The sequence below is a fragment of the Mytilus californianus genome, unplaced genomic scaffold, assembly GCF_021869535.1.
Source record: "Mytilus californianus isolate M0D057914Y unplaced genomic scaffold, xbMytCali1.0.p SCAF_15, whole genome shotgun sequence".
In the NCBI taxonomy this organism is placed as follows: domain Eukaryota; kingdom Metazoa; phylum Mollusca; class Bivalvia; order Mytilida; family Mytilidae; genus Mytilus; species Mytilus californianus.
This window is the reverse complement of record NW_026262637.1, coordinates 1421469-1565647: the sequence shown is the minus strand read 5'-3', so window position 1 is coordinate 1565647 and position 144179 is coordinate 1421469. Positions and strand designations below refer to the sequence as shown.

The 144179-nt window shown below is 32.2% G+C and overlaps 4 protein-coding genes and 2 long non-coding RNA genes across 7 annotated transcripts; 3 read left to right on the top strand and 3 right to left on the bottom strand.

The window, feature by feature from the left end:
• Positions 1-789: 789 nt before the first annotated feature.
• LOC127725934 (uncharacterized) lies at positions 790-1245 on the top strand. The gene has a single exon (XM_052233239.1). It carries the CDS (start codon positions 790-792, stop codon positions 1243-1245), a length of 456 nt encoding a protein of 151 aa, XP_052089199.1.
• A 25138-nt stretch (positions 1246-26383) lies between these two features.
• Positions 26384-83147, bottom strand: LOC127725191 (synaptotagmin-C-like). Of its 2 annotated transcripts, XM_052232051.1 has the most exons (7): positions 82927-83147; positions 57686-57883; positions 42163-42343; positions 41766-41903; positions 40200-40522; positions 30336-30441; positions 26384-28720 (listed from the first exon to the last, which is right to left on the bottom strand). In XM_052232051.1, the coding sequence occupies exons 2-7, from the start codon at positions 57875-57877 to the stop codon at positions 28428-28430; spliced, it is 1233 nt and encodes a 410-aa protein (XP_052088011.1). In that variant the 5' UTR covers positions 57878-57883; positions 82927-83147; the 3' UTR covers positions 26384-28427. The 2 variants fall into 2 exon arrangements, with proteins under 2 accessions (XP_052088011.1, XP_052088012.1); XM_052232052.1 differs by lacking the exons at positions 57686-57883; positions 82927-83147 and adding an exon at positions 43161-43325.
• Positions 79841-81013, top strand: LOC127725933 (uncharacterized protein DDB_G0287625-like). Its single transcript, XM_052233238.1, has one exon. It carries the CDS (start codon positions 79841-79843, stop codon positions 81011-81013), a length of 1173 nt encoding a protein of 390 aa, XP_052089198.1.
• A 9435-nt stretch (positions 83148-92582) lies between the features above and the next one.
• LOC127725197 (baculoviral IAP repeat-containing protein 2-like) lies at positions 92583-99453 on the bottom strand. The gene is made up of 6 exons (XM_052232059.1): positions 99190-99453; positions 96917-97071; positions 95167-95197; positions 94076-94198; positions 93417-93508; positions 92583-92917 (listed from the first exon to the last, which is right to left on the bottom strand). The coding sequence occupies exons 1-5, from the start codon at positions 99377-99379 to the stop codon at positions 93447-93449; spliced, it is 561 nt and encodes a 186-aa protein (XP_052088019.1). The 5' UTR covers positions 99380-99453; the 3' UTR covers positions 92583-92917; positions 93417-93446.
• A 14039-nt stretch (positions 99454-113492) lies between these two features.
• LOC127725199 (uncharacterized) lies at positions 113493-135695 on the top strand. The gene is made up of 2 exons (XR_007992835.1): positions 113493-114039; positions 134312-135695. It is a non-coding gene; the product is annotated as an uncharacterized LOC127725199 (long non-coding RNA).
• On the bottom strand, positions 126798-130172 carry LOC127725198 (uncharacterized). Its single transcript, XR_007992834.1, has 2 exons — positions 129785-130172; positions 126798-127536 (listed from the first exon to the last, which is right to left on the bottom strand). It is a non-coding gene; the product is annotated as an uncharacterized LOC127725198 (long non-coding RNA).
• Positions 135696-144179: the final 8484 nt, after the last annotated feature.

Here is a 144179-nt window from a genome sequence, read left to right as displayed (position 1 = left end):
TCTCAGTAATATGCATGATGTCTTACGCTCTTCATTGCTTTTGAAAAAAAAACCTGCAAAATGTCGGAAATGTTACATTACATGAACAATATAACAAAAAACTTAGAATGAAAGAATGAATCAATTGATTTTACTGAAACGCAAACACCTGACCCTTTTGTAAGTAAAAACTATATATACACATATTTCTCATTTTCACAAAATGAAATAATACATTGTTGCTTTGGGTTTGAATTTTTTAATTGAAATAAAATAAAAAGAGTTGATATTTGATGGAATTAATATAAATCAAAGGTTTTGACATGATAACAGGTATTTGCTTGACATTATATAAGGGAGACAATTTTTATTATAATTTCAATTACATAGATCGTAGTTCCCAATTGAACACAATATTTCTGTCTTAAAAAAATTTGAACATTAGTGGATATGTTACTCTTCATCACAATAATAATTTGTTTTAACAGAGATTTAAGACAAAGAAACATAGAAGTTTTCACTATAAACAGAGAAAGACTCAGGGTTGATAACTTGGTTACCAACTGCTAGACAGGAGACAGAGTAGTCATATGCAAAAAATTTGACAAACCACTCCCAAGGTTTCTTACAATAGGTCAATACACAGCAGGAATATATCACTTTGGTCAAATGAAAGATACAGACATGTTCTTGTGCAACAAATGTCAACTGAAAGGTCATAATATAAAAAACTGTCCAAATGAATGGAAATGCAGACTATTCAATGAATATGGTCATAAGATGTTTGACTGCCCTACCTTTTTTGCAAAGATGGGGAAAAATTCTGAAACAGAAAGAGATGAGCAACAAGAAACAACAACAGCTAATGTTAATGAAAATACAAATACTGAAGAAAGCCAACAAATTCAAGCTCTTACAGAAAATAACAAAAGAGATGATACTGATGAACAACCTGAACTAACAGATGGAGAAGACGAAGACAACCTGACACATTCTATGTCATTGAACAAAGAAATAACAGCAGCAGATGCAAATAAAGAAAAAAAGAAGGCAAAAAAGTCTGCAAAAAAGGAAGGAAACAAAACTTCAAGTGACTTTTCTAAACAACAGACATCAAAACAGACAGAAACAAAAAAAGATTCTTCATCTGCACAATCTGACATTTCAAAATTTTTAACCCCAAACAGTAAAACAAATGCTGCTAAGGAAAGAACCCCACCTACTCCCAATCAACCAGATGGGAAAAGACAATCAGTCCATCTATAAATTATAGAAACATTTTATGTATAACAAAAAAAAACAAAAAAACAAAAACAAAATATGTATGTTTATATGTCTTGTCTCTTGTATTTATGTTTGTGTGTATTTAGTATTTATAGAAAGATAATTGAATGGAATAAAGATTCCAAAACAAATGTAACAAGAGTAAATATAAAAAAAAGAAACGTGAAATTTTGCACATATTGCATTATACCATATATTTTCATGTATATGATACTATTAACAGAAGTATATTTGATAATACCAAAAACAAAAATTGACATAAAAATCAACTTTAAGTTACTTATTTGTTTTAATTAAAACATGTTAAATAACCTCCACATTTGTACAACTAATGTTAAAGGACTTCGAGATAAACAAAAGAGATCGAGATTTTACCAATGGATAAAAAATCAGAAATGTAAAATGTCTTTTATTCAAGAAACTCACTTCAATACATCTCTAGAAAACGTTCTAACTATTGAATCAGATCATTCTTTTTATTATAGCCATGGGACATCAAGCAAAGGGGTAGCTATATTAATTAATAAAGAATTAGACTATAAATTAATAGATGAGCATTAAGATTTAGAAGGTCGAATAATCATGATAAATATCGAATTTGAAAATATAATCTATTCTCTTATAAACATATATGCCCCAAATATAGAATCTGAACGAAATAGCTTTTACAACGAATTATATGATTTTATAAACAAAAAAGCAATAGGTACAATAATTTTAGGAGGAGACATGAATGATGCCTTTAAAAATGTAGATAGGAAAAATTCAAATACTCGTAAAAAAGTTAGTAAACCAGTCAATAGCCTAAAATATTTAATAAAATCAAATGACTTAATAGATATATGGAGATACGTTAAACCCCAAAAGATCCAATATACATGGAGACGTAAACATCCAGTCCAGTCTAGTCGAATTGACATGTTCCTAGTAAAAAAAGATTTCATGTTAAACGTTAAGTCGTGTGATATTAGGCCTATTCTTATTAAAAGCACTGGCCACCAAGCAGTTTCCATACAATTACAATCTGTCTCAACTGAAACTACAGGCCCGGGTTACTGGAAAATTAATAACGGTATCCTCGACGAGCAAGATTATGAATGCAATATAAGTAAAATAATACAAAAACATAGTAATAAGATAGAAAAAAAGTGAAATAGATCCAAGACTTCTGTGGGACTCCTTCAAATTGGAAATAAAAGGAATATAGTATTAAGTATAGTAAAATTAAAGCAAAAAATAGGAAAAATGTAACACGTAATTTAGAATCACAACTAAAAATATTATATGAGAAATCAAATAATGAGGAAAATGATTTTATAAAAGAAAAATATCCACATTAGAAAAAGAGCTAGAAAACCAATATGAATACAAAGCTAAAGGAGCTCAAATAAGATCAAAACAAGAGTGGGTAGAAAAAGGAGAAAAAAATAACGCGTATTTCCTAGGTCTTGAAAAATCTAAACAAACGAAAAGACAATACTTAAACTGAGAAACAATAATGGGGAAATAGTAACAGATCAAGATAAAATATTAATTAGATATAAGAAGATGTGATATGAGTGCCAATGAGACAACTCTCCATCCAAGTCAAAATCTATAAAAGTAAACCATTATAGGTCACAGTACGGTCTTCAACACGGAGCCTTGGCTCACACCAAACAGTAAGCTATAAAGGGCCCCAAAAAATTACTAGTGTAAAACCATTCAAACGGGAAAACCAACGGTTTAATCTATATAAAAAACGAGAAACGAGAAAAACTTATGAACCACATCAACAAACGACAACTACTGAACATCAGATTCCTGACTTAGGACAGGTGCAAACAAATGCAGCGGGTTTAAACGTTTTAATGGTACCAAACCTTCACCCTTTATCTGAAACAATAGTGTAACATCACAACATAGAGAGACACACTATAAAATATCAACTGAAATAGCTTAACTCAATCAAAGGACATATTAACACCATTGAACATACACTGAACAAATAAATTTGACCTATGACACAATGTAAATACAAAATAAATAAACTAAGGGAAGAATAATAAAAGTAACATGTTATATCGGTAAGAAATGTTAAACAATTAAAGAAAAACAATATGCTCGAACAAAAATACCGTCCATTTGCAATAACTTTAAACACAGGTAAACGAAAATAATTTTCTTGTAAGGTATACCTGTACAGTACCAATAGAGAAAGGAAATAATTTTACAAAATAAATAATTTTGAAAACAAAATAAACTAAGGGAAGAATAATAAAAGTAACATGTTATATCGGTAAGAAATGTTAAACAATTAAAGAAAAACAATATGCTCGAACAAAAATACCATTCATTTGCAATAACTTTAAACACAGGTAAATGAAAATAATTTTGTTGTTAGGTATACGTGTACAGTACCAATAGAGAAAGGAAATATTATTACAAAATAAATAATTTTGATGTTCATAGTACGAAGTGAAAATTTATAGTTATACCAAACACTTATCAAAGCTGGTATATAGACCAGATAAAACCCTGAATAAAATTAAATAACAAAAAAGCAATACAATTAGTATCAACAGGTCAAATAAACAAGAAAGTACGATTTGAGAGTACTCGCAGTTACTGACAGCTAGTTAAAAGCCAAAACAATTAATAATAAAAAAAATCATGCAATAAAGCTTGATAGGGATGTTTGTGCTAATTTATACGACACTAAACAAAAACCGGATATAGATGTTCAGAAATGCATTACTGAAACAAAACGCAATTATAAATAATCAGAAGAAGAAGAAAGTAAATCTTGTGACGGATACGTAACGCTAGAAGAATTAACTATTGCAGTCAATAATCTAAAATTAAACAAAAGTCCAGGAATGGACGTGATAAGCATTAACTTTTTAAAAAAAAATTGGGGACTTCTTGGACCTCTACCTGTAAAAATTTTTAACTTTAGCTTTGAAAATATACAACTGCCATTTACGCAAAGACAAAGTTTACTGAATCTAATTTATAAAAAAAATGATCCGTTGGAACTCACAAACTACAGACCAATATCATTATTAAATAGTGATTATAAAATACTCTCCTACACTTTAGCTTTAAGAATAAAAAAAATCCTAAATCTAATCATTAATGCTGATCAAACAGGATACATCAAGAACAGATTCATAGGTTTTAATCTACGCCAAATACAAGATGTAATAGATTACGTAGATAAGTTCAATATAGAAGGTGCTATTTTATTCATAGATTTTTCGAAAGCTTTCGACACATTAGAATGGAATTTTATGTATCATACTTTAGAATATTTTGGTTTTAATAAACCCTTCATAAATTAGATAAGAACCTTGTATACAAATATAAATAGCACTATATTTAAAAACGGGTGGATATCTGCCCCTTTTGGACCCCTTAGAGGTATCCGGCAGGGATGCCCGTGCTCTTCTCTACTTTTTGTAATGTCAGTAGAAATAATGGCCAACCAACTAAGGCAAAACAAAAATATAAGAGGCATAGAATTAAAAATTGATAGTAAAACACATAGCTTGAAAATCACGCAAGTTGCTGATGATACAACTCTATTCCTCAAATCGAAAGAAGAAATCCGAACAGCATTAAATATAATCGAAATTTTTGGAACTTTTTCCGTACTACAACTAAATAAAAATAAAACAGAAGGAATCTGGATTGGTAAACTCAAACATTGTAGGGATAAAGTAGATGAAATAAATTTCACGGATAAATCCGTAAAAGTGTTAGGAATGTATTTCGGCATTAATAAAAAAGATTGTGAAAAATTGAATTGGGATACTAGATATGAAAAGAGTCGAAATCTAATTTCATCGTGGAAAAAAAGAAACTTAACAATTTTAGGTAAAATTATAATAGTTAAAACCCTCATTATACCACAATTTACTTTTTTAGCGAACGTTACAGTTTTAAGTAACTCAAATATACTTGAACTAGGAAGAGAAATCTTTAGTTTTATATGGGATGGTAAAAAAGATGAAATCAAAAGATATACATTGGTAGCAGATTACAACCAGGGAGGGCTAAATATGATCGACATAAAAAGCTACTTCTCCTCTCTTAAAATAAGATGGGTCTCTAGGTTGCTACAGGCAAAACAAGAAAATTGGACATTGATCCCAAAGCTATTTTTAAATAAATTAGGGGAAAATTTCCTTATTTTTAGAATGAACTTAAATAACCAAACCTTAAAAAAACTAGATATAACTAAGGATATTCCAGATTTTTACTTAGATATAATAAAAAGTTGGATTTTAATTCATGAAACGAAAAACACAGAACTGAAAAACTTTGTCGAGATAAGAAAGCAAGTTATTTGGGGTAATAAATTTATCAAGTTTCAAAACAAGCCGCTTATTATGCATAATTGGATACACAGTGATTTCATTTATCTTAATGATATTATTGACGACGATGGAAAAATTGCCCACGAAAAAATATTTAAAAAACTGCAAAACACTAAAAATTGGATTTCAGAAATTTCGATAGTCAAAAAAGTAATACCAACCTCATGGCTAAAAGTTTTAGCTACGGAAGAATCCATCAAATCAAATGTAAATTTTAACAGATTATTTATCAATATAAACAAAGAAAACATTGAAATTGAAAATTAAAGCACAAAAACCTATATCAATTGCTCATTCAACAAAAAATTTCTCCAAACATTAGCATAAATAAATGGAAAAAAGAACTAGAAATAAATTATAATTTTACCAAATATATGTTTAAGTTTATACACCAACATTTAAAACTGAATAAACTTAAAATGTTTAGATGGAAATTGATAAGCTGCATTCTCCAAAATAGAGAAAATCTCCACAAATGGAAAATCGAATCTAGCCCATATTGTCAACTTTGTCAACTTAAAGACACGTATCATCACTTTTTTATTGAATGTAAATTTCTAAAAGAATTTTGGGAAATTATAAATAAAATTCTATCTCAAATGAATTTTAATAAAAAAAATCAACTTAAAAGATATAGTAATAGGCTACAAAAAAATAGATAGCGAGTATATCGGATTCAATATAATTCTGACAATTATAGGATTTGCAATCTACAAATCCTACTATGTATCAAACCAAAGAAATAAATCTACTAATGTATTCATTCTCTTTAAATCTGAATTTGACGAATACGTTAGATCATACAATCTAGACAAAGAATACACTACAGTCCGAGTGTTTCAAAATTTAATCTAAAGAACAGAAATTTGTTTTCTTCAAAAAAACAAAACATTTTTATGATATTCTTAAGAAGACAGATATCTTAACTATATAAATAAATAAATTACTCACCTAATAAGTTTGAAATCCAAGTATAAAGATATAAAATCGGCAAATTCCACAATAAATATCCATTAAAAAGCATGTTCTCACCTTTAAACAAGGTAAAACATCCGATCAAGAAAATCGATATTCCACACATTTAAATCATGCAATTGATAAACGAGATGACAGTAGATAATTAATTTCGGATTAGTGTATCATATTATTATTGAACATTGTATTTAATTGTAAAAAAAACACTAGATAATTAATTTCGGATTAGTATGTCATATTAATTATTGAACATTGTATTTAATTGTACTATTACTAATATAAAATATAAGAAAATACTACTTATCTATATGAAACCCTGTTCTTATAGATATTAACAATATCAGGGTACCTTACTGTTAAAGCTGTAGCGGTAAGGTTATTGTTAACAGCTTTAGTGCAATACATCTTTATTCAAGTGTTAAAAAAAATAATAATGTGTTTTTAAATATTATTAGCCTTTTGTTGTTTACACTATGGTCTCAAATTTTCTTTCTTTCTTTTTTCTATTATTTTCTGTCTATTTTCCATTTTGGCACAGTATTACTTATTGTACAGCAATTATGATGCATTTAGAATACATAATGCAGACAAGGAAGAGGAGGTCAGACATTTCAGAGTAACATTAAGACTCACTTATACAACACGGTATGGGACAATAAGGTCTAAATACTTTTATCAAATCTCAAGTAATTGTTCTGCTATAAAAGTAAATATTGGCAATAATGGTATAGAAATTGTCCCATGCAACTGTCAATATTTAAATTCAAAGGAGAAGCGGAGAGATGTTTTCGATTATCTTAAATCAAAAAATTGTTTACAAGATACACATTTTTCAGAAAAAGACGAAATATCAATAAAAACATCTATGGGGAGTAGATTATATTTTCAATTCTTTTTCAACAAACCAAAGAGGGGTGGCAATATTTTTTATCAAAAACTTTGAATACAAGATACATAGAATAAAAAATGATGACCAAGGGAATTTGTTAGGAATTGATATGGGACTGAAGGAAAAAGAATAACTTTGTTAAGCTTATATTGTCCAAATAAAGATTCACCTGAATTCTATGCTAGAGTTTGTGACACAATAGAAAACTTAAAAAAACAATCAGTCATTATAACTGGAGATTATAATTTAGTCCAAAACCAAAATCTTGATACACATAATTACCGAAATGTAAATAATCCGAAAGCCAAAGAGAAAGTTTTAGACAGAAAATTATATTTTAACAGATCCCTATAGGGAATTGTACCCTGAATTAAAAACAATTACCCGGAAAAAAACTCATCCCATTAAATAAGCAAGATTGGATTTCTTTTTTATATCACAAGGCCTTAATCAACATGTACATGATGTACAAATTCTAAACAGTTATAGATCTGATCACTCTCCAATAATATTACATTTAAAGATGAATAATTTCATAATTAGTAAAGGTCTATGGAAATTTAACTATTCACTTCTACATGACATTGAATATTCAATTGCTGTAAAAGAGACTATAAATAAAGTAAAAGAACAATATAGAAACTTAAGAACAGATGCATGACTTAGAAATTCAATTTACTATAAATGATCAACTCTTTGTAGAAACTTTATTAACAGAAATTAGAGGAAAATCATTTTCATATGCTTCTTTTAGGAAGAAACAAAAAGATTAAAAAGAAAACATATTGTCAGAAGATATCAAAAACTTAGAAGAACAAATCTTGTCAAAGAAATCTTTACTGAAATTGAAAAAAAGAAAACAGATCTAAAAGTAAATGCAATGGATAGAAGAAGTGGAAACACCTTCAAACTTTTTTCTGAATTTAGAAACTAAACCTTTTATAAATAAACCTATCCCATAATTAGTCAATGAAAAAGAGGACACTATCAATGAGCTGGATAACATATTAAAGGAGGCAGATAATTATTACAAAAGGCTATATACCAAAACAGAAAGCCTGAATAATGTTAATCTTAGTTGTGAAATTCCTGATAGTGATATTAAAAAACTAAATAATACCATAAAAGAATCTTTGGAGGGTGAAATTACTTATAGTGAATTAACAACAGCTTTGCAAAGAATGAAAAATGAAAAAAGCCCAGGGTCAGATGGTTTTACAAACGAATTTTTCAAGTTTTTCTGGATAGATATAGGAAAATTTGTATTTCGCTCTATAATTAATGGTTACGAAAAGGTGGAATTGTCTATTACTCAAAGACAAGGTATCATAACCTGTATACCAAAGGGAGATAAACCAAGACAGTTCACGAAAAACTAGCGACCAATAAGCTTACTAAATACCACATATCAATTAGCATCGAGTTGCATAGCAGAGCGTATAGAATTAGTTCTATGGTTTGTGACCCGTATTTGTTTCAGTTAAATCGATTTTTGACTACAGCGGTATACTACTATTGCCTTTATTTCTACCTCAAATTATAAACAGTGATCAGACAAGTTTCATCCCTGGTAGGTTTATAGGCGGAAATACTCGTCTTATATATGATATTTTATTTCATACAGAACTAAATGATTTACCAACACTGCTCCTTCTCATAGATTTTAAAAAAGCTTTTGACTCTGTATCATGGAATTTCATTGGAAACGTTTAAGACTTTTTCAATTTTGGTCTCTCTATAAAACACTGGATAAGGACCTTTTACACAAACATAAGTTCTGCAGTTTCTCAAAATTGTTTTTTATCTGAATTCTTTGCAATTCAAAGATGTTGAAGACAAGGAGATCCTTTATTACCTTATATCTTTCTTTTATGTGCAGAAATACTAGGAATATTAATTAGAAAAAATAAAGAAATAAAGGGAATTAAAATAGATGATATTGCATATTTGATTTCTCAATTATTCTTGACGGTACACCAGAAGCTCTGGATGCATCTCTTCGCTTATATCATATATTGCTGAAATGTCTGGTCTCCATATGAATTTGGACAAGACAAAGGTGGTATGGATAGGTAAGAAAAAATATAGTCAAGACACAATGTGTGTAAAGCGGGGATTGGAATGGGGTTCCAGTAGGTTTACACTACTAGGTATAAACTTGTCGGTTAACTTGCAAGAAATGGAATTTTTGAATTATTATCCAAAAATAAAAGAAATTGAAAATATAATTAAGATTTGGTCTAAACAAACACTAACTCCAATGGGAAAAAAAAATAATCAAGACACTTATTATTTCAAAATTAAATCATCTGTTTTTAAAATTACAAGCACCAATCTATACTACTCTTAAACAACTTATTAGTACAATATATTCATTTATTTGGGAAAACAAGCCTGACAAGATTAAAAGAGAAATATTATGTCTGGATCATACATTTGGAGGGCTGAAAATGCTAGATATTGAAGAATATATATTAAAGGGCTAAGACTAATGTTGGTCCGACGGTTGTTAAAAAAAAAATACAAAACTCAAAAAGCTAGTAGAAAGCACAAAAAATATTAATATTGAAAACCTAGTTTTCTAGGGCCATCAAACAGATGTAAAAAACCCTTTTTGAAAGAGTTTTTAAAGCATGGACAAAATTGAAAAATAAATTTATACCAAAAAATGAAGTAGAGTTTGTAACAGACTCACTTTGGAATAATAAAAATATTAAAATAGGAAACACATCTGTTTTCTATAAAGACTGGGCTGATAAAGGTATCTTGTTGATAAATGATCTGCTAGATAATGAGGGTAAATTAATGTCTTTTGAGCAATGCCAACATATTTATCAAATTAAATCTAACTTTCTTGTTTATAATGGGGTTATATCAGCAATAAAATCGTATCAAAAATCTATCAAACATAATATCTCAAAAGACAGTCTTTATAAAATTCATGGAACAATTCCTCCAAATAATATATTTTTATCAAATAAAGGCTCAAAAGATATGTATAATGTTTGTTTAGAAAAAATAGTAAAAGGCTTAACTGTGAAGATAAATGAAAATTTGAATTGGAAACAAGTGCACAATATGTCTTTTCACTCCACAAAAAGCTCAAAAATTCATTAGTTCCAATATAGAATAATACACAGAATCATAGGCACAAATGAATTTTTATTCAAAATTAAGATAAAACAAACAGATAAATGTACTTTCTGTAATGAAGCTATTGAAGATATTAAGCACATATTTTGAACATGCTATAAGATATCAGATTTATGGATTAAACTCAGTGATTGGATTTATAATCAAACACAAATAATAATTCCATTTAATATGGATATTATTTTATTTTGAAATTTAGGAACACAGGAAATAATAAGATAAAAAAAACTTAAAAATACTAGTGACAAAATTCTATATTTATAGAACAAAACTTTGTGAAAATCCGGTAAATTTTACAGGACTAAAAAATTACCACAAAGAATCTCTTACACTAGAAAAGGATATATTTTTTAAAAGTAACCCTTTTCACATGGCCAACATCTGCTGGGACCCCTGGCTTCCAATACTAGAATCATTTTTATTATAAAATAATAGGTACTTTGTATACCTAAATTAGTCTCACTTTACATTTATTTACCTTATCCACATCACCATCTATGTTATGATTTAATATTGTTATATGTTGGTTTATATGTATGTTTGTTGTTCTGTCTATGTTTATATCTGCATTTTTTTGTTGTTGTTTTTTTGTTGTTGCCAAAATTGCAAATTTCTGTGATTTTTTTTATTTACTTTTTTTTTTCTCTTCTTTTTTCAAATATATACGGATCATTCTATATTGATATATGTATTATTTGGAAATATTATAATTTAGAAATTTATATATTTTTGAAATAAGTTAACTAATAAATACTAACCAAATTGTTATATACTACTAATGATTAACGAGGCCGGGATAAGGTACCGGTATTTTTGTATCTAACTAACAAATGTCAAAATTATCAATAAATAAAATTGAGAATGGAAATGGGGAATATGTCAAAGAGACAACAACCCGACCAAAGAGCAGACAACAACCGAAGGCCACAAATGGGTCTTCAACGCAGCGAGAAAATCCCGCACCCGGAGGTGGTCCTCAGCTGGCCCCTAAATAAAATTGTGTACCAGTTCAGTGAAAATGGACGTCATACTAAACTCCAAAACATATAAATGAACTAAAATTAAAAAAACATACAAGACTAACAAAAGCCAGAGGCTCCTGACTTGGGACAGGCGCAAAAATGCGGCGGGCTTAAACATGTTTTGTGAAATCTCAACCCTCCCCTTATACCTCTAACCAATGTAGAATAAAGAAACACATAGCAATACGCACAGTAAAACTCAGTTTAAAAGAAGTCTGAGTCCGATGTCAGAATATGTAACAAAAGAAACTAAGCAAAATGACAAAGATATATAAATGGACAAAGGACTACTAGCAGTTACTGACATGCCAGCTCCAGACCTCAATTAAACTGATTGAAAGATTATGTCTTCATCATATGAAAATCAAGTACAATCCCTCCCGTTAGGGGTTTAGTATCATACCATCATAAAATATATGAGAAGAACATAACCCGTAAGTACGATATACATATAACAAAAACCATATTATACCTTCCACTGCTTATACCTACACCAAATCTTTTGCATCCAAGCATTTCAATAAAAAACGGGTTTAGAGATCTTCATCACCAAGGATTAAAAGCAATCCTCTTATTTGATCTGGTTGTCCCCAAATAAATACAGTTCTGGTTACATAATGAGGAGATGTTAAGACAAATATCCACAAGAGACCACATGACGTAGATGTTAGCAAAAATTAAGCCGTCAACGAAACCAACACCGCATATCAAACTATACAAGACCCCGATAAGACAAAATGTTTAACAATTGAAAGGAGAACACAGATGACCTAATTTATGTACCAAAAGAACAACCAAAAATAATTATGATATACAGCAACACATGACTACCACTGAATTAATGGCCCCTGACCTTGAAGTGGCACATACAAATGTAATGTAACGTAAAAAAAAAGGGAAATGGGATCTCCAGCATTTAAAAAACTAGATTTTCTATTACTAGCTAAAACCTTTAGCACATGGACCCTCATTTTCTTCTTTTGCAATCGACTCTGTACTACGTTGGGAATGATATATCGAAGTTGCAAGAAAATTCAAGGATACAATTTTTTAAATATGCGTTTGTATTGGCATGAAAATTGTCTCCGGCGTTTTAATACCGGTAGCTGTATGATTTCATAAATAACCCACGAAATAAACCTTACGTAGACTAAGGAAAACCGGGTGAAAATATCTCTTCCCGTTTTAAGGTTGTGTTATTTTTTCTGAAAAGTATTGAAAAATGACATTTGTGTTTTTACATGAACCATGCAAATATCAAACTGAAATATCTCTAAAGCAAGTCATGATGGTATATTATTATAACTTCTTTTTTACCGAATCTGGATTATATCGGTAAACAAATGTCGCCTTGATTTATTTGTAAAACTATTATGTTTGTTTTTGTCTACTTTGGATCTTTCGTAGTTAGCGCTCTAAAGCAAAGGTTTCAGTTTGTTCAGTTTTATTTACATGTTTTTGATCTTCTATCACGAAGCCTGATCCTCTCATTCACTATAACACCTCTGTTCAACGCAATAACGGAATTGGAGTCAGAGTCATCAAAAGTATACACCTTTAGCAGTTCACAAAGTGTCCATTAATGTTTTTTCAAATCTTTGCTAAAAAAAAATCCTTTAGGAATTCACGTAATTTAAGATGCAAGACCGTTATGGAATATCTGTTTTACATATGACAACGGATATGTTCCAATTGTTGTAACTACAATCACGTCTCCTTTTCCCCGAATGTGACCTAACGAATTACACGTATCGCCGGGTTTGTACTAACATGAGCAATACGATGGGTGCAACATGTGGAGCAGGATCTGCTTACACTTCCGGAGCACCTGAGATCAACCCCGGTTTTTGGTGGGGAACGTGTATTGTGTACTGTTGTTTATCTGTTTGTCTTTTTCTTTTTTAGCCATGGCGTTGTCAATGATGTAACTAATCAAACCTCTACATCCTCTCTACACAACAAATATATTGTTGTTCGAGCAGATAAAGTCTACAAAAATATTGTTTTTCTATGCAAACATCATCATTAAAGACGTCAAATCTTAGATTTCATAGCAAAACTTGGAATACAACATACATCGTATTATCATTTACATTTAGAGTAAAAAGTTCAGGGTGGTAAAGGAAATTATGCAATAGTTCACATAACATTACACAGAAAATGGATCGAATAATTATTATCTGCATACGGTCCAGTGGCAACTATTATATGAAAGATTAGGACAAGAACAAAGTAACAGTAAACACTATTAGAAAATCGGTTGCAGTTGGTGAACCCGGGATAAACAGCGGGAAAATGGTATAACCAACTTAGAATAGAAGCTGTGTTGGAAAGAGACCGAAATAGAACCGGTCAACAGGATCCGTTTGGGATCAGTTCAAAATAAAAAGTTCATTGTTATCTTTTATATTAGTGGCACATTTTTTTAATGTATTCCATTGGGAACGAAAACTATTCATTGGCTCTACTTATTTTAAATGAATATGAGTCTTTTAATGAAAGATAAATGGATATGAAAAATGCTCTACATTGCTAAATGATTTTTAGAGGTACATACTTGTACAATTAAAAGCTGAACTATCTACTTTATTTTAAATGCATCTGTTGTTCAGTTTTTCTTTTCAGTCTTCAATTCGTTGTTGACATACCTAAAGGAAATAAAATAATACTTTTAACTAATTCATCACAAAGACAAAACCAAAAGCAATATAGCAGTACTCATATTGGTGTTCCTCATCTCGTCGTATCATTGAGGACTTCAATATGGAGTAAAAGATCACGCCTTATCTTAAGGAGGTACACAACACTTTGACTAAAATGGTTTGTGCTCGTTTAATTTTCTGAACAGTTTGACCCTATTTTCTATGACCTGATGACAAACATATAAGAAATTTGAACCACACAATTTACAGGAATAATTTCAATGGATATATAGCAGTTTGACAAACACTAATAGACCACTCTACATCTATGTAGGGAATAACACAGCTGCTGAGTAGAATCAACAAAACAAAACATTAAATATAACGGGACAAAGAAGATAATTTATATTGTCAAAATTTAAAACGAAACTATAATACGCAATCGAATGTTAAAATTAAGAAATGAAAATGAATATACGAACCTAATTACGAGCAAATAAAACTTTTCGAAGCCACAACACAGGGAAAGAGGCATAACATGGACAAAAATAATAAACACAACACAAAGATTTAATGTTGTTATTGACATGATTTTTGCAACAATTGTTCACCACAGTCACGTTGATAACACAATTTAGTTCGACAAATGTCTGGTAAAAATTCGTGATAAAAACTCCAACACAATAAGGATGTTATTAGATTTTTCTTTATAAAAAACGCACTGTAAATACGTAAATAAGTAGTTTTGGCACTCTATCTGTTTCAGTTAACATTAATCGGGCCTTAAGGTATGGTCAATATATCTTAACGGTTTCTGTGTGCTTTAACAAATTGTATCACCTTTTATCTTGGTACCATAATTCTCCAACACAAGCACCACCTCTTTATTGGCTGTCCCACACACTCTCCATCGTCCCACCCATCGGCAATACAGCACTGTTTACATCCTGGTAGATTAAATGGACAGTGGAGACCACACGATGCTACTCTTGATTCTTGCGACCTTGCTCCATCAGTTTGAATAACTGCAACACAATGAAATTTAAAAGATACATTTGTCACCTTAATTTTTAGCCGTTTGGGAAATAAATACAGAGGAAATAAATCTAACATATCTATACAATCTAAACTTTGATATTGATCTCATTAAAAGCGACCGCAAGATTAGAAAATTGCAAAGACACCGACAATAATTCAAGTATGATATTTTCTATTTGTGCTTGAAACTACATTGTAATTAAGTTCAAAGACATCATATAATAAAGGGCAAGTAACATAAGACAGTTAAGAATCAAATATGCCACGAAAGAATAACCATAGCATTAAATAAACTCATCATAGATACCAGGACTAAAATTTTGTTAGCCAGACGTGCGTTTCGTCTACAAAAGTCTCATCAATAATGCTCGAATCAAACAAATTAAAAAGATCAAATAAAGAACGAAGTTGAAGAGCATTGTAAACCTATTATTCCGGAAGGTTTTGCCAATTTCATTTAAGGTAATCTATTCCTGGGATAGAAAATCCTAATTATTTCGAAAGTTCAAAGTTTATATTAAGGCTACAGTAGTTTACAGATGTATAAATCTCTTAAATCGATTTCGAAGAGACAAATCAAGATAACACACAAAGACTTAGTGAATCACATAAACTCTTTAAAGGAGCGAAACCGGATTCATCGACAGAGTAAGCATCTATTGTAAATCTCTTGTTCCGTTGATTAATAGGGTTTGATTATGTCAGTTTTTTGGACTTCCTCATTTTTAATTTGCCTTGGAGTTTGATATTTTTGTTTTACTATGTATTCATTTCCCGACATGCAATTCACACTTAGTCAAAATTTTACAATCTGAAAAAATTACAGATAAGACCATAATATTGGTATCTGAAAATCTAAGATCTAAGATCTCGAAAACATGTCTTGATGAAGATAAATCATGAAAAGTGATTCGGACGCAAGAAATTTTTAAAGTGTTATTTTCATTTTCCATCCGCAAAAATATTCTTGCCTTACCTTATATGTTAACAGAAGTATCATTGACAGGACTTTAACTTAATGTAGGTTTATAACATTTATATAAGGAGAGTGTTATTCTCACTTACCTAAACTGCAGACTAGGCACATCATAATCGCTATTATTGCTAACTTTGCCATTTTTCCCTACAGATCAAGACGAAAACAGTATAAATTGCAGTTTTTTGTAACCAATAATGTATCCATATATACGTAAATTGAAAAACAACAATGTATATTCATGTTAAATATCCTTATAAATATTCTAGAATGGACATAAACCTGTTAATGTGCTTATCCAAAGTCAGAAACCTTGTCAGTGGGTTGCTGTTTATGTCTGGATGTTCGTCTTCATAGGATGTTTTTATCAATTCTTTGCTATATCTATAGATGTATGTCCAAATCATGAGTTATATAAAAAAGGGGAAAACATCAGTTTCCATACATTTCGGTGACTTTTTAGTATGTATCTTAGATAGGTATCGGTGAATCTTAACCCGAAAATATATCGGAAATAATATGAACGCTTTGTATTGTCTTTCAAATTAATTCGTGCTGGTTAATGGGTATATATATATATATATCTATAAATTTGTTGAACAATGTTTTGAATACGTTATAATCACTAAACATTTTAAATTCTAGAATATTGGGAAAATATCTGCCTTTTTGTAAAACAAATACAGGAGAACGTTGCCATATTTGATGCATTAGCAAGACACAAGTTAGTCTCTGTTATGTCCATTAAAGTTAAGGCCTTTTACAGGTATACGTGTTGGGTTTTGCTCGATGTAGAAGATCGTTCGTGAACCTATAATATCTCACATCTACGTCATGTAGACCATGTTTGTTTGTTGTCTCATTGGTAATCATACCCCATCTTTAACTTTTATATAAAACTAGCATATTGTTAAGACGCTAGCCAGTTTTGACAATCGTATATTTTCCCCTGGATTTAAAAAAATATACATATAAATTGGTATTATTGGCTTGGTGTCTGATAGTATATATCGCAGACCTGCTTTAATTCAATAGTTAGAAATAGAAATGCTTTTTGGAAAATAGGAAATTGCATTTTACTGCTAAATCATTAGTTAATACTAGTAGCATGTTATTATTTTGAAATTTATGGTGAAGATAGAATCAATGTTTACTTACGTATCAATGAATGAATACTGGATATCGGCACCATCTATATTGACTGGCATATATAGTCGATGAGCAGTGCTTATTGGCTAATCATTTAAACAGGAATGTCCGTCATCATATAGCAGACCAGGATAAAGTTGTGTTTAATGTGTGTTGTATTTTGTTAACCTGAGACCAAGGAAATCTTAGATAATTCATATGTCTCAGTCAGACTAAATATCTAAACAATCTGACATGTATCTTTCGAGGAAAATGTCATTTAAATTCAAATAATGATGATATTAAATTGGTATGAACGCGGTGTCATATTTTTGTTACTTATGACATGGTACTGTACAAACAGGAAACATTGAAGAATCAAGAACCATATTTACGAATAAAGCAAAACAAAAAAGTGTATAAATTAAATGCAGCAAGAGACCGAATCAAGTTAAAAAAAAGCATTATTAAAAATAACAAACTTCACAGTAAATTCAAAAAGGGTGAAGTCCATAAAACCTGCCAAAATCAAACGTTAGATAATGTCAACTAACGAAAAAAAAAGGAAAACAACTTTCTTATTCCTGATTTTGTATTAAATGTATGCAATTGAGAAATTCAGAGAGGTTATATGGTAGAATTTGTATATTTGATGCTATCTCAACCCAAATATATGTAGTTAATATTGGTACCGTTAATGATGGACAATTGGTTCCCCATGATATTGTTCCCCAAACGTTTTAGGTTCCATTCCTTGAAGGAAAATCAGTCTCCGGTGATATTTTTTGGCCAGAATTTCATGGTACTGTTATCAGTGAACTATCCGTCCTCTTTGAACCGTTGCTGGTGAACTATCAGTACCCAATTATTCTATTCGTCCAGTATCTTAGAACTAGGTACCTTGTCTTGTAGGCTTGTCTCCGTCGAAAATTATCTTCCGTCAGCTTGAGTGTGCCGTTCCTGGCGGACTATCAGTCTAATGAGATACTGTTATCCGTGTGATCCAGGGTATCGTTGCTGGTGAACTATGAACAGATGATAAAAGAGATATTCCACAATGGCCTACCAAATCATGTTTGCGTCTGTAAAACTTTCGAAGGACGACTTCAGTGTAACTCTTTATTCGATTATTTTCTTACCAACAGCAAACTCCCATAAAGAACTTCTTGATAATTTTAAATCTCGATCTTTCTCTGAAATTGATTCTATAAAAACTTTTGATTTTTCAGCCCTGTTTATCACCATTCCCCATATGAAATTGAAAAAATCGTCTAAAAGAAATAATCCACAATGCTTTTCAATATAAAAATGGCAGCATACGCTATACATTTATTGGTTTGGGATACCACACGGCATATTTGTTAATGGTGAACAAAACAGGTAAAACATACTACACAGAGGAACAAGTGATCAGTATGCTGGAGTTCCTCATTGACAACATATTTGTTAAATTTGGAGGTAGACTTTTTCAGCAAGTTGTCTGCATTCCTATGGGAACGAACTGTGCGCGTCTCCTTACCGACCTCTTCTTATTTTCATGAGTCGGAGTTCCTTCAGACACTGGTCAAAAACAGGAAGATCAAAGAAGCCCGATCATTTAATTTCACATTCAGATATATTAATGATGTTCTTTCCATTAACAATCCAAACTTTTCTGATTGAGTTCCATTAATGTATCCTCTAGAACTAGAAATTAATGAAACAACAGACACGGATTCCTCCGCCTAATTTTCAGACTTATACCTCGAATTTGACATAAGCGGTAATCTAAATACCAGAAACGAGACGATTTCAATTTTGAAATCATAAATTTTCCCCACCTTAGCAGCAATATACCAACTTCACCTATCTATCAGATATACATTTTCTAACTCATTCGGTATTCAAGAACTTGCAGCTGCTACTCAAACTTTATAAAACGTCATCAGTGTCTGAGCAGAAAGTTGATGAGCCAAGGTTATGTCAAAGAACGTCTCGTCCTTTTTCTGAAAAAGTTCATTGGATAAATATTCCGTATCAACTTCACAAATAATACATGATGGTCTTAAAGTATAGATTATAGGTACTGACGTTGTTTATCATCTTAATTACTTTTTTGACATTTCACCTATTATGTCTTTTTGTTTTGCTCACACATTGTTGTCAAATATAATGGATGGAATTCAATGCGACTGTCATGTTCCTGACTTGGTACAGGCATTTCCTTATGTAGAAAATGGTGGATAAAACCAGATTATATAGCTAGCTAAACCTCTCACTTGTATGACAGTCACGAAATATTCCGTTATATTGACAACAATTTGTGAGCAAAACAAACAGACATAATAGGTAAAAATGTCAAAAAAGCATTTGTTTTATTGATCGTGTTCTTCTTAATACGAGCAAGATATAAGATACTAGTTGTTGATGACACCAACTGCTAATCATTAGTGGAATAGTGCACAAAGTAGACATTTTTGTTTAAACAATTATGTGTTTCAAAATATTCAAGCCCAATCAGGCCCATGGCCACAAATCAACGAAAGACGTGTATGAAATTCTGTTTCTTTAATAATTTTTTTATGTCAGCGAGTACTACTTTACAATAGGCATTTAACCTATAACATTTTTGCATCAACTTTACACGCCATATGAGTTTTGTTTGTTCATACCAAACCTATGGATCAATCTTTACCGTAGTTTGAAAAGTTTTAACAAACGTTAGATAATGAAATACACGTTCACGAGCATTATATAACATTATAAAGATACAAACAGAAACTATTAATTTTGATATTAATAGTTGTGTAAATAGATTACACAGTTGGATCATGTGACGGAAAAGTAGAATATAAATGTGACATGATTGCCTATCATTTATCAACAACAACAAAAAAAAGTAAATTCCTAATGACTTCTATAAAAAAGTAGTTATTACTTTAAAAAAGACGACAAATTTAAAACACATTACTTTTTATGTTTGATGCATTTGTTTAATATTTTTTTTGCAATATAATATTTTTAAACTGAAGGACAACTCAACATAGGAATTAACCTGCCAAGACCATTGATAAAAAAGGATTGACATTATGAATAATTAGATAAACGACAGAGTGACTAGTGAGATGTGGTATGATTGCCAATGAGACTACTACCCACCAGAGTTCAAATGACGAAGATAAAAGCAATTATAGACATTGTACTGGCTTCAACAATGAGAAAAATCCATACCGTATAGTCAGCTATAAAAGGACCCCACATGAAAAATGTGTACAATTCAAATGCGAAAACTTACAGCCTAATTTATACAGGCACATAAAGAATGTGGCGTGTTAAACATGTTTAGCGCTCAAACCTTCCCCTAACCTGAGAGAGTGGTGTTAGAAGCTAAGACAATGTTACGATCAACGAACTGGTGACCATCATACTTGTAATGCAATCGTTCTTCGTCATAAACTTGCTGTAGCAGTTGTTGTGTCATTATCATGAGTTTATCTTAAAACACATAGCTTTGACATGTATGTGTTAAAGGTTTGTTCTGTCTTCTTACAAAAGGAGCGGATCAGGTACAACATATACAATATTTTTGCTATTATATCATTTTTTCTACTCAAAATATGCAAGTTATTAAAGAATGCACTAGAGTCTTTTTTTATTTTGTCTGTTCTGTGCTTTTTTTTTTTTTGCTTTTTTTTTTGGCGATTCTTATTATTAATTTTTATGTATTACTCAATAACATAGGCTATCATAGAATGATTGTTTTCATTAACATGTTTCATTCTCTTTATGCTTTCTTTGATTAGTTTGATAGTGACGAAATTGTATATATGAATAAAGTAGATGTTTGGTATACGTTAATGAGACACCAATCCTAATTGAAAAAATAACCAAATTATATATACTTATGGTTGGAGTATTCAGTGATTAAAACAGGTAGTTTTATATCGATGATGAGTTATGTTTGTACAGATACGTTTATGACAACTATAATATGTTTGAACATATACAGGACTTATTAACACCCGTAAGAATTCAAAAAACGCGCATACGACATTCTGTTCTCTTAATAATGTATTCACAGACATAAAATTTCATAGTCAATTGAACAACGTTTCTAACTACCTTTGACACTTTCATTAATCTTATACAGTAATTTAAGTAGATCTGTATTTCGTATTTATTGTACTGTCGGTTTTTTGAACTAACACATCTTTATGTATTCAAACTCGAAAAATTCCTTACATTCTTCAAGAGCAAATACTACAGGGTTAATGGACTCGCTAACTCAATTAAGAGTATTCTATCTTCCAATGGTCAGACGATTTTAAATAAATATTGTCCTCTCACAAAAACTATCAATTTTAATCTAATAATATACTGAGACTTCCCAAAAACTGTTTCTGATTTTTTTTATGAGTGGCAGTTTTGAACTACCAAGTGTAGCCCCTTAACTAGAACTAGCTTACTGTCGAAGCTAGCACTTAGGAGGTGTGTGTAATAGTGTCGGTATCTATGATGAGTTTATGTATACAGTAATTTTTCAACAGACTGTCGGAATTCCAATGGGAACCAATTGTGCCCCTCTTCTTGCCGACTTGTTTCTTTATTATTATGAGGCTGATTTCATACAGGAACTTCTTAGGAAGAAAGATAAGAAGTTAGCAATATCCTTTAACTCTACGTTCCGCTATATAGATGATGTTCTCTCACTAAATAATACAAAATTTGGTGACTATGTTGAACGAATCTATCCCATCGAACTAGAGATAAAGGATACTACAGATACAGTTACGTCTGCCTCATATCTTGACTTACAAATGTACATCTAGAAATTGACAATGAAGGTCGGTTGAAAACAAAACTTTACGACAAAAGAGATGATTTCAACTTCCCAATTGTGAACTTTCCATTTCTATGTAGCAACATTCCAGCAGCGCCTGCATACGAAGTATATATCTCCCAATTGATACGATATTCCCGGGCTTGTGTTTCCTATCATGATTTCCTTGATAGAGGATTGCTGCTCACAAGGAAGCTTTTAAACCAAGAGTTCCAAATGGTGAAGTTGAAGTCATCCCTTCGTAAATTTTACGGACGCCATCACGAGTTGGTTGACCGTTATGGAATAACCGTTTCACAAATTATATCGGATATGTTCCTTATGTCGTAACTACAATACCCTCCCTTTTCACGAATGTAACTTACCGAATTAGACTATTTACCGGATTTGTAATAACATAAGCAACACGACGGGTGCCACATGAGGAGCAGGATCTGCTTACCCTTCCGGAGCACCTGAGATCACCCCCAGTTTTTGGTGGGTTCGTGTTGCTTAGTCTTTGGTTTTCTATGTTGTGTCATCTGTACTATTATTTGTCTGATTGTCTTTTTATTTTTGGCCATGGCGTTGTCAGTTTGTTTTCGATCTATGAGTTTGACTGTCCCTCTGGTATCTTTCGTCCCTCTTTTAAGACATAGTCAGTTCGTCCATGATGACTCCTTATTTTAATGTCCCTAATGAAAATTCTAAATTTAAACATGAAACTTAATTAGACTGTTGATTCTATGTTTTGCGCATGATCGGCCGTATTCAACTAACTATTGTAATATCTTACTGTGTTAGCGAGCACATTCGGAGTAGTATGTTTTGTTCGTTTGTGTTTGTCTGTGCATGTATGGCTGGTTTTCTCGAGGAGTCTTGTGTTGGTGGTTGATGTTGTACTATATGGTATTTTTGACAATTCCTTTTATCCCTTTTATGTATTCTTCAGACCACACGATCAAAACATTAATAAAATGAAAAGATAATTAGACAATACAATTTAGATATGTTTTTAAATTATCATAAAAATACAACATAGATATCCATTTTAAAAAATTATGTTAATGTATTTCACGTGTAAATCACATGACTGAGGACGTATCACATGATAACATATCATCTGCAAAAACAAGTCAAGGAAATTCCTGATGATGTCCACGAAAAGTAATTATATCTATGTAACTATCACGATAATTTTAATTAGTGTAATTTTTGTCCGATCCGTTGGTCGTTTGTTGTTTTGACATTGAAATATGTTTTACATTAAGGATATTGTTTCAAAAATTATAAACATAAAAATATGTCAGAACTTGTTTACATGTAAATATGCTAGAAATTTTATCTATGGTTGTTTTTTTACCATCATCTTTATTTTTTCATTGTCCTTTAGTGAAGTTGGTCTGATGGCATCTCTGTGATAGTCACTGTTTCTTTAGTATTTTTTGGCATTGGGTTAAAAAAAAAGTTAGCAGATATGAAACATTAATAGCCCTTATAAAGATACTTTTTTTTAAATAAACAATTAATTTTATAAAAACATTAGTCAAGATCTCAAATTATATTTTCATTTACTATTAATACTATATTAACCATTATAACCTAGAAAAAATATATTTAAACAATTGAAAATAATAACAAAATTAATAATATCACATTTGCAATGTATAATCGATTTTAAGTTCCAATTCATTTATAACTGGTATCTTATAATTATTACTTTCGTATGAAACGTTAACACCAACTTCAACTTAATGGTTTGCAGGAGTGACCCATTTTGACTAAGTGAGGATTCGCAGTGCAGGTGATGCATGCGTAGCAAGAGACGCTTACTCTGTCGACGCACGTTTTGAGTTCATGCGATTCCTTTACTGCGTGACAGCACACCTACAATATATCTGAAAGTAAAATAAAGGAACTTAACGACATTTATTTTTCTTTTTCTTTTTAAGAAGATTCTGTACGAATGTACTTCTATGAGTACAAAACAAGTCGGCCAGTAGGAGTGGTCAATACATATCCTTTTGAATACCGACTGTAAGTGGAAAAATCAAGCCATCAAACTCAACAAAATGTCCAGCAATTTTATTATATATGATTGGTGAAGTTGTTTTTGGAATAGTGTGGTTCTTCACAAAGAAAGATTGTTCATGACGTAACAAAAGGAATTTGTATTCATGTTTACTAATATAAAAATAGGAAGATATGGTATGTTACTAAGTATGTTTTATGAATGTATGAATGTATTCGATCTTTCAATTAAGCATAGGGATTAAAAGTGTAGATCGTAGAAACATAAAAAAATATATAGATTGTGATAAAAGATTTGGGAGGTGCTTTTTCACAGTTTACTTCTGATTGACACCACTGGTTGAATAAACACCATCATAATATTCCATATATAAATATGTTGAAACACTCGTTGAAATGTTGTTTATTTGGGATTTCCCCTGTGTAAAAGAGAGGCGAAAGATACCAAAGGGACATTCAAACTCATAAGTCGAAAAATAAACTGACAACGCCATGGTTAAAAAAGAAAAAGACCAACAGACAAACCGACAAACAATAGTACACAAAACACAACATAGAAAACTAAAGACTGAGCAACACGAACCCCACCAAAAACTGGGGATGATGTCAGGTGTAAGTTTTGTTGTGGTATATGTGGTCAATATGCATTTGAAGTGATGTAATTTGCACACAAAAACTATGTTGTTTGGGGTTTTTCTGCGAGGACCACAACAGCATTTGTCATGAAAGTAGGACACGTTTAAGATTAATGTAGCATGTGCATTCATATATCCATTCAGTGTTTAAATTTTAATTTGTATCAGCGACCTTACTGCCTTAAAATATTTGGAAAGAGGGTCTTCTTTTCGCGTTTACCCATTGTCAAACATAATCCTTGACTGAATCCATTATTATTTTGAGTTTAATTGACGGTTTGGGGCTAACGGGCTTTTGGTTTATCACAGAAAAAGAGATATAGACAATGTTCCGGTCACCAGAATAACATGGCAAGCCGGACTTTATATGAATTGAGAACTAGCACAAGTGACTTTACACTTGCAGTCGTCAATATTGAGATTCTGCAACACGTGTTTGTAATTGAACATTTTTGTTATAAATGGTTTGGTATATGTATTGCAGATTATAAGTACGGACTGATTTGTTTACTGTTGTCTTACGATCGGTTTTAGTATTTTTCTATGTAAGTTTTTATGGACTTCCCCTTTTTGAATTTACCTTGGAGTTCGGTATTTTTGTTTTATTTTTTGTTTTTGACTAATGCGTTTGAATGTCCCATTGGTATATTTCGCCTCCCACTTGATGGTATTTTCGATTGAGCTCTTTTACAATGAAAGATATTACCAAAGTTGATAGCATCGAGACTTTTGTTGGTAAAGGAAAGCTTTAGAACGGATGTTATCTCCGTTACATATTTTTTAATGTGGTCAGTCTGAAAAGTATGTGACTGACAATAGCCGAACTGACAGCTGTAAGTTTGTATAGGTTTGGCTGAGGATTTGTAACAGGGGAATCGAAACACAAGTTGTACAGAGAATGGAGTTCTGAAAGGGTTAGTGAATAAAGTTTGTTCGAATGTGATGAATACCTTACGGCTTCTGTACAAACTGCAGACTGTGTCTACGTCGTGGAGCAGAGCTAAAAATATTCGTTCCATTCACCGAGCTACAGAAAGGACTAGAAAGTTTAACTTTACCATTAATTTTGTCATCGCAACCAAATGGTATTGCAGTTCCCAATTCTAGTATCCTGTATTCTTCCGTATTTCTACAGAAAGGTGTTGCAAGGTGAAGATTATTAGTCCTGTGGTATAATTTTTCGATGACCAGAACTCGCATAGAAAAGATTAAACTATCAGATCGTTTAAAAACGGTACGTTTGTTTTTTTAATTTGATATTTCTGAGTTGATGTTGTAATTTTGAATTTATCTACTTTATTATCTCATTTTTCATGAACGAAAAGTGCCGACAACACTTTATACACCTATTGCTAACGTATTCCTATCGGGTTGCTGTTTTACTGACATGCACCCCATAACCCATACTCTTTATGTTTTATGGTATTGAACTATATTGTGTATTATTTTTGAGAAAATATAAAAATATGCCATCACAATTATAGCTTTATTTACTCTTCTTTCTTCAATATATACATATCAATTATTCACTTTAAAATATAACTTTTCACATGACACAATACACATTTGATTAAACACGGATGATAAGGGTGTATTATAACAACATATTTAGAAAAAAAACTTCGAGAATCAAGCAGTCATTCTTAAAAACAATAAGGTAACAACGATAAAACTCAAAGTTTAAAGATTTTTTAATCATAACTTGAAAATAAGGTTAAAGTTTCGTTATAACAACTGCATAACTAAAATATAATGGCATGGAATGAACACCGTGATATGATGTGATGTTGTAGAGAACTGGGGCGGGAGAGTTTCGTCAAAAACACCCACCTCCTAAAACTGCAAAAGCTGGGTTGCTGGAGTGAAAATAGAATTCAAATCGTGAAATGTAAGGTGCTTTCGGGAAGCTTCGCCCGTTTGTATAAACTCACAGTGTCCTTTCCCTTGAACCTGCAGAGACAAAGGCCTTCAGATTTCCTTTCGCCTATTTTCCAGCTTCCACGAACGCAATATTGTGGACCCGCCCCTGGTGATGAACTTTGAATTATAACTGAAAACCTGTTACAAGATTCAAATAGTAATGGAATGAATTAACAGCAAATATCCAACGTGAGGATATACACTGGAAACGTTTGACTGAATTGGTTACGTGACACCAGTCTGAACTAAAATTGAAATATCATAAATAACAGATAAAGATGATTAAAATTGTTTTCGAGTTATTTCCCCTTTGTCATAATACTAACTTGTGTCTTTAAAATATGAAGGCACATGAACAAATATTAATATTTCTTCTATCTTTTGTGACATAATGAATATGTATATATATAAATATATAACAGTTTCAACCCGATAAATTTCATATTTACATACATGTATGTATTTTATCATATCGGCGAAACTGTTGACATCAAGTGTATATAACTGAAGATGGTAAATTCACGACGTAAATGAAATGCGTTTAAAATATATTTAGCTTATAGATGATAGAACAGTGTTTAAACTAAAGTACGACACTTGATTATAAATGATAATGTCAACAGTTAATCTCGTTAAAAAATTAGTCGTAAGTATACTGGATACTTCATGTTTAAACGAGGATTTGATTTTAGATAATGTACAACCAAATGGTTTATGACGAACGATCAATTCGAGTCACGGAATTTTGCAAAGACATACGTCTTTAATAGTTATTCTTTACTCCGTATGTTTTTTTTTAAATTTAATAACAAACAAACACTGAACGTAATAAATGACGTTCTTACACTTAATAGCGGTTTATCTCTGAAAAAAATACAATAATAAGTTACATTTGATCAAGGAAAAACATGTGTGTGTTAAGGGTTCTTCTTCACACAGATGTAGTAATGTAGGAAACCTCAAATATTTCACTACCAAAAGTGTTAAATAAAAAATTTAGAATAGATATTTTCAGAAACGAAAATATTGAAGGTAGGAACACCTTAACACAAGACTTGTTTTTGTTTGGCATTATACAAAAAACATGCGATACATGTTTCTTTATCAGTTTTTACTTCGATGCGTTTGTTTGTTCAATTTGATAATCAAGATGGTCTCTTTGTTGGCGATTTTTACAAAAACTCGAAGTCTTCTATTTCCACCACAAGTCATGAACATTTATATATCGATGTCAGCCTATTATACAGCAGTAAATGAACATGTTGAAATATTTCCTCTTTCAATGTTTCTGTTTAATAACCGTAAATTAAAGATGAAGTTTAAAAGACCTCACTCATGAACCTAACGGGTTTTGTTCATTGTCGAATGTCAGGTGACTTGTGATTATTTACATTTTTATCATTTAGTCTATTGATAGTTGTCCTAATGGCTATTAAGCTACATCTCCTTATGTTTATCAAACCATAACCTCTGATAAATTATCCATACAAAGAAAGATACAAATTTCCTTTTTTGCGAACTAGCGAACACGTTGCTAAATATATAATCTTTAGAATGTAGGTAATGTATTTTGAAATTTCAGCCTATCAAAAATGGTTATTGTCTATGTAAAGCTTGCCACATGGCCATTGATTTATGAGGATTCGTTAACATTTCGTTCCAATGTTTCCCCTCATGACCTTCACGTGATGAACCAAGTACGCATTTTCCAACTATTAGGTCATGATCTATAACAGTAATTTCAAGGTTAACTTTAGGCAAAACTTCAGCAGGCACATTAAATGACAGGGCTTCGTTCCACACAGGAGCAGTTGTTCCTTTTTTAACAGATGTCTTCTTTCTTTTAATTTTCTTTCCATCCACAATGAGAGCTACTCTAATATATGGGTCTGTAAGAATGACAAAAGTTAAAGTGTTAGGGAAATGTACATTAAGAATGTGAATAAAAAGAGATACAGGATAAACTTCAATAAGAAGGCAACAAAACGACAAATAAAACCAAAGACGTTTAAAGGTCAATAATTGGTCTTCAACCATTGACCAGTATTGTTACAACATTTAAAAGGCTAGGTCTCTCCGAATCAAGACAAATTTTCAATCGTAAATATATCAAATACGTATAATCTAATGACACAGTTACATCAGTCCTCAAATGGCACACGCTATGACGATTTATACACTAATACTACCACTGACGAGTTTTCGTGTTTGATATTACACATAAATATATGGCGGGTTGATACCGTGTTCCTTTTAATATCGATCAATCCATATGTATAACAAAAGGTACAAAAAACAAACAATAAACGTAAGTGCACCTAATGCTATGATACCATATAAAACAAACACATATATACAAGAACTACAATCAGCTCATTTTATAGAAAAATATATATAGAAAATAACAATGAGAATACGGAGACTTCAGAATGTGTTAAAAATAATGACGAAACAAAAAAATATTTCTGCAAGGTTACATGAGCAACACGCTGGATCTGCTTGTCTTTCAAGAGCATCTGAGATCATCCCCGATTTTTAATGGGGTTCGTTTTGCTCAGTCTTTAGTTTTTTATGTTGTCTGTGTTTTGTATTTTGTTGTTTGTCTTTCGTCGTTTTTCGTTTTTTCGCCATGGCGTTGTCAGTTTGTTTTCTAGTTTGAATATCACTCAAAGGAAAACAAAAAACGAGAAAGTAGAAAATCAGAAAGTATTGATAGAGATTCATTTAAGAGCTCTGATATTTGGCGCACGCCTCAAAGTAAAAACTTTACATTAGATATACCATACCAAATAGTAGAAAATACCAAAGATATTAAATATAAAATAACTGATTTTAACATGATGTTGTTACATATTCTCCTAAACAAAGTCCCCTAGGCTAAGACACATGTGATCGCTTGATTAATATCGCAAATATTTATATATATATATATACCGTTTTGGTGCCGCTTCACCAACCCGTACAGAGGCATATACCTTATAAAGTTTCAAAACAATGAAATATAAAAACTAATTTTGTATCATTGAATTACTTCCCATTTCTCAGAAGTAGCATACCCTTTGGCCAATCGTGCAGGATAACACTGCATCGGGAAAGTGACTGAAAAAAACTCTCAATAATTTTATGGTCACAATCTTGTATTGGTTGACTAAGAGAATGTATCCGTGTGTGAACTTATAAGAGACATGATTTCACGGCCGTAGATCTTTATATTTATTGCACAGGAGAATCGTCTTATCTGTACATGTCCGATAGCGTCTTAATTCTTGTTGTGACAGAGTGAAGATTCAAATGTAGGAACGATTCATGCATAGCATGAGCCGTTTTCCCTGTTGACGACTGCTGTCTCCAATGGTTTGGATTTTATGCGTTTTCCTCATGATTTGTTTGTTTGTGATTGTTTTTGTTTATTTTGTTTATATTTTTAATGGATTTGCGATATCTGAACATCGATAAATTTCTGTGACCCTAATTTGATAGAATTGTCAATGAAGTCTGTATTACCTCCTGTTAGTTTTAGATCTTTGGCTTTCATCAAAACAATAGTTAGTCTTTCTGCAGCAGGTAAATATCCAAGTGACAACAGTAAATCTCCACTCTCACCTGTAAACTATAAATATACAACAGGTTAATATCTAAGTGACAACAGTAAATCTCCACTCTTACCTGTAAACTATAAATATACAACAGGTTAATATCTAAGTGACAATAGTAAATCTCCACTCTCACCTGTAAACTATAAATATACAACAGGTTAATATCTAAGTGACAATAGTAAATCTCCACTCTCACCTGTAAACTATAAATATACAACAGGTTAATATCTAAGTGACAACAGTAAATCTCCACTCTTACCTGTAAACTATAAATATACAACAGGTTAATATCTAAGTGACAACAGTAAATCTCCACTCTTACCTGTAAACTATAAATATACAACAGGTAAATATCCAAGTGACAACATTAAATCTCCACTTTCACCTGTAAACTATAAATATACAACAGGTAAATATCCAAATGACAACATTAAATCTCCACTCTTACCTGTAAACTATAAATATACAACAGGTTAATATCTAAGTGACAACAGTAAATCTCCACTCTTATCTGTAAACTATAAATATACAACAGGTAAATATCTAAGTGACAACAGTAAATTTCCACTCTCACCTGTAAACTATAAATGTACAACAGGTAAATATCCAAGTGACAACAGTCAATCTCCACTCTCACCTGTAAACTATAAATATACAACAGGTAAATATCCAAGTGACAACATTAAATCTCCACTTTCACCTGTAAACTATAAATATACAATAGGTAAATATCCAAGTGACAACATTAAATCTCCACTCTCACCTGTAAACTATAAATATACAACAGGTAAAAATCCAAGTGACAACATTAAATCTCCACTTTCACCTGTAAACTATAGATATACAACTGGTAAATATCCAAGTGACAACAGTTAATCTCCACTTTCACCTGTAAACTATAAATGTACAACAGGTAAATATCCAAGTGACAACAGTAAATCTCCACTTTCACCTGTAACCTATAAATGTACAACAGGTTAATATATAATAGCTGACAGTAAATCCCCTCTTCCCACAAAATAAACTGAATGTGCAAAAACAACATCATATCGAAACTTAATTAATCAGATTATGATCGCTTTGACATCAGTACATCTCCATTCTAACCTCGTCACTATGAATACTCAATTTGAAAATACATAAAAGCACTGTGCCAATAACAACAATGAATAAGTTTTCTGAATTTACAACTTGCTACATATGTAGTATGTAATCTTAAGCGATCGATTATAGTGCAAATGTCATTTTACCTTTACCATGTTTACTATTTCGTTGGTCAAATAAGGAAACGAATAGAATAACCAACAAACTTTCACCGCAAACTTCGAAAAATATTTCATAGAAAAAAATGTATTTTGTCACAAAATTGAACTGGATCACACATGAAGTTTTACTAAACAGTAAAATAACAAAAATACCCAACTCCAAGGAAAATTCAAAACGGAAAGTCCCTTATCAAATGGCACAATCAAAAGCTCAAACACATCAAACTAATAGAAAACAACTGTCATATTCCTGAATCTTAAATATATGTATAGCTTTAGATTTATGATAAGTTATGGTCCTTACATTATCGATATTATGAACTTAGATTTGACATTGAACAAGGCCATGCTTTTCTCTGACTGTTGGTGACGTCTTTTCGCTAGCTTTCGGTAACTCTGAGTACTTTTAGATCAGTACTTTGTGTCTTTTGTCTTTATGTTAGTTGTTTTTGTGATTTATGCAAATATAATGAGTGAAGACATTTCCAACTGTTTTTATCAGTTTGGTCTATTGTTGTGTTGTTATATACCACTGTTGCAGGTAAGCATGGTAAGGGTAGGGTTGAAAGTTCAAAAATATGTTGGACCTCGCCACATTCTGTATGCGCTTATCCAAAATCAAGATTTTAAAAAAACAGACACAAAACATATTCCCCCGAACAAAACAACTTTCTACATATCTAACTGGCCGTTTAAAACAATTTACTACAAATCTATCTGACCGGTTAAAATAACTTACTACATATCTAACTGACCGTTTAAAACAACTTACTCATGACAAATCTAAATGGCCGTTTAAAACAATTTTTGTACAAATCTAACTGACCGTTTAAAATATCTTTCTACAAATCTAACTGACCGTTTAAAATAACTTTCTACAAATCTAACTGACCGTTCAAAACAACTCACTTCAAGTCTAACTGACCGTTTAAAACAACTTTCTACAAATCTAACTGACCGTTTAAAACAATTTTCTACATATCTAACTGACTGTTTGAAAAAACTTTCTACAGATCTTACTGACCGTTTAAAACAACTTTCTACCAATCTAACTCATCGTTCAAAACAACTTTCTACAAATCTAACTGACCGTTTATAACAACTTTCTACAAATCTAACTGGTCGTTTAAATTAACTTTCGACAAATCTAACTGACCGTTTAAAGCTACTTTCTTCGAATCTAACTGACCGTTTAAAACTACTTTCTACGAATCTAACTGACCGTTTAAAACAACTTTCTACAAATCTAACTAACCGTTTACAGCAACTTTCTACAAATCTAACTGATTGTTTAAAACAACTTTCTACAAATTGAAAAACTCTTTCTACAAATCTAACTGACCGTTTAAAACAACTTTCTACAAATCTAAATGACCGTTTAAAATAACTTTCTACAAATCTTACTGACCATATAAAATAACTTTCTACAAATCTAACTGACCGTTTAAAACAACTTTCTACAAATCTAACTGACCGTTTTAATCAACTTTCTTATAATCTAACTGACAGTTAAAAATAACTTTCTACAAATCTATCTGACCGTTTAAAATAACTTTTTACACATCTAACTGACCGTTAAAATCAACTTTCTACAAATCTAACTGACCGTTAAAAATAACTTTCTACAAATCTAACTGACCGTTTATAACAATTTTCTTCAAATCTAAAACAACTTTCTACAAATCTAACTGACCGTTTAAAACAACTTCCTACAAATCTAAAACAACTTTCTACAAATCTAAAACAACTTTCTACAAATCTAACTGACAGTTAAAAATAACTTTCTACAAATCTATCTGACCGTTTAAAACAACTTTTTACACATCTAACTGACCGTTAAAATCAACTTTCTACAAATCTAACTGACCGTTTAAAAAATTTTCTTCAAATCTAAAACAACTTTCTACAAATCTAACTGACCGTTTAAAACAACTTTCTACAAATCTAAAACCACTTTCTACAAATCTAAAACAACTTTCTACAAATCTAACTGACCGTTTATAACAACTTTCTACAAATCTAACTGAACGTTTAAAACAACTTTCTACAAATCTAATTATATAACTGACCGTTTAAAACAACTTACTACAAATCTAACTGACCGTTTAAAACAACTTTCTACAAACCTAACTGACCGTTTAGAACAAATAAATCCACCATACAACAGGCAACAATAAGAACTGAAGCGAGAGACAACTGTTCTTCTTTCTTATGTATAAGCTTCCTATCTTTGGAACACCCTTTATTGGGTAAAAGAAAATATTTACACGAACAATTTAGAGGGTAAAATTCTTAATTTTTAAAAACAGTTTAAGACATTTTAAAATCTAAAACAAACTTATTTATCATATATATTCTTACATATGTGGAGGGCGATTAAGTACATAAAATACTAGAAATTCGTTGTCTATGAAATCCTCTCCTAGAATTCACACAATTCACTTTAGTTTCACTTGATTTCTAAATTTTTTAGAAGTTTTATTCGACGGGTGTGTACTTTGTAACAGAAATCTCTCGTCAGTGACTCAATATTCATCTTTTGAGTTTTGCTGAGGTTTTGCAGATTGCAGAACAATAATCTTCTTAATGACATAATAGTGAAAGCAACAAAATGATTAACGTCACGTGATAATCCGTGATAAATCAATGGAAAAATGATTAACGTCACGAGATAATCTGTGATAAATCAATGGAAAAATGTTGCCTTATTTTCTGTTTTAATTGCTTATTTCTTCACAACGACTATTACACATACGAAATTTGGCACACACGTGAACTGTATAGCATTGCTTTGATCAGACTAAAAAATCATGTCATGATACATCTAATAATTTTGCTTTCGATGAAAATGTGGTAAATTTCTGGTAACAGTTTAGTCTTATCAAAATGCTGAAATACATATACAAAACATACCTCAATATTTCCGCATTTGTAATATGATATATTTAATATATTATTTTATTCTAAGTTCTATTTCGACCACTAAAAAAGTTAAGCAAAAGATTTATTTTTTTGTTAAAGATACCCCGTACAATACGGTATCTGGTGGTACCCTGTAAAAACGAAATTATAAAAACCGTGACCACGTGAAGTTACGACGATTTATAATTAATTTTACAAATGAATTTAGCCGTGTGTTATTCCGTTAAATTAATCTCGTTAACAAGAGGCATTTTTCGACACTGAGCACTCTACAATAAGGAGTTCGTAAAGTGTTGCAAAAATAAAAATTGTATTTAGAGGCACTTTCTATACACCCAATTATAAAATCGTAAAGTTAAAATATTGAATTCATTTTTGCTGAACACCTCTTTGTTTGTTGAATTGGTTCAACTGTTAACAAATTGAACAAAACAATGTTTTGGTCATTTGCTGACAGCCGAGTCTAGATAAGATATCAAAAACATTCCAATATATAGCACTTGAATAATAAAGCTGGAAGCATTGTCTGGTTTTAGCCGTTTGTATATATAACAAAAAAAATTTAGATTCCCACTGATGTGTGTAGGAGGCAAAAATAATGATGTAATTAAAGTTATGCCTAAGAACAAGAATCCCAATTTGTAGATGGTATCGAATTTTGAAGATAGTTTAGAATTTCTTGACATCGTTCCAACTCTTGAGTATTTTGAAGTGTTTCTCGAAAGACAAGTGCATCTGTCATTTCTTATCTTTGAAACTGATGTTTGTACTTTAATATAAATGTCAGAAATAACAACAAAACTTAACATTTGTCGTTGCCATCACCGGCCGCGACTTATCACCGAATGTTAACTTAATATCACCACAACATATACCACTTGGTACAAACTGCTATTAACCTCCACAGCTACTAACTGCTGTTAACCTCCACAGCTACTAACTGCTATTAACCTCCACAGCTACTAACTGCTATTAACCTCCACAGCTACTAACTGCTATTAACCTCCACAGCTACTGTGTTCACCGTCTCTGATTTAGCCTTGTTTACTGCAGTAGTTACCTGTATGATGTCTTGTGAACTGTTGTTTTTTATGTATCTATTTGACAATTTTTGTAGTCTCTCTATCTTATACTAATGGATTTAGATTGCACCTGTTGTTCCTAGAAGTATCTTGATGACATGTCTTATTGGCTTTTTTTCATGTTTTACACATTCGTAGAAACTTATTGAAACTATTTTTGGTCGTTGAGCCGCACTGCCCCAGTGATCTATACTTTCATATTTTATTAATATATTTGAAAGTATGTCAAAACCTGAAAGCTACGTTCATTTTCAACACAGTAAAATAAAGTAATAGTGATAATCTGTCCTTAAAAGATGTCCAGTACATACAAATTGTGAAGAGCATTTTAAGTATTATAGCTTTCTTGTAATTTAATTACTACCAAGTTTGACAAGTGTATGGTAAGTTTGTGTCCGATAATACTCTGTATAGAGAATCTGACAAAGTTAGCAATAAAGTAGGGAATTGTCTAATGAAATTGTTTATTACATTGCTCGTTTAATCAAGCGAACGTAATTAAATATCTGACAATATTTTGTTGTGCAGCTGTTTTTAGCGACGGAATCCTCCAATGGCGACATTTTATAATTATTAACTTGTCTGATAGGAATTGTTAAAACTAACGATGTTTCCAAGGTTTCAGTTTGCCTTTTTATCAGGAGATTTAAACTGATTTCCATTAAGAATGTCATCTGTGTTTGCATTTATTTATATGTCCTCAAGTTTACTTTGCGGTTCTTTGTTAACACTCGTCAAGACAGACTTGGCTTGCGTATATCAAATATTATTTGTAACAACATGATAAACGTCTCTGCATGGATAGTACTAGACACATATGTAACAACATGATAAACGTCTCTGCATATGGATAGCACTAGACACATATCGTATTGTTTGTAACAACATGATAAACGTCTCTGCACGGATAGCACTTGACACATATCTTGTTGTTTGTAACAACATGATAAACGTCTTTGCACGGATAGTACTAGACACATATCTTGTAATTTGTAACAACATGATAAACGTCTCTGCATGGATAGCACTAGACACATATGAAACAACATGATACACGTCTCTGCATGGATAGCACTAGACACATATGTAACAACACGATAAACGTCTCTGCATGGATAGCACTAGACACATCTGAAACAACATGATAAACGTCTCTGCATGGATAGCACTAGACACATATGTAACAACATGATAAACGTCTCTGCATGGATAGCAGTAGACACATATCTTTTTGAAGCATCCAGCTCGTTCAGTTTGGTTATCATGTGATTCCTTATATTTTTATTTTGTTTTTATTGATCTGTATTTTTAAATGAATTTACAAAAATTGAATATCGGTAAACTGTATAGTATTGCCTCGAATGCAGAAAGAACCTCTGTTGATGGACAAGCCAGTTCTCGGTGAATGCATCGATACAAGAAAGTGATTGGGTGTGATTGCCAATAAGATAACTTAATCCACTAAAAGATAAAAGATAAGGGTTAGATTCAATATAGCACTATTCAAAAGATATAGGATAAGGGTTAGATTCAATATAGCACTATTTATAGGATAAGGGTTAGATTCAATATAGCACTATTTATAGGATAAGGGTTAAATTCAATATAGCACTATTTATAGGATAAGGGTTAGATTCAATATAGCACTATTCAAAAGATAAAGGATAAGGGTTAGATTCAGTGTCCAAGTCTATATTTGTTTATTTTACCTACATTTCGTCCCGAGGATTTAACAATTAACTCGATGAACAGTATCAGTCTAAGTAGACATTTTATTTGTATCTCACATTTTAACAAATTCAGTAAAAGTGAAAACAAATAATTGGTTGAATACTTGTTATTTAACAATTTTTCGAAAAAGATATATCATCAATGGTTTATATTTTTATTGTTAATTGAACATCATATTTCTGAGTATAGATTTATTTAGCTATAGATCCATTTCTTAATCATTTAGTACACTGTAATACACAGCGTGTTTTTCTATTGTTAACGCGTACTAAAAGGTGAACTCCCCCTTTTACTCGTTGTCGATAATCCTTAAATGTCTCAGCAAACATCGTATTAAATCAACATCATATGTCGTAAAGTGACAGTCATAAATAAAGAATTACAGCAGACCTATTTGTGTTAGGCTTAAGCACTTATTCTTAGTAAAGTTAATCCTCTTTTCTTTTGAATAATGTTATATTTTGTTATCACGAGCCTTTTATAGCCTAAAAGATTTTGCCAGTTGTGGTAACCGTACTATGACCAGTAGTTCCAAACATCCACGTCCGTTAGTCACTGGTGGACAGTTTATTCATTTGCAATCTAACCATGCACATCTCCTTATTTCTGTTTTTAGAACTATAACGTTTATGAATTACATGTTACCACCAGTTAGCTATTTACACATGTTACTGGTGTATTTTCACTTCCATTACACAGTGCAGCGTAAAAAACATTACTAATACGATATTGCAAGCAATAAAACTTTCTAAGAAATTAATACCACATTAATCTCTTGAAACTGAAAACAACACTTCGTTATCAAGTGATTATACACACAATATAAATGGTAGGATTTATCGCCGGAAGTATCCTTACTTCCTGTTTCTGACGTGTCCGGAAGTGATGGCGAAAACCTATTTATAGAACTGTGTTTGTAAATGTCAAATGAGATTACAGTAATAGAGTTGTTTATCAAAGTAATGTTAGTTTTAGATTATCTTTTATCGACCTTCCGAGGATTAGAGTGTTTACATGATGCCAAATGACCGGATATCGCTAGAAAGCAATTATAACAAATATTGATTTCATAAAAAACAACCTATTCGATAGAGATATTCGGTAAAAATACAGATGATTTGAGACATACATTTTGATCATATAAGATTTAAAAGTATAGAAAGTCTGTGATATACATTTCAGGTTAAACAGGCGAATGTGTTAGGTCTTCAACTTTTCCCTATAAATTCATAGTCCTATAATTTGAGGGAGGCGAATATAATAATCGAAGGTTTGGTATTGCTCAATGTTAAAAAATACTTTCTAAACAATTTGTAAACAATTATAATACCAGATGGTTCCATCCAAATAATTTTAGATGATACATTACAATTCAATGGATTTTTATTCAAATTTTGCAAAAATCAGGATTATGCGTACGTTGTTTTGTACGTTTCATTACAATTAAAAAACAACAGTTAAAAGTTTCTTTTTCTAAAAAATATGTTGCTATAAAAATCAAATGATCACGTACTTGATTTTGATGTTTAGCTATTCATAGTGATAACCAATTCGTAGAATAATTACATCAAAACAAAAGAAAATAACTAGTAAAATGGCATCTGAATGTCAAAATATTGAACATATCGCATTTATACTTTTACAGATACATGAACAATCAATAAAAGTTGGTGAAATATACCTAAAAAAAATGATGTACGTAAAAAGTGGCGAAAAAAATTCTTAACACTTAAATCACATTTTGTATAGATTTGTTTAAAAAAAGAGAAGCTATCGCTATAAACATTTTGTTTTAGTAAAATAAAATCCATGTGATCATCTGCTATTTTCTTTTAGTAGAAATCAATGAGTATTGTTATTTATAGTGACAACGGCGTCAAAAGGACAATATAGGCATTCACAGATAATTTTCATATCACGAATACTGAAATGTTCATAAGAATAACATATAATTCTTAGATTGAAAAGTCGTAAAACATTGGGACAAATGTAATAACAAACATACTGAACTCCTATGTAAGTTCAAAACGGGAGAAGACCATTAAAACTGACAAAACCAAACGCTCGACTATATAAACAAACGGAGCGACTGTTTATTCAGATTGCATACAGGCATTTTCCGAAGAAAAATTTGGTTAAACCTGGTTTTATACCTAGTTAAATTTCTCACTTGTTTGACACTTCTTTATAGTTCCGTTAAAATTTGTTTGAGCTACCCAGAGAGACATACTTGCTTAACGTGACAGAATGAGGATGCAGCAGCCAAAACTGTGTATTTATATAGATATATATAAAACACACCTGAAATGATAAAGTTTCCCTTGACACTTTCGTATTACAACGAATCCTAAATACCACCCAAAATTATACACTATTAAGAAACGTTGCGAATTGTATCGGCAAAGATGACATCAGTCGGTTTTATCGTTTCTGATTAGACCCGTTTTAATTTGATGCTTTGCAAGGTTTTTTTCTTTTTTTTTTTTTTTTTTTTTGGTGTAGACATCTTTTGGCTTAAGTCATTAATACCTTATGAAATTCTATTCCGGAAACGCATGTCCTGCTTATAGAAAATAAAACTTTTATTAACTTATAAAGTTTCCCTTGACACTTTTGTGTTACAACGAATTCTGACGTAAACTATGCATAAAAAATATTTTCCTCAATATAAACTGAGCCAATATTTGATAGTTAGAGCTATTGTTAATTATCATTAACTCGTGGGCGAGAAGCTATTTTTGAACAGGAAGAATGCTTAAATAATAGAATTACCTTTTGATATTTTTGAATGTCGCACCACATTTCAACACTGTTGCTGACGTCTATTTTCCCTAGATCAACTTGTACCTCTCCTATACATTTATGTCTTGAAAATTTGTCGTAATCGTAGATAAGAAAAACAATTTGTTTATCCCGAACATCATCAAATGTCACAGGGAATTTGAAATATTCATTAAAGAACGGATTGCAAGTCTTTCTCTTGACAGATGATTGACGGATTCGTTCATCAACTTCCGGTGACATGCAGATTCTTACGTAAGGATCTCCGAAGCTTACTTCCGCTTCTCGTGATTCTGGCAAACAAAGTTCCTGAGCTGAAAAATAATTAGGCATCCATGACTATTATGTTCTACAAATGTGTTAATTTATTTCAACGGAATTTCATGGTCAAAACTGACATGAAATTGCAAAAAGAATGTTGAAAAATTTGGAAATTCCTACTGATAAACCTTTTATAAAAGGTAAGAACATACCAAGGACGCAGTTTGTACCACAAGTCGTAGACAGGCAGAACATAAACACGACAAAAGATAAAAAAGCTCAAAAAACAAACATCGTCCACTTAGTGCACTACACAAAAAATTACAAAACTCTTCAAGTAGGCGGGTCATAAGTTGTACATTCAAGTCTTATGTGATACATAAATGATGAATGAAACGGATTCTGGTTCAGTATAACATTAAACAGCAACTCTTCACATTGGATCTGTACATCACAGATTTTTTTTTCTTATATTTTGCCTTGTGAACATGCGTATGCACACATCGATTTCGGTCTTCGAGTGGCACAACAATTATCAATTTATGATGGCGGACAACAAACGACAGGAGCAAAAGATATCGGTTTTAAACTGTGCCACACATTCATATACCGTAGTACTTATTCATGATGACGTCCGTACATAAAATATCATAATCACTTACAATAAAAACTCTGAATTCAGTATTTTGTTTGTATGCAGCAACTCTCTCTCTCAGAAGAAAAGCATGGAAGAAAACACGAACGTGTTGTATCTACCACTGAGAACTTAAGAATATTGTATAAACAACCACATGTATACTATATAACTTCAAATGCAGGTGCTTCTCAAATGCTGTTTCGAATGTACAAAATTCCCTTTCTTTTCTACTGGTTAAGGTTATGTGAGTTTTCAATCGTTCTTTATTGTCGATGTTTAAGTCAAAGTATGAAGCATATCCAATTGTTTTTGCGTTTTCTTTTATGAGATATAAGTAGATACGATCAACATCGTCGCTAACATTGAATGGAAATCTGTACAGCGGAAAGTGAGGTTAAATGAAGATGACTGTCTTTTTGTCTTCTTTAAAAGCCCTTGTATTGAATCTGTGTCTTATACAAATATGACATAAACTGAAGTTATATTAGGAGCACAAATGGTTCCTAAGAAATCTATTTGCGTATCCATCAAACATAACAATAGATATGATATTACGTACGTCTCGAATGTAGATTTTTAAGGCAACTTATTCTTTTATTAAACATAGACGCTTTAATATCTTATTTTTCTTTCTTTCAAATAATCAAAATAACATTTACCTTCAATTAAATGTATAACGACATCTGAAGTTCTAAAGTCATATTTAAGTCTTATGTGTAGTCGACCTTGACATTGATCTAGCGAAGACTGCTGTAAAACTGCATCTTTCCTTGGATATAAATCAGGTCGAATAACACCTAAAAAACAAGATATGTTACTCACTATTCTTCATTTGTACATTTACAGGTTAATATTCACACACAAAAAGAAAACTGAAAAAAGGGTTCTAAACAGCAACACCAAATAAAAAAAAAATTGTCAAAAAGTCATTGAATTACTGTGTTTGTTCATATTATCATTTTGTTTGCAGGTATAAATATCATCGATTAAATATTATGGGTTTAATATATCCTTTGAAATTATTGTAGAAATTAAAATAAGTGAAATATGATTTACCAACAGACGGGTCAAAAACAAAGCTATCAACACTAGTGTCACTACGCGCACTAATACTACTTGTGTCTTCTGTAAAGGGATCGCTTCTAACACTACCACGTGACATTGTAGAGATGCTGCCTCGAGATGTTGTAGAAGACCTTGGCTGAACTGTCCTTGACTCCTTTGACAGATGAACATCCTGGAATAACCAATGTAATTGTAGTGATTAGCTGTATGATAAAACAGATACTAATATAAGATATCAGGGATTAACCGACCTTGATTTCTTCACAAATGAGTAATTTCCTGGAAATTAAAGTGTTAGCAATCTTCATTATCTATGTACGAAAACATTTCTTGTTTGATTCCGTTGTTGTATGGATTTTAGTCAAGAAGAGTACTACCCACCCGGATACAAATCAACCGGTGTTGGCATGATTAACATATTTGTACTTCTTTATTTAAATCTTTAATTTACAAATCATGTAATTGCCTTTAAACTAAGTTTAGACAATTTACCTTTAACGGATTTAGCTATCCTAAACAAGCTACTGGTTAGTTACGTAACAAACACAAAACATTGCATAAAAATCCAACGTATGAAATGAACACAAAACCACGTTTTATTTGAAAAACTATCATCAACAACTTAAAATCAGTTTGAAATATTTAACAAAACTACTTTGTATCTACAAAGAAAGATACAAGGTACACGGATGTGCATCCAAACACATTCCAACTGGTAATGGCCGAAATTTGCAGTGAACTTTTAAACTTGGAAAGAAAATAACGTGAAAATATATGCATTGTAATTTATGATAGATTGTTTAATACTTTCCAAAATATAAAGACTACAAAGTATCATTAAGATTTTACACATATCGACGCCATATTATCTAAAAATACAATCGACAGATTTTATAACAGTAAAAAATTATTCATATTGACATAATCACATCAACTCATATGTATATAATATCCAAATATTACATTGGATTACAGAAAATTTACTTTACCATAAGTTTGATGACTGGAATTCTAGCAGACAATATGGTGTCGTCATCTAAAGATTTGTAAGTCAGTCGATTTAAACATATCCCCATACTGTCCTGTCATTTTTACTATAAACCCTGACTTACAATAAAAGATTTACTTTAATGTAAACTTGTAACAATGTCACATCTGTGTTTAATCGTTATCAAATCAATTTATCAAGGCTAAAATCTTTCGGTTTATAAATAACATATATATTACATTGTATAACTGATGCTGGCTTACTATATTAGTGATCTTTGAATTAAAAAAGATTAAACAAAAACAATGATTCAAACAAACACAAACAATTTAACTAATTAGAAAAACGAAAAAGAAATGAAACCAAAATCATAAAAAGCGATAAACAGAAGAATACACATACATTAAACGATAGAGAAATCCATGTAGATATAGAGAAATACATGTAGATATACATGTAGAGAATTTAAAAATGAATAATTTTGGCTTCAGTAGAAAACGTACATCATTCAAGCCATGTATATAGAGTTAAATGAACACTTTATCAAAACAGCAAAGAGAAATAAGTTTGAAATAACAAGGCAGTAGCTGGTCCCTAGCTTAAAGTTCGGTTGCTAATATTTCAGGACGAGAACAAATTAGCTCGCAATATAATGTGTAAAATTGAGAATGGAAATGGGGAATGTGTCAAAAAGACAAAAACCCGACCAAAGAGCAGAAAACAGTTTATGCTACATAGGTCAACCGGGATGAACGACGGGGAAATGGACTGACACTAGAAAATGAAGTCTGTTAGTGGCGCCATCGTCATCAGATGACAATGTATATTATATATTTTAATACATTGTGATCATGTTTCCCGTCTGAATATAGAACTAATATACTTAAACTTATTATTTATGTTTCCAAGTACGTAGTATGTCCTCCAATGACTAGATAGGACAATAAAATCCATAAATTTCATAAAGAAAATGTAAAGGAATACATGTTTTACGCCTTCCTATGATTACTGATGTTAGGTATAACCTACATTGTTCTATGATAACTGATGTTAGGTATAACCTGTATTGTCCTATGATTACTGATATTAGGTATAACCTACATTGTCCTATGATTACTGATGTTAGGTATAACCTACATTGTCCTATGATAACTGATGTTAGGTAAAACCTACATTGTCCTATGATTACTGATGTTAGGTATAACCTACATTGTCCTATGATTACTGATGTTAGGTATAACCTACATTGTCCTATGATTACTGATGTTAGGTATAACCTACATTGTCCTATGATTACTGATGTTAGGTATAACCTACATTGTTCTATGATCTACATTGTTCTATGATTACTGATCTTAGGTATAACCTGCATTGTTCAATGCTAAACTGTTCAATATATTTCATCAAATTTTAAAGAATGGTCCTACATCATATATGAGGTTTATCTTAAATAATTGTCAATGCTATGTCCTAATATTTGTATTTGTCATGCGTCCTCCATTGAATGTTTTCATATATTTCATTCATCAGTCAATTACTTGCTGGTATCAAACATGTCACATGCTTTTCGACAACTCCTTTGTATTCAGCAATGCTTAAGTGCTCATCTTAAATCAGGTATATCACGCGTCCTCAAATGATTATCTAAGGTCAAGTTTGTCATACGACCCCAAATGATCATCTGTTAGCTTATTTGTCATGTGCCCTCCAATAATCAGCTGATACCATGTACATTTTCATGTTGGTCATCCTCCAATAATCAGCTGATACCATGTGCATTTTCATGTTGGTCATCCTCCAATAATCAGCTGATACCATGTGCATTTTCATGTTGGTCATCCTCCAATAATCAGCTGATACTATGTGCATTTTCATGTTGGTCATCCTCCAATAATCAGCTGATACCATGTGCATTTTCATGTTGGTCATCCTCCAATAATCAGCTGATACCTTGTGCATTTTCATGTTGGTCATCCTCCAATAATCAGCTGATACCATGTGCATTTTCAGCTGATACCTTGTGCATTTTCATGTTGGTCATCCTCCAATAATCAGCTGATACCATGTGCATTTTCAGCTGATACCTTGTGCATTTTCATGTTGGTCATCCTCCAATAATCAGCTGATACCATGTGCATTTTCAGCTGATACCTTGTGCATTTTCATGTTGGTCATCCTCCAATAATCAGCTGATACCATGTGCATTTTCATGTTGGTCATCCTCCAATAATCAGCTGATACCTTGTGCATTTTCATGTTGGTCATTCTCCAATAATCAGCTGATACCATGTGCATTTTCATGTTGGTCATTCTCCAATAATCAGCTGATACCATGTGCATTTTCATTTTGGTCATTCTCCAATAATCAGCTGATACCATGTGCATTTTCATGTTGGTCATTCTCCAATAATCAGCTGATACCATGTGCATTTTCATGTTGGTCATCTTCCAATAATAAATTGTCCTGAGTCCTCCAATGATCAGCTGATACTTTGATGGTCTCAAGTATAAACAACACTTAACTTTTTTAGTTTTAGACTTTTCAGATAATGTTAAGATCTAAATGAACATTGTCATTTATTAGTCATGTTTTTCATCCTCCATTGATAATCTGATATCAAGACATGTTTGTCATGAGACCTCTAATGATTGCCTAATATCTTGTTTTTCGTGCGTTCTCTAATGATCATCTGATATCTTTATTCTAACGCGCCTTCAATTGATTATTTGACATCAAGTTTGTCACCTGAAATCCAATGATAATCTGGTATAATATTTGTCACTTGCTCTCCTATGATCATCTGATGCCATTTTTGTCACGTGTTTTCAAATGGTACTCTGATATCATGTTTGTCATGTGCCCTCCGATTATCATCTGGTTTCATGTTTATCACGTGTTCTTCAATGATTATCTGGTTTCAAGTTTATCACGTGTTCTCCCTTGATTATCGGTATCATGTTTGTCACATGTTCTCAAATAGTCATCTGGTAGCATGTTTGTCATGTGCCCTCCATCGACAATGTGAAATCATGTTTGTAACGGGTTCTACAATGACCGTCTGGTAGCATGTTTGCCATGAGTTTTCCAATGAGTTTGTCGTGAGCTCTCCAATGACCATATGATTTAATGTTTATTATTCGTCGAGCATGTTACATGATCGTTTGATAAAAAGTATTTTACGTATGGCGAGTATCCCTCGTGATCATCTGGTATCCTATTCTTTATATGACGCCCAATAAAATGGAGATATTAGTCATGCGTCCTTCCTTGAATGATGTAACTGTTTCACTTTCAAGCGAAGTTAGAATTATAATGGTGAAAAACTGTCTTAATTTCACAGTAAATGAACAATTCACTTCCGTATTCGCTTCCTATGACAATTTATGTCTTTCAGAAGACATCATTAAGAAATATTTGTATTCAACTTGGTGCTAAGAGTATCAATAAATTATCGTCATGATTAAATGAATAGAGTTTAATGGGCATCTGGATGCATCATTGATATAATTAAATGTGCAATTGTAGTGTGTTCTATTGTGGTGGACTCGTCTAACTGTGCAATTGTAGTATGTTCTATTGTGGTGAACTCGTCTAACTTACATAACGTAGTGTTTTAGTGTGGTAGCCTCGTCTAACTTACATAACGAGGAAACCAGTTTCACTTATAAATTCTTTATCTCATATAAATCTTTACTGAAAACGATGTGGTTTGTGTAGTACATCGTAGGAATGAAACACCAAATATAAATATGCATTTAATACATTAGAATTAAGCAGAGAGAGTAAGATAAAGGAACAAACAAGACGCTTAATCCCGACAAAGGAATGTAGGTCACCATTGTCACCGAACTTAGAACTAAACTTTTGGTTGCATTTGTTGTAACTTCCAAGCAGCCAAGCTTTATCTATAAAGTATCATTTCTTGTTACATTTTTAAAAATCAAAAGAATAAACACATTTATTGTCTAATGAAAAGAACAAAAATTCAATGCCTTTAGTCAGTTTCACAAAAAATCTACGACTAGAGTTGATCGTTAGTCATGAACAATTCAGTATACTTACGATCAACTTTAGTCGTAATTTAAGATTTTATGGTGAAACTGATCACTTGTAGCCAATGAAAAGCGATTGAATTCTTACAATGTAAATCAAGTAGATGCCTCTACTGCACTTAGATAAGCAGTCTATGATCACCATTTGATTAAAATAAGAAATATGAAAATATAGATATGTCATTAAAAAGACATTATATTTGAGTCTATAATATGTGTATTACTGTATTTTTGATTGTAACTTTATTGTTTCCACCTCCAGATTTAAAACGTGAAATGAAGAACTTTTGATCTGTTTAGTTATTTCAGGAACGACTTTGATGGTTTAGTAATACAGCTATGATTCTAATGATACTTATAAGGAGATGACAATTGATCAATTCGACATCCTGAATAATTACAACTAATTGCTGATGTCAAGATAAAACTACTGTATGCTGATAATTTGAAGTAATCAAAGGACATCGTAGTCAGCTTCAAATAAAACTATATTAGACGGTTGGTAACATGACACTATATTAAAGGGTTGGCCATATTAAAGCAAGTGATAATTTTGATAATGCGGTTAAGGTATTCAACAAAAGTTAAAAGAATGATGAACTGTTTTGTTTTTGTTTTTATTGTATTTTTAAATGAAGAGGTTCTGAACAAAGAAGATGAAAGGCATGCCCATCTTGTTTACTTAATGCAATTTCAACGCGTGTCAGTGAAACTGCTAAACCCGATGATATCACCTACTCTCCTTTCTTTCTTTCTTATGTATAAGCTTCCTATCTTAGGAACACCCCTTATTGGGTAATGGAGAATATTTACACGAATAGTTAAGAGGGTAAAGTTCTTAATTTTAAAAAAATAGTTTTAAGACATGAATTTAAAAATAAAAACAAAAACACCGTGGTCCAGTAGACGTGCTCTGTACAAATTGTGCGAATGCAAAAGATAAAACAATTGGGAATGCATATATGTTCAAAGGGGCTTAGATAATATACATTTTTGAAAACTTAAAATCTAAAACCATCTTATTAAACATATGTATTTTAAGATATGTGGAGAGCGAATAAGTACATAAAATACTAAAAGTTCATTGTCTATGACATCCTCTCCTAGAATTCACACTATTCATTTTGTTTTCACTTGTCAATGATTTCTAAATTTTTTAGGTTTATACGTCAGATGTGTATTTTATAACAGAAGTCAGTGATTCAATATTCAGCATTTGGTTTCTAATAATTTTGCTATTAAGATGTAATTAAGCCCGGAATGTATAATTATACAAGATGTAATTTACATGCAAGTAAACCCTGGGGATATCATTTTACCAGCAGTCAGTAAGCGCCACACCAGTTTGAAAATTGAAACTCACTCAATGAATATCACTGCTGGAAAATTATTTTGGCAACGAATAAATAGGGAAAACAGTACCCATGATTATCAGTACTAATCTTATCTGTACTAATCTTATCAGTACTAATCTTATCTGACCAATTTAAGAACAAAAACGGAACTTCATCACAAATTCATAATATGCGTATATTGTAGCAGTAAAATACATACAAAATAAGTTCGGAGATTGGAAACAAAATCGGTATTCCCAACACACATTTGTTCTTTATTTTTAAGCGTTTTCCGTCATATAGCATCCCATATATCTATAAACATCGATGTCCAAATGTAACTTGAGTATTCCAAACGTTTGGTTCCTGACGTAAAGGCATCAAGCATCGTTTACTTTGAAAAATGTAGTTGTACTTTTTTCTGAAAGGTCAGAGTGTTTTTTACCTATTATATATTGCTTTAACGTTTTCTGAATATTTGTTACAGTATTTTATGGTTATTTGTGTGGGCAAAGTCATTATCATTGTGAAAATATTGCTTGAATGTAGCGGAATTATCTATACCATAAAAATATGAGCAGTTAATATCATACTATCGAACATTAAAGCATTTGTCATCTAAGAATAAATATAAATAGTTTTACAAAATATAAAGTAGTGTTGTTATCTTGTAGTGAAATTCTCTTTATGTGGTACATGTAGTTTATGTTGACATGAAATTGGATAGGAAAACAGAATGTATTGTTAACGGCTCGAGAAGTCATCTATCAGAATTAGAGGAGGTGTTAGACATATATGTCAATGAAACAGCAACCTAACAACAAAAAACAATAGATATCTAGAGGTCAACATAGTATGGTCTTCCAACAAAAGACATGTTTTTCTTTCTACACAATATGTCATGTTCTAAATTACAAAGTATATAAAAGAAGTAAACTGAATATAACGGAGCCCATCAAAAATTAACAATCAACGACAAAATCTTCAACTCATTGCTGATTTGTTACTTTACTGTTTGATTCGTTGATATCGTTATAAAGATGAATCAATCATGTTTATCTTATATTAGTAACTGTAACGTTTATATAAAAATACACACAAACATATACTATATTAGGTCAATATCAACTTTTTTGTATTCGGCATGAAACTGTTTATTGTTCTTATACTGCAGCTAAAAAAAGGCTACAATTATAGTTATTAAAACAGAATGTACATCCATAAATGTGCAGAGCTGTATACAAATATAAGTAGATAGAATGTACATCCATAAATGTGTATAGCTGTATACAAATATAAGTATAGACAGAATGTACATCCATAAATGTGCATAGCTGTATACAAATATAAGTAGACAGAATGTACACCCATAAATGTGCATAGCTGTATACAAATATAAGTAGACAGAATGTACATCCATAAATGTGCATAGCTGTATACAAATATAAGTAGATAGAATGTACATCCATAAATGTGCATAGCTGTATACAAATATAAGTAGATAGAATGTACATCCATAAATGTGCATACATTTGTTTACAAATATAAGTAGACAGAATGTACATCCATAAATGTGCATAGCTGTATACAAATATAAGTAGATAGAATGTACATCCATAAATGTGCATACATTTGTTTACAAATATAAGTAGACAGAATGTACATCCATAAATGTGCATAGCTATATACAAATATAAGTAGATAGAATGTACATCCATAAATGTGCATACATTTGTTTACAAATATAAGTAGACGGAATGTACAACTATAAATGTGCAGAGCTGTATACAAATATAAGTAGATAGAATGTACATCTATAAATGTGTATAACTGTATACAAATATAAGTAGACAGAATGTACATCCATAAATGTGCATAGCTGTATACAAATATAAGTAGACAGAATGTACATCCATAAATGTGTATAACTGTATACAAATATAAGTAGACAGAATTTACATCCATAAATGTGTATAGCTGTATACAAATATAAGTAGATAGAATGTACATCCATAAATGTGTATAGCTGTTTACAAATATAAGTATAGACAGAATGTACATCCATAAATGTGCATAGCTGTATACAAATATAAGTAGACGGAATGTACATCCATAAATGTGCATAGCTTTATACAAATATAAGTAGATAGAATGTACATCCATAAATGTGCATACATTTGTTTACAAATATAAGTAGACAGAATGTACAACTATAAATGTGCATAGATGTTTACAAATAAAATTAAGTTATGTTTTAATTTATTGATAACAAAATCAATGTTTGCACCGATTAAAACAATTTTATTTTATCTGTCTAGTGTTGCTGTTAGTCTGTACTATACCTGATTTATAATTGTAAGTGTCTGATACAAGGAACGAAGGAGTTATAGAGAAGACAAGAATAATAAAAGAACATAGTTCCAATACCCCAAGCGTTGCACATATTTTAACTATCCAGGGGCAATAACTGAAAAAACCCACTTTTTTGTTGTTCTTTAAAACAATTTATAAATAAAAAGCGTATGCGGGGGACAAACAAGTTTTTTTTTATTGTATACTAAATATTTCAAACAGACCTTAAAGGGCATTACTTATAGTAAGTTTTATAAAAAAAATTGTACCCGTGAGAGCGCTAACGAGGCCATTTTCCATAAATTTCATATATCCAAGGGTCACAACTCTTTTGAAAAAAGTCGATCTTCCACCATTATAACAATTGTCCGAGATATTGCTGATATTAACCTATAGTATAAGTTTTATAAAAATCTGGCAAGAATTGTACCCGTGAGAGCGCTAGCGAGGTCATTTTTCATAAATTTAATATTTCCAAGGGTCATAACTCTTTTAAAAAAAGTCGATCGTCCACCATTATAGAAAATGTCCGAGATATTACTGATATAAACCTATAGTATAAGTTTTATAAAAATCTGGCAAGAATTGTACCCGTGAGAGCGCTAACGAGGCCATTTTCTATAAATTTAATTTTTCCAAGGGGTATAACTCTTTTAAGAAAAGTCGATCGTCCACCATTATAGAACTTGTCCGAGATATTGCTGATATTAACCTATAGTATAAGTTTTATAAAAATCTGGCAAGAAATATACCTATGAGGACGCTAACAAGACCGGACGAACGGACACACGGACGGGACGGAAACACGGACGGACAGACGGACGGACACACGGACGGACGCCCGGTATTTCCGTGACCCTCGCAACAAGTTACGCGGGGTACAACTAGAGCACATACTGACTTGTTCATTACATAAGACTGGATAATAATTTGTTCTTGATATTCCAACAAATTATTTTATAATGTCCTTTCTTCATTGGGCGATATCGACCATCACATAAAACATGTACTTCATTCGGAATTGATATTCTAATCATTTTTATCTAATTTATAAATAATTCCGATAATAATTCATTACCCTTCGATCCAGATCTTTATAAAAAGAATTGACATAAGCAAAACGTGATGGTGTTAGGTTTTCCCTAAGTAACTTGGAATCGCCTACAAATCCCAATGAGACAGAATGAAACTTATTAACAAAATAAAGTCGTATAGAATACGTCTTCTTGTCTGAAAAATCTCAAAATCCATCAGTATGTTGCGTTTTAACAAAAAAAATATCATAATGATTTGGAAAACCAGACAGTGCAGAATTACATGAAATGTTTTATTTGATTTATCAAGTAGGTTCTGGTTTAGGGAGCTACCATTTGTTTTTTATGGGAGGGGGGCTTGGATGAAATTTGAAAAAAGGCAGGACAAGAGTTTTGAGTAAAAAAAAAAGGCAGGATGAGCAACTTTGCATAAAAAAAGGCAGGATGAGCAACTTTGCATAAAAAAAGGCAGGATGAGCAACTTTGCATAAAAAATTTTATAATGCATTATCAAGCCAAAGCAGACAGGCATTACGCATACTTTTTCTCTCAAATTAAGATATTTGCGCATATCATGAGGACATTTCACGGAGCAAATAATGTTTTCCATTGTTTAAATCCTTTCCAAGGAAGTCTGTCAGACAATTGTCGTAAAGGATAATCTTAATGCAGCTTTTCATGTACAAAAATGTAGGAGAGCGCTGTTTGAAACAGGTCATGGAACATATTGTACTGAATATTCATTTCGAGGAAAACGGTTAATTCAGGGGCGGATCCAGTCATTTTTAAAAGGGGGAGGGGGGTTATAATCATATGTCCCCATTCAAAAGCATTGATCGTCAAAAAAGGGGTTCCAACCCCAGGACACCCCACCCCCTTGGATCCTCCACTGTAATTGATTGATTGTTTGCATAACGTCTAGTTGCAAACCATCTATAATTTATGCATGTTCAAATTTAAAGCGATATAAAAAATATTCAGAACAAAAGAAACTAGCAAAACAACAGAACAACAAAAGCAGATATACGGAGGTTACAAACGGCTTTTAAACTGGAGCAAGCGCGAATAGCTTCCTTGTTTGCAACATGTACAACATGTAGAATTAAATGTATTATAAAATTAATTATGTTTGTTCTGTTTGAGGCGAAATAGTTTAAATGTTAGAATTTATGGTAAAAAAAGCATAGAAATAGGAATAAATTGGACGTCTTCTTTAGATATTTGTCTTCTTTTAGAGTTCACCGGTTGTCATTTATCGTGTCGTTTAGGTATTTCTACGCGTGATATAGTTCTTACTCAGATAATTTGTATACATCTAAAATAACATTGTCATAATGAAAACGAGTTTTATCAGATAAAATTTGTTCATTTAATGTTAAACGCTTGATGACATATGTACGATATTATGTTGCCTCATTTGTTAACAATTATCATTTAAAATATTTCGTTTTTTTCTAATTTGCCAGCAGCAATAATGCCTAAGTTTTATGACAGTTCTTTGTTTGAATATTTTTGCGTGGGAAAGTGTCTTTACTATCAGCTTAACTAACCTCGATGTAACAAAAACCCTAAGGTAATACGAGTTAATAGAGGTTATATATTGAACCATTATCGCTAATACCTTCTAGTTCTGATTATAGACAATTCTAGCATCCTATTCATGTACAAGAGAAAATTTTGCTATGTAGCCTTAAGCATATTAACGCATTTCATAAGCTTCTGACTTAATGATATATGTTAAAGTTGTTATTTTAAGTGAAACATTTAGAGCCTCCAGCACAACTAGATTCAATCAATTAGGAAACCATGAGAGAGAGAGAGAGAGAGAGAGAGAGAGAGAGAGAGAGATAAATTCAAAAACGAATAATATTTCTAATACAAGAAGATTCAAATTTTTGTGAGATTTTTTTTCCTAAACAATTTAGTAAGTTAGTAATATTTACACCCTGGTGGCATTTGTTGTAATTGAATATCCTGCTTATATCATGCTTTACAATCAAATAAGATTACTAGAAGGCCACCCATCTAAAGCAATGTCCTTTTGGTATCTTTCGCTAGCTCTCTTTATATCATGCTTTACAATCAAATAAGATTACTAAAAGGCCACCCTTCTTAAGCAATGTCCCTTTGTTATCTTTCGCCTCTCTTTATATCATGCTTTACAATCAAATGAGATTACTGAAAGGCCACCCTTCTTAAGCAATGTCCCTTTGTTATCTTTCGCCTCTCTTTATATCATGCTTTATAATCAAATAAGATTACTAGAAGGCCACCAATCTTAAGCAATGTCCCTTTGTTATCTTTCGCCTCTCTTTATATCATACTTTACAATCAAATGAGATTACTGAAAGGCCACCAATCTTAAGCAATGTCCCTTTGTTATCTTTCGCCTCTCTTTATATCATGCTTTACAATCAAATAAGATTACTGAAAGGCCACCAATCTTAAGCAATGTCCCTTTGTTATCTTTCGCCTCTCTTTATATCATGCTTTACAATCAAATAAGATTACTGAAAGGCCACCAATCTTAAGCAATGTACCTTTGTTATCTTTCGCCTCTCTTTATATCATGCTTTACAATCAAATAAGATTACTGTAAGGCCACCCTTCTTAAGCAATGTCCCTTTGTTATCTTTCACCTCTCTTTATATCATGCTTTACAATCAAATAAGATTACTGAAAGGCCACCTTTCTTAAGCAATGTCCCTTTGTTATCTTTCGCCTCTCTTTATATCATGCTTTACAATCAAATAAGATTACTAAAAGGCCACCCTTCTTAAGCAATGTCCCTTTGTTATCTTTTGCCTCTCTTTTCCAACAGCACCTGCATATAGAGTATACATGACCATACAGATGATACGATATTCAAGAGCCTTTCCTATCATGATTTTCGTGATATGTGGTTGAGGCTTACAAGGAAGCTATTGACCCATGGGTACCAAGTGGTAAGTTTAAGTCATCACTTCGAATGCCATGTGTACCAAGTGGTAAAGTTTAAGTCATCACTTCGAATGCCATGGGTACCAAGTGGTAAAGTTTAAGTCATCACTTCGAATGCCATGGGTACCAAGTAGTAAAGTTTAAGTCATCACAATGTTTTATGTTGACTCTTGTTTGTCATTCTGTCATTTTTCATTATTTTGTCATGGCGTTGTCAGTTTGATTTCGACTTATGCGTTTCAATATGATTCCTGAAGTGTTTTCCACCGCTCTTGAAATAAATCAATTTGTATTTACGATAATATCATGGTGTATCTAATACATAAAACATATCATATTATCTGCATAAGTTCTAATATGTTGCAGTAAAATATGATTTTCATTGTTTATTGATTTTTGACACGTGACTGTTTCACTCATAATATATCATAGCAGAACTTCTAATCTAACATGTTCTTCTAGAACACGTGACTGTTTCACTTATTCTATATCATAGCAGAAATTCTAATCTAACATATTCTTCTAGAACACGTGACTGTTTCACTTATTCTATATCATAGCAGAACTTCTAATCTAACATGTTCTTCTAGAACACGTGACTGTTTCACTTATTCTATATCATAGCAGAAATTCTAATCTAACATGTTCTTCTAGAACACGTGACTGTTTCACTTATTCTATATCATAGCAGAACTTCTAATCTAACATGTTCTTCTAGAACACGTGACTGTTTCACTTATTCTATATCATAGCAGAACTTCTAATCTAACATGTTCTTCTGAACACGTGACTTTTTCACTTATTCTATATCATAGCAGAACTTCTAATCTAACATGTTCTTCTAGAAGGTAAGCGATAGACTTTCGTTTTCGGAATGAAAAGAGACCTGCTATATTTTGCCATATTTCTTTCTAAACTCCTTTCAAAGGACTGACATTGACTCTAAAGAGAGTGAAATGATACTGACATTGACTCTAAACAGAGTGAAATGATACTGACATTGACTCTTAATAGAGCGATATGATACTGACATTGACACTAAATAGAGTGTAATGATACTGACATTGACTCTTAACAGAGTGATGATACTGAAATTGACTCTAAATAGAGTGAAATGATACTGACATTGACTCTAAATAGAGTGATATGATACTAACATTGCCTCTAAATAGAGTGATATGATACTGACATTGACTCTAAAGAGATTGAAATGATACTGACGTTGACTCTAATGAGAGTGAAATCATACTGACATTAACTCTAAATAAAGTGATATTATACCGACATTGAGTCTAAATAGAGTGAAATGATACTAACATTGACTCTAAATAGAGTGATATGATACTGAAATGACTCTAAATAGAGTGAACTGATACTAAACTGCAATCAAAGCCACCAGAATAAGAACAGTATTCGATATCATGTGACCTAAATAAAAACGACGAAAAGACAAAACACTACAAGGAATCTTAATAACAGCAACATGAACAACCTCAAAAATCGTGGATGATATCAGCTTCATGTGCTCTGGAGGGGTCAACTGTTCCTTCTTAAATAATAATTTGATCACAGTTAATTCCTTCTAAAATGGAAACACGTTTTACTGCAACCAAATGCTATAATCAGAAGTAAAGTTATTTCCTACTACATAAAAAACAGTTTATCACGGCAATGAAGAGCCTTCCCCATGTTAGGGGAGGATTGAGCGCTCACCAACATGTTTAACCCCGCCACATTCTTTATGTGCCTGTCCAAAGCCAGAAGCCTGTAGTTCAGTGGTTGTCGTTGGTTCATGTCGGTCATATTTGTTTTTCGTAAATTGTTTTGTTATTTAGTTTAGTTTCTCAATTGAATTGTTTCATATTGTTTTATGTCGGGGCCTTTTATAGCCGACTATACGGTATGGGTTTTTCTCATTGTTGAAGGCCGTACGGTTGCCTATAATTGCTTACATCCACTTTATTTGAACTTTGGTTTATAGTTGTCTCATTGGCAATCATACCTCATCTCCTTGTTTTTATATTGTTCCCTTTTAGACAACTACCACGTATTAGTTATTTTTGTGCTAAAAGGTATACCGAATTTTTAAGCCCTTTTCAATTGATTTCTATTGTCTGTTAATATGTTGTGCTGTTACACCACCGACCTAGATTAGGGAGAGGGTTTGACGCCCGCAAACATGCTAAAGCCCGCCACATTCTGTGTATGCCTGTCCCAAATCAGGAGCTTGTAATTCAGTGGCTGTCGGATGTTGTTGTATATCATATTTGTTTTCATTTATTGTTTTGAACATACATAATACCGTTAGTTTTCACGTTTGAAATGTTTTACGTGGCGTTTCCATATATCAGGCCGTTGGATTTTTGTTTTCGTTTGAATAGTTTCACATGTGTCATTTTAGGGCCTATTGAAAGTATATGTTTTGCTTATTGTTGCAGGCCATACGGTCACTTATGGTTGCTGACTTCTGTGTCATTTGTTCTCTAGTGAATAGGTGTCTCATTTGCAATCAACCACAAAATGTTACTTTTACATAACACTGTTCAATGCAACGAAGAGCAAAGATTAGAAATACTGAAAACGTATGCCCCTCTACTATCGTAGGTCGGAAATAATTAACATTAACATTTATAAAGTCTTTTCCAGCATAAATTTTCTTTCAAATTCTGTGAACCAATCAAACTTAATATCAAAAGAGTTTGGTCGTAAGAACCACAGAGATAAATTTCTAACGACATAAACAGAGGTGAAATCAAATGAGTAAATAAACTTATATAAAACAATAACTGACAAATAAAGAATGTTTTAACTACCTGTGAACTTGCAGAAACAGACATTAAAGACGGTGGTTTGTAGTCTCCTACAGCATCATATCCACAAGGTGACAGACATGTGCGATGTTTTCGCTTCCGGTAAGTCCGACATATTATTACTATGACAACAGCTACAATCATACCAGTCATTCCACATACCACACCCAACACGACAGCAGATACCATCTTCATTGGTATCTGAAAAATATAGAAACAAATGTATTCATTTTTTATATACTTTAAATTCTATTTAAAGGCTATTGTCAGTCGAAACTTGTGGTTTCTTTCCCAACTTCATTTACATTTCTTGTCATATGCTTTCCGTTGTGCTTGTATCAGATTAATAAAATACTGCTACAATGTACGTGCATATTTGTAGAAGAAATCAAACCGCCAAGAGAAACATGGACTTCATAAATTTGTGAACAAAATAAAAGTGCATCAAGTATTTAAAGTTAAAAGCAAAACAAAGATTAAAAGCATAATATGGCTTTGAAATAAGAAGATTTAAAAAAAAATGAGTAGAATACTAAGGGGGAAATCTCAAATAAAAGAAAGACGGAAATTTAAAAACAACACAGAATTCCGTAACACTCCGGGAGAGAACTCTGAATCCTTTCTCAGTAGCACTCAGGGAGAAAACTCTGAATCCTTTCTCAGTAACACTCCGGGAAAGAACTCTGAATCCTTTCTCAGTAACACTCAGGGAGAGAACTCTGAATCCTTTCTCAGTAACACTCCAGGAGAAAACTCTGAATCTGTTCTCAGTAACACTCCGAGAGAGAACTCTGAATCCTTTCTCAGTAACTCACCGGGAGAGAACTCTGAATCCTTTCTCAGTAATACTCCGGGAGAGAACTATAAATCCTTTCTCAGTAACACTCAGGGAGAGAACTCTGAATCCTTTCTCAGTAACACTCCGGGAAAGAACTCTGAATCATTTCTCAGTAACACTCAGGGAGAGAACTCTGAATTCTTTCTCAGTAACGCTCCAGGAGAAAACTCTGAATCTTTTCTCAGTAACACTCCGAGAGAGAACTCTGAATCCTTTCTCAGTAACACTCAGGGAGAGAACTCTGAATCCTTTCTCAGTAACTCTCCGGGAGAGAACTCTGAATCCTTTCTCAGTAACACTCCGGGAGAGAACTCTGAATTCTTTCTCAGTAGCACTCCGGAGAGAACTCTGAATCCTTTCTCAGTAACACTCCGGGAGAGAACTTTGAATCCTTACTCAGTAACACTCCGGGAGAGAACCCTGAATTCTTTCATCTATTAGTTAAGTCGGATCATTAATTGCATGTCATGGTGGTTTTATTTTCAGACAAATTTAATTATTATCTTTAAAATGTACCAATCGAAACAAGTATTTTCCGTATTCACAAAATTATACAGTATTTATAAGACTGTAATGCCACCATAGAATTGGTACACAACCTACCAGTTCAGACAGTTTCCATCATGGAATATTAACTACACTGTATATATTGTTTTGTTTCCATGAACAAATCTGTGTTTATGTTGAATTAGTTATATAATGATGCCAAATACTTAATGCGACGTATTTATGGTTTTATTTCATTTTAACTGTGTAATCAATGAGAAAATCCTGACGTTGCATTTTCTTTAGATATACAATTCAAACCTAACGTCGAGTTCAAATTCTACACGCGGTAAAGCTCATTTAAAAACGTGCGGACAGAGGGATAAACGATAGGTAAACTTATGTTATTCAGTGGATTTCGTTGACAAATATCTGTCATATTTGTTGTTTCGTTTTTTGTTATGATATAAATCCTGATTTTGGTACATACTGACACACCTTTTTTTATGTGCTTAATTAGTATAAACTGACACATATATTGCTATTTCCTTATTTGATATTTATAAAACTAACACAGTATTGGTATGTCACCATTTAGTATAAGCTGACACATGTATTGTTATTTCATTTTTTGGTATAAACCGACAAATGTATTGTTATGTCTTGATTTGGTATAAACTGACACCAGTATTGTAATGTTTTGTTATGTCCTTATTTGGTATAAACTGACACATGTATTGGTATGTCCTTATTTGGTATAAACTGACACATGTATTGGTATGTCCTTCTTTGGTATAAACTGACACATGTATTGTTATATCCTTATTTGGTATAAACTGACACATGTATTGGTATGTCCTTATTTGGTATAAACTGACACATGTATTGTTATGTCCTTATTTGGTATAAACTGACATATGCATTGTTATATCCTTATTTGGTATAAACTGACATATGTATTGGTATGCCCTTATTTGGTATAAACTGACACATGTATTGGTATGTCCTTATTTGGTATAAAATCCAATGTAGATGCACAATGTAACCTATTGTTTCTATTTCTCAATGTTCAGAATTTTTTTCACCATTATTATAATAAAGGAGGTAGATATCAAAATGAATGACGAATCAAGTCAAGTTAAACAGACAACACCATGACCAGAAGAACAACAATAATACTATCAGTCTTCAAATGACTAAACAGAAAATCGAGCTTGAGTAACACGAATCCGAGCATGGACCGGGGGTGATTCCAGATGATCCAGATGAATAAGCTTTTCCTGCTCTATATAGACCGGGGATACATCCAGATGATGTAGATGAAAAAGCTTTTCCTGCTCTATAAGTGACATCATTTGTGTTGCTCAAGGAAAGTCAAAATCCGATATTAAGTGGCATTGAGAAATGTTAAAATCATGAACAGACAATAGTTTAATTAACCCAAACTTTCTATAGCTTCTATAATTACCAGAACCGCGCATGATTTGCATGTATTTTTTGGAGAAATGATTTCGATTATATTTATATTATGCAGTTTTATTTCAGAGAATTTTTATTGCGTAAAGACCCAGGCTCTTTCGTTAAATTAATTGTATATGCAATTACAAATATGTTGTCGAAGCTTTACAATGTAGAATCTCTATTCCTACTTCTGTTACGAAGAAATATGTAATAATTGAATCATTGAAATATTGCCATTCCATGTTAACTCTACAAATGACAGAAAATTAAATTTCCTACGGACAAACATTTCTATATCAGGACTATCTACCCCACATTTATAGATTTTTCTCAATCTTTCTGAGCGGTATTTCCTGTCTTAATAACGAGATGTAATGAGACTGACAAAGGTTGGCTATTATAATTACATTGTTTGACGTCATACCATTCAGTTCTGCTATAAAATAAACATTAAAATCAGCTGTAAGGTGAAAATGGGAAACATTTAATTAGCGATAAATCTCCTGGAAATGATGTTTGTCACTCGAAATTACAAGGTTGCTCTAACATTCGAGAGCAAAGCAACATTAAATTTATAAATAAACAGGTGAAACATTTCTCCACAGGGTACAGTTAGTTCGATGATTCATATAAAAGTCAAACGACTTGTGTTGTCAGTGTTCGACTTGTTAATGGGATACCGTCTTGTTGACGTATACACCACATCTCCTGTTAGTGATTAGTACAATGTAAATGTATTTTATATATTTACATTGCAGTTTTCTGTGTGCCTAAAGAGGTCATTTGTGTTTCAGGGATTAAAATCGACGTATTATGCACCAAAACTTAATCATGGTTTTTCATTTAAACGTGGATGCAATTATATGGCGGGGGTTAGGATGCCATTGGGTGTGTGCCTTCTCTCCTTGGAATGTTTTTTTTTTTTCCTTTATGCAAATACATGGAGTACTTATAGGAGCATTTTAGTATAAAATTAAATTAGAATAATTACCTGGATTTTTAATCAAAGAAATTCACAATTTCATAATAAAAAAAAAAAAAATGAAATGTATTCGCTGAAACTTTCCGAGGCGTCGTACATAACTACATCGCACTGTAAAGTAATTAAATGTCGCTTCATTGGTCGGCTTCTTTTTGTTAACATTGTCAACTATGAAATGTCGACATTTCTGTAATATAACCAACAATAAAACTTACAATAGGTATATGACGAACATACAAGTTGTGATTCTCTGTCACTAATTGATTTATGCCGTATTAATTAACACGTTGACATTTTTCCGCAGAGGATACCATAGTAATCAATAAAAATATTGGAAAAACCTGACGCCTACTGACCTCACATATATTCTATCTATTGTTTTCTAAACTGATGTTAATATCAGTCAGGTAATAACCTCCATGGTAACCAAATTGTCATAATTAAACTTCATAATACTAAATAGGATATATTTTGTAATTTCTTTGATGAAAAAATCTACCCTACTTATCTGAAGTATTAAATCTGCGTATTAAAAGAATCATAATTTACGTATGCTAAATTTACATCAATATGTCGTTAAATGCAATTGGATACCCTGGATTTATCATATGGTTAAATCGCTTAAAGACACCAAACCCCACCCCCACTGCCTCCTAAATTATTGAAAACTATCATTCTGCAACGACAATACTATCTTGGGTGTAAATTAGATACACCCCACCCATTCGGGCTAACTCCCTCGAAATGTATCTAATACATACACCTGTACTTTCAGAGTTTCACATGTGTATGTTATAGATATGATAAAACACTGAAGTCAAGGTTCAAGCTCTTCCAGGTTGCATAAGCGCTGAAAATCGTTGATCATGATAGAAATTTAAAGAAAACACGGGAATTTCAGGCATAATAACTCATACATTATACAATTAATCTGTAAAATCAATTTTCAGTGGGAAAAAAGTACATGTAAAAATTGGAATTCGATGAACCGAAGCCTTAGGCTATGGCAGATATATGTAGGATGTGTGACCTGAAATCTTCCTCCCCCTTTTTTTTACTTCAACTAAATCCTAACCACATCAACCATAGCATAAATAAAATTCCGCTTTCGAAACTGAAAACTTAAGCTTCCTTCGAAAATTTTGAAATTTTTTTTAGCAAAAGAAGTGTCTAGATGCAAATCAAGGTTACGAATAAATTACGAACAAATTGAGGGAATCAGCGCCGCATGAACTCCAGAAGAAGCGAGACCGGCTTAGTCGACAGTGTAGTACACATAATTCAATTCAAACCAAACCAACAAAAAATCATTCTGACATACAGAACAATTTCAAGAGTGATCTGTGTATAACAAAAAAGCATAACAAAAATAACGAACTCCAAGGCACATATAAATTCAAAAAAGGGGAAGTCCATAAGAACTGACAAAGTCAAACGTTATCAACAAACGGAACGGGTGGAAAACAACTGTCATAATCCTGACTTGGTACAGGCATTAAATCTGGTTTTATAGCTAGCTAAACCAGACTTGTATGACAGTTATATATATATATACATATATATAACTGTCGACTCTTCAAAATTCAAGAGTCTATCCTAAATTGAGGTAAATTATATGGCCTTCCAAATACCGTTTCGATTCCTATCATCACTGAAGAGACATTAATTGTCGAAATTCGGATATGGTGTACTAATTTTTGCACCTTTTGTTTGCGGTATACCATCTTTTCCGCAAGTTTATTGTTTTCTGTTTGGTATTAAATTAATAGTTAAGATCCATTTTGTTACAACTGGTGATCCGTTTATTTGGCAATCGCCAATGGCGGTCAGCAGGGTTTAAGAATATCAGTTGTTCGACCTGCTAGTCAAATGAGTTTTGTTAAAATATACTTTTTTCACTTTTTTGGTCTTTTGGAAAATGTTGTTTGTGCTGTATTTAGACCCATCTGCCAAGAAATTTGTTTTGCATGCACACGTATAAAAATTGCGGTTTTTATCCAACGCAATCATAGGTTTGAACGTTGTTTTCAATTTAGACTTGTTTATATACATATATATATATATATATATAGTTCCGTTATATTGACAAAATAACGTGAGCAACCCAAACATACGTAATAGGTTTATGTGACAATATTTGGGATCCAGCAGCCAAAACTGTGTCAATATACATCACATACATACAAAACAACTGACTAAAAATTTCAAACAAACATACAAAAAATAAAATAAATTAGACTAAAAGTCTGTCACCATTAGAATAACTTACCCTAAGACTAAAAGTTTGTCACCATTAGAATAACTTACCCTAAGACTAAAAGTTTGTCACCATTAGAATAACTTACCCTAAGACTAAAAGTCTGTCACCATTAGAATAACTTACCCTAAGACTAAAAGTCTGTCACCATTAGAATAACTTACCCTAAGAGAATAAAAGTCTGTCACCATTAGAATAACTTACCCTAAGAGAATAAAAGTCTGTCACCATTAGAATAACTTACCCTAAGAGAATAAAAGTCTGTCACCATTAGAATAACTTACCCTAAGACTAAAAGTCTGTCACCATTAGAATAACTTACCCTAAGACTAAAAGTCCGTCACCATTAGAATAACTTACCCTAAGAGACTAAAAGTCTGTCACCATTAGAATAACTTACCCTAAGACTAAAAGTTTGTCACCATTAGAATAACTTACCCTAAGTCTGTCACCATTAGAATAACTTACCCTAAGTCTGTCACCATTAGAATAACTTACCCTAAGAGACTAACTATTAATGAACATCAACATGAAAAGGGGACACCATCATCAACAACAGTTCATATTGCATTAATACCTGGTAATCAAAGGAGTTTTCAACTTATAGTGCAATCTTCACGAAATATCAGAGTCTGAACTATAATGAAGGTAAATGAACTGATAACAAAGTCATTGTCTGAATAAAGAATAGTCGTTATAGTGGTAATTATTACACATTTCTTGCTTTATGCAAACACTATCAATAAGCCATTGTTACTCTCATCTAACTATTGAAGACGAAGGTTTTTCACTCATAATAGTATTGTAGGTGGAGCAATGATAATAAACTATCTGTAGGAATAATGCCGCGTTTTTATTATAGTCATTTTATGGTCATTTTATGGTCGTTCCGTTTTTAACATTCGATATATTAACATGTTAATGACCACGGCCATGATTGTATCGATCGATTTGCTCAGCAATGATGGTATCGATCGATTCGCGCTGCAAAGATTGTATCGAATTATTTTTAGTCTAAAAAGTAAAAAAACAAAAATACCGAACTCCGAGGAAATTTCAAAACGTATCGTACCCTTGTAGAAATATGGAAATACCGAATTAAAGGAAGTTCCAATCGGGAAAAAATCTTTATTTCTGACGACACTTTGGTCGTCTTTTCAATAAACTATTTCAAATTTTCTCCAAATAGAGGTCAAAAGTTAAATAAGGATGTGAAAATAATTCCACACATCATAATCAACACAAAGGCTATATATTCTGAAATCGAGCCAATTTGAGAAATAATTGACCGACCAGGAGTAACTACAAAATGTATATTTTGTATATTTTGTATATAAAACCCATTGCATTTGATATTTGCGATGTTGGATTGATTTTGATTGATGGTAATTTGAAAAAATTTGCACATGTAATGATGTGAATCAAGCTTTGGTAATATTTGCACATGTATTGATGTGAATCAAGCTTTGGTAATATTTGCACATGTAATGATGTGAATCAAGCTTTGGTAATATTTGCGTACGTGATGATGTGAATCAATCTTTGGTAATATATGCACATGTAATGATGTGAATCAAGCTTTGGTATTATTTGCACATGTAATGATGTGAATCAAGCTTTGGTAATATTTGTACAAGTAATGATGTGAATCAAGCTTTAGTAATATTTGCACATGTAATGATGTGAATAAGCTTTGGTAATATTTGAGCATATAATGATGTGAATCAAGCTTTGGTAATATTTGCGTACGTGATGATGTGAATCAATCTTTGGTAATATATGCACATGTTATGATGTGAATCAAGCTTTGGTATTATTTGCACATGTAATGATGTGAATCAAGCTTTGGTAATTATTGCACATGTAATGATGTGAATCAAGCTTTGGTAATATTTGCACATGTAATGATGTGAATCAAGCTTTGGTAATATTTGCACATGTAATGATGTGAATCAAGCTTTGGTAATATTTGAGCATATAATGATGTGAATCAAGCTTTGGTAATATTTGCACACGTAATGATGTGAATCAAGCTTTGGTAATATTTGGACATGTAATGATGTGAATCAAGCTTTGGTAATACTTGCACATGTAATGACGTGAATCAAGCTTTGGTAATATTTGCACACGTTATGATGTGAATCAAGATTTGGTAATATTTGCACATATAATTATGTGAATCTAGCTTTGGTAATATTTGCACATGTAATGATGTGAATCAAGCTTTGGTAATATTTGCACATGTAATGATGTGAATCAAGCTTTGGTAATATTTGCACACGTAATGATGTGAATCAAGCTTTGGTAATATTTGCACTTGAAATTATGTGAATCAAGCTTTGGTAATATTTGCACATGTAATGATGTGAATCAAGCTTTGGTAATATTTGCACATGTAATGATGTGAATCAAGCGTTGGTAATATTTGCACATGTAATGATGTGAATAAAGCTTTGGTAATATTTGCACACGTAATGATGTGAATCAAGCTTTGGTAATATTTGCACACGTAATGATGTGAATCAAGCTTTGGTAATATTTGCACTTGAAATGATGTGAATCAAGCTTTGGTAATATTTGCACATGTAATGATGTGAATCAAGCTTTGGTAATATTTGCACATGTAATGATGTGAATCAAGCTTTGGTAATATTTGCACATGTAATGATGTGAATCAAGCTTTGGTAATATTTGCACATGTAATGATGTGAATCAAGCTTTGGTAATATTTGCACACGTAATGATGTGAATAAAGCTTTGGTTATATTTGCACATGTAATGATGTGAATCAAGCTTTGGTAATATTTGCACACGTAATGATGTGAATCAAGCTTTGGTAATATTTGCGCTTGAAATGATGTGAATCAAGCTTTGGTAATATTTGCACATATAATGATGTGAATCAAGCTTTGGTAATATTTGCACATGTAATGATGTGAATCAAGCTTTGGTAATATTTGCACATGTAATGATGTGAATCAAGCTTTGGTAATATTTGCACATGTAATGATGTGAATCAAGCTATCTGTAAGCTTCAGACAAGTCGATAGTCTATTCCAAAATGTCAAAAAAGAGAGACTGAAAAATTATCACACACAGTAAACGAATGGCGATCCACATGGTTGACACTTTGATATTCATTGAAATACATGTCAACACATAAGTCTAGAAAGACAAAAAATATAGAAGTAAACCAATGATTGGCATGCACATCGACCATTTGTACAACCTACAGAAAGTCACATTTACATTAACAATGTGTAGTTTGGGGAATTTAATGCTTCGTTTTGGTCATACAGATATGAATAACACATTTTGATTATAAACTGTTTTGTATATGATTTGATTCTAAATTCTTATTTCTATATGTTTTAAGTGTTTCAAAAGATAGATTTAACGCTCACTTGGGACTGGAGAACTCGCATCGACGTATTGTACTCTCTTGAGCATAGCTCATGACGTATTGTACTCTCTTCAGCATAGCTTATGGCGTATTTTCCAGATACACGTGTCGTACTTTATTGTACAAACATGTCTGAGGATGATGTCTCTTGTACATTTTTCAAGCTAACCTGATGAATTTTATTCCACAAACACGTGTCTGCGCATTCCTCGAAAATTCCTGATGAAATATATTCAACAAAACATGTCTGCACATTCCTCAAACATTCCTGATGAAATTTATTTCACAAACACCCGTCATGATCATTTCTCAAGCGAACCTGATGACATTTATTCAAAACGCGTGTTTGTGCATTTCCTAAGCGAACCTGGCTATAACTTCTACGTCGTTAGGTCTCTGGTGGAGAGTTGTCTCATTGGCTATCATGCCACATCTTCTTATTTTTATATAACTTCTATGTCATTTGGGCTCTGGCGTAGAGTTGTCTCATTGGTTGCATGTATCATGCCACATCTTCTTATTTTTATATTACTTCTATGTCATTTGGTCTCTGGTGGTGAGTTGTCTTATTAGCAATCATACCACATCTTCTTATTTTCTACTGATGAAGATTATTCCACAAAACCTGTCATTCGTCTGTCTATTTCCTGGACGTACATTATAAAGAAATATATCCCACAATCACGTGTGATGAGTAGTTCACAAGCGTACTTAATAAACTTCATTTAAGAAACACATGTTTGCCGCATTTTTGATAGGGCGTAGCTGACGATATTATCCGGTAACACGTGCAGTGCGCATTTTTTATGTGTAGCTGATGAAGATTATTCCAGAAACACGTTTAGTACGCATCAAAATCGTTACTATTTACATGCATAGAATTTTTATTGAGGATTTTACGTGAAAGATTTTATTTGAAATGTCACGTGATGTATGTGGATTCAGATATGCTGATACGAGAGAACGGGACAACAATTCTGAGGAGGAGTTTTCTAAACGGAAATAGTCAACGGATTTACGGCATACTAATTTTATTTCTAGTTCTCAATCGTTTATCAAAGGCCATCACTTATGAGAATAGATATTTTTACGATCTGAAATGTCACCAAGGAGATTATGGTAAGAATAATATTAAAGACATCTTCGTTAATGGCTATATTGAGAGTGCAAATGCCAATGTGGTATCACTTCAGGGGGTGCAGAACATTTAAGGGAGTTAACTCTTTATTGTGGTATTACTTAAATACAGATTTTAAGTGATTTGAACAGTATACAACCAGCCGCACGGTACAAGTCAAATAATAAAAATAAATTAATATTTTAGAATATTTAATAGCAGACTAATTGCTGATAATTTCTCTGTGAATTGACATGTACGCAGTAGTATTTAAAATCATTGTACTTGAGAATTTCACAGAAGTATATAGAATAATTGATAGTCTCTTGAAATACTGTTGTCAAATTCAACACAAAGAAAACTGAAACCATGATTATTTCCCGTAAAAATGCAAAACCTTTAAAAATGAATGACCAAGAATTACACGTAGTCGAAAAGCACACGCATTTAGGAGTTTATTTTTCAGATAAATGGTTATGGAATGTACATATAAAAATAAGGAGATGTGTTATGATTGCCTATGAGACAACTATCCACCAAAGTTCGTAAGCAATTATTGGCAACCGTACGGCCTTCGACAATGAGAAAAACCCATACCATATGGTCGACATGTTGATTATATTGTATAGAAATCTTACAAAAGACTTAACATTTTAAGGAAAATAAAACACACTTTAGATAGAATGACTTTGGAAAAAATCTATATATTTTTTATAAAACCTATCATTGAATATGCTGATGTTATCTGGGATTCAGTAATCAACTTTAACGAATTAACTCGAAAACATCCAGTTGGACGCTGCTCGTATAGTTACAGGGGGAACTAAAGTCACAAGTATTTCGATGTAATATAAAGAAACCCAATGGGAAAAACTTTCAGATCGAAGAAGTAACCACAGATTAATACTGCTTTATAAAATTGTTAATAATAAAACCCCAAAACATTTGCAAGATTTATTTCCTGGTTATGTCGACACGACCACAGTACAAGACAAAGTAAAATAATCTATTAGGGGTGAAAACCCGTACAAAACTTTACTCAGATTATTTATCTTCCGCCATCCATCAAATTATGGAATCATTTACCATTAAGTGGAAGAAATTGTGAATCGCTCTCTGTATTTAAGAAACATATTCGTAATAAGAACGATCGAGTCCCTTTATACTTTTATGTTGGATGTTGAAAAGGTTAACTTCTTCACGCGCGATTAAGAATGAATATTAGTTCTTTAAACTGTCACCTGTTTCCAAGAAATTTAGTTGCTTCTCCTCATTGTTGCCGTGGAGGTTTTGAAATTAACTCGCATTTTTTTTTATCATTTTGCCCATTATATGCAGACATAAGGCAAGAAATGTTAATGTCATTTTGAAGCCTAAAATTAAGTTTACCAATGGACACTGATTTACTATTAAATTGATCAAATCTGATTCAAATGAAAAAAAACGACAATAGTTTATTTCTTATGGTACAAAGCTGGTTCATTATTAAATCTAAACGGTTTATGAACTAAATTAATTCACACAATATACCTCTAAGTATTTCATCTTAATAGTTGCATTTTTCTTTCTTTTTTCCATTTCAATATGAAACTCAACTGTCATTATCAATATTTTCATTATGTAATAGAGCATGTAGATTTGATTTATTTGAGTATATTGTATCCAATTTAAAGGGGCATTAGCTGTCAAATTCATGTTCATCGATTTGACTCATATTCTTATATTCGACTTATAACATCGCATATTCAAATTATAAAAAGTCTGAAATAACCAATTTACGATGCATAGACTCGATAGTAGGTATCAGCACTTCGTGTGTATTTTAGTCTAGTCGCCATCTAATTAACCTCCGAAGACTGCCGACGGTCATATAACCCGATATAAACATAAACATAGATGTAAATAGATTTCGAACTTGTGCAATTTGATTTTTCTAGGTCTGTTTGATTTCATATTATAGGTTAAAAAAATATTTCAATAATCGTTTTTACCTGTATAAGAATGAGTTTTCTAGATCGAATCAGTTCAGTCAACCAAATGGTTTACCCTTGTTTCACTTCAAATGTTTACATTCTTTTCCACTTAATAACTGAACACGTCTAGTTCATGCGTAGTTCATCCTACTGCTAGTCGATACTTTTATTTTGGCATTGCTCAAGTCATGTTTTCTTTGACTGTCCAGGGCGTTAAAAAACTAAACCCTGAGATGTGTTTTAATTGATTATAGTCTCTGATGCATGAGTTTTTTTATATTGTTAATTGTTTTTAGCTTTTAACTAGCTTTCAGTAACTGCAAGTACTCTCAAGTTGTACTTTCGTGTTAATTTGACCTGTTGACACAATTTGTAATGCATTTCTGTAATTCAATGTTTACTTATTTTGTGTTATATCTCGTCTGTATGACGATAAATTTTCACTTCTGTACTCGTACTCTGAACAACAAATTTATTAATTTTGTAAAAAAATGTTTACTTCCCAACTCCTAACAACAACATGATTATATTTAAATTTTCCTTTGTACTTTGTTTTATTTAACGCCATTTTGTTCCAGGTAAGAGTTGTCTTATTGACACTCTTCCTACATCTTTTTTACTACTACCTGTAACGTCTATGTTATATAGGCACTTACGTTTTAATATTGTATTTATATTGTGTCATAGATCAAACTTATTCGTTCAGTGTATGTTTACTTGTTTTTGTTTAAATGTCTTTTTGATCGAGTTAAGCCATTTCAATTGATATTTATGTTGTAATGTTACACTACTGTCTTAGGTTAGGGTGAAGGTTGGCGCCTGTTAAAACTTTAAACCCGCTGCATCCTAAGTCAAGAGCCTGTTGTTCAGTGGTTTTCGTTTGTTGGTGTGGTTCATAGGTGTTTCTCGTTTCTCGTTTTTTATATAGATTAGACCGTTGGTTTTCCTATTTGAATTGTTTTACACTAGTCATTTTGGGGCCCTTTATAGCTTGCTGTTTGGTGTGAGCCAAGGCTCCGTGATGAAGGCCGTACTTTGACCTATAATTGTTAACTTTTTATACATTGTGACTTGGATGGAGAGTTGTCTATAAAACCAGGTAGGTGGCGCATTTTGCCAAGAAACGAGAGATTGTGTTATCACTGTGACACAATGGGCATCGGTGAAGAATGCCACTATATTATGCCATGTAGCTACTTTAATTCTCACACAATTTTGTCGCAAAAAAGAAAACACTGACAAAACTGGAAAGACGAGTTTCTTCAAACAATGTAATTATATTAGAAAAACTATGTAAATTTATTAAGGTCGTCAAAGAGGAGGTAGTTCCTCTTAGATATAAGTTTTTCATCTTGTATCTAACTTCACACATGCATCGCATATTCTTATATTGTTCATATGTATACATGTATATTCTCTGTAACATTGTTTATCAAAATAAAGTATTCAGTCAGTTACTTGTTCTATTTAAAGTTTGTCTTTATTGTCAAATTAGAAAAATAATAATACTGCATTTTTTGTACCGTGACAAGAAACCCGATACTATAGGTTAATATAAAACCTATCACGAAACAATAACGGTTCACGTCAACAATTCTTCTAATTATAATTGCTAGAATTATTTTGCCTTTCCCCTTCTTTCTAATTATTATTCTTCAGTATTAATCGTCACGTAGAACCTCCTAGCTATCAGAATTACTATAGTATTTATCTACATGTGTCAGAATCAATTTGGCATATATGGAAAAATCATCTTGGAATTTCATTTCTACTCAATTAATAAGGTTGTTTCTTGAGAAGGATTGGCCATTGGAATCATACTGAGATCAGTAAATGTGGAAAGGCATAAGACAACAATATATAAAAAAGAAGAAATATTTTCTTTTTAAAACAACCTTTCATCAAATTCCCCATTCATACTTTTACCGTAAGAAAAAAATGCCGTAGTTTGTTAGATATGTCATATTCAACAGTAAAATATGTATTATTAGCTTGAGTCATGTAACATGGAGGATCAACTATTTATTTGATAACGCTTACATAGTTTGTCATAACGGTAGACATGTATGCCATCATGGAGGAGTACCAGCTCTGTATATAAAGAGAACATTTGCTCTACTCATGAAAATATGGTTAGATGTCCAATGGTGGAGGCAGTACCAGCAATGTATATAAAGAGAGCACCTGTTATATACAAAATTATGGTTCCTCTACAAAGGTGATTTAAAGACCAGTTAGATTAGATTAGATAAATGAACCAACAGTCGCAGTCAGCGATACCAACACCAACAGTCGTAGTCAGCGATACCAACACCATCAGTCGTAAGCAGGTATACCAACAGCCACAGTCAGCGATACCAACACCATCAGTCGTAGTCGGCGATACCAACACAAACAGTCACAGTCATCAATAACAACACCATCAGTCACAGTCAGCGATACCAACACCATCAGTCGTAGTCAGATATACCAACACCAACAGTCGTAGTCAGCGATACCAACACCATCAGTCGTAGTCAGCGATACCAACACCATCAGTCGTAGTCAACGATACCAGCACCATCAGTCGTAGTCAGCTATACCAACACCATCAGTCGTAGTCAACTATACCAACACCATGAGTCGTAGTCAGCGATACCAACACCATCAGTCGTAGTCAGCGATACCAACACCATCAGTCGTGATCAGCTATATTAACACCATCAGTCGTAGTCAGCGATACCAACACCATCAGTCGTGATCAGCTATACCAACACCATCAGTCGCAGTCAGCAATACCAACACCCTCAGTCGTGATCAGCTATACCAACACCATCAGTCGTAGTCAGCGATACCAACACCAACAGTCACAGTCAGCGATACCAACACCATCAGTCGTGATCAGCTATACCAACACCATCAGTCGTAGTCAGCGATACCAACACCAACAGTCACAGTCAGCGATACCAACACCATCAGTCGTAGTCAGTCATAGTCAGCGATACCAACACCATCAGTCGTAATCAGCGATAACAACACCATCAGTCACAGTCAGCGATACCAACACCATCAGTCGTGATCAGCGATACCAACACTATCAGTCGTAGTCAGCTATACCAACACCAACAGTCGTAGTCAGCGATACCAACACCATCAGTCGTAATCAGCTATACCAACACCATCAGCCGTAGTCAGCGATACGAACACAAACAGTCACAGTCAGCGTTTCCATCACCATCAGTCGTAGTCAGTCATAGTCAGCGATACCAACACCATCAGTCGTAGTCAGGTATACCAACACCATCAGTCGTAGTCAGCGATACCAACACCATCAGTCGTGATCAGCGATACCAACACCATCAGTCGTAGGCAGATATACCAACACCATCAGTCGTAGTCAGTCATAGTCATCGATATTTGTATAGTCAGTCATAGTCAGCGATATTTGTATAGTCAGTCTTAGTCAACGATATTTGTATGATCGGTCATAGTAGGCAATATTTGTTTAATCAGACAGTCATTGATATTTGTATAATATGCCAAAGTCACCGATATTTATAACATAAATCAGCCCAAGTCATCGACTAGCGAAAGAATTCTCTTGAATATCTTTGAAGACATTAAATGAAAAGTAGTCCTCTTTTATTTATATTTACTTTTTTGTTATCTGATTTTTTTTTAATTTTTCATTGTAAACACAATAATTTGTTATTGTTGGAGACAAAAAGAGGAGATAATTTTCTGTCCATGGAATTGGTGTTTATAACTATATAGTTTATATTTGTAACTTGTTTTCGACAAGTGTAGGTGATATTTTATTTCAAAACCCGTTGAAATGCATAAATATTCTCAAATAGGATTTCACAATTCACAATTAATGACTAAAAGCAGGTTTTATTGCCCCCAATGCATTTAGACAGAAGCTCTCTCTGCATATTACATTAACAACGTCGCTTGCTTCATGGTATAAGACAATTCAATAAGTCCTCTTAAGCAAGATTGATTGTAATGTGATAACGAGATTTTCTGTCTGATAACAAGTTTAAACCTATGCTACTTCTGTCTTCGGCGATTTGTACTTATACATAAGATTTCATACGATTATCCGTAGGCATAAGGAATGATTCGAGTTCTTAACTTCAGACCCATTGTAAAATATTTTTTTAAAAAGTGTTTTTTTTCAGTAATTCATAATTGGCGAAAGTTAAAGTAGACAAATATAGAACGGATTATTGCAATGAAAGGCGTGTTGCTAGACCTTGCTCCTTTGTTATAACTACCATTCCAATTATTTATAGGACAGGAAATAGGTAGGGTGGTCGACATCTAGAGAATAATGAGGCGCTACGAGGGAGTTTTTTGTTTGGGTTTGCTTTGTTTTCTACTTTGAGGGCTTGTTCATGTATGTATTATATTTTATCAATTAATGATCAATATGCTTACTTTTCGTTAAATGTGTAAATGACTGCAATAGGCTATTCCTTATTTTTTCTGTCTTTGTTGAGAGGGGGATATGTCCTTGGTCATTTTCAATAATTTATATATATATATAGAAGCACGTATATGAAAGGCAGAGAATGATTTTACCCACTGTAAAATCACCGTACAATCGAAATCCAACATAATTGTCGCTCGCAAAAAGTATATAAATTACAATTTTAGAGTTGTACAAGTTTTGTATGTGTGATATAAGACAGCAACACAACGCAAAACCAAACGGCATGTTATAATCAACATATGGTCGTATACAACATTAGACACTCGTCAAGCTTAAAATCTCCCCTTTGTCTGTAGAGCTGTTAATAAATTAAACAGAGACCACCTTACACGTCAGGCTTCAAATCGTCATTTAGACTGAAAATTGTTAATAAATTGAACATAGACCACAAAATATGTCGAGCTTCAAATCGCCCCTTAGCCAGGAGAGCTGTTTATGATTTAAACAGAGACCATTAGATATATCAATCTTCAAATCGCTCAAAGACCACCAAATATGTCAATTGCATGCTTCAAATCGCCTCTTAGTCTTACGAGCTGTTATTAGATTAAACAAAGTCTGGAAAACATGTGATGTAATAAAGAAAACGGTCATCATGTTGCCCGGATAATGTGGTCTAGCTATGTTATGTAATAAAGAAAACGGTCATCATGTTGCCCAGATAATGTGGTCTAGCTATGTTATGTGATAAAAAAAACGGTCATCATGTTGCTCGGATAATGCTGCCTAGCCATGTGATGTAATAAAGAAAACGGTCATCATGTTGCCCAGATAATGTGGTCTAGCCATGTGATGTAATAAAGAAACGGTCATCATGTTGCCCAGATAATGTGGTCTAGCCATGTGATGTAATAAAGAAAACGGTCATCATGTTGCCCGGATAATGCTGCCTAGCCATGTGATGTAATAAAGAAAACGGTCATCATGTTGCCCGGATAATGTGGTCTAGCTATGTTATGTAATAAAGAAAACGGTCATCATGTTGCCCGGATAATGTGGTCTAGCTATATGATGTAATAAAGAAAACGGTCACCATGTTGCCTGGATAATGTGGTCTAGCTATGTTATGTAATAAAGAAAAAGGTCATCATGTTGCCCGGATAATGTGGTCTAGCTATGTTATGTAATAAAGAAAACGGTCATCATGTTGCCCGGATAATGCTGCCTAGCCATGTGATGTAATAAAGAAAACGGTCATCATGTTGCCCGGATAATGTGGTCAAGCTATGTTATGTAATACAGAAAACGGTCATCATGTTGCCCGGATAATGTGGTCTAGCTATGTTATGTAATAAAGAAAACGGTCATCATGTTGCCCGGATAATGTGGTCTAGCTATGTTATGTAATAAAGAAAACGGTCATCATGTTGTCCGGATAATGTGGTCTAGCTATGTTATGTAATAAAGAAAACGGTCATCATGTTGCCCGGATAATGCTGCCGAGCCATGTGATGTAATAAAGAAAACGGTCATCATGTTGCCCGGATAATGTGGTCTAGCTATGTTATGTAATAAAGAAAACGGTCATCATGTTGCCCGGATAATGCTGCCTAGCTATGTGATGTAAAATCTGTACCTGAATTACCGGCGAGGATTGGAAATACTGGATAATTGAAGTCGCACGAATATCTTGACGTTAGATTTGAAACCCATGCATGATTTTTTATTTTTTTTTATTTCTTCTTTAAACATTTCTTTGCATCAATACGCACACTTAAACCAGTAAAATATTTGTGTTTCCCTATTGCCGAGACTGAGCAATAAAAATCGGAATCGGGCCATAATAATGTTGCTGGCAGAAATAAGACAACGTGCTGACGCTAGACAATTTCACCTCAGAACTTCAAATTCAGTCCTTGAAACAACGATGGAGGGCAGATTGGATTTGTAAATGACCGCACATGACCAGGTCAATGTGTAGTCACAACGCCCCGTTAACAAATTTCATTACACAAGCCGTTTGCAAGAGAGATTTATGACTACAACGTCAACTGCTTGCTAAGTCACCAGGTGTCAAAGGAGACAAATGCACGCCAAAGTATTTCCAATATATATACTAAATTCAACAAATCATTTTAAGGTTTATAGTTAAAACCTCATTATTGTCAAAAACAAATGCAATTGGCGGCTAGACAGGGGCAATTGGCGGCTAGACAGGGGCAAATTTAGCAGAAACAAAACTCCAAACATCCACAGCAAAACAAGTCGTATTCTCTGTCAATCAAACTGTAGGTTACAAGCAACCAATGCCTCGACAGTGGATACATCCATTTATAAGGAGAATACCAAGGTGTTAGTCTGAACATACTACATCATTTGAACAATAAACATGACGTTATCAATCCAACTTTCGAAATGCAAACTTTATGTAGACAATGAAGTAATGATGGAAATTTATGTTAACATATGTATTTTACAAGTATTGCATATTTGAAAAAGAAATTAAAAAAAGATAAGCTAGTGTTGCGTTTTTAAAGTCCGTCGGTATATATCTGAATGCTGGTTATTTTGATTGATACGAAATATAGCAAAATGACGATCACATGTTGCATGATTCGCGGAATAAAAAATGTGGCCATCATTTGGTTTGAACTCTGATTTTGTATAAATTTAAAATTAAAAAAAATAGCTTTCAGTTCTTATTTATACAGATCTTCGAAATAAAATACCTATGGTTTTAATATTTATAAGAGAGGCAAAGGATACAACAGGGATATTCAAACTCATATGATAAACACAAAACTTCAGCAGAAATTTTGGAACATCATCTCATGAAATCAATTGTACGTCATATTTTATTTCTAAGCAGATAGCTCACAAAATATCTATCTAATTTCAATAATTATTCTACATGTATATTAGAGGAAAATAATGCATCGTTTCTTATTTTCATTAATTATTTATAAAATTATTTTCAATATATAATATCAACTTTTTCAAATTAATTAAATTTGCAACCTTATTAAGTTAACGAACACTTGTAAGATTATATTGTTAATTAATTAAGCTAATAATTCTATTTTTGGGTTGCTTTTACACACTTTGGAAACATATGTCGATACAAGATGATTCGCCTTTCAACCTCAACCAAATTAAATTAGTATCTGTATGAATTAAACACCTTCTGTTAATATATAGAAATAAAAATCATACTGCCTATATATATACTGCTATATGAAGTGTAATAAACAGAAATGTCCACATATTGCCTATTATGTTATACATAAATGTTAATCCTGTCTATGTATAGCTATGTATTGTGGCAATATTGATTGTAGATCAGAGGTGTTTTTTTTGTTTTTTTGTTTTGTTTTTTTTTTTTTTGGGGGGGGGGGGGGGGGGGGGCCTCCATATACAGTTTATGCATAGATTTGTTACAACTCAATCTCCTAACATTGGTGGCCCACCCACAATCAAAACCCTGTCTCTGCATCTGTAAATTGATTGAATACTTAGTATATTGAGGCAGATATTAGAGTTATGTTGCAGAATATTCATCAGTCAAATAGTTAACGACAATAAATAAACTCTACACGACTACTTATACCACTAGAAGCAAGCCAAATCGACTTGTTGCAAAAAAAAAACTAGAATCTATGAAGTGTAGGTTTGTTTGTGTCACCAACCTTTATACTGACGTGTACAAGTCCAAACAATGTTATTAACATGACTGCCGACTTATTCATTTACAAAAATTTACTTCTTGGTCAAAGGTTCTAATCGTTAGACGTATAAATGTAATGCTGTAAATGACAGTTATTCAAATGTCAAGAGGCTGGCACTGCCTATAATCTTGTTTGCATAAATAATATACTTTGCTATGTATAAGGATTCCTAAACTGTATAATCAATAAAAGCTTCGATATACTTCATAGATGTTGGAATTGTAGGCTCACCGGTGAAGCTAAAGTGTTATGGTCTGTGCTAAAGTGCATTTTGATGATTGCAATGCAATAGTACACACATACTCTTTATTTTATAACAATGACAATTTGATTCGTATTAAATAGTTTTTTTGTAAAATCATCTTTACAAAATAACTTATTGCATAATATAGGAAATGCATAAAACCAAGTAATTGCCAAAAGAATTTCATTTTAAGGTTGATGCTACCAAATCAAACCCCCTTTAGATTTACCAGCTATTTCGATATTCGTATTGGTTTTCGATTTTAAACATTTTGGCCTCGTACATCTCCAAAGATACATTAATTGTCGACATGCGCATCTGGTGCAATACGTCGACATGCGCATCTGGTGCAATACGTCGACATGCGCATCTGGTGCAATACAATTGGTACCGTGTACCGTTAATAGTGTCCTAATACAATACATGTACCGTTAATAGTGTCCTAATACAATACATGTACCGTTAATAGTGTCCTAATACAATACATGTACCGTTAATAGTGTCCTAATACAATACATGTACCGTTAATAGTGTCCTAATACAATACATGTACCGTTAATAGTGTCCTAATACAATACATGTACCGTTAATAGTGTCCTAATACAATACATGTACCGTTAATAGTGTCCTAATACAATACATGTACCGTTAATAGTGTCCTAATACAATACATGTACCGTTAATAGTGTCCTAATACAATACATGTACCGTTAATAGTGTCCTAATACAATACATGTACCGTTAATAGTGTCCTAATACAATACATGTACCGTTAATAGTGTCCTAATAATACAATACAAGTACTTAGTCCAGTAAGCCTAAAATAAACTGTACAAACATTCTGTTTTATTTTAGCTATTGCAACACATCTTTTTCTTTTTTTTAACTTTGCGCCATATTCGATTCCTGGTTACTCTTTGCAAGTGCACATCTTGAAAAAGCAGCGCATGAACGGGATAAGTCAAAGCGTCTTTGCTCTTTCGTGTTTTATTGTTTACGGTTTTTCGTGTTTTTATCTGGGGTATAATGTTATCATATATTCAGTGGTGACATCTGTGAATATGAATAGAGGTTGATTATGGAACATAAGTAAAACAGGCAACACTTTAACGACACAAATAACCAAAACATAGTTAACTAAAAGGCAACATAGTCTTTTGTAATAGACAGTTGACATTACAATATGGAAAACTTTACTTCAGTCCTATAGAAACCTATCAAAGTTAAGAATAACAGAAACTATCAGACATCTGCCATGACATCAAATTCTCTGAGTAACAGAAACTGTCAGACATCTGCCATTACATCAAATTCTCTGAGTAACAGAAACTATCAGACATCTGCCATGACATCAAATTCTCTGAGTAACAGAAACTGTCAGACATCTGCCATGACATCAAATTCTCTGAGTAACAGAAACTGTCAGAGATCTGCCATGACATCAAATTCTCTGAGTAACAGAAACTATCAGACATCTGCCATGACATCAAATTCTCTGAGAAACAGAAACTATCAGACATCTGCCGTGACATCAAATTCTCTGAGTAACAGAAACTGTCAGAGATCTGCCATAACATCAAATTCTCTGAGTAACAGAAACTATCAGACATCTGCCATGACATCAAATTCTCTGAGATACAGAAAATATCAGACATCTGCCATGACATCAAATTCTCTGAGTAACAGAAACTGTCAGAGATCTGCCATAACATCAAATTCTCTGAGTAACAGAAACTGTCAGAGATCTGCCATGGCATCAGATTCTCTGAGTAACAGAAACTGTCAGACATCTGCCATTACATCAAATGCTCTGAGTAACAGAAACTATCAGACATCTGCCATGACATCAAATTCTCTGAGTAACAGAAACTGTCAGACATCTGCCATGACATCAAATTCTCTGAGTAACAGAAACTGTCAGAGATCTGCCATGACATCAAATTCTCTGAGTAACAGAAACTATCAGACATCTGCCATGACATCAAATTCTCTGAGAAACAGAAACTATCAGACATCTGCCATGACATCAAATTCTCTGAGTAACAGAAACTGTCAGAGATCTGCCATAACATCAAATTCTCTGGGTAACAGAAACTATCAGACATCTGCCATGACATCAAATTCTCTGAGATACAGAAAATATCAGACATCTGCCATGACATCAAATTCTCTGAGTAACAGAAACTGTCAGAGATCTGCCATAACATCAAATTCTCTGAGTAACAGAAACTGTCAGAGATCTGCCATGGCATCAAATTCTCTGAGTAACAGAAACTGTCAGAGATCTGCCATGACATCAAATTCTCTGAGTAACAGAAACTATCAGACATCTGCTATGACATCAAATTCTCTGAGTGACAGAAACTATCAGACATCTGCCAAAACATCAAATTCTCTGAGTAACAAAAATCAATACGACAGCCACTAACGATGGTCCTGGCATAGGACGCGTACATGTAGAGGACTGTTGTTTTATAACAGAATCTGATTGCAACAAAATATTGGCATATGCCCTCCACCATTTCACCAGATGACAGCAAATATTCGAAGGTAATGCGGACACATTATAAAATTTGAAAGGATTATTTTTACAACGTGCATATTATAACAGTTGTTTTGCCAGTAGTAAGTTTGACACGGAAAATTGTTATTTTTGTTGAAAATAAAAACACGCATGCTGTATTATCATCAATAAATATAGTAAATTAAATATAATGATATGCTCAAATGAAATATTACCGTCCTACACTCAAATATCGGTTACTGCACGAAATATATTTCTATTTCATACAAGAATTCCCAAACAATACTGAAAAGCACACTCTAGTGCAATGATAAGAACAAACTGCACAGGATTTTCCATACTGACAAAAAGAGACATTTATAATTATTTCAAACTATTACCTATCAAATTGGTTTGTATCTCGATAAAAGTACCAGCAAGTTTACAGTAAAATTGTAACCTTATAATTACATGTATCGACTTTTAATCAGGTTGAAACAATTGATTTTTTCTATTTTGTTTTGTTGTGGTCAATCTCTCTTTGGACAGTTCATTGTTGGATGACTAATGGATTTGAGCAATGGTTGTGAAAGACTATCGTAACAATGTTTCTTGAGCGCTCCCTCTATAGAAAATAAACTTATTTTTCTTCCGCACATACTATTTTAGAAAAAAAATAGTCTACAGAGCAATATTTCATATGAATAACGAAAAAGTCAAATTTTGGTATTTCAAGCAACGACAAAATCCCTTCTCGAATTTATCACAATCAACAGAAAAGAAACAACGCTAGTCATAATTGTTGATCTTACTCTGAACGCCAGAGTGAGGCCTTCAACACAGAACAAAAACTGTTAAGGTATCGTAAGACAAATCCGTGTATGTGAAAGGGACATTATTTTTAGTTCACTACGTCTCCTTAGCACCATGTAGAAATATATATTGCATTACCTGAAGATCTGTGAAAGCAGTGAAAGCGCTAGAAAATGTGATGAATTCAAACCGTTATTATCTTTTATTAATTTTCTTATATATATATATATATATATATATATATTGAATGAAAGGATTTCTTGTTTATTATTTTACGATTTACAGATGAAATAAAAAGCTAGGGAGTATAATGAGTTGTAAATCGAAGAGGGTATGTAACAAAATGGTCAGAAAATAAAAATAATGTTTCTCCAACTTTTCATAATCTCTTTATATAAACAACAGAGTAATGTATGTATAAAAAAAATTCTGAACACCGTAAGATGTGATTTATCCACGATAATCTGCTGCCTACATTGGAACCCGATCGTTAATCAAATGTCCCCAGAGGTTTCATTTCCATATAGCGGATTATTTATACGAGTAAACAGAACGCCTACATTTTAAACCTTTGTTTGTAAACACTGCTTAGACAATAGTTTAAATGATAAAAAAATGGATATTATTCATTTAAAACGTCGATAGGTTTTTTCCATTCTTGTAATCAAAACATTAAATCTCATCCTTGTACTAATTCTGTAGTTTACATATAATATCGCATTATTTTTGCCTTAGTATTGTCATTAAAAAACAAATACGGTGATGTCTTAATTTTTCTGCTAATATAGTAGTTGTCTCTATAAAAATCATAATTATGAAGTTGTTTTCAAATTAACATGCTAAAATCGGTTTAAAAATGTCTTTTTATTCATCTTCAGTTGTTCATATAAAACATCTATTAGAACAATGATTTATACAGTAAGACTACATATAAATCCTTGATCTGATACAAATATACATTAATTTACTGAAATCCAACAACAATAAAAACAACATCGAAAGCATTGAAAAAATGAGACCATTACCTGTTTTATTTATTTTCTTTCTACATGATTCCTCTTATCCTCCTTGTTCATTTTCACTTTAATCACGCGTGATTTCACTTTAATCACGTAAGGTAACGTCTCAATATAATAACCTCAACAACTTGTTGCTCGGAATAAAATCCAATAAAATCACTTCGATTTTTTTCTCGTTATAAACAGTAAGAATCTACAGCTTCTCTACATCTGATCAGTGAGTGTCAACTGGCAGACGACACTGAAACGGAACGTGCTAATTGTTTTTTTTTTAATTGTGAATCGCGTCTGCTATTACTAGATCGGTTTTATTATTGTACTATCTTGTCTTTTAGAAGAAAAACTATAACCTGAAATCAATGTATTGTCTATTAACATTAGAATACGTTAATGATGTGTCGCCCTGATGATAACAATGTTATCTGTATCTAAGGTCTCCATTCACCCACGTGTTTATTAACCCATTCATACATTTTTATTAGAAATATTACAAAAAAATGACTATCTTGATATTGAAATCACGTATTTCATCCTTTCTTAATTAAAAAATATTTATTGTTGTCCAAAGAGAAAAATAGGGTCCCTCTTTGTACAGGCGTACATGTAATAAAACCGTAAATGACCCAAGGCAAATATAAAATTTAATATCTATACTAATTTAGTTTTGTATAAGTGGAAACTGTCAAATATCGCCATACATTTTTGTAATTTAGAACTTCAAAGTTATAATTGGAAACCTCGGGGAGATATGTTGTTCAAATTATAGCCGGGTATAATGGCGTTCCGACTATATGGAAATCAAGAAGGAATATTTCGCACCTTAAACTTTTACTTTAGCAGTCCGGCAAGACAGAACAACAAACTCCAAACTAAATGTAATGTAACATACAAACAATAACAATATATATAAGCACAAGCAATTAAAGGATTAAGCAGATTAACAGATGCCAAATAGAAATAACAATATATTAAAAGAGTAATTAGTGTCCGACACGTATATGTAAATTATTGTCCAAACTGTTACAGAGCATAAATAATTAAACGAATAGACTAAATGAAATTCAGTCCTTTGTCCAAGATTATGGCACTTAATCTGTGTTAAACACTTAATTATGTCTAAAGTTACGACAAAGTCCAGAATAATATATGCAAAATATGAAAATAGAGTAGAACACTTGAAATAATAAAATGTTGTACAAAAACTTATTTCGCACTTCACAGTACCAGTAGTCCGGTCATAAAATTATCATGTGTAACACTAATGTTTGTGTGGTCATGATATTAAGTTATGTTTATAAATATGTGGCAGAAAAAGAGAAAAATGTTACACTATTTTAAAAACATGTAAAGTGACTATCGAAAAAAAATTCGAGTTGTCATATTATGTTCATTTTGAATTCCAGGTATTCGATGCAGATATTGAACTGGCTCGCCGTATTGTTTTGGTTTTGTTTTTTTTTAATTCTTAGGCATTGCTTATTACATATCATTGATCTTTTCATGTGAGCACAGATCCCATGTTATATTTTGTTCAATAATCATGAGCAAATTATATGATTCCATATAGAGGTTAATTAGTAGTTATGTTTATAACGAGGTATATGATAATAGGTAAGAGTTTAAATATAGATAAGAAATGGCAATTAGGTAATCTGCTCCTTGATGAAACCAATGGATACAAATATCTCGGAGTTTATGTTACCCGTTCATTGACTTTTGCCTACCATATAAATTGTTACTGAAAAGATAAAACTCAATTATATGCCTTAGTTGCCAAATGAGCACGGATCTTTCAATCGTATATCCTTTTGAGATGCCCTCTGGAACTCGGTAATACGGCCATCTATCGCAAACGGTTGTGCTGTATGGCTGCCGTCGTCAGTTTCAAGCAAACAAATTCTTGAAACTTGGCAATATAAATCGGCGAAATTTATTTTCAGTATTAATATGAATATCCCTAAATCGGCTTTTTTCGTAGATTTAGGTTGGGAACCAATAGATGATTTCCTTGATAGATAAAGGGTGTCTTATTTTACTAGAATTCATGACCTAGATAAGGATAGATTATGTCGAATTATATTTGACGAGCTAATGAGCTTAACGCTGCATCGAGGATGGGGATAATTATCCCGAGTACATGGAAATTTGTTCAATACGGTTGGTCTTAATCATTTTTACAATTCAAATGTTAACCTGAATATTTTCAAAAAGATTTTTGGAAAGTTTATTCGTAAAAGAGAATTTCAAGTTATAAGAAATAAAAGCAGTCTAAATGCGTTCTCCAAATTTAACCTTGTGACTGGTAGACAGCCTTATTTGTCAAACTAGCTCGATTTTAAGTCTACACGGTAAAAATTGTTAGCACGAACAAATTGTTTACCCATGAATCAAGTTTTGTATAGAATGAATATGAGCGAGACTCCCATTTGTCAAATGTGTTTATGCAAATCTGAGGAGTCCGTGGAACACTTCGTACTCGAATGTTCTGAATATACCCTTATACGAAACAAGTATTTTGCCGATATAAATGAGTACCTAAGTACTAACTTCCCTGACTATTGCTTCACAGAGTTACCGTCCTACGAAAAAATAAACATACTGCTAGGTGAATATTTTTATAAGGTTGATCCAAATGTTTGTCAACATGTGGACACTTTTAGTAAAAAGATGTTGAGTGAAATGTACACTTACAGGTCTTCGATTTTAGAAAATTAAGCTTACTGTGATTTGCGTGTACAATTAGATTGATGTGATCTTTAAATGTTGAGATTTTATATTATAAAATGCTGTTATGTCTTTCATGAAAGGTGACTTGTTTTAAAGGATATCAATTTTTAACTATGATATTGTCTTATGTGTATTTTATTTCATTGTACATTATTCATTGTATATGCTCTTAGACGCATTTGTAGGTACCCTGCCTGTAAATGCCCCCGTTGTGAAGGGATAGTTTCTTAATAAATATATATATATATATTATACGGGATTATAGTTGTGTTTTCCCCATGACCTCTATAATGTTTTCGTGTCGTTTGGCCGTTGCTGGTGCGTTGACCTTTAACACACATTTTCGTTTAATATATTCAATTCTCAACAACGTTTTTTTCTATATTAGTGAAAAACATCAATGTGCCTGCAAAAATGCTGTAAATTTATCTGTCGAACAACAATTCCTGTAGACATATAATATACACTCTAGGAAACATTTAACTCGAGATGTCTTTGGATTTTTGTTTCGATTGGTTACTAATTGACGATAAGATAAGATATTTTAATTAACCAATCATGGTGCCCAAAATTTGAGCTATAAAATAAAATGAATTATTACAAAATAAAGCACAGTAAAAATATAACAGGTACCACATGAGGGTACAGAGAACACTGTAAAGGATTTTATCGCAAAAAACTTGGAATCTGTAAAAATATAAATTTCGTCTCAGTACATCGTATTGGAAAGCAAAGACAAAATAATCAAAGAATAATAATGACTAAATTTGTAGCTTGGAAAGATAAACAGTTAGTATTGAGGAACTGTCTCAAATTAAAGTAGACAACTATTTCTGTCAGAGCGCAATTTCCGGCAAAAATTGAAAAGAAGAGGAAAAACCTATATCCTGTGTTATAGCAGGCAAGGAAAGACCGAAAGAAGGCTGTATTGGTAAGAGATAAACTTTTTATAGAAGGAGAACTATACAAACCAAATGATGACAAAGAAACAAAACACACGGATTACAAAGAAATACAGAACAGAAACACTCAAATTCATGAACCCGATAATTTATCCGATAGAAGTTCATTCATAAACTCAATCCGCCCCGCTAATATTCCATGGAATCGTCCAATACCAACACAACAGAAAAGTCTTAAGCGGAACAGAATTAATTTTGACGTACCTGATTCGTAAAACCTGGCCAATATTATCTTAAATGCGAAGTGCATAAACTTTCTATTAATTATGATATCTATCTTGATTTTTTAATTCTACCCTAGTACTATCCTGAACATATCTATTCACAAATAATGAAAACCTCTTTTTCACCCGTAGTGATAAAAGGGTTGCGTTTTATTTTCTTTGTCATATTTATTGACCAATTTATTATTTTGTATACTGTATCATGTTGCTCTTGTTGCACACAATGTGTGCCTGAGTGTATTAATAAACACAAACACGTATTAATAAACACAAACATGTAAATTTTTAATGATTAGAATGATTAGAGTGATTAAAGTACATTTTAAGAAAAACATGTATACACATTAAAACAAAGTTACATATAAACAATAGATTTTCATAAGGATTCCTAGTTGTAGATGTTTTATGTAATATCTAAATATTTTCGTTGTTTGAAGTATTACGTTTGAACGTTAGATTTTAGATTTTTTTTTTCTGTTCAATGTAGACTCGGGACTATTTAGAGCTTGTCATATTGTGTAGATAACGGTCTATTGTTGAAGACAGTTTGTTGCACTTAAGATGTCTTTTAGTTATTTTTTTCTCGTTGAGTTGCTGTGTCGTTGAAGTATACCCCACACCAAAATGAAATACTATAGAATTTTACTAAAAGATTTTCGTTGTAGTATCGCCAGCTTAGTTATTTGTCCACAGTCCTATTTGAACATTAGTTGCTGTGTAGTACGTTAAACAACACAACCTACCAACGACTATTTCATACGATTTATGAATGTCAAGCGATTTTTGCATGTCCTTTATACATCACACTTTTAATGGAATGCCTTTTTACTGTCCTTTTCTCCTACATGTACAACTACTAAATGCTTTGATTCATATTTATATTTTATGACGTTTTGAATGTAATATTACTGCCATTTTAACAGTTTGTATGTGTAACCCCGTAAATGTTTTTACATGTATATATCAAGAGGTACTTGTAAACATAAGTTGAAGTAAGTTTTGTTTTCAAAATTATGAAATCATAAATATTATTTGTTGTCTTTTAATTCAACAAAGGAATTTATTAACTAGTGATAAATGTCTTTTTTTTTTTAAACTGAAGAGAATGCGCAATCTTCGTATATTTGTGAGCAGTAATTATTATAAAGAAAAGGGTCTAAAAAATGTGAAGATTTAAAAAAAAACTTACAAGGTAAAATTGCATCAAAGACATTCAGTGGAGCGACATAAGTTATATTTTACGTAAGTATTGAACATTTTCGACATGCGTAGTAATCAATAAGGGCCGATTAAACTTTAATTTTAACATGATATATATTTTCCCTGGTTAGCGGGAGATAACCTAATCTAAACTGTTTGGTCAATGCCTACGTTATTTGTGTTGCTTTTCCGAATATGTCAAGTATGCATTTATCTTTTTCTCGAAAAAATGACAGGTGACACGAATAGTCACTGTACCAGCAGAAATATTCGATAAAGTCTAGCTGAAAAGATTCACTTTCTACCTATCAAACTGATACAATATGCTTTATTTAAAAACACTTCGTCACATTGACATGTGAAACAAGAGGTAAATATATACAAAATACAATCACATACAATCATAGAAATAAATAGACCAACTTAGAAATGAAATATATTAATAATTACTTTACTTTATAATATTTTCGTTAACTTTGAAACGAATAAAGATACATTCTTAAGTACATTAATATTAACCAACGATAGTAGTCCTTTCATTTTTGCTGCACTGGGATATTTAACATAGTATTCTGGAATGTGCTGATTTCTGATACTTTTTACTAAATAAATACAGAATTGCATTCAAATAAATAATGGTATTCATTACCAATAGCATTTAAACACAAATTACATGTCCTCTCGTCTTTTGGAATATTGTACCATCTACCATGCTCTACTGGAATTTTTACATTACAGCATCTTAATTTTGAAATATATTCACGTTCGATTGGTGATAATTGTACAAGATAGTTTTCTAAGCCAAACATTGTTTTAAAAAGACCTTAAGATTCTCCTCTGGATGAGTTGTCAATTTGACTATGCCAATTTTGAATGAATGCATTTTTAAGTTTTTCTTTCAGAACGATTTTTAGTTGATTTACATCTAATGGTAATTGCTGAGTCCAAACATAGCTAAGTCCGGAATTGTCTAAAATCGGTTTAATATAGTCAATCCATTTGAACATGTGATCGTCTTTTAAGTTGAACATGATTTGATAAAGTATACTGCTTAGTTTATTTTCATTGGCGAGAAGTCTGTTCCAAAAACACACCATTCTACATTTTATTACGGTATCTATTGGTGTACGACCAAGTTCTCCATATGTCATAAAATTTGGTGTCAAGGATCTTATTTTCAACACAATCCGGCAAAACTGTAGTTGTATTTTTTCCAGCATGTAATTGTTTCCGAATCCCCATATTTCACACCCATATGTCAGAATTGGAAGTATAAGTGCATCAAACAGTTGTAATTGTAAGTCGACAGGTATTGAGAGGTTACGTATCTTTGTATAAAGACTATAAAGTGCTTTCTGTGCTTGTTTGCTAAGACGTTTCTTCGCTGTTTCAAATGAACCATTGTAGTTAATAGTTAGTAATCCATAATATGGATAAAAATCTTGAATTCCAATAGACTGGTTAAATATTTGAAAATGTGGTAATGTTCATGATTTCCGTTTGCAGAACACAACAACTTTGTCTTCGATAAATTAACGTTTATCTTCCATCGGACACAGTATCTTTCAAAAACATTTAAGGCTTGTTGCATTGATTCGGCCGTTTCAGTTATAAGTGTTGTCGGGGTACAAAAGAACGAAAAGTTTTATATAAATAATTGCGGCAAATATTTTCCATAACTTGCAAGTTCTGAACATCATTTTCAGCAAAGAAAGACTCAAGATCGTTTAGATAAACAGCAACTAAAAAGGGGGATAAATTTTCTCCCTGTCTCACTCCAATGTTACAGTTAAAAACGGCTGACACTTCGTTACCATTCCTAACGCACGATTTAACATTACTATACATGCTATATATTACCTTAAAAATTTTCCCGGAAATATTCGCCTTTTGTAATTTTATCCATAAAGATGTATGATAGATTGTGTCAAAGGCTCTCGAAAAATCAACAAAAGTGCAAAAGAGTTTTTTTCCAAGAGCTTGATAAATTGATATTAATAATACAAATATGTCATCCAATGTACTATAACCTTTTCTGAATCCTGTTTGAGCCTCGGAAATCAGATTGATCTCAATTGAAAGTTCCCCAAGTCTTTCATTTAAGATCGATGTGAAAGATTTCCCTAGACATGACACTAAAGTTATTGGTCTGTACGAGTTAGGATCATATATATTGCCTTTATTCTTGAAGATAGGTTGAATAATTCCCATTGTCCATGAATCTGGGACCTTCCCAGTATTTAAAACAATGTTGAATAACTTGTGATAGATGGGCAACATTTCCTTAACCGTATGTTTAATATGTTCATTCACAATACCATCATATCCGGAAGCCTTATTGTTTTTAAGTTTTTTGACGACATTCAAAATTTCTTCTTCTGTGATTGGAGAATTTAAAATTCTGTTAATGTTCTCTGGTGATACCTTTGTTAAATCTATGTCTGAGTTGTCTTCAATCACTTCATCTTGGCTTAGACGTTTAAAATGTTCATATAAATCTTCAATTTTAACAGCATCAGTTTTATTTGATTTGTTGGTACATAAATGTATCTATACTATTTAGTTTTTTCCAAAGCCGTTTTGGGTCAGATTTAGCCAGTTTTCTAAGATCTTTGGCGGTATTTATTTGGAAGTCATTATAACTTCGATTTAGTTCTTTTTTATAAGATTTACTTGCTCCTTTCAGAGCGTTTTTATTTTCTTCACTCTTTATGTTCCCGTTTCTTTGTCTAGCCTGATGAAATAAATTTCTTTTGCCTTTGCATTCTCTTTTATACCATGGTTTTTCCATGTGCTTTGTATATTTCTGGTTTTTACATTTTGTTCAAAACACTGAGATTGAACAGCTGTTAAATATGTCACAGATTTTATTCATTTCCGTGTCAATATCGGTTTGTTGTACAGTATTATTTCGATCGGTTATTTTATCAAGAATATTTTCTATGTCCCGTATTTCTTCAGACTTTTTTTCTATAACAAATTTGACAAATTTATCTTTTTTATTATTGTTCCATTTAATGACTTGCTTCTCAACGGTTTTCACATTGTTGATATTAGTATATGGTTTTGATTCCAGAGTAAACTTTAGGTTACAGTGGACATCTGATAGGATAGGATTAAATTCTTCTACTTCGAAATTCTTCGTCATTTGAAAAAGATCAGAACTAAGTATTAGATAATCAACGACACTAACGTCATTACAAGTAATTTTTCCTACTGTTTTGTCATTACCTATTCTTGATTTTGCAATACATGTATTCATTTTTTACACAATTCTAGAAATCGATGACCATACGCATTTGGTCGGCATGCACATTTGCTATATCTTCGCAAGGAAATATTGTTTGTGAAGAGCCCATTGTAATCGGAAAAGTAATTCAACGTATGTGTATCATCAGTATTTAGAATTTCAAGTAAATGTTGATCTGGGATAACATAATCTAGTAATGTAGATGTCTTAGCATTAAAATTAAGAAGTTTTTTAAATGAGGTTCAGACAAATGAAGAAATTCGTTTTCAATTTCAGTAAAAGCATCTACCGATGAGTATTTAGATCCTTCTGGTGGTATATATACACAGCCCATTAATACATTGTCATTTAAAAGATCTTCCGAAAATTGTATCCACTGTACAAATTCAGAGTTTGTTTTTTTAAATGTAAGAAATTTTTCAAGTTCAGATTTGTATATGATGACTATGCCACCTGACTTCTTTTAAACTTTGATCGATGTTTACTAAAACAACTATGTCATTTAGGGAGTGATATGATGTCTAATTTATCTGTTTTTGTTTCTACAAATATAGAAATATCGTTGTTGATAACGAGTTCTGAAAATTCTGGTGCTAAAAATTTTGATTTAAGTCCACATTTATTTAAAAATGAGAATTTCAATTCGCCTCTTGCTGACCTGTCCTATAAATGAGTATTTTCTGTCTCGTCAGAATTTGTTCTAGAACGTTTGTAGGGCCTTTTTGGAACTGGAGGGCCACTATTCACTGGAATCTGGGAGTTTGTTGGTCTATTAATAAGGCTATCTCTAAATTCCCTTCCTTGAGAAATGTATGTAATATTTGGTTGCGGTTTGTGAAGTTCTCCGTTGATATATAGTCGGTCTCGTACTTAAACCGCTTTTTTATTGTCCTTTTTAGCCTGTTTTAATATAGGGTAAAGTTCTTTACGTTTTGTTTCTATTTCCTTGGGGAATTGTTCCTTTATCCCATAATCGGTACCTTTCAGTCTGTACGCGCATTTCAAGACATGATCAAGATCTCGTCTGGATGTGAAGCGAGCCACTATAGGCCTAATGTACATGCATGTCTTATGAATGATATAGAAATAAGATGTAATATGATTGCCAATTGAAACAACTTTCTACCAGATACCAAATGACGTAGAAGTTAGCAGTTAAAGGTCGCCGTACGCTCTTCAACAATGAACAAAACTCATACTTTATAGCAAGCTATAAAAGGTACTGGTTGTTCTGTTTATTTGGTAAATGTTTACACAACAATCGTTGCATTTCATTGGTATTTACCTTTTTTTGGTTGATTCATTTCCGCTGATACATTTTATTGTGATTATCATTAGTTAATCAAAATATGACATTAGGTAATACATTGTATAAGTTGGCTCTAATATATAAAGCATATAAATCTTTAGAAATGTAGAGTTTTATTTTTCACATTGTTATTTCATTATTAAATGAGTTCTGTTTATGTCTGATTTTAACTACTTCCAATGCAATTGATGACTCCCTTTACATTTATCCTTGGTCGTTGATGATGTCCGTTGATTTGCCTCCGTGTGTGAATTTATGGCGTGATGTCCGATACTGTTATCCTTCTTTTGATGGTACATAGTTTCGTTAATGAAGAAAAGCTTTTCTACAGAAAAAAACATGGAACTGCATTTAAATCTATCAAATATGGAATATAAGCAATTTGCATAAGCGAGAATGTTTTAATGTTAGAAATTTTCCAGTAAAAGTTTTCATAGTTTTTATGCAAGTACTTCGTTTCGGAACTAAGTATAAGATATAAAAATGGCTTGTGCTACCAAAGTCCTTATATAAAAAGATAAAACTGTCATGAACAAACCGTGGTCTTTCTTCTAGCCAACTATAAAAAGTCTTGAAAATGAAAAAATAAAAATATTGTTGTTGCCCAATGCAATTCAATTTATTTTTAACCAAATCAGTGGCGGATCCAGAACTTTTTATAAGGGAGGGGGAACTGACTGCCATAAGAGGGGGACTGCTACAGTCATGCTTCAGTGATTTCGTAATTATCAACCAAATCTTTCCCACAAAAGGGGGCCCCAGGCCCCCCCCTGGATCCGCCTATGCAAATACTCTCTCTATTTAACCTAATGTAGACTACTTACATTTTTTGTTCTAGGAATTTTGGGTTTCCTTCAGCCAGTTTTATAATTCATCAAAATCTTTGCGATGTCCATTGCTGTGAACTCAAGCGTGTCTGTGTCAAAGGAAAATATAGATATATAAGCAAACAGATGTCAAAAGGCAAAGCAAGCAAAACAGTGAGAGAAAATAGATAAAAATAGATGTTTTGAAGAGAATGGAATTAAGTATCGTACAGCCTTAAACAGTGATCAAAACCCATACTTTATAGTCAGCAATAAAAATCCCCGACCGACCTGATCTTCATAAGTGTACCATTAACTTATTGTTTTATAATTTTGAGCAATTACTCACTCATAGTAGTATGTAGTTGGTTTCTGGTTAACATTTCAAAGTTGTAATCAACTACTTCGGCAGAATCATTTACATATATCTTATGTTTCGTTTGAATAATCGGAGATTTGAGGTAAACAATTATGTTAAAGAGACACCAACGACAAAAATAACAAAAAGACATCTTGAAATTGTCTATCATAGTGTTCGATAATAAAAACGAGTAATTGCACAATAATTTACCTGCCGCTCCGAAATGAGCTCGGTCAATCTCATTTCTAAAGATTGCATTAACAAATTTTATAGTTTCTGACCAATATACCTACATTGTATATTTGTTCATGTTTACCTTCATTTGAAACGTATGTTCTGATTGCATCCTTTATTTGTTGTTCCTTGTAATACCCCATGCTGACTAATGCCTGGGCTGCTGTTGTGTGAAGCAAATCATCCGTGTACAGATTACTTTTCTCTAAAAGAAAAGTATACATTAAAACTAATGGACATTACGAAGATGTTTTGGCCAACTTCATTTTGTATAAACAGGTTATAAGTTTGTTATTGTTTGCGTCTTTGTCAGATTTATTCGTATGTTCGTTTGAATTTTTAAATCAGTTGCGGTGTATGTCTGTGATGTATGTTTATGTTTATACAGTTTTGGTTGCTTGGTCCCTATTATTGTCACGTTTACCAACCATCATGTTTATTTGAATTGCTCACCCGATTATGTCAATATAACGGAATAATAAACAACTGTCATACAAGTGGGAGGTTTAGCAACCATAAAACCAGGTTTAACCCTCCATTTTCTACAGAAAATATCTGTACCAAGTCAGGAATGTGACAGTTGCTTTGCATTCGTTCCGTATTTAATAGTCTAACGTTTGATTCTGTAAGTATTAATGGACTTCTCCTTTCTTTTAATTTATTTTGGAGTTCGGTATTTTTGTTGAAATATTATGTATATTCTGTTCCATGAAATTACAACGTGTATAATACATACTGTCTTCATTTGGATTAACAATTTAATTTTCTCTTGTTTAAGTTAAATACAGTTTTCTTTAAAAAATGGAATATTAATTATTTCAAATTAAGGACTGTTGATGGGAAACATAAAACCTTACAATCAGATTTTGTAATATATAGTAAACATTACAAAATGAATGAAAATTAAACTGTGCATACATTCCTAGAGAAGGAAAAGATAAGAGTCTTATATAAATCACATACTTTGTATTCTTTTTTTCATTTGAAACCGTTTTCTGATAAAAATTAGCTGTTGGTGAAAGACTTTTTTTTTATTGTTTCATTGTTTTAAGAAATACGAATAGAGGTGTATCTTTTCCATATTTTTTTCTATGGGTGCGAAACTGTAGTAGTCCTATTAATTAATTAGTGAAAGTTGATTAACTCATTATTTAACTAAGTACCAGTACTTACTTGGTTTTTCATTAAGGCCATCGTTCTCTATCTACAAAATAAATGACATTTGTATGTTGTTTCCTTCACTATGGTATGTTTATATCACGTGAGCTAACTACGGCCAATAAATGTCTCCAAACAACGGATTTGAATAAGAAAGTAGAAATTCGTCAGTTATGATGAAGTTAAAAGGGAATGTGGGATATGTGTCAATACAATAACTCATCATCCTCAAATAGACAAAATAGAAAAAAGACCTCAATAAGCATACTAAAAGTGACTGCACAATGTGGCATTCATATATATTTATACCAAAAATATCAGATTCTGAAGCAATTATTGAACAGAAACAAAATCACTATAAACTCTTTCAATAAGTTATATAAGCCAAAAACGAATGATTCATTCCTAAACTTGGTTGCTTTTCAAATGAAAAAAAAAAAAAAAAACTTGTAGCGACCATATACTGATGGTCAGTATAATTCCAACGTACCGTAATGAAACCTATCAAATTAAAGACATCCCCTTCAGAATAGTTGGTCTCTTATTTCAAACATTCTGATTATCAAAGCCATTTGAGGTTTTGGTGAGCGAAAGCTTTTATCAAAATGAAGAGGTCTGATATAATTGAAGGCGCTATCACGACGAAAACAATTAATATGGAAGAATAATAATAATTGTACCCTTTAAAGATTTTCCGATACGTTAACCTGGCAGCAAAACAGTGACGACGTACAGACGGACGGACGTACGGAATAGATAATTAAATTTGTACAAAAGTCGTAGTAAAAGAGAGGCGGATGATACCAAAGGGATAGTCAAACTCAAGTCGAAAACGAAATGACAATGCCATGGCCATAAAACAAAAAACAAAGAAACAACCAAAAGACAAACAACAGTCTATAAAACACAGCATAAAAATTAAGGCACGAATCCCACAAAAAACCGGGGGTTATCCAAGGTGTTCTGAAGAATAAGCAGATCCTACTCCTAATGTGGCACCTGTCGATGTGCTTATCTGTAAGTAGTATTATCATTATTTGTATACGTGTTAACTTTGTCAAACATAAGATCCCTGGTTTTTTAACATGTTTAAGTTTAACTTTTTTCGTATTTTGTCATGTCAGTACGGTGACCTTTAATTTATAGTAGGTTAAATTCAAGTCATTTGGACTCTGGTTTATAGTTTTCTCTTTTCAGTTTATTAATGTACAAATGACCTGTTTCGCTTTTGAAATACATTATTAATTATTATTAATAATTTTCTTTAGTCATACAAAATATTCCCGTTATTATCTGTTCTATTATTAGACATTGGACTTCCCCTAATACCAGTAGTCAATGTTATTTTTAGATATTGTCTGAATGTGTCAGATTGTTATTCTTGTAGATTACTACATACACTTTATATTATATTGTATCATTAATATTGATTGTTTGTTGCATACAGGATCTAAATGTCTTAGACACAATACATGTAGCTCATTTTTTAAAAGTTTTAATTCATGAAATACTAGTATGTACAAAAGTACAATTAAAATGAAAACGTCAGTTGTTTGGCTATTTATTAAACATGTTAAACATATGTCACTACAATACCGGGAATTTGAATGAGTGCACGTGCACCTAAACCACTTGTTCACCATTAAAATGAAATGCCCATGTACTAACAGGATAAGAGGGTAAAGTTAACAAAAATGAATCAGCAAAATTAATGAATGACACACACAAACAAACAATTTAAAGACATGTCATACAATATAACTACCTCGTTTAACCTTGTGTAGAAATCTTTTCCTTTAACATTGGAAACATGAGGACAGTTCTTCCCGTGTCTGGCATGTTCTACCCAAGGATCATCGAATACATCCCAACTTTTAAGCTTTAATCCGCAATAAAAACATTGGACCACATCTTCTGTACCTACAAGTATAATTAGTCCAAACTTACTACCGAATAACGGGTAATGCGTAGAATTATAAGCAATGAAAGATTAATAGTTTTGTTTGAAAAAAATGTAAAATAATTTATTGACCAACACGAATCCGCAAAAGTTTATAATGCAAGATAGACAACACATAAATTTATAAAAACGTCTGTACAAATACTCACACGACCTTGCTAAGTGTATGAATGTATACAATTTTTAACTGTTGTATGTATTTTATAGTTTATAGATATAAGAAGATGTGGTATGAGTGCCAATGAGACAACTCTCCATCCAAGTAAAAATTTATAAAAGTAAACCATTATAGGTCACAGTACGGTCTTCAACACGGAGCCTTGGCTCACACCGAACAGTAAGCTATAAAGGGCCCCAAAAAATTACTAGTGTAAAACCATTTCAAACGGGAAAACCAACGGTCTAATCTATATAAAAAACGAGAAACGAGAAACACTTATGAACCACATCAACAAACGACAACTACTGAACATCAGATCCCTGACTTAGGACAGGTGCAAACAAATGCAGCGGGTTTAAACGTTTTAATGGTACCAAACCTTCACCCTTTTTCCTGAAACAAAAGTGTAACATCACAACATAGAAAGACACACTATAAAATATCAACTGAAATAGCTTAACTCAATCAAAGGACATATTAACACCATTGAACATACACTGAACAAATAAATTTGACCTATGACACAATGTAAATACAAAATAAATAAACTAAGGGAAGAATAATAAAAGTAACATGTTATATCGGTAAGAAATGTTAAACAATTAAAGAAAAACAATATGCTCGAACAAAAATACCATCCATTTGCAATTACTTTAAACACAGGTAAATGAAAATAATTTTGTTGTTAGGTATACCTGTACAGTACCAATAGAGAAAGGAAATATTTTTACAAAATAAATAATTTTGAATACAAAATAAATAAACTAAGGGAAGAATAATAAAAGTAACATGTTATATCGGTAAAAAATGTTAAACAATTAAAGAAAAACAATATGCTCGAACAAAAATACCATCCATTTGCAATGACTTTAAACACAGGTAAATGAAAATAATTTTGTTGTCAGGTATACGTGAACAGTACCAATAGAGAAAGGAAATATTATTACAAAATAAATAATTTTGATGTTCATAGTACGAAGTGAAAATTTATAGTTATACCAAACACTTATAAAAGCTGGTATATAGACCAGATATAACCCAGAATAACATTAAATAACAAATAAGCAATACAATTAGTATCAACAGGTCAAATAAACAAGAAAGTACGATTTGAGAGTACTCGCAGTTACTGACAGCTAGTTAAAAGCCAAAACAATTAATAGTAAAAAATCATGCATCAGAGACTAAAATCAACTAAAACACATCCCAGGGATTTAGTATTTTAACGTCATGGACAGTCAAAGAAGACATGACTAGTGCAATGCCAAAAATAAATGTATCGACAGACAGTAGGATAGTTAGAAGTTTAACCTCTTTATAGATCTAAACGAACGTGGGTGTGTCTTTATACATCCCACTTGAAAAAAATACAAATTTAGTTATGTATTAAATTGCTGATGTGACAGGCATGTACTGACTTGACATTAATGAAATTGAGAATGGAATGGTACATTTTGTCACATTTATAAATCTATGTATTAACATATTCGTACATCATATAATACAATTAAAACATTAAGGCTGCAAATGAAAGGTTACAGTTGTTTTTTTAAAGGCCGTTTTGATATTCATACTCTCCTACGTTTTATATATATTTGGTTGACTTTTTATCTCCAGCAATTTTCCAGTATCGCGTCTCGTGTTCCCTTAACCCGGTGTTGGTAACTTGCTTTTGTTTTTATTTAATTATAATTTTAGATACTGATATATTCTAAGAACCTGCTTCCTTCATTTCTAAACAATATTCTGGTGATCCTTTGTAATGTTGTAATGTCTATTTCTAATTTGGGTGTCCAGCGTCGGTGCCAAACCCGTATCCACCGCCCACCAAAATCCACATACATGTAGTTAATGTGTATTCAAGTTTAAAAAACACGCTTATTTTACGAATATATATAATGTTATTACTTATAGTTACCCGTGTAGTAGAAGCCAGCTTCTGACAGATCTACAGGTCTTGGAGTTGGCCTACTCCAACATTGAAATGACCGTAGACGAGAAGCCACAGTTGTATAACCATTGTTAAACGGTTTCTTTAAACAAACTCCTAATGTATCGTCTCCATCTGAATTCTTAAAGCTGTTCTCTTTCATTTTGTAATGGAACATAATTTTCTTCGTCTACTTTGTGCATATTATTGTGAGATACAATAATAGTTTATAATGATTTGTCATCTCGAACATTCTGTCATGCTCCCAATTCTAAATATAACTCGATGATATTCGTAATTTAAAAATCCAAGTTCTAAAAATAGAGTTACTGTAATGTTTTTCTTTTAATATCATAATATAATAAAGAATTAAATATTTCTATTTCGAGAAAGATACTATAGAATGTGTTAACAGTTATAAGTATTTAGGTACATATGAAGTATTTTTTTAAGTGTAAATAAAAAGTCCTCTAACCTACCTGTGCTAGGAGAACTTGGTAGATTCTCTTTATATTTTTCAGTTGTATTATCAATGGTGAAATATTGGTTTAGAATAAAAAAAAAAAGGAAAATGGTTTACTATATGATCCCTTTAAGTGCAACAAAAACAGATTTTCTAATAATATTGAATGCTGGTATTCATCCATACATTATATTTTTAAAAGCTGAATATTTAAAATTTAGATGTAAATCTTAACTTTTTTATCAAGTTCAGTTTAGCAAAAACTTTGTAATAGTTTTGTGAAATTTTGGAACACAAAAAGAAGAGATACAAAAATAGTAAATTAGATACTTATTTCAAACTAAAAACTTGTTTTTCTAAAGAAATGTATCTATCTTTAAACAATTTTCGATTGAGAAGTGTTATATGTAAAATCAGAATCATTCAGTGCCTATGATCTCAAAATAGAAAGGGACAGGTATAAAACTTTATATATAGAAAGAGATCAAAGGCTTTGTAAGAAATGTACCCTTAATTTGGTTGAAGATGAACAAAATTTTATTACTAGTTGTCTAGCATAAAGAATATTTGTCATAACTTTTCAGATCTGTCGAAGGAGGCAAAATTTGTTTGGTTATTTACTATAAATGAAAATTTGTTTGTCCTAAATTGTTAGGGAATTATGTTATTTAATGTCTAGATGTTAGACGAAACGTAAATTAATATACGTCATACCGGGTATATATGGATGATTATTGTTACAGTAATGATTTTACGGTTCTGGTCCTGCCTGGAATAAAATGTATATGCTTTTTATAAGATGAAGAATTATATGCAACTTTATAGCTATATGAACATTTAATATTTCATTTCAATAAACAAAAAACTGTTTTTAGTTAGAAATCATAATGTATTGTTTAGTGTGTATAAATGTCATGCTGCCCATCAAGGCCCTTGATTGGAACGATAAATATTCTTTATATATTATAGGTGGATCATATTGGAGTTGCTCCAAGAGAATACAAATAATTATAGTAACAAAGTGAATATGTAAACTGACTTTCTTCTATGTACCTTTCTGCGTGCGTTCTCCAATCTTTCTTTTTTTGTTGATTTGTTTTTAAAAACAAAAGTTTTCTTTGGTCTTATGCTTGTTCGAAAAAAGGATCGTAAAAGTACAAATTTTCCTTGATGAACTATTATCTTTATTGACTGTTGAATATTGCAAATAAAAAATAAAAAAGCAGTTTCAATTACAGTGTGATCAAAGACAAAACAAATCTTGTGATGTTTGTTCAATCATGTCTGTAAAACAATATCTAAAAACACTACCATGATACTGTCCCTTAGGCTGGTCCTCTCCCTTGCAACATCAGAGCCAAACAGATAAAGGACAGGGAACCAGTCTAACTGTCCCTACTCCATTCATCCAATGAAAATAAATTTCTTGTGTTCGAAGTGCTTTTCTAGATTAAAATTTGCCTTCATCGAGAATACTCAATCCTAAACATTAGAAACCAAAACTTACTTTGGAAAGTCGTATCCTTTTCCATTCCTCTCCAATTATGAAAAATAGTTTCTATCTATGATTTTTTTTTCTGATTGAAAAGAAATAGTTTGAATTTTTTTTCTGATTGAAAAGAAATAGTTATAACAAAAATTTACTGCACCAGATGCACATTTTGACAATTAATGTCCCTACAATGAAACTTGAGATCTAAATATTTGAAAGTCCAAAGCCTTATACAAACATCGAAGAGCTGATGAAACCAAAAAATACCAAAAGTAAATCCAAATCCGGACAAACAATCAGTCCATTGAATGGGATACATTCCTTGATTTAAAATGATATTGAAATTTCACAACAGCAAATTTCAATCAAACAATATCCATATTTTCATGTCAGTACCAAAGAACTGGATACAAGGCTGGTAATACTTACAGTCCATAAGCAGAGGTATCGACCCAGTGGTAGTAATAACATGCCGTCATCAAAACTATTAAAACACTGAGTCTGCAGCCCAAATAGTATGGTTTCGCATATATTTTATTATAAGTATTGCCCTTTCTAACTATAGTGTAAAACTAATGCCCCAGAGTAAACAGTGAATCAGAGTTAGACAAGTATAGTTTCCCCGAGTATATAGTGAGTTAAAAGAAGCATATATTGAAGAATTAAGGCAACACAAAAAAATATGAAGATGTGATATGATTGCCAATGAGACAAATTTCCACCAGAGACCAAATGACGTAGAAATTAGCTACTAAAGGTCACTGTAAGGCCTTGTAAGGCCTTGAACAATGAGCAAAACCCATACCGCATAGCAAGCTATAAAAAACACAGAAATGACAAAAGTAAAACAATCCATACGAGAAAACTCGGCCTGATTCATGAAAAAAACAACAAGCGAAAACAAAATATGATCTACAGCAACAAACGACAACCACTGGATTACAAGCTACTGACTTGGGACAGGCACATACAGAATGTGGTGGGCTTAAACATGTTTTTGAGAGAGCCAATCCACCTCTAACCTGGGACAGTGTTTTAACAGCACAACATAAACAAGCTATAAAAATCAGTTGAAAAGAGCGTAACTCTTCAGATCGATTCAAAGCACAAAAACAACTAACAAAAAGAGTGCAATTGGAATGCAGAAAGATCCAGAATCATTCAAGAAAAAAAATCAAATTCTTATTTCAACCGGTAGAATTTGGAATTCTGCTTTATGTTACTTTAAATCCAGATCAAATCAAAATTCCCAAATCTATTACTGAAAATGTAATATCCAGATTTGTAGAATTTCAAGGATAACCACGGGTTGTACAATTGTTTTTGATTTTACTGAAAACAATAGTTAGTTCGATGCCTGATTGCACTGGATTCAAATTTTAAGAACTGTATACTGGACAAGGAGGAAACGAAAACCAATTACCTATAATACATCTATCTTTATCAATGCTTTATTTCAAACAACAATAACATCCCTCAGCCTTGATTATAACAAAAATTCGTAAGGGTTCCACGGAACCCAGTGTCTCGCCTACTTTTGCTGTTAATCACAGGCTCAACAAAAATGAGGAAAAAAATTAATAAAAATATTCCTCTCTATACTATCTTTTGATTGTAAGTAGCTTCTGTCCAAATTTGGTAAAAATCCAGGATAGTTTATGAATCTAATAAATGTTTTAAAAACTTAAACTGCAGACTGTATGTAATGTTAACTGGAAAAAAACTAAGTCCATTTATAAGTAAAACACGGAAAAAATGGAACAAAATTTTAACAAAATTTCCTTCTAGATACTAGCTTTTAATCATAAACAAGCTTCTGTCCAAGTTTGGTACAAATCCAGGATAGTTTAAGAAAGTTGTTAAAATTTTAAAAACTTTAACCACAGAGTGAATGTAATGTTAACTGGCAGAAAAACTAAGTCCATTTATAAGTAAAATACGGAAGAAATGGAATTTTTTTTTTTACAAAATTTACTTCTGGATACTATCTTATGATCATAAACAAGGTTCTTTCCAAGTTTGGTAGAAATCCAGGATAGTTTAAGAAAGTTATTAAAATTTCAAAAACTTTAACCACAGTGTGAATGTAATGTTTCCTGGCAGAAAAACTAAGTCCATTTATAAGTAAAATATGGAAAAAATGGAATTTTTTTTTTACAAAATTTACTTCTGGATACTATCTTATGATCATAAACAAGCTTCTGTCCAAGTTTGGTAGAAATCCAGGATAGTTTAAGAAAGTTATTAAAATTTCAAAAACTTTAACCACAGAGTGAATATTTGTGGACGCCGCCGACGACAACGACGACGACGACGACGACGCCGACGGAATGTAGGATCGCTATGTCTCGCTTTTTCGACAAAAGTCGAAGGCTCGACAAAAATGAATGGTTTGTTCTGTGGTAGTTTGAAAATAAATAACCTGACTTACAATGTATTGAAAATAACTTGGCGGGTCTTTTAAGCCATTTTATAAATGCTATTCTGAAGTATGAGATGGATGGCAGCAGATTCTTCCAAAATTCGTCTTTTTTCATATTTTTTTCGGGAAAAACTTCCCAAATCTTTTAATAATATAAATATTAATGTATTTGAAATGTTTGAAAATGGTTTTCATTTCACTTGAGGTATATTGTCTCGTGAACATTTACCTCACCGTTTTATTACAGGGCCGTAACTACATTGAGGCAAATGCCTCATGTTGGAAATTTCAAAAAAAAAGCTTGTCATATCAAATTGCAAGTTCTGTTCACCCTCTGACGTAGCCCCTGTTTTTTGAGATCCATGTTTCTCAATTATTTTTATTTTTCAGTGTTGATTGTCTATAATGTTTGTCGTTTTGTGTTTTATCTGTTCCCGTGTTTGTCTTTTGTTCATTGATTGCCCTTCTTTATGACTATTCTCTTAGTGTTGCATTCTATTTGTAATTTAGTAATTATGTTTTAAACTTGAGTTTTATTATATTTAAGGACCTTTTGTCTATTACAAACTACTTTAAATTGTATCCCAGTTAGGAACTACATCAAGTTGTAATTGAAATGTGTTATAAAAACTGACTTGACATAGTTATATCAATGATAATCAGCCCCCTCTTAACTTATTTTAAAAAAAACATAATTGTTCGGTGTGAACCAAGGCTCCATGTTGAAGACCGTACTTTGACCTATAATGGTTTACTTTTATAAATTTTGACTTGGATGGAGAGTTGTCTCATTGGCACTCATACCACATCTTCTTATATCTATTATTGACAGACATAAAAGGTTTTTCTGCAAACTGAAACATTTTTTGCTTTGTCCTACATATTGGTCTTTTGATGTTGTCCCTAAAAACTAAAAGTCTTACACTGAATCTATATATTTTGCTTTGAGACCAGAATATTGTCAAAAAATTAGAACTTGCGTTTCAGATTAAGAAAGGGTCTGGGAAACGCGCATAATGCATGATTTTGTGCCATTTTTTGTATAGCTTCTTGGGGCCTTCAGCGAACCCCAGACTCTTCGCTGATTTTTTTTTTCACCTCTCTCCGCTCGGCGAAAATGTTTGACAACTTTTAAAAGAGGCTAGTTACAGCCCAGCTTTAATACCTTGTCCGTATGCAATAAATGCAGTTTGCAATTCAGAAGATTAACTTCCAGAGGATGATGATTAATTCTGATTGACTTAATTGACTATGTTATTTATTTAAGAATTTAAAAATTGTATATTTTCAAATATTTTAAATATAATTGTGAAAATAGATAATCAGTTCCTTGTTTTAATGAAAATGAAAAATCATGCTTCAACAGTGCAGGAAATAAATAATCTGTCCTTTTGGTCCATAAAAATAAATAACCCATCCAAAACAAATCCAGAATATCAAATGGTCGTCCCCTAAATCTTCTTTAAAAATTCTTCAACTATAATAATATTTTCGAATATTTTTGTTGGCAATCAATTTTAGCGCAACGTCAATTACAATGAATTGTATCAAACTAATTAAGATATAGATTTCAGATTTTGTTATCCTCATAAGACGGAGCAAGCGATTACCGATAGATCTGAGTTTCATTCAGATTGGAAGAGTATGATTGATTAGTGCGAAATGCTCGACTCTTTCACCAAACTGGCTTGGTACAAACATTTTAACACAACAAAGAACAAACTTTGAATATGAGTTGAAAAGGGTTTGACTAATCAGATAAATTCAAAATAATGCTAACAATTTCAACTAACAAAAACACTGAAGGCACAAAATACCGGTATGAGAGAATTCGCAGTTACTGAAAGTTAGTTTCAAACCAATAACATCTAATTATCTTATAACTATTTTTCCAATCATTAGTGTAGGTAAAATCATTCAAGATTGAGCTCAGGTGAAAACAATTAGTCTCCTTTTCTGGTGATTTCAATGTTTTGTGCCCTTTACCGATCTTATGGTAACAAGTCCTTTCAAGTCCTTTCAAACTAATTGTTTGCTCTAACTATTTGCTTTACACCACTGTCCCATGTAAGGAGGGGATGGGCGCTCATTCATATGTTTAATCATTCTGTATATGCCTTACTTTTGGATTGGAAAACGATCTGAATCGAAGTACCAGTTCTACAACTAAAAGTTATGTTCTATCTGATGACATCAACACATATCTCTGGTTGTTCACAATGACAGAAATAAACACATATCTCTGGTTGATCACAATGACAGAAATAATAAGAATAACAACAAAACATCAAAAAAATCAAAGAGTAATAAAATAGATATATTTAAAAAACTAAATAGCTAAATAACAAACAAACAAACATATAATAAAGCTATGTAAAATAACTATTTTGATAAAGAATATGAATAGGAATTCATTGGAATCATAAGGTTAAATAGCAGACCACAATTCTGGATTTAAATACTTTTTTGACGAATTGAGGTGTCGTTTTTTCATTATGAATTCCTCGAAAATGTGATAAACAATACTTAAAAGGACATTTGATTTGTTTTTCTTACATTTAAAAGTATATTTAAACGCAGCATGAACACGACTGTCATTCGGTATATCGAGAAAAATGATCGTGAAAGAATAAGTAACGGTGGTCAAGTATTGCGATTGGATCGTGAACGATCTGGTATAGGATCGTGAAGGAAATCTGAACGAGAAGACACATGCAACGTCATTAAATAATCTAATTTAATCAATTATAATGACCAATATTGGAAAAATAAAACTGTCTTTCCAAATGGTTCACCATTATGATCAGTATCCGAGAAAAATCAAGTCTTAAAAGTACACCGTTTTAACAAAACCACAAAAGGCAGATTGCTCATCGAAATTTCAGAGAAATAAAAATTTAAACAAGGATGTGTATTGATTGATATTTTAGTCTTTGATGCATGATTTTTTTATTAGTTGTTATTGGCTTTAAGATAGTAGTCAGTAACTGCGAGTACTCTCAGATCTGGCGCCAACAAACCAGTTTAAGCCCGCCACATTCTGTATGTGCCTGTCCCAAGTCAGGAGCCTGTAATTCAGTGGTTGTCGTTTGTTGCTGTGTAACATATTTGTTTTTCGTTCATTATTTTGTACATATATTAGGTCGTTAGTTTTCTCTTTTGAATTGTTTTACATTTGTCATGTCGGGACCTTTTATAGCTGACTATGCGGTATGGGATTTGCTCATTGTTGAAGACCGTACGGTGACCTATAGTTGTTAATGTCTGTGTCATTTGGTCTCTTGTGGATAGTTGTACATTGACAATCATACCACATCTTCTTATTTTCATAAACATGATTTTTTTATTCAAATTTAACATGTATAAACTTCTGTTCTCTTAAAGACATCGTTCAACATTACTGTTTAAAATAGTTCTTAATGTTATTTTGATTTAGTTTAATCAGAAACTTTGCAAAAATGGTAAAATTTGTAAAAAAAAATGATATTTCGGATCGTGAAAGATCGGGTACCGTATTTTGATGATCGTAAAAAGAATCGTGAAAGATCTATTGCCGCCTATTCGTTATTGCAAAAAATCAACGAAAACGATCAATCATTCTTTAAACAAATGATGATTTATATTTGTAATTGGTATAACAAAATATTGGATTTACATGACTTATTAAGCTTCATTTTTCTTTTATAAAATGAAGATCCTTGTTGATTTTTGTAAAAATTGGAAAAAAAACCACTGCTTAAAAAAACCGCAGGAAAACAACATTTTCTTGACTTGGCACAGGCATTTTCCTAAGAAAATGGGGTTTTAGATCTGGTTTTCTAGCTAGCTAATACGCCCACTTGTATAACAGTTGTTTAATGTTCCTTAATATTACCAAATTGGGTGAGCATATCTGGGATCCAGCAGCCAAAATTGTATTAATATACATCAATGATATACAACACAGCTGAATTAAACGTTCAAACACATTTACAATGAAATCAAACAAAATACGCCAACCAAAAAGTTCTTGTGGTTGATAATACAGTCAGTATAGTAAAGCATAATTACGGAGCCCCTTAAGTGTCATGTAAATTAAATATCTTCGTTTGCCGGAGATATAATCTGGTGCGCACTAGTTTAAAAGATCGTATACACGACTTTGAAACTCGTGTGCACAACAGTTTTCAGCTCGTGCGCACGACTTTTAAACTGGCGCGCACGACTTTCAAAATGGTGCGCACGACTTTCAAACTTGTGCGCATGACTTTCAAACTGGTGCGTATGACTTTCAAAATGGCGCACACGACTTTCAAACTCGTGCTCACGGCTTTTAAAAATGGTGCGCACGACTTTCAAAATGGTGCGCATGACTTTCAAGCTCCATTTTAAAAGTCGTGAGCACCAGTTTGAAAGTCGTGCGCACCAGTTTTTGAAATTTGTGCGCACCAGTTTTGATTTCCGGCAAACGAAAATGTTTATATTTACATGGCACTTAAGGGGCTCCTTACATAATGACATATACACTTTCCCGATAAAATACAAAATAAGTAAAATATAGCTACAAGGGTATACAAAATGAAAACAACACTATAAAAACCTAATTTGTCCGAATCACATCTCTGGACCCACCAACATTAGAAACGCCAAAAGCCAAAAACCTGAAAGCTGGATTTCATATATGTATACCGAACAGGCCAGGTGGCATACGATCAATGGGAATATGATATTATAGTACAAAGACAAATTAAGGTAAAACTGTAAAGTTTCTGTAGATAAAATGCTACAGAGAGTAAACACCTAGAATCTATAACTGAAGACCATCATATATTATTTGCTAAATAGACACTGAATAATTATCTATCATAGGTCTTGGTACTTTCAAATGAACCATTTGAAAAAAAGGACGAGACGTTCTTTCACAAAACCCTGGCTCATTATTTTTTGGCTCCGGCACTGATAACGATTTACAAACTCCGAGTAACAGCTGCAAGCTCCTTAAAATCGTATAAGTTGAGAAATGTATACTCCATACGCGGATGAAGTTGGTAAATCGCTGCTAGGGTGAAGAAAATTTATAATTTCAAAATTTAAATCATCTCGTTTGTCATATACTCTGGTATTGAGATGAACGCTGTTGTCAAATTCGGGGTATATGTCTAAACATGACGCCGATCGAGTACATGTGGTGTCTGTAATCTCTAGTTCAGGACTACTACTGGGACCCAATCAGAAAAGCTTTTAAAGTTAATGGAAAAAACATCTTCAGTACATCTGTATGTAAAATTAAATGTTGTATAGCTTCTTTGATATAACCCTTACGAAAACAAAGACGTACACATTACCATTGGTGGCCTTCGGCTGTTTTCTGCTTTTTGATCGGGTTGTTGTCTCCTTGACACATTCCCCATTTCCATTCTCAATTTTACATTAAGATTTTTCCAGGGGAAGACCACCAGACCCCCTCTCGCTTCACTGATTCGTGGAAGCATTTAGCATTATATATATATATATAGTTTACACAGATATTTACTTTTCGACAATTCACCGCCTCCTTGAGGTCTTATTATCTTGGATGTCTAGTTCCATGTAGCCTCTTAAATGAAAACTGGTCTAATTATGGGTATATATATTTATATATTACCCAAAAAATAAAGCATTAAGTTACGTTCTTAGTAAGTAATTACACGCTTCAACCAATTACAAGTATATCAATCGGTAAAAGAAATGTTGTTTTCTGATCATTAAGTCTGGTCACGCCTTGTCTTTCACGATAAAAATAATGCGATGAATGATTTTGATTAAAAATCAGCAAAGTTATATTTTTTTCAAAAATAATATGAACTTTTTCAAGTAATAACATACTTCTTTTTACTGGACTATCTGACACAGTAAATATTAAAGTTTCAATATTTATCATGATATATTGGTATGTGACCATTACAGATACAAAATGTGATTTTTTTCTTAATGATTCTCATGGAATTGTGTGTCGCCTTTTGTGTTTTCTTAAAAAGTACTGCATTTTTCTTTAAACTAGTGCACAGTATTACTAAGGAAGTTGAATGATTTTGACAGACATATTTTTTTCATAAAGTTGATTTTTCACAGATTTGGAAGTAAAATTACACTTAATTGCATTCACGATCCGATACCAGATCTTTCATGATCAACGTTATGTTAGATAGATCTTTATTCTCATTAACTAAATGACATAGTTACAGAGATGAAAATATAAACAAAATACAACATATTTTGCATGTGTGAAATATACATAAATAAATGTAATTTAACCAGGAGGACAGACTTTCACTGATATATAGTTTATAAATCTACACAATTTTTCTAGTAAGACAATATTGACTGTAGTGAATACATTTTTAAATTTAAGAATATTAACATTTGTATAACAATAGTGTGGTAAATATTTATATCGTTCTTTTTTGAAAAAAGGACAAGACATTACATAATGGAATTCATCGCCGATGTCAGTAGATTCACAAAGGTGGCATAGTCTCTCGGGTCTTTGAACATTTTGCCACCTCCCTGTCTCCACTGGCAAACGGTGATTGCCACATCTAAATTTACATAGTTTCAGTGCATTATTTAACGATAAAATTGAAATATAATTTTCAAATTTAAGTTCTGTTTTGAATAATTTATAACATAGACCTTTTGATGATTGATTTACATTTGCTAGCCATTCTTGTCTAAACTGATCTTTTAACTTTTGTTCAATGCTTAATACAATCCATTTTTTTGAGATACAATCTTGATTTTGCCATATGTTTGACATTCCACAATTATCAAAAATACTTTTGATACATAACAACCATTTGTTTTCAATTCCATACTTATTAAAATTAATATATATCAACTTATATAACATTGACGAAATCTTGTTATCAAGTGTGTTATCAAGAAGGTTACACCAAAATTTTATCATCCGTAATTTAACGTATAAAGAAAAAGGATATCTTCCCAATTCCCCGTAAACCATAAAATTTGGAGTCGATCTTTTTAACCGTAAAACATGTTTACAAAAACTCAAATGTACCCTTTCCAAAATGTCAAGATTTTCGTATCCCCAGATTTCGGCCCCATATAAAAGTATAGGTAAAACAGCTTATCAAACATATCGAGCTGGCATTCTATAGATAGATGGTTAGATCTACACTTCTTAATAACACAATACATAGCTCTAGTAGCTTGATCTTTAAGATATTTTCTAGTTGCAAAAAAAGAAGCATTTCTAGAGAATATAACACCAAGGTATTTATACTTCTTAACAATTTCTATCTCTTCGTTATTAATATAAAACTTCAAATTATTCTGTGGTCTACCTTTTGAAAATATCATTACCTTTGTCTTGTTAACATTGATTTTAAGTTTCCACTTTTCACAATATTGAGAAAAACTATTTAAAAGTAATTGCAGATCTGTGCTTGTCTCAGCGAGTAAAATCGAATCGTCAGCATACAATAAGACAAATATCTTAAAATAAATATCCAGTTCATCTTCTATATCAGAAGTAATTGAATGTATACCTTTTAAATCGCTATTTTCTAAAAATCCATGAAGATCATTTAAATATAAAGAAAATAATAAAGGAGAAAGATTTTCTCCTTGGCGGACTCCAATATCACTTACAAACATGTCAGATGCTTCATTATTATGTACAACTCTTGATTTAACATCTTTATACAAATTTTCTACAATTCTAAGAAATTTACCAGTTATCTTATTTAAAACAAGCTTATACAGAAGTGAGTTTCTTTGAGTTTCAATGGAATGCTTGATCACCGTTAGTTATTCTTTCACGATAATTTTACTCGATATACCGAATGACAGCTGGCACCCGTGATGAATATTAAGCGTGTTGTTAATGGCTTATAATAAACGAAAATAGGTAAATGTGTATTAACTTTAGAATATTGAATTTCAAGGTTTTACCAAATTTCAAAGTAAAATGTGAGAAAAAAAAGAATAGTCAATCTATTCATGTATGTCTTATTTCTATTTTGCGTGTTCAAATACAGTCGGGATATTGTGATTTGTTGTAAATATTACCATTTTAGCATACATGTAGCATTGCATCTGCAAAACCCTAGAAATAGGTTATATTCATAGAAATTTGAACATATGATTTTTTACGGCATGTTTAAAATATAATATGTAGGTACATTAAACTTCTTGAATACTTAGTAAGGGTCATCAAATTACGACGCTGCTCAAAAGAAACAACTGATAGAACTTTATGACAACTGCATTATGAATGGTTTATATATATATATATATATACGAGGGTTGTCCGTAAAGTTCGTGGACAAGCTGAAGTCTGCGTAAAAATAGCATTTCCGGTAAATTCTTTTTGCATATTTGTAATCCTGAACTATATCCTAGTTCGGTTATATCAATATTTGTCCAATTTTAAATGCGAAATAATAACACTTACTTCATATAAATATAAGCAATAGGGACCCGGAGCACGGCGAAAATATCACATAACATGCAGGCTGGTGTTTTCATATTTTTGTTATTTAAAGTTTCAAAATCCGCCAAAAAATACATGAAACTTACATTGTGACGTCGATAATAGTCTTGACGTTACACCTGCTAAATTTGAATGGTCAAAATTTCGAAATGGCGAAGAAATCTCGATTTGAAGCTTTGAATCCAGAATCGGCATCACTGAAAAAAAAGGAAATTTACGGAAAAGGTGGAGCAGCGGGCGGTTATAAAGTTTTGTGTAGACATCGGAAAAACGCCAACAGAAACACAAAAATTCTTAAAACAGTCTGAGAAACATAGCAAAGTTAGTCGTTCATTGGTATTCAAATGGCACAAAAGGTTTGGGGACGGAAGAGACAATTTGGAAGACGATGAGCGGGAAGGTAGGCCATCTTTCAGGGAATCAGATACGATAAAAGATGAAGTTCTGAACGTTATCAACAGTGACCGGCGACTAACAGTTCGCGAAGTTGCAGACAAATGTGACATTTCTAAGGCTACAGCGCACCTCATTTTAGCAAATGATTTAAATATGAATCGAGTATGTGCTAGATGGGTACCGCGACTTCTTACAGCAGAACATTTAACAAAAAGAATGGAATTGTCAAATCAATTTATTAAAAAAGTTTCTCGTGGTGGCATATGATTTCTAGACAGAATAATTACAACCGACGAAAGCCGGTTTCATTACTACGATCCGGAAACTAAACAACACTCAAGTCAGTGGAAAAGCTGTAACTCACCGCCACCAAAGAAGGCAAAGATAACCAAATCAATGGGAAAGAATATGTTCATTCTCTTCACGGACCGAAAAGGAATGTTACTGACACATTCTGTACCCCGTGGCCAGACTGTTAATTCTGAATACTTCTCCAAGGTATTTAACATAATATTTGCTTTTAAAAATAATGAATGATCTTATATTAATAATTAAAACCTAAATAAAATGAAATAAACAGTTTAAAGAGGTATTTATCAAAGAATAAAAAATAAAATATCAATCTTATTTTAATTTAGATGCAATACGATTAAAAGTCCGTTTTTTATACTTTCAGGTACTGAGGCGAGATTTGGTTCAAGCTTTGAGAAAGAAACGCCCTTATTTAGCAGCCAACATAGAGCAAGTGATATTACACCAAGACAATACACCGGTCAACACTTCTCTAAAAACTAATCTAGAAATTGATTTATTTGGATTCGAATGTCTGAAACATCCTCCGTATACCCCTGACTTAGCGCCAATGGATTTTGCGGTATTCCCGCATATCAAATCTTTTCTCCGTGGACAAAGTTCATATTTGTATTTCGTTCATTGTTTATTACATAATTCAGGTCGTTAGTTTTCTCGTTTGAATTGTTTTACATTGTCATTTCGGGGCTTCTTATAGCTGACTTTGCGGTATGGGACCCGGTTTTGTTCATTGTTGAAGGCCGTACAATGACCTATAGTTGTTAACTTCTATGTCATTTGTTCTCTGGTGGAGAGTAGTCTGATTTGCAATTATACTACATCTTTTTATCTTAAGTTATATTTCCCAATGAAACAAATTCTATTCATATCGATCAAAGCTTAAGATTTATTAGATTTTTTCAGGTTTTTTTTTATTTTGAAGAGAACATTACATTTTGGAAACCTTAAGTGAAAATATCTTGGCGATATTTTCATTTTGAGTTCTGTGTTCATTCATTTCTTAATGTATCAATTAACTGCATGGGCTGTGTGAAACAATTAGTCATTTGACAGTTCACATGAAGTGATTTTAATTTTTTGCACGAGTAAATTCTATAGTTTTGCGATATTATTTCTGTGTTTATGAGGCAGCGAACCGAGTAACGTACTCATGTCATCTCGAAAGAATAGCTACATGTGTATTCATACAAACCTGATCAACTGATCTGAAATATCCTGACAGATGTTTTGTATATTAACAACAAGTCATTCGATAACCTGATGTGTGACAGTTTTAAAAGGTAAACATTAAAAAATCATTTAAAATAAAATGGGAACGCACAAGTTGGAAAATAACTCTAAAACTAAGTTTATTCCCTAATAACAAAAAACAATCCTAACTGTAAAAAAGTTGTCTACGTCTCTACTTAACCATGACTATTCTTTCAACGTTTGCTAGAGTAGCTATGTCTTGTAATAATTTGCATTTATTTCTTTACACGTGGAATGAACCAAATTGAATGATAAGACACCCTTCACTAATTTTCAAAAGACAAGTAATTAAAGTGGCATATTTACCAATTGAAATTAAAAAACTTCCTTGAACGGCCATGTCTAGATGCCCTAGATATTTCACTCATGAACAACGCCGGAACCTTGTGCTTTAATAACCAATAGAAACACAATAAAACTTTTAAAGGTCTTTAACGTTCGATTATTACAGCTAGTGGCTAACTTGATCACGTGGTTTAATTGATCGGCATACTGTCTGAAAAAAGGCGTCCTAACTTTAACTTAAGATATTGGACGGCCTTCCTGAGGAACAACTACTATCTTTAAAAGAGATATATGACGCATTCAGATGTGAGAATATACTTTAAAACAAACCATGAATCTTTATCATGGATAAAAAGAATTGCACACAATTTGGCGGAAAAAGGCTGACGATTCTGAAAGTTGAGTAAATGCGCTTTTCTCTGAAGATTTAAGAATTAAAATCTATACTACATGGTACTTAACTAAATGTATATTATTGTTTTCTGTTTGGTATTAAATTAAAAAATATTAAGATCCATTTTGTTACATCTGGTGATCCGTTTATTTGGCAATCGCCATTGCAGTCAGCAGGGTTTAAGAACATCCATTGTTCGACCTGCTAGTCAAATGCGTTTTGTTAAAATATACTTTTTCACTCTTTTGGTCTTTTTGAAAAATGTTGTTTGTGCTGTATTTAGACCCCTCTACCAAGAAATTTGTTTTGCATGCACACGTATATAAAATGCGATTTTTATCCAACACAATCATAGGTTTGAACGTTGTTTTCAATTCTGATATTTCAGTATTGCACCAGAAGCTCTACACAAAAATTTACGACAAAAGGGATGACTTTTCTTTCCCTATTGTTAATTTTCGCTTTTTGGACGGTGATGTTCCTTTGACACCGTCTTACAGTGTTTATATATCCCTATTCCTTCGCTATGCTCGTGTCTGTAGTGACGTTTTGGTTTTCAATTAGCGTAATCTATGTATTACTAGTAAATTATTAAGTAAGAGATTTCGTTACCACAAATTACTTAAAAACTTTACTAAATTCTTCCATAGATACAAAGATTTGTTCTGCAAGTTTGTCTGTACCTGTAGAAAACTTATTTCAAACGGTATAGCACATCCTAAATTTTGATGTTGTAAACCGAGCCCGGAAATTTAGAAACGATCCGTGTAAACTTATCAATCCTTTGAATAAACTTATTCTAAAAGGTTACCTATTCATGACTGTAATTAAATCTTTGAATATTGTTTTTATTGGTATAAATATTGATTTTGTTTTCAGTAAATTAAAACCATACTAAATATTACACATATGTACTTTCACGGTACTGCAATCTGTCGATACCTATAGTTTGGCATTGCACAAGGTCATGTTTTTCTCTGACTGTTAATGGCGTTTTTATACTAAATCCATTGGATGTTGGATGTGTACTGATTGATATTTTTGTCTTAGATACATGATTTTTTCATTAGTTGTTATTGGCTTTGAACTAGCTGTCAATAACAGCGAGTACTCTCAGATCTGTACTTAGTGTCTTTTTGTTTTTGGGATGTATACGTCCACGTCCACTGATTTTTATAGTTTGTTCTTATGTTATAATGTTACACCACTGTCCCAGGTTAGGGGAGGGTTGAGCGCTCACAAACATGTCTAACCCCGCCACATTCTTATTGTGCCTGTCCCAAGTCAGGAGCCTGTAATTCAGTGGTTGTCGTTGGTTCATGTCTGTCATATTTGTTTTTCGTAAATTGTTTTTTTATAAATTAGGCCGTTAGTTTTCTCAATTGAATTGTTTCATATTTTTCATGTTGGGGCCCTATATAGCCGACCATACGGTATGGGTTTTTCTCATTGTTGAAGGTCGTACGGTTGCCTATAATTGCTTACATTCACTTCATTTGAACTTTGGTGGATAGTTGTCTCATTGGCAATCATACCACATCTCCTTATTTTTATATTGAAACAGTTTAGATCTATGAAGAAATGTCAATTATAACTATACGTCAATAATTATAAACATTGTATTGTATTCTTCTTTAATAGAAAAAATGCATATAATTATTATATTAGTTGGAGAAATACAAAATAAAGAATTATAAAAAAAAAACTATACAGCTTTAACAATTACAGATACAACCTATTTCTGTATGTATATCGGGGACGGACGGACGCCAAAGAGAGATGATCTAATACAGCTTTTGACAAGTAATTAAATTTGCGAAATATGTATTTTGACTGTCCTAAGTCAGAAATCTGATTACAGTAGTTGTCGTCTGTTTATGTAGTTCATACGTGTTTCTCGTTTTTATATAGATTAGACCGTTGGTTTTTCCGTTTGAAAGGTTTTACACTAGTAATTTTTTGTAGCCCTGTATAGCTTGCAGTTCGGTGTGAGCCAATGCTCCGTGTTGAAGGCCGTACCTTGACCTATAATGGTTTACTTTTATAAATTGTAACTTGGATGGAGAGTTGTCTCATTGGCACTCATACCACATCTTCCTTTATCTATATACGAGTCTCAACCATACTCGACATAGTCTTAATCATTCTCGACCAAGTCTGAACCATGCTCGACCTAGTCTAAACCATACTCGACCTAGTCTGAACCATACTCGACCAAGTCTTATCCAACCTAGACCTGTTTTTTGTGTCTACCGATTGTATTTCATCAATTCAGGAATTGTTATACATATATATATATATATATATACAATGTATATCACATTCAAAATAAAAATAAAACAAGATGATCAAAGAAAGTAGTTTCTGGTTGGATTAAAAAAAAATATCATGTAATAAATTAATTTTTCGTTAAATGAATTTTTATATGCATGACATCATGTTCACATTGCTTTATGTACATCAAAAATACTAGAACTTTCAACCATTAAGCAAATATCTTAAATGTTATTCAATTTTTTTTTATCAAAATATATATAAAATAGTATATAAAGCAACTTAATAAATGTTAACATTGACACCTTTGTTTTGTAAAACCAAGAATTTAATATAATAATAATAATAATAATAAAACTTTCATAGCAATCCTTGATAACCTTTTAAAAAAGAAAATGTATTCCAAAGTTGCAGTAAACATTTATTTTAATTAAATTTAAATATGTTTTGTCAAAATTAAAGACTTGGCATACAAGAAGCACTTTAATAAGGTTTAATTACCTTTGTACAGGTGTGTTTTACAGGTAAAAAGAAAACCCTATTTTTCTTATACTCGTGTATTACTTATCTAGTGAATTCAAAAGGCCTTGTTATTTAAGTTTAACGGGATGTTGTAATTTTCAATGGATGTTATTTAAAACTTATTACTCTGTGACCAGGTGTGATCTTTTAAAAGATATTCATAGTTTACAACTAATCAGAAGAAAATTTTTATTCATTTCTTCAATTTTTAATCCTTTTTTAAAATATATATATATCCCTAATTATAATGAATAGATATATTTCTGATAAAAGGTTAAACAATGTCAGGGATTTTGTTGCCTTATTAAAAAAATAGTTATATAACTATTGTATGTAAACATGAAACCTATGTAGTTTTTATTTAGGAATTTAGGAAAATCAAGTTTTGTTAAAAAAAAACAACACATGCCAAACATAAAGCACCTTAATAAGGTTTTATTACCCACAGTATAGGGCTGGTTTTCAGGTGAAAAAAAATTATTTAATAAGACTCAAACTTTAAAACTTAATTTAACTATCTCAATTTGATAAATCTGAGAATTGTGTAAGGATCTAAAACTCTGTTTTATATATATATATATCTTTATTTTATTGTGGCTGTTGTCATGTCAGTTAAAAAGAAAGTTATTTTAACAATTAAAATTATAAAAAGTAGAGATTATTTGGTTGAGTATGGTGCAGACTGGTCGAGTATTGTTCAGACCTTTGGTCGAGTATGGTTCAGACTGAAAAAATAGGTCGAGAGCTGGTCAAGTATTGGTCGAGTACAGGTCGAGAATGGGTTAAGACTGTTTCAGACTGGTCGAGTAATGGTTCAGACTATTTTCAATAGCAAAGATAAAGGTTAAGTAAAAATCAGTACAGTCGAGTATGGTTAAGACTGGGTCGAGTAATATTAAGTAAAATTCAGACCATCTCAGACTGGTCGAGTACAAATCAGTACAGTCGAGTACAGATATAGGCCATTTCAGACTTTTACTTGTTTGTAGTGATTATTTTGTACTATTTGAGATTATTATTACGCCTTCGAAGTTTTAGTCGATAAGATATAATTTATAGCACTGAGCTAATTGACCTGGTAGATCTAATGAACATGTCAGTGATATTTACCTACTCATGTTTTAAAGGCTAAGCCTACAAAATCTCTGGTAGATCTAATGAACATGTCAGTGATATTTACCTACTCATGTTTTAAACGCTAAGCCTACAAAATCTCTGGTAGATCTAATGAACATGTCAGTGATATTTACCTACTCATGTTTTAAAGGCTAAGCCTACAAAATCTCTGGTAGATCTAATGGTCATGTCAGTGATATTTACCTATTCGTGTATTAAAGGCTAAGCCTACAAAATGTAAACAATTTGACAGTAGTGACAATGACACCTTAGGGTACTTTACCTGAATTTATTTATCTGGATAATTTCATTTTTAAGTTTTATTTTATGTCCGTTATGTTTTTCTTTTATTGTAGCATATATTTTTTTTGTTGGTTTTTATTCAATTCCGTTATTTCGTCCAATCAGAGTAAAGATTTGTGACATCATGCATGCCGTTACCATAGTGAAGCGTCCTTTATAAATGGGTCACAAACCGAAGTTGTCAGAAAAACACGCGTGAAGTTACATTTTTAGGCAATGTAGAAATGTACATGTATGTATGTATTTCGAATATAATTATGGTATTAATCAACAGCTAATATCAGTTACATAGTGTGCTAGTGACATAATACGATATATATGGGGTCACTAAATTCCATATGGGGTGAGATCGAATCTCGAATCCCCATATGAATTTTATTGACCCCATATATATCGCTTTAGATCACTAGCACACTATGTAACGAATTTATCTTACCGACTATCTTAACATGTGGTATTTAGACTAGTGGCCTAACAAAGTGATCAAGTCTTCAATACCGTTAAAAATGATTAGTATTAATTTTAAGAACCTACTTCCATTGGGTCTATACAAAAACAAATGCCAACAATAACATCTTGTTAGCTTTAAATGTGTTTTATGAACTTATTTCCATCGTTCATTATCAATTTCATCGTCTGTTGAAACCTTTAAGATTTTTCCTCAACACCGTGTTATTTGTATAAAGGGACGTAACACCACTACTAACCGTGTTTTGAAATAACGCCCGCTACTAATCCCATATGAAATATACACGGTCTCCACGCGTTTGCTTTTAACCAATCATATTCCTAGAAATGTATAGGAGGTAAGATAATGTTTCCTTGTCTGCGTTATGTATGAATAAGGACTGCGCAATATTAAGAAAGTAGCCGTATTTTGGCGCAATTGATACCTTGGAAAAATGATATTTGAGACAAATGAAACATTTTGAAACTACCAATTGGTGCAAAGGGATTGCAGCCGTTTTGTATAGTCTCATAAAAATGAGAAAAACATTTATATTTCGTATCTTCCATTTAAAAATACATGAATTAAATTAAAACATAACTAAATTTGTATTCTTTTCAAACGGGATGATAAAGACACACCCACGTTCATTTTGATATATAAAGAGGTTAAACTCCTAACTATCCTACTGTCTGTCGATACATTTATTTTTAGCATTGCACTAGTCGTGTCTTCTTTGACTGTCCATGACGTTAAAATACTAAATCCCTGGGATGTGTTTTAGTTGATTTTAGTCTCTGATGCATGATTTTTTCTTATTAATTGTTTTGGCTTTTAACTAGCTGTCAGTAACTGCGAGTATTCTCAAATCGTACTTTCTTGTTTATTTGACCTGTTGATACTACTTGTAATGCTTTTTTGTTATTTAATTTTACTCAGGGTTATATCTGGTCTATATACCAGCTTTGATAAGTGTTTGGTATTACTATAATTTTTCACTTCGTACTATGAACATCAAAATTATTTATTTTGTAAAAATATTTCCTTTCTCTATTGGACCTGTACACGTATACCTAACAACAAAATTACTTTTATTTACCTGTGTTTAAAGTTACTGCAAATGGCTGATATTTTTGTTCGAGCATATTGTTTTTCTTAAATTGTTTAACATTTCATACCGATATAACATGTTACTTTTATTATTCTTCCCTTAGTTTATTTATTTTGTATTTACATTGTATCATCAGAGACATATATACACAGAGATTGGCAACTCCGTGAATCCCGTTAAAAAACGCGGCCCGGAATGAGATTCTCGTCGATAATTATTCTACAACATGTAGACAAGTCAGGGATGAATAACCTCGATAGCTAATCAAGAAAAGTAATATGAAAACTTATTTCAGATCAAATAAATTCTTTTTCTAAAAAAACTACTTGAAATAGTTGTATTTCTTTTAATGTATTTGAGAAAATATTTTTTTCTTTTTTTCGGCATTTCTTTTAATTTAAAAAGTAATATCTGGTTATGATCATGATATTACAAGAAACATTTCTTTGCTAAAGTTTGCTTCTAAATTACACAGTGAAATTATGTGTGTCCGATTTTCCGGTCATTATTTCCTTAGAGTTGTGACTGTGGATTCACAGGTGTGCGATTACGCAATTTATTGCCCTCCGATCACCTGAATTTTGCCGGAGGTGAAGTTCTAAGTGGATTATTACTTGGTAATTGTTTTTACAACTAAACAAATTCTGACATTATTTTAACCATGACCAGAACTTTATTTTAACAGAAACACTGGGCTATACTATGAATAGGGTAAACGGACAGAAAGTCACAGTACAAAAAGTCACAAATTGGATAGGACAAAAAGTCACAAATAATTTATTGACAATTGTTTGAATATATAAGAGAAAGATCTTCAAATAATATCTTTTTTTACATTTATTCATTTTTAAGTTCAGGAAATTGTTCATAAGCCTTGATAAATAAAAAATTATTAAATTTTAATCATGCAAATAATATATTTCTTGGCACCATGAAGCCATTTAAGTGCCAATCCACTTTGACATTTTGTTATCATAACAATTATTTGATCATCATTGATATTTATTGAATAAATTTTAATTACAAAGTTGCTTCATATATTATAGTTCAATAAAAAATCAAAAAATGATTTTATAAAATTAGTGTTTTCTTGTTCAGAGAAAAATAATCTCAAAACTGATTTGTGACTTTTTGCAATCTAATTAAAATATAGATCTCGGATTTCGTTATACTACGTTATACTACATACGAAGATCTAACAACTACCCGTATAAGGTTTCACTTCTGAAGGATTTTGCATGTGACTTTTTCAACCAATCAGAATTCTAGTTATCCAATCTGAACAGCGCACGCGGAACATATTTACTTGAATGAGGTTCATTGAAAGGTCCCGAGGGTATCCAAAAATAAAAACAATGGGACTTAAAATTTATCGCTTCGATTGTTAATCGTTTGGAAATAGTTTTTAAATCTCTTTCGTCGTCATATTGTAACTATAGCCATGAATATTTGAAATATGTGACGTTTGTCAAAGTTTTCAGATGTGCCTCATATGCTTTATGCTTTATGGTTCCGGGGGTTGAACCCCCCTTTTTTTTGACGATCAATGCATTTGAATGGGGACATATAGTTGGAACCCCCCCTCTTTATCCTGGGTTAGGAACCCCTCCCCCCTTTTATAAATGGCTGGATCCGCCCCTGACTGCTTCCCTCTGCCAGAAGTGGATCAAGGATTTTGATAAGGGGGTGCAAACTATGCATAGTTTGAATGGGACATGTAAAAAGTCTAAGCATTGATTAACCATACATATATATGTTTAGCGCCATAAGCACCCCCCTCGGCTTGCATACAAGAAAAAAAAACTGTCCTCTATTAGCTGCTCTGGTGAAGTTTTTTTTAGCTCAGTTGGTCGAGTCTACTAGAGAGGTGCCTTACTGTACGAATTTTTGTGAACTGTCAGGGTGGGGGGGGGGGGCTCTTTTATTTTGTTTCTAGTAAGAAAAAAATCTTAGGTAGTAGGATATATATTTAAATACATGTGTATTTCCTATACAATTCCCATGCTGTAGCAGATACATATATACAAAAAACCAATCCTAGTCTATCATTGACATAATAATTGATAAATAAAATTCGAACTTGATCTGTAATTTGTCATGATAAAACAATACACCAAAAACCAAATCAATATCTTCAAGCACGAAGAAAAAAAGTGTGGAAAACTGATTTGCCAGACTGACGGATGGACAGACAGAAGGACGGAGTGCAAACCTAAAGTCCCCTTCGACTTTGACGGTAGGGGACTAATAACCAGGCATTTTGTAATATCAATATATGATTTAGATAGCTGCGAATTTAGCTCGAACTGAAAGTTCTTGCTTTTTTACCTTTTAAATAAATCCTTACATTTACAGTTACCAATAAACCTGACTTCCAAATAACCTTGCATTTTGTAAGATCAATATATGATTGAGATAGCTGTAGAGTTTTATTAAAATCCAAGTTAATTTGAAAAAAGTTATATAGGGAGCTACCATTTGATTTTTAGGGGGGGGGGGGGGGGGGGGCTAGGATGAAATTTGAAAAAAATAGGCAGGACAGGAGTTTTGAGTAAAAAAAAAGGCAGGATGAGACACTTGCAAAAAAAAAGTCAAGCCACACTTAAAAATATTTTGGTTTGCCCAAACCCTACCCAAAGGTAGAGACAGTGGGTAGGTAGGTAGGCATTTTCTTTTTTTTCTCTAAAGAGTAATTGAAGTGTCAGATGATTTTTAGTCTTCATGCCTATCTGATTAAAAAAAAAATTTTTCACATCAGGACAATAAAAGATTTTGAGTAGGCAGCTATTATATGGGTAGATAGGGTTAGGGCAAACAAACATATTCTTTTTATGGCCTCAGGATGACAATTTAGGTTAAAAAAAAAATCAGGATAAACTTAAAAAAAAGGCAGGACCGAATAGAGTGAAAAATAAAAAGGCAGGACAGATATTACAACTAAAAAAAATGCAGGACAAAATTTTTCATCCTAGCCCCCCCCCCCCCCCCCCCCCCATAAAAATCAAATGGTAGCTCCCTTAGTCCAAAATGAAAATTCTAGCTTTTTTTACCTTTTAATCAAATTTTTAAATTTGAAACCAATAAACTAAATTATCAATAACCTGTCATTTTTTAAGATCAATATATACTTGACATAGAAGGGCTGCAGAAGTCATATGCAGAATATAGTGGCCCTATTGCTTCAAAGTGTCTGCAAAATAGACCAAAATCACAAATAATAAATCATGAAAAAGGTCAAGGTCAGAAAAAAATGCCTGTGTTGGACATGTTCACCTTAAAATCATTCCATACACCAAATGTAGAGGCCTTATTGCTAGTTTGAGAAATAGACTTAACCACAACAACTAAAGAATGAACCATGAAAAAGAGGTCAAGGTTCGATAAAAACTGCTAGTCCAAAATGCACATGTACATCTAACAATTATTCTATACACCAAATATAGTTGACCTATTGCTTATAGAATCTGAGATAATACATTTGTAAAGTGAAAATTTCAAATGAGAAAAAAAAGCATAATTTTTAATCAAGCAGTCACTGAACCATAAAAATTAGGTCAAGGACAATGGACATTTGTTGGACAGAAACTTAGTAACTACACAAATAAGGTACACAAAAATGTATCTGTGTACAAGGTATAAAACATCCAGGTCATCTATCTTCTGAAATATCAAACTTTATTAAAATAGTTTATGCTGCTGCACAATTATGCTGATTGTAATCCCTAAGTGTCACATTTTGCAACAATGGTCTCAGGTGACACAAAAACTATTTCATTAAATTCAATCACATTTCATGTGCCTGTACCAAGTATAAACCCTGTTGTATACTTGTAGTACTTGTTGCATGGCCTATAGTTTTTATTTTTTTATTTTCAGAATTGTGTATTAAATGCATATGACAGATCTATATAAAATAGATGTGGTACATTTTTGTACATGCAGTGATGTGATGTACATGTACATGAATGATTATCACAGACACAATGAACAAGATATTTCTGCTGAATTTATTCACTACTTTTATAGACACATTAAAGAGTAGAGCTTGTCATATTACATAGACAATTGCCTTTCCTTCTATTGAAGCCTTATATATACATGTAGGTTTATTTATTTACCCGTTTCATTCTAGATGTCATTTAGTTATTTTTTGCTATTTTAGTTGCTGTCGGTCTATAACAAAGCAGGGTTATTATTCACATCACATAAACATATGCTTGTCCTGAATATGCATATTAATTTGCCACTGGACTGTAAGCAGCTATCCATCATCATTAACATATATATAAACGTTTCATGTATAGTATCTCTTCTTGTTCATATGTAAACTTTGACCTACTGCTTTATATACATTGTGTAGAATCTGAGAAATGGAATTAACCACAATATATATTAATTTGCACAAAAAAATAACCTTAATCACTGATGGGTAAAATGAGGTTGGGGTCACATGAACACCGTCTTTTGTTTGATTTTATTTTTACCTAATGTATATACCTTAATTTTTTATGTAGATATCTGTAGACTTATAAGTTGAAACAAGAGTGCACACGCTGAAATGTCTCGCCTACTATACTGACCATTGATTTTATGTTGATAGTCCTACTTATAAAGTTTTACTACAAGTATCACATTAACATTTATGATCCAAGAAAACGAGGTCAAGGTCAGATAAACCAAGGCGGAAATACATGTACACCTTTAATACAATCATTCCATACACAGAATATAGATGACCTATTGCTTGTAGTATAAAACAAACAGACCAAACCATGGAAATTCCATATGGACCAATGAACCATGAAAATGAAGTCAAGGTCAGATGATACCTACCAGACATACATACATGCATACACCTTACAATCATTCCTTACACCAAATATAGTTGACATATTGCTTAAAGTTTAAGAGAAACAGACCAAAACACAAAAGCTTAACATTGAGCAATGAACCGTGAAAATTAGGTCAAGGTCAAATAATACCTGCCAGACTGATATGTACATTGTAAAATATTTCCATACACCAAATATAGTTGACCTACTGCATACAGTATTAGAAAAACAGACCAAAACACAAAAACTAAACTAGTACCACTGAACCATGAAAATGAGGTCAAGGTCAGATGACACCTGCCAGCTGGACATGTACACCTTACAATCATTACATACATGTACGCCAAATATAGTAGACCTATTGCTTATAGTATCTGAGATATGGACTTGACCATGAAAACTTAACCTTATTCACTGATCCATGAAACGAGGTCGAGGTCAAATGAAAACTGTCTGACAGGCATTAGGACCTTGCAAGGTACGCACATACCAAATATAGTTATCCAATTACTCATAATAAGAGAGAAATTAACATTACAAAAATTCTGAACTTTTTTTTCAGTAGTCACTGAACCATGAAAATGAGGTCAATGACAATAGACATATGAGACGGAAACTTCATATCATAAGGCATCTATATACAAAGTATGAAGCATCCAGATCTTCTACCTTCTGCAATATTAAGCTTTTAAGAAGTGAGTTAACGCCGCCGCATCACTATCCCTAATTACACAAAATTTAGATTATTTTTTAACTTTTGTGATAAAATGGTGATATACATGTATGTGCTCAGTTGATACAACATTTTACAATTTTCATGCATCTTGGGACTCGCAAGTTTTGAAAATGATGAGTCTAGACTGATTATGATGAGTCCAGGACTCGCCTTAATGAGAACCCGGGGCTTGACAAAAAATTGAGAGACAAGTTGAACCCAGTCTGACAACACATGTAAACCTTTGATCCCATACATGTATACCAAATATCGTATTACTTATAATATGCCACAAATTCACTTGATAAAATCACTACACATGTAGTTTTTTAAGGAGCACTGAACAATGAAAATGGAATAAGGACAATGGACATATGTCTTGACAGAAACTTCTAAACATAAGGATTCCTTATACATTATCATGATTATGATTTTAAGTATGACAAATCCATGATTTCTACCCTCTGAAATATAAAACTTCATATAAATAGTAAATGTTGTTGTCCGATTAGCATTTCATGTCTTGCATGTCTTGTATTCTGAAACTTTTGTCACAGACAGGACATAACTGGAGACCTTGGAGGAATTAAGCCTACTTATACATGTTATAAGCCTCATGGTGATAGTCAGTAATTTATCTGGAGGAAAATGAACAAGGAAGATACAAAAAGTCAGTGAAGGTAGTCTTCAGTTCCAGAACAGACATAGTTGTCAGAAATTTTTTTTTTTAATTATCTGGTTTATCAGTTCAAATAAAGACAGAAGAAATCTATCTATTACTAAAATATAACTGTTCTGAACTGCATTTTATTTAATAGACGTATAGCACTGTCAACATGTACAATGTACCTGACAACAACCAGGCAACAATCTTTTAGTTCACAAGTACAACAGCTTGATCCATATGTGATCCAAAATGTGCAGAATGCTATTATGGTGGGAGGTTCAAATTCACTTTATACTTCTCTACTTTGAATATTATATCCTATATCACCTTCATTGCTGGTGATCATCATGTCATGTACATGTAGAACTTATTTTTAAACTTCTATAAATGGAAACCAGATTGGTCAAATATGTCTTCATAACGAGTTGAAAATATGGAATGTCTTGGACTAGGTACTGTGGCTTCCAAAGATTTAAAGTTTGTCTGATGGTCTTAAATCTGTATTGTATATGACTGTCACATGTATAAATGAAAAAGGCTTTTATATCTTTGCTTTTGTACAGACATCATTGACATTTATATTAGCAAACAATTTGCATTTCCTGGCATATCTATTTGTTTGGCGGCTGAACATTTTCAAATGCATGTTTCATGTTTTTCACATCCTTTTTAGTTTTCTGATGAAAATGCTGTTGCTTCCAGTTGATACAGATTCTATAGCTGAGCCTGTGTCTGGCCATTTCTTTATGTCTAGCATGTGTGTGAATTATTCACAGTGACTCTCAATTTCATTTCCCCAAACTTTCTGTGTCTGATTCCTTTCAATGAAGCTATATAGACCAGGGAAGAATGTCTGCTCCTGAAACATGTGAAATATCAATTTAAATATATTTATGGAATATTTTGATTTCAAAACAATGCTGACTCCATTATAAAGCTTATTTAAGATTATTTAACATCCGTTTCAGAGGAACTCATTTAATTTTTTTCTTTAATAATTATTACTAGCTTTTCCAGACTAAAAGATGAAGAAAAAATGTACATGCATGTTTGTTTAGGTTTTCCCTACCTACATGTACATACCATGTTACTTAATACTAGTGTTTATTCAAACACATTTTAATTGATATGTTCCTCTGGTTAATGACGGAATATTTTATTAAATAAATGTTACTTACAGATATACATGTAGGTTATCTAAAAGTAAATTTATAAATTGACACTGTGAATCCATTTCTAGGATCCACATCTTCTTATCTTTGAACATTTTTTGGGGAAATGAAAACACTGGCCCTTGAGTAATCCTTTTTGGGATTAGTCCTTGAGGTGTGGATTCCCTAATCAAATTTGTACGTACATGTATTTATTATCAGAATCTGTACACAAATCTTTAAACTTGTATTTCATTTCATTTCACATTTTTTACTTTTTGTTTAGCATCATCATTTCCAGACATTAATCTTATAAGATACCTATTGATTTTGTTTGATGGTTGGTTGTTTTCTGAACAATTTAACATACATGTATGTACTATGATAGAGATAGCCTCGTCTGTCTTGTTCTATATATTGATCAAGTATATGTATTAGACATGTTGAATTTAAAGATAGAGTATTCTATCAGTCAAGAGCATAATTACTTAATCAAGTCTTCAAAATTATTTATACTAGTAATGTTACAAATGAAAACAAAGCAGTGGCAGACCCAGAAATTTTCTTCATAATGGGGGCCTGTACAGCCATGCTTCAGTGATTCCCTATATAAACAACCAAATTTTTCCAAAAAAGGGGGCCTGAGCCCCCTGAGCTCCCCCTCTAAATCTGCCTCTGCAAAGTTACTCAATCAAGTAGTTAAACATGTTAAAGCTAAATATTTGAGTATAAAAGACTACAATAAATGGGGAATGTGTCCATAGGACACAGATGATGCCCACTTTTGCAGATCATATAAAGTTATAAAACAACATAACTGAAGAACGGTAAAAGTGATGCTACCCAAATTTGTGCTTAATCTGAGTTTTTTTGGTAATAAGTATTGTGTATAAGTTTCATAACATTTGGTTGAGGCAAACAAAAGTTAGAGAATGGAAACGAAAAATTCAGCAATTATACCATTTGTTCTGGAACGGTTAAAGTAACACTTTTTGCCTCTTTCAACTGATTTTTATAGTTCGTTCTTATATTGTTCTGTTACACCACTGTCCTAGGTTAGGGGGAGGGTTGGGATCCCGCTAACATGTTTAACCCTGCCATATTCTGTATGTATGTGCCTGTCCCAAGTCAGGAGCCTGTAATTCAGTGGTTGTCGTTTGTTTATGTGTTACATACTTCTTATTCGTTCGTTTTTTTTTTACATAAATTAGGCTGTTAGTTTTTCTTGTTTGATTGTTTTACATTGTCATTTCGGGGCCTTTTATAGCTGACTGTGCGATATGGGCTTTGCTCATTGTTGAAGGCTGTATGGTGACCTATAGTTGTTAATTTCTGTGTCATTTGGTCTCTTGTGGAGAGTTGTCTCATTGGCAATAATACCACATCTTCTTTTTTATATGTACATAAACAGGATGAAGTTATTTTTCTCACAAAGCATTAAACTAATATTTAATGAACACTGAAACACTAATTGCCATTCTGACCCACTGTAGCCGAGTCCAAGAATAGTGAACAATTAATTTCTTTCTTGGCAGAAAATTTCCCCTAACAATTATCTGGAGCACCACATGATATCAACATGTATCAGTGTGTGACAGAAGTAAAAAAAGTATGCTGATATTAAAACTTCTTCTGCATGTGCTGGCATAAGTATACATGTATATCTTTGCAAGTACACAGTAGAATATCATTAATAAGATGACATTATGATTTATATACTATTACCAATGAATTTAGATTTATCTGATCCCATATCTTCATTGAATTTGTAAATTATAATTTTTTTGGTAGGAGAATTAGGAGAATGAAGACTTGCAATGAATTTTCTGGGATATTGTCATGTTTTTTTAAAGTACACTGTGAATCCTCCACAAAGATTTTTTTTAATAAACACTCGAGAAGTTGCCCAATGATAGAAAAATGTCAACCTTTAATACTCTATTTTCGAGAATTTACCTTTGAATGCAGACTTGATTATCGGGTAGCAGATATCTGGTATGTAAACTCTTTCCATAGCCCGTTTGAAGCATGTTGGAAGCCTGACCATGCAATCTTTGATTTCCAAAATTTGTCTCTTCTCAAATTTCAATTCTTTCACTTTGTACTAAGGCAAAATTTCAGTTAATGCATTTTCTATGTTGTTTTTCCATTTCTACGTCGCCATCTTCAACATGTTCCTAGGTCGCGTTTATAAGGAGCATTCTGATTGGTCGATATAAATACTTTCTGGGGTCAAATATTACGTTATATAAGGTCACAAAAGTGAAACCTTGTAGGGTACTTGTTAGATCTTCGTATGTAGTATAACGTAGTATAACGAAATCCGAGATCTATATTTTAATTAGATTGGACTTTTTGTCCTGTGACTTTTCGTCCGTGACTTTTTGTTCTGTGAATTACTGTCCTACATTCTACTATAGTATTCAATCAGGAACAAAAGTAGTCATTTAACATGTCAAAAAAAGAAATCAGAAAGGAACTTTTTTATATAAAAAAAATATGTAGCCAGTAGAAATTTGTCTGTGGAAAACTGATTTAAATGATTAATTTTTGATTGACCTACAATTACATTATTTGTGGAACCTTTGCATGAATTTACTAAATGAACGTACATTATGTACAGTGTTGTCGAAATCACTATTTTTGCTGTCATGAAATATTGAATATAAATCTGTCATTATTTGTAGTTTTTTATAGACTTAATATCACAGACCCTGATTAAAAACAATGTGTATCATAAGTACAGTAAAATGCTCTGCTGAACTGTAGAATTTTAATGTTCTGTTTCATAGACCACAGAAGTACTGCACTATCCTTATCTTTACTCTTTCCTATCGGGTAGTGAAACTCGAGTTTGAAATTAGAAAGATTTAAAATTGTAGACAAGTTTTATCTGATCTTTTGTGGGTTTATGTTTCGGTGCAGTGCTATGTGGGCTGTTATTTTCTTTTCATTTGTCATTTTTTCATCTGAACTACATGACCTTGTACTTTTTGTATTGCCCCTTGACATCTCCTGCTTCTGTTTAAACCTTTACCACTAATATCTCATCTGGTTTAAATAAAATAGTGTCTCATTTTCGGAATTTGTTATACAGGAATTCATTTTAATATCAGTTTTTTTATAATCATATTAACTGCTTGGTCTCTTCACACAACTTATGTTTAGGACGGAATGCATCAATAGGTACATACATGTACCAGGTCACCAATATATAAGTACACGTTATGTGCTTTTGACCTCCACAAGAATTCTTAAACATTCATAGATGTGCATAGAATATTTTTGTCGTTGGGTTCTGAATAGTCATAGCAGCTGTGCCTTTTCAATTTATTGCAGAAAATATTTGCATAAACATTTTTCAAAATAGACGAGGTGAAACAGTGATCACAGAATGAGGACATGTAAAACTGAAACAACACAACACAACAGATAAATATAAACAAGCACCATTGCTAAAGGACTGAAACAAACATAGATGATGACTAATATGAGCGACTAGTAGTGTACAAGTAGAGTGAACATTTCTTGCTTCTTATTCTACACATTTTGTCATTTCATGTAAACAATTAAATATGTTATTTTCCGAGGAGAGGAAGGAATTTGTGAAACGAAATATTTTGATTAGTACTGTCAAGTTATATATTCACAGGAGTGTTGTTGAATAAATGAACATTTTCCCTTTTTTTACATTATGCTACCTTTATGCTACAAAGGTAGCATTTCCATTCTCATGATGTACAAAGATATTATAGAGTGGCCTTCCAATGATAGTCATACATGTAAATCATTGTCTCATTGGCAATCATACTACATCATCATATTGTTATACATGTATATATGTAAAAATTATGTACATGTACATGTATACTTTGTAAACGTAAAGAAGACAAATGAAGTTGAACACAAGATATTTATTTGCATTTTTTTCCGTATAGTCTCTGCACAACTGCCACTTCTGTTTCAAATCCAATAGATTGAATGCGGAGTCTTGTATTTATTCTTAGTTCAATGATGTCACCATCACTTGCACAAAAATCGCATACACATGTACATCAAGTTTGGCATATGAACTATGATATTTGAACTACAATAATGTGGTGTTTTCACAGTCAGGATAAGCACATGTCATTTTCTCTCTTACAAAACCATTTTTTAGTATCACATTGATAGTAGTACATGTAATCGGTCCACTACATGACTATGCAGTAACATTTGAAAAAAGTCATCACTAATAGTTGTTCCTGTCTGCCAGGGAATCTTTTTTTCAATCAGAAAGGCTAGGGAGTCCTATATTCAGCACATGTATGATATTACATCTCTTGTATGCTGCACTGTTAGGCAAATTTGATCAACATCTTTGTTCTTTTGTAACATGCAGGATCATGTTAAAAAAAAAATGCTGTCAGATACTGAATGTAAATTAAATATACATGTATATAAACTTGTAAATGTCATCAAAGTGGTGGAAATAATGAAAAAAACAATTTATATACACAAAACCGGTATGTCTTGGGAAAGTAATTCCTGTGATGGGTACAATTGTTCTTTAAAGATGGACAATTTTATAAACTGTAGCCATGGACAGGTGTCTGTCTTTGTATTGAAGAGAATGAACATGGCCGACAGCTTGAATGGTCATTTTTAATTGTAAATTGCAGTAATAAGTGGGTGAAAATTTGGAAAAAACAACTGTTATACACAAATCCAGTATGTCATAGGAAAGTAATTCATGTGCTGGGAACAATTATTCTCTAAAGATGGAAAAGTTTATTGACTGTAGCCATGGACAGAGGCCTGTCTTTATACATGTTATATTGAAGAGAATGAACATGGCCGACAGCTTGAATGGTCATTTTTAATTGTAAATTGCATCAAAGCTGGTGAAAATATGGAAAAAAACAACTGTTATACACAAATCCAGTATGTCATAAGAAAGTAATTCATGTGCTGGGAATAATTATTCTCTAAAGATGGAAAAGTTTATTGACTGTAGACATGGACAGGGGCCTGTCTTTATATTGAAGAGAATGAACATGGCCGACAGCTTGAATGGTCATTTTTAATTGTAAATTGCATCAAAGTGGGTGAAAATATGGAAAAAACAACTGTTATACACAAATCCAGTATGTCATAAGAAAGTAATTCATGTGCTGGGAATAATTATTCTCTAAAGATGGAAAAGTTTATTGACTGTAGACATGGACAGGGGCCTGTCTTTATATTGAAGAGAATGAACATGGCCGACAGCTTGAATGGTCATTTTTAATTGTAAATTGCATCAAAGTGGGTGAAAATATGGAAAAAACAACTGTTATACACAAATCCAGTATGTCATAAGAAAGTAATTCATGTGCTGGGAATAATTATTCTCTAAAGATGGAAAAGTTTATTGACTGTAGACATGGACAGGGGCCTGTCTTAATATTTAAAAAAATGAACGTGGCCGACAGAGAGAATACTGAATTTTAATTGTAATATTGCATCAAATTGGGTGATTTAATGAAAAATTCAACATATTTATACAAAACCAGTATGTCTTGGGAAAAGTGATTCATCTCATAAATGGTTTTATTCCTTTTCGAATGAAAAGGTTTTCATGAAAAATACGTCCGTGTAAAAAATGTTCATAACGTCCATGTCGGCCAAGCTTTCCCCTTATTATTGACCACAATAAAACGTTAATTGTCACAATATTTTAACTAACAATTACTACAAACTGAATAAAACAAGGTAAATAATTTACGAAATTGAAATATATACTTACATTATGCTGTTTTGAAATGCTTGATGTAAAATAAAAATCGAAGCGGTGGTGAACTTGTCATAATCAGATGCAAAATGGCGATCTCGTTAAAGTCTCGTGTGATGCGTGTTTTTAATTGGATTTCGCTGACCACTGTTACAGTTGCCAATCTCTGTGTATATATGTCTCTGGTATCATAGGTCATATTAATTTGTTCAGTGTATGTTCACTGGTGTTAATATGTCCTTTGATTGAGTTAAGCTATTTCAGTTGATATTTTATAGTGTGTCTTTCTATGTTGTGATGTTACACTATTGTTTCAGAAAAAGGGTGAAGGTTTGGTACCATTAAAACGTTTAACACGCTGCATTTGTTTGCACCTGTCCTAAGTCAGGAATCTGATGTTCAGTAGTTGTCGTTTGTTGATGTGGTTCATAAGTGTTTCTCGTTTCTCGTTTTTTGTATAGATTAGACCGTTGGTTTTCCCGCTTGAATGGTTTTACACTAGTAATTTTTGGGGCCTTTTATAGCTTACTGTTCGGTGTGAGCCAAGGCTCCGTGTTGAAGACCGTACTGTGACCTATAATGGTTTACTTTTATATATTTTGACTTGGATGGAGAGTTGTCTCATTGGCACTCATACCACATCTTCTTATATCTATGAAGTTATCTTTTTTGCACTCATACCACATCTTCTTATATCTATGAAGTTATCTTTTTTTTATCATTAATTTCAGGACAATTAGGATGACTTAAGACAATGTCTGACTGCTGTAAACAACATATTAAGTGTATTGGGTTTGTATTGGTACTGGTTTTATTTATTGGTTTGATAATTGGCATGTCCAATGTGCTTCACAACAAGAAAGACGTTAAAGAACGTAAACCAGTATTCCAACAACAACGTCAGGCGTCTTCGACATCGTTCCTTGGCAGTATCGTTGGTCAACCACCAAAATGTCGACTCAAATGGACAAATACCAGCACTAACTCCTTTATAAAATACGATCAACAGATGGATAGATTTATTGTGAGAGAAAGTGGCATTCTACTTTTTTGGCTGTCATTACAAATTGATTACAAGAACATGGGAAAAGACACGATTTATTCTGCGTGTGTTGAATACAGCAATGATAATTATAAATGCACGGCCACAATTTTTAAGAACTTGGATGCTGGAACTCTTCAAGTAAAAGATAAACTTTTTGTACTTCCGGGATTTTATTTTACAGTTAACGTTGATTACACGTTTTTAATAAATAGAACTGAAAGCTCAAATATCTTAGTGATAGAAAAATCCTTCAACGGTGGATTGGGGATCCAAAGCAATTATACTACAAAGTATCATTAATTATCAGAAATCATAAGTTTTGGTTTAAAAACGCACAAATACTAACATGATATTATATTTCCTATTTTAATGCACGTAGATCACTTTTTACCTGTCTAAATTAATTAATTTCATATTTTTGGTATATTTTCTGCATTAGGTAAATTTGTGCTGTGGCGTCTGTTTTTTTTTTATAGAATATTGCAAATTAAAATAAAAAAGAAAGGTAATATATTTCATGGCAAAATCAGTACCTTATGCTTGCCGATTGTTGTAACTGCAGTTAAGTCAATCCTTTCTCTTTAAAGACCCATAGATAAGGTCGTTCTTCAATAAGAATTTCAACATACATTTTACTTTTTGGCTCGGAAAGACTACCTGTCCATCAATACACATTTCTTTATATAATATAAAGCGATGCAAAGCTTCATTTAATATCTCACAACTACAATCTACAACCTATAATCACACCTCCCTTCTGAAGAAATATTTCTATAAAAGTGTAATATTTCTCCACCTTTTTTTTTTCTTCCCAAGAACTAGCTTTTTATGTATATATAACAACATATATGAAATCAAGTAATGATTTTCGCTAAGTTTATTGTAATTACTTTTTGTCTGCCTATCAGCGTGTATATAAAGTGTTTAACTGTATTACATTTTAATTTATGGAAATGGATGTATATAGGAGTACTGTTCGTGTTTTATTATACAATTTTTAAAATACTTGTACACTTCATTCTTCTATTATTTGTACATGATGAGTTTAATAACAAAATATTTTTACACATTTTTCTGTCATCAAATTGATACCTTATCACTGCTTTTGTATGACAATATGAATCGCTGTACTAAATGGGCGTACACTTGGTGATTTGAATGGTAATTATACCCATGGAGCAAGTGTTGTAGACTACTCTATTGTGTCGGAGAGTGCATTGATTATATTTTGTACTTTAGAGTAGCCGAATTTGTACCTACATTATCTGATGTCATTGTAAAATTGAATGGGAAGTGTCAGCTCAATTTAAGGTGGTACCTAACACTACAGGGAGATAACTCTGTAAAAATCAGCTAAACGTTTTAATTACGTTGTATTGTTAAGGAAATATTAAGCTTCTCAATGATCAAAATTGGTGTTTGTCAAACTGCTATATAACCAATGAACTTTTTCTGATAAAGTGGTTGGTTCAAATTTTTTGAAATTTTTATATTTTTGTCAAAGGGTCAAAGTAAACATTTGGTCAAAATTTTATGAAAATTAAACGAGCCAAATTAATATTAGTCAAGGTGTTGGGTACCACCTTAATGCTAATTTACTAGATGATTGTACTAATCATGATTTGCATACTATGTCTTCTCGATACATGTGGTCAGAGAACTCAGCGGCACTGTTTCAGGATGCTCTAAACTCTCCGTCTGTACTGATCATGATTTACATACTAGGCCTTCTCGATACATGTGGTCAAAGAACTCAGATACAGTGTTTCAGGAGGCTCTAAACTCTCCGTCTGTACTGATCATGATTTACATACTAGGCCTTCTCGATACATGTGGTCAGAGAACTCAGATACAGTGTTTCAGGAGGCTCTAAACTCTCCGTCTGTACTGATCATGATTTGCATACTATGCCGTCTCGATACATGTGGTCAGAGAACTCAGCTACAGTGTTTCAGGAGGCTCTAAACTCTCCGTCTGTACTGATCATGATTTGCATACTATGCCGTCTCGATACATGTGGTCAGAGAACTCAGCTACAGTCAAAAATTCAGGTCAAAGGGCACAGGGTAGTGGTGAGACCCCACTGACCTCTCAATCTTCCTAATATTATGCAGACAGTTAGTTAGTATGTAGATACAAACGTGATTAAAAGGAATTTGGGTAAACTTCCTGTCTTCTATGTTTACGTAGGGCCCAAAGTGCCAGTTGGATATTCAAAATATATAGCGAAAACCTAGCTGAGACCGCTTAAATGACAATGAGAACGATCCGTGTATATTTGCGTCCATTTGTTTTTCATTTTGGAATATCAAAAACAAAAAACAAAAGACCAGAATGTTTTCATTTTTCGTTTTTGATTTCTCAAAAACCAAAACGAAAAACAAAAGTGTTTTCATTTTTCGTTTTTGATTTCTCTAAAACCAAAACGGAAAACGAAAGTGTTTTCATTTTTTGTTTTTGATTTCTCTAAAACCAAAATGAAAATCAAAAGTGTTTCCGTTTTTCGTTTTTGATTTCACTAAACAAGAATTTGTATTTAACTTTAATTATTTCTCGTTTTATAATGTACAATGTTTTCCTTTCTTGTTTCACAGTCATTGATAGTAAATAATTCCAATGTAAACACCCCGGTGTTCTTTCAACATAATGTAGACAAAATAGACCGCCTGACTTATGAATTGAAATACGGTGATAAATGAATCAAAGCCTTTCAAATTACCTTGTTTATATCTTTAATAAAAAATAAATTATTATATTTAAATATTAAACGAATCATAAATTTAAATTGTACAATATAATATTATATAAAGATGGTACAAATAAATAGATTGATTACAACATCACATTAACAAGGGAGGTTACTACTTTTAAAAACTTATAAGAAAACTACCCCGGTCGTTAAAGTATACATGCACAGTCACTGTGGTTATCAGATCTTTAATCGAAGATAATGTCGACGGATGCAAAAGACTTTATCAATCTGAACAATAAGGGTGCGTGATCTTTACTTTTAAATTTAGAAAGGTTGATCTCAGATGATTAGAATTCATAACCATGCAAGGTCAATTATACGAACATTCAGGACGATAATGTGTTTTGCTTGATCAGTTGATTGAAAAACAAATTTCCGCAATTTCACAATTCAAACCGGGATTAGCATTCAATCATTTTGCCATTCGGAGCCTACTCGTTATTAGTTTTGCTTATTTTTGAAAGCTATATGGTGACCTTAACTAGAGCCTGGGTGTGGATGGGGGTTTACGGAATAGAGAATAGTGGGCAAAAAATATAAAAAATAGAGACAATGGACCAAGAAATAAAACATAATAGAATAATGAGGTGTTAAAATATAAAAAGAATAGAATAATTGGCAAAAAGAATAAAGAAATTAATAAACATGATAAAGAATAGAGAAAAATGGCCTGAAACACTGATTAAAAAATAGAGAAAAATGGAAGAGAATATCAAAGAATACAGAAATGAAGAAATACGCATCCAGACCATCATACTAGTTGCCTAAACCAACGTTATTTTGTCTCCGGTAGAATGTTATTGGTTTTCATGCGTTTTCTTTTTATTTCTATGCCTATCAATTAAGACATGAGTTTTCATAATTTGCCAGTTTATTAAATTATAAAAAAAGACTAAGCCGAACATCACTCTGGATTTTTTCTCAAGTAGACCTCAGCTACCCACCCTACCACACCATTACCAAAAAGGTAATAAAAAAAATCTACGGCAATACTTTTGTCCGCACTAGGTGCAAAGAGAAGCTGGGTACCTAAGGTCTTCTGGAGAAAAAATCCAGGGTGTAGGATAAAGCAAAACATTGTAATCCACATAGCCAAGTGTGTGGCTGTTGTTTTCAGGATATGAATGGTTCTTTTCCTCGTTGAAGACCCTCCAGCTACTTTCAAGATGAAGAACAGGAATAAAAGCCTTGTTCATTGATAATTTATTTTTTCTATGTATTGTGTGCGATTTTGTCCCATGCACATCTCTTTATATTTTATATTTTAGGGCCTAAACACGGCTCAATCCAAGTTTAGCCCTTCAATATTAAAGGTCATATGTTACATTATTGTTTCGGATAAGAGTGAATTTGGTACCTATTAAAACGTTTAAACTCGCTGCATTTGTTTGCACCTGTTCTAAGTCGGGAACCTGATGTTCAGAGGTTGCCGTTTGTTGATGTGGTTCATAAGTGTTCTCGTTTCTTGTTTATTATATAGATTATACCGTTGCATAGTTTTCCCGTTTGAATGGTTTTGCACTGGTCATTTTGGGGCCCTTTGTAGCTTGCTGTTCGGTGTGAGCCAAGGCCTCGTGTTGAAGATCGTACTTTGACCTACAATGGTTTTTCTTTTACAAATTGTGACTTGGATGGAGAAATGTCTCATTGGCACTCATACCACATCTTCTTATATCTATATATGGTCTTTTTAAGTGAATTGGGAGATTGGGATTTCTAGCTTTAATCTCACCCATGTCAGCTTTTTATTTGTATTTAAAGAAAAGAGAGCTAGTTTTGTATTCTTTAATATACTGTAACAGTTTAATTTTCCATGAAAAAAGGACAGTTTTTTCTATGTCCGGTAGCATCGTATCATATCTGGACATCGGCTGTTGTCTGCTCTTTGGTCGGGTTGTTGTCTCTTTGACATATTCCCCATTTCCATTGTCAATTTTATTATCGGTAGGCATGTAAAATTGCCAAACCATACACGACCGTTCATTAGTCATCGTAGATCTATTCCAAGTCTTAATAAGTCTACACAAAACAGAAAAGGAACTTTTACAACAAGGAATATTACACAACTGAAGCCATAGTCATAAATATCGATTGACTGATTGGTGTTCCTTTAACGTCGCCGCAGAACATAAAATTATTACCTGATCTTCATTTTCAACATCTTCAATCTCTATTGTTCCCAAGGAAGCAACCATTTGATTCTCTGGGGTGGGGCAGGGATTTGTACCCGAAGTCAATAATTTTTTTTAACCCAGACTAAAAAACATGCCTTTATCCATGGCTACACACAAACACAATAATATTTTCAAGATTTATTAAAAAAAAATTTAGTTTACACTTTTATATCTTTATGTTGTTTTGAAATATTAATTTGACTTGAATTTATACGAATTTACTAAATATACATGTTTATACCAAGCCAAGTCCGTTTATATCTTGTTTCTCGCCTGACTATACAAAAGGCCAGGACAGCTTTGGCCATCATTTGTAGTCTTTGATAGATATGATTGACTGATAAGCTGTCTATATAAAGTAAAGGGACAATGGCATGAAGAAATCACCAAATCACCATATACAATACACAAAAAGACACCCATAGCTTACCATATGGTCTTCAACTACCCACCAACAGGCAGTAAGCTCTGGTTGGCCTTAAAAACAAATCAAAGGGCACAGCAAAATGAGAAAATATCCAATTAAAACTGGGTGACCTGGGAGGAAAACATTGGAACTTTCCTAAGAAATACAAATTTCACCCCCTCTCCCCTCAACATTTTAATAAGGAGATGTGGTATGATTGCCAATGTGACAACTATCCCCAAAGTTCAAATGAAGTGGATGTAAGCAATTATATATAGGCAACCGTACCACCTTCAACCATGAGAAAAAAACCAGTAGGGTATAGTCGGCTATGAAAGGCTCTGACATGAAAAATATGAAACAGTTCAGTTGAGAAAAAACGGCCTAATTTATAACACAATAAAACAAAAAACAAATATGACAGACATCAATAAACGACAACCATTGAACTACAGGCTCCTAACTTGGGATAGGCACATACAGTAAGTATCCCGTTAACCTGCGACGAGTTCTGTTACAGAAGAACATAAGAACAAACTATAAAAATCATTTGAGAAGGGCTTAACATACATGTATCAGATCGATACAAAACAGAAAAAAAAACATCTAACAAAAGCACAGACCGGACGTGGCAGGGTATTTATACATCCTTAACAATCAAAAAAGGACACAAAGTACAGATCTGAGAGTAATCGCAGTACTGACAGCTAGTTTAAAGCCAATAACAACTAATACAAAAATCATGTATCTAAGACTACAATATCAATCAGTACACATCCAACATCCAACGGATTTAGTGTAAAGACGTCATTAACAGTCAGAGAAAGACATGACCTTGTGCAATGCCAAATCATAGGTATCAACAGATTGTAGTACCTTGATGTGTATAACAATAATATGTAGTATAATTTTAAGTTAATGATAACAAAATTAATATTTATACCAATAAAAACAATATTCAAAGATCTATTTACAGTGTTCAATTCGTAACCTTTTAAAATAAGTTTATTTTAAGGATTGATAAGTTTACCCTGATCGTTTTTAATTTACATGCATACAATTTCTATTTATATATTTATTGATAAATACAATATTGCAGAAGTAGTGGAAATAGATCTACAAGTGAGGGAAGTTGTTTGTGACTTCAGGGAACTTTATTTGGATATGCCTGTTATGGTCTAATTGAGATTACAAGACCTTCATTCAATTTCAGCACATTTTGTGAATGTATGTCCCATTTATAGGCATTATGTTTTTCGGTCTGTGCGTCCGTTTGTTTTTCCGTTCATCCGTCTGTTCCGCTTCAGGTTAATGTTCTTGGTCAAAGTAGTTTTTGATGAAGTTGAAGTCCAATCAACTTGAAACTCAGTACACATGTTCCATATGATATGATCTTTCTAATTGTAATGCCAAATTAAAGTTCTGACCGCCATTTACGGTTCACTGGACATAGAAAATGATAGTGCGAGTGGAGCATTCATGTACTATGGACACAATCTTGTTCAAATCCTTTATTAAAGATGTTAATAAATTTACTTCAGATAAAAATACTAAATTAGACGAATCAATCTAATTAAAAGATATATCTCTGATTTTGTTATACTTATATAACTTTTTTGTATGAATTTTAATAAGATTACTGGACAAACGCGTTCAATCTTCGGACTTAATTCTTAACAATTTTACCGTGCGGAGCGAGACGAAAAAAATTAACGTCTTTCAAGCCAAATTTTATATGTATGCTATACACACAAATTTATTGTTTAAACTTGGTAATCAATTAATCTAAAATACAGTCCTAGATAATCAAATAATCATGAAATATTTGGTCTAGTAATCAAATAATCACTAAAAAAACGGCCAAGTAATCACATAATCAAAAACCCCATGAGGAATCATTAAAGATGACATATTTTTGTATTAATATTGATTCACTTATAAGGTCTTTGCGTCGGAAATAAACTAATTAATTCTAAAACCAGTTGTTGGCATAATACGGGTCATTTTCTTCACATTGGCATAATTTACTAAACGTTTATTGAAACCTGTAATGTGAAGACGTGAATGAAAATGCGGAGTTTGTGAGACCAGGTTCAAGCAAGCAGCCACTCGCTAGCAGCCACTTCGCTAGCAGCCAGTTTTCAAATGTTTATATAAACCCAAATGTTGCATAAGATTCAAACGTACTTCAAATGTTTTTATTAATATATAATCACTATATTATCAGTTTTTAATATATAATTAAGCAGTCAAAGACACTATTCAATGAATTTCAAAATTTCATTTCTTGTTCATTAATTATATCAATACAATAGAAATCGCTTTCAATACATCACACAGCGTGCTGCACGCTTTACATTTCAAATATTCAACACTTTTGAGTGTATATAGAATCGTAAATAATTATGAAATTATTTAAATGTTGGCAAAATTTCACTATTGTGTGAAATAGCTTTCCATATTCTCGGCATCCTGTCAAATTGTTCATGAAAAGTAACAATTGTTCAGCATTAGAAGAAAAAAAAGTTGCACTCGTGCTTTAACGTTTTTTTTGCCGCACAAAACTGTTTTGACAAAACATTCTACTTCTGAAACAGTGGATTTCGCTTAATTATGATTGGACGAAAGGTTTATTTTTTGTACTCAAAGTATGGTGGACAAGGAAATTATTTATTAGCTTTAAAAAAAAATCCGTGCTATACACAAACTGGGAATTTTGATCAAGTAGGCGCTAGCTCTCTAGCTTACGTTTGCACCTAGTGCGGAAAAAAGTATTGCCATAGAATTTTTGTTTGTTAACTTTTCGGTAAGGGTTGGGTAGGGTATCTGACCTCAACTTTGGACCTACTTTAGAAAAAAAACTAAGCCGAAAAATATCCTGTGTTTTTTCTACTGTAGACCTCAGCTACTAAGCTTTCCTTTGTCTTAGTGCGGACAAAAGTGTTGCCTTAGAATTTTTTTTTATTAAATTTTCGGTAAGGGTGGGGTTGGGTGTCCGCGGACCCCAACTTTGGACCTACTTAAAAAAAAAAAACTAAGACGAATAACACCCTGGATTTTATTCTCCCGTAGACATCAGCTACCCAACTTCCCTTTGCACCTAGTATTGCCGTCGATTTTTTTTATTAGCTTTTCGGGAATGGTTTGGTAGGGTGGGTAGCTGAGGTCTACTTGAGAAAAAATCCAGAGTGATGTTCGGCTTAGTCTTTTTTTATAATGTAATAAGCTGCCAAATTATGAAAGCTCATGTCTTAATTGATAGGCATAGAAATAAAAAGAAAACGTATGATAACCAATAACAATCTACCGGAGACAAAATAACGTTGGTTTAGGCAACTAGGATGATGGTCTGGATACGGGGTTCTTCATTTTTTGTATTCTTTGATATTCTATGCCGATTTTCTCTATTCTTTAATCAGTGTTTCAGGCCATTTTTCTCTATTCTTTATTTCTTTATACTTATTGCTAATTATTCTGTTCTCTTTATATTTTAACACCTCATTATTCTATTTTTTTTTTATTTCTTGGTCCATTGTCTCTATTATTCATATTTTTTGCCCTATATTCTCTATTCCGTAAACCCCCATCCACACCCAGGCTCTAGTTAAGGTCACCATATAGCTTTCAAAAATAAGCAAAACTAATACCGAGTAGGCTCCGAATGGCAAAATGATTGGATGCTAATCCCGGTTTGCATTGTGAAATTGCGGAAATTTGTTTTTCAATCAATTGATCAAGCAAAACACATTATCGTCCTGAATGTTCGTATAATGGACCTTGGTCATGAATTCTAATCATCTGAGATCAACCTTTCTAAATTTAAAAGTAAAGATCACGCACCCTTATTGTTCAGATTGATAAAGTCTTTTGCATCCGTCGACATTATCTTCGATTAAAGATATGATAACCAAAGTGACTGTGCATGTATACTTTAACGACCGGGGTAGTTTTCTTATAAGTTTTTAAAAGTAGTAACCTCCCTTGTTAATGTGATGTTGTAATCAATCTATTTATTTGTACCATCTTTATATAATATTGTATTGTAACATTTAAATTTATGATTCGTTTAATATTTAAATATAATAATTTATTTTTTATTATAGATATAAACAAGGTAATTTGAAAGGCTTTGATTCATTTATCACCGTAGTTCAATTCATAAGTCAGGCGGTCTATTTTGTCTACATTATGTTGAAAGAACACCGGGGTGTTTACATTGGAA

Coding starts and splice junctions, on each gene's coding strand:
- LOC127725197 (XM_052232059.1), bottom strand. CDS start 99,379: ATGTTCCATTACAAAATGAAAGAGAACAGCTTTAAGAATTCAGATGGA. Junction 95,198..96,916: donor TCTACACAAGGTTAAACGAG/GTAGTTATATTG, acceptor TTTATTTTGTAG/ATAGAGAACGATGGCCTTAA. Junction 94,199..95,166: donor TGGCCTTAATGAAAAACCAA/GTAAGTACTGGT, acceptor CTTTTCTTTTAG/AGAAAAGTAATCTGTACACG.
- LOC127725191 (XM_052232051.1), bottom strand. CDS start 57,877: ATGAAGATGGTATCTGCTGTCGTGTTGGGTGTGGTATGTGGAATGACT. Junction 41,904..42,162: donor TGTTTTTGACCCGTCTGTTG/GTAAATCATATT, acceptor CTTGTTTTTTAG/GTGTTATTCGACCTGATTTA. Junction 28,721..30,335: donor AGATCTAAAACTAACAGGAG/GTAATACAGACT, acceptor TCATTCTTACAG/ACCCATATATTAGAGTAGCT.
- LOC127725934 (XM_052233239.1), top strand. CDS start 790: ATGGGGAAAAATTCTGAAACAGAAAGAGATGAGCAACAAGAAACAACA.
- LOC127725933 (XM_052233238.1), top strand. CDS start 79,841: ATGACATCAAATTCTCTGAGTAACAGAAACTGTCAGACATCTGCCATT.